At 35.8% G+C, this 144179-nt stretch overlaps 1 protein-coding gene across 16 annotated transcripts; it reads right to left on the reverse strand.

The window, feature by feature from the left end:
- Positions 1-32904: 32904 nt before the first annotated feature.
- RBM26 (RNA binding motif protein 26) lies at positions 32905-118252 on the reverse strand. 16 transcript variants are annotated; one of them, XM_053216965.1, is made up of 22 exons: positions 109820-117680; positions 88226-88344; positions 87463-87599; positions 85093-85181; positions 84203-84420; positions 82217-82477; positions 81203-81442; positions 80605-80775; positions 80086-80241; positions 75311-75422; positions 74057-74216; positions 71234-71398; positions 70427-70558; positions 69152-69223; positions 61417-61542; positions 60971-61045; positions 59156-59323; positions 57522-57626; positions 54191-54391; positions 51798-51884; positions 43508-43621; positions 32905-36150 (listed from the first exon to the last, which is right to left on the reverse strand). In XM_053216965.1, the coding sequence occupies exons 1-22, from the start codon at positions 109903-109905 to the stop codon at positions 36130-36132; spliced, it is 3015 nt and encodes a 1004-aa protein (XP_053072940.1). In that variant the 5' UTR covers positions 109906-117680; the 3' UTR covers positions 32905-36129. The 16 variants fall into 16 exon arrangements, with proteins under 16 accessions (XP_053072940.1, XP_053072937.1, XP_026920878.1 ...); XM_053216962.1 differs by having other exon boundaries at positions 32905-36153; XM_027065077.2 differs by lacking the exons at positions 32905-36150; positions 109820-117680 and adding exons at positions 40408-41765; positions 117697-118252 and having other exon boundaries at positions 70427-70549; positions 80605-80745.
- Between the last annotated feature and the right edge of the window lie 25927 nt (positions 118253-144179).

The following is a 144179-nucleotide window of genomic DNA, read 5'->3' on the forward strand; positions in this document are numbered from 1 at the left end:
GAAGAGAGGCCTTTGTTCTCTTCATAGGGGGCAGGAAGAGGAGAGTTCACCAATATCATGAAATAAAATAAAGAATAAACCAGTAGGTCCATCTCCTGGAATATCATTTCCTTAAATTTGAAAATATAAAATGCTTTCAGTGTCTTACAATTAATCAAAATAACCCACATTCAGATGCTAGAAAATACTTGCCAAATCTTCCCACAAAGAAAAAACATCCGTCTTTACCCTTCATCCTCCCAAGATCTTATGGGGTTTTTGTTTTGTTTTGTTTTTTGTTTTGGATGGCTAAATAGCATTGAAAATTGATAATAAATCAAGCCAGCCTAATATACAGTCTCCAAGTTAACTGACATTACATTAAACAGATGATCAACCATCAAAATTACTACAGCAGTGTTTATTTTCTAGATCATATTTTGTAGTCTTTGAAATGTCAAATATGCATTCCCACTGAGAGGCAAATGTGGATATACATATGCAAGGATGTCATCAACATGGAGAAGATTGAAAGCAAACTTACAAGGATTCATTATAGAATTAATCCTTCCTAAAATTCTGATTAAACAAGGGACTGACAGGTTGCTTGATTCTGTGGGATTCCAGTTATTGATTACTGACAGGAAATAGGGCTCCTTATTGTCTAACTGAATGGAATTTCAGATTGGAAAGTCTGAGGCCTCTAAAGAACATTCACTTAGGCTGTGCTTTATGGAAATTAACATTATACAGTCTCTTACAATCTATTAACAGACTGAGAACTGTCACCTGAAGAGCTGTATTCCTTTTTATCACATTAAAGAGCAAAAGGCCACAAACATGCTTATTAGTGAGCCTAAAAGGTTTTCAAAAATATATAGGCCTTTCAGAATAATGATGAGAAATGTTATACCAGACTTCTATGTCGATCAACTTTTCTCAAGCATTTAAATTTGCCTTTGCTTTCTGGCTTAGCCAACCTCACCCTACCCCAAGTACACACACTTTAAAAAGTATCCATAAATATCTATAAATGTGTTTAGCCATGACACTTGAGTACTGACTCTGGCAACCACCATCTTGTCTTGATCCCAGTCACAAAACTCCAAGGCACTAATTGGGAGTAATGGCTCTTCTCCAGACTACTTGTGCCTTTGTCCCTACACTCTGTCTGGGGACAATAGCATAGGTTTGCCTCTTTGAAGGGGCCACAGTTTATGTGCAGAAACAATAGCCAAACAGACCATTGCAGATAATGGTTGAGTGATAGACGAAAGCATGAGGGAGGAGCAGGGAGAAGGAAGGTGCTCACTGGCTCCATTTGAGGCAGCATTTAAGCTTGGCCTTGAAGGTTAGGGGAGGGATGGCATCACCAGAAGCTGAGAGTAACATTCCAGTCCAAGGAACAGTTTCTGAAAACAAAGGCATTGCCTGAAAACACGGTGTTTTCAGGAACTATAAATGGATTCCATGTAAATGAGACCAGAATGCACTGGTAGAGAATATAAGAGATGAGGTCGAAAAGATAAGTTTTAGAAATAAATTACAAGGTGTCTAGTACGCTGAGCTAAGACGCCTGAATTTTTCTCTTGTAGGCAATAAGGAATCATTTAGAATGTTTAAGTAAGAGAATACAGTCCTATACATTTCAGCGTTAATCTGCTTCTTCATGTTGTAACACAAATTCACCTAAGAAGACCCTGAAAATGCTCTTATCTGCATTTTGGAGTTGAAAAGAGAATTCATTCACCAGTACAGATTCCCATAGTGCCTTAGATCAAGTGCCTATTAAAGGAGAGAATACAACTCCTCTGTGTTTTATACCCCTTCTAATTCTGCTTAGCCCTAAGCAAGGGGGCCTTAAGTGCATGCTAAATCTATTCCTAGAATTTCCCAAAGTAATCTCCAGCTTCAAGTCTTCTACAAATGATACTCACCAAAGAAAACTTTCAGAAACATCTCATTTTCATTCTACATATTGCTTCATTTTTTAGAATCAATGTCTCCCTATAAAAAATGTCAATATATTTGGATTTTTTTTGCTCTTTCCCTAAAACTAGTGTGTGGTTATGTGTCCTGACAGTACCTCCATTCCTTTGCATTCCACCTCAGAAGCCAAACATCTGACTCTGGGTCACCTCTTCAACTTAAGTGAACACCATTTTCTTGCATTCCTATGAAAAGAGGTCCTTCTGAAAGGCAAAGTAAGTGCTCAATAAATGCTGACTTCTGGACTTGTAAGCACCACCTGCTAATTTCTAAACAGATTAGAGCAGAGGCAGATCTCCAGACAAGGCCACATTCCCAGGACTGACCTAACCAGAGAACACAAAAACAATCAGCACTAGAATTAGCCGTAGCTGAACTGCCAGTTAGGGATAGTTCTTTGAAGAAACTAGCTGCACAGTGCCAGATGGACAGATATAGTTTATTCAGAAATCTCTCAAGAGATTCCCAGGCTAAAAGTTGCTACTGGGGCTCAGGAGAGGCCAGTCCAAGCCTGGACGCCACGGCCTCAGGCCAGTGCATGTCACAGTGACAGCCTGGGCTTCTTACGTCACAGAGGAAGCAGTGGGAGCAATGGGCCTACCTCCTGCCCCACACTGGAATCCCCCATGCATCCCCTCTGAATCAATCAATACCTGTTAACAATGACCCCAGGCATCATGTTGATGGAGGTGCTCTTTGGGTACCTTTAACACCTACAGACATGGCCACCCAATCACTCAATCACAATATTGGATTTTTTTAATTTTCCTTTATAATTTTTAATATTTAAGGTTATTTTTCAGCTTAATTAAATATAGAGAATTAAACTACTTTCTAAAGCACTGTTAAATGTTTATCCCATACATACAGCATACCTAGCCCTTATAGTAAACATTGTGTCCATTCTAGAGATGAGGAAAATGAGTCTCTGGGAGGGTAAGTGACTTGCGCATCACACAGCTTTTAAGCAGTAGAACCAGAGCCACCTCCCGGAGTTTTCTGTTCCCTAAGTCAAGGCTTTTTCCCCTGTGCCACACTAACTCTTGGGGCTTGCTGAGACAAGTGTAATCAGTGAGAAAATTAGAGAAGATTAGAGATTTTCTCCTGGAGATTCAGGTGTGTGATCAAATCTTGATAGACAGGAGGGATGGAGAGGGAGACAGAGAAGAAAAGGAGGGAGGGAGAGAAAGAGAAGAGGAATAGAGGGAAGGGGGGCAGGCTTAACTTGCTGATTCCCATCCTTCCAAGTAGACCTTTTGATACATTGACACAAAACTTATGTTTCATAATTAGAAATATGTCTAGCTTCAGCCAAAGGAACTGAGTTTACAAACGTGTTGAAGATTCATCTCTTGATTTTAGAGAGATTTTTGTCAAACTAAGTGTTTGGGGTATTGATTCCCCCTTCTCTCTGCCACTGACCATTGCTGCCATATGTGATCTGATGGTCATCAATGACACAGAGGCAGGAAATTCCTGAGGCATTAGGAAACTCCATTCCAGGAGGCTGCTGAAGGCCTTGAGTGTTGTGCCCTGGTTAGGAGTGTTTAAGATGGCAAAGAGAACCATGGAAGTCACCTTCTCCTACCAACTTCCTTCACTACAGAATCTCATTTTGTTTTCCTAAATCCTTGGCTATGAAAAAGCCACTATTTTTCTCCCTTTCTTCAGAACCCATGTCTTCTTCTAATGTTGTACTCAGAAATTTTTTTTTAAGGGACCATCTGACTTGGGAAATATTTTCTTGAAATACAATAAGAAGACAATCCCTAACTGTCCCTTACATAATAGCACTTTTAGGGACCGATCTTGGAAACATCAAATTGTGAATTGTAGGCCCATTGATTACTGAAGTATAATAATTAAATTACATAGAAATTTCCTTAACAGTAGGGTTGAAACGAACAAAATAACTGGCAATTGGTCTCAACCAGAGTAAATAATGTCCTTCTTTTTATTTACATTTGGCTTTCCTATAAACTGCCTACTGGGTTGTGTGGAACTAAGAGGCCAGCAAAAAACTGAATCCCCATCCATCAGTATTAATCTCACACTTTACTGTGGCTCCATCCATTTATCTTTCCGACACAAATTAGAAATTCAAGAGTTTTAACAAATGAGCCTGCAAATGTAAACTTATTAGGCCATATATTTTTACTACACACTGTGCAGTGCCCTCCGCAAAGCTGTCCCTTCAGAGAGCATTTTCCTATTTTGTGTTATTGATGGCAGCTAACTAATCACATTTTTAATGTTGTCTTTGGGGAGGGCTGTTTGAGTGAATGTGCAAGCTAAACTACCCAGAATAAATCTACCTTATTAAATGCTTGAAATTATGTGTCTTTTACGATAAAGAAACTCCCGAGCATTGTTACATTTGCTAACCTTCTTTCTGCAGGAATCAAAAGACTGGGATTAATTAAAATAATACATCAAAACTGGGGTGTTGTACAGAATGTGTCTATGTGTGAGGAAAGGCCAAGAAAAATTGGTTAATTGGTCTCTTCATCCCTATTCACTCCCCTCCATCTAAATAGCTTTTAAGTGTTGCTTTCTGAACTGGAACTATAATCACATGAGCTGAGGCTCAGACAATGGCTGATCCCCATCCCTACCTCCACCAAAGGAAATTCCTTCTGGTTTACATAGAGCCTCTCTGATTAACAAAGAACTCCAAAAAATTGGTCCCTAGACCTAGATGCTCTAAAACATAATGTATAGATACATTGTGGTCCCAGCGTTGTAGCTCATCTAAACAAAGATGCACGATTTAAATGCCTCTGAACGATACCGTTTATCAGAAGTATCAAAAGAAAACATCTGCCAGTCAATGCTTCTCTTAAAGCACAGGTCCTCCTTTCCTGTAGCTGTAGTGGTCAATCTAATGATGGGGCTTGCTCTGTATGGTGTGCAACCATTTCATTATTCTGAGGTGGTTTCATTACTGGCAGGTCCCTTATTACTGAGCTCAAGTGCTGATCTGAGCCTTGAGTGCATCTGCTTCCCACCTCTTTGCTTTGGAAGTTTTGCACTCTCAGAAGCAAACGCATACAGGGCCACAATTCTGGCTTGTCACTTAAATCTCAAGGATAACAAATGATGCTGAAGCTAGAGTAGAGGGAATGGAGATCATCTGGGAACCAGAGCTCTCAACGGCACAAGTGGTAGAAACTTTGGTATCTGCATCAATGCATGCACTTCTGGACATAAAAAGACTGTAATGGAAATTTACCTAAAAGGAAAAAAAAATTCTTGCATAGTAGGAGCTGATAAAGCAAGAACTCAATTTTTTGCAAATTATTTTCCTATGACTTGATTATCCCACTTGAGATGTATGGCTTTTGTGAAACTGACATTTAAACACAATAAGCATATGCTCTTTGTAGAAATTAAAGTCACCAGCATTTCAAGACTGTGTAATAGATGGCCCTAGTGTTCCCTGCAATCAGAGTTCTTCTCTATTACTTAGCTTGGAGGGGAAACATAAACTTGATTAGTACTTAACTAGAGTGTAATGGCTGATAAATTGGGCTTAATGTTTCAAAACCAGACAACTATGCTAAGGTTGCCTAGAATTTATTTCTTGACTACACAGATACACTCATTTTTCTCACTCAGTCACAGGAATCAACAATTTAAGGATGCACTGGCTCTCTTGAAGTGTATTTCTTATTTGTCTTGGATTACTTAAAGATTTAGCTGTTCTCCCCAGCAAAGGTGAAATCCCAAGGGAGGTGAGGACTGATAAATTAAAAAGAAACTATGGTTGGCAAAGGTGACACCCGTTGGGAAAGCATTCTGCATTAGAACTTGGTTTGAAAAATGCAAGGTGTTTATTTAGTCCCTCAGCAAATACTTCCTGAGCACCTACTAAGAGCCAGGATCTGTGTCATGTGCTGGAAAGACCAAGTTAATGACTCTTGCCATCAAGGAGCTAGTGAAGAAGACAACCATGTAAGCAGGTAATAAAACATTGTAAGGGCTATTATAGAAACATAAACCAAGAGTTTCTGAGCTCAAATAATCACTAAAGACATGTCTCTGCCTATCAAATGTGTATGTGTTACAGTGCTTAGCACCTAAATTACACTTGCTTTCATTGCATTCACCTGGAGAAAAGAAAATTCATTTTGCTGTTAATGTTAATGGAAACAACATTCACATTTTAATGTTACACTGTTACCTTCCTTGTGCAACAGGCGGAACTCCCCACCCCAGAAGAGCTTCTAAAAAAGTTGGGTTTACACAGAAGTAAATAAATGTTCATTTCAATATTTCAAACAGTACATACTAAGGGATATTTATACTTAAAGAGCATCTTAAAATTAATCCTTTATTTAAGCAAAGAACCCTTTTGCAATTTGAACAATCCCCATGTGTATTTGCAATATAAGCCTGGATTTTCATATATTAGGTTTGAATCACAAAAATCTTAGTGATAGGTTCCCCAGGCCACATACTGTATTATCTTCTTAGGCCATGACACTGCCTTGTTTGCAATGAATAGAACAAAAGGCATTAAAAGCACTAATCCCTCTTGCCCTCAGGATAAGGTCCAAACTCTTTAACCTTTCATGGATCTGGGGAAAAGTGGGACCTCTGTCAGTCTAGCTTCCTGAGAGACTGCATGGAACAGAAACACCTCCACCCCACCACTGTCTCTTCCAGTCCTGTTAGATATATAATGTGAGCCATAAATAAACAAACTGTTTTCCTGAAGCTCTTGGATTTAAGAGTTGTTTGTTACAACAGTGTAGCCTAGCCTCAGCTGTCAGCCCTTGGGCAGCCAAGGTACAGTGTGGCCTGGAACACTGCTTTCCACACTTCAACCCTGGACTTCCATGTTCACAACTTTTTACATCCCTGAATACTATTTTTATTGAAATCAGTTTAATTTTTCCATCTAAAAATATGTATTTTAAAATAAAACTACATATAGTAAAACCTTGGTTTGCAAGCACAATTCTTTCCAGAAACATGCTTGTAATCCAAAGCACTTGTGTATCAAAGAGACTTTCAAGAACCATCGGCTCAGTTGTGATCATGTGACGTATGACATCACATACTACTGGTATTGCTAGACATCAGTCTTTAGCAAGTTAAAATTTATTAGAAATGTTTGCCAATCTTGCGGAACACTCACAGAACAAGTTACTCACCATCCAAGGTTTTGCTGTATTACTATTGTAAGCGGAAAATCAATATCACTTCCAGTAAGTAGAAATTATAAAAACATTAACTCTTAAAATAAGGTATTTATTTAGGTACTACATTAAAATAGGTAATGTACCACTGACATGGATCTAACACACTTTTAGAAATACTAGTAAAGTAAAGAAAGGCATTAGCCTTGACGTCTAATTAACTGGACATCATCTCCACTTCCCACACTGTATCCTCATGTAGCTTAACTGACCTCTCTGAAGCTCAGATATTTTATCGATTTTATAACATGGAAAGTGATTACATAAGATTAATTTGAAGATTAAGTGAGAAATGTCTGTGAAATTCCCAGCACATATTTTTTTTTAATTTTTTTTTAACCTTTATTTATTTTTGAGACAGAGAGAGACAGAGCATTAACGGGGGAGGGGCAGAGAGAGAGGGAGACACAGAATCGGAAGCAGGCTCCAGGCTCTGAGCCATCAGCCCAGAGCCCGACGCGGGGCTCGAACTCACGGACCACGAGATCGTGACGAAGCCGAAGTCGGACGCTTAACCGACTGAGCCACCCAGGCACCCCACCCCAGCACATATTTTTAAGTGCACAGTTTAATAGTTTTTAGTATACTGGCTCATTTTTAATTGTCAAAAATATTAGATTTATTGCTATTATTATCAGCATCTCATATCACTAGAGTGATATTAAGATATCTATCTATTAGATAGATATTAAGGTATCACGCTTATTCATCTCTGAATCCTCATACCTAGTGTTGTCCTTTTCTGAGGAGGACAATATACCTGGTATTTGTCCTTTGTTTTCCATCCCTGTACATATAGAATCAACCAATCGATTAAATTACTTCTCATGGTTCAACTGTAAATCGCTTTAACCAAGCTGTGCCTGATTCCTACCTATAGGCTAATCAAGGGCTCTCATCTTCACAAACTGCTTTCATTCTTCAAAATAACCTAGATCTTGTCTTTTAGCTCAATGGTTTACTAATTAGTAGCAAAAGGATCTCAAGTTTGAAAGTTTGATGTAATTATAATAAATTATAATAATTATAATTATACTATATAATTATATATAAATTATAATAAAAGAAAAAGCCAGATTTTACACTGGGAAACCACAGGATCCAGGACATTCAGACATTCAGAGTGTAAATTACAGCTCACCCTTCCTGCAGACATCCAGAGGCCATTTTGCAGTGGCTAAGCACACAGTGTCTAAAATCAGAGACTTAGGTTTGAACTTTGAACCCACCATGGACAAGTCACAAATCCTTCTGTCCTTAGTTTCCTCATCTGTAAGTGGCCCTATTAATAGGACTCTCCTCTTAGGATTGTCAAAAGGGCTGAAAAGAAATGCACAAAGCTTACAAGGGTTTAGAACAGCCCGTGGCACACAGCAAGAGCTCATTAAATGTTAGCTGTTATTACCATCCTTTGTATACATGATTATTGTGATTATAAAACTATACATCTGACAAGTATAAAGATTCATACTTTGAATCACAATAAAAATTTCAGGCAACTGAAGGGAGAGATCTTTTAGACACCCTACAACTGCTTTTTTAAATATTTTTTTTCAATTCAGTCATTTTATTAACAATGATAAACTAGATTATGCTGTGGTTTAAAAAGAAAAGTCCAACAAACGTTTCTCTCACTCTTCCAGATGACAGACAATAGGACACTCCAGTGTCGCTCATCTCCACATGCAGCCTTCGTTCTTACCTGCTTGAGCCGGAAGGCGTCTCTACCTCAACATGCATGTGCATGGCTGATGGGAGGGATGAGCAGGCTGGGTAGCTGAGCTGTAACTGACACACTCTACTCCCTCTCACAGGCCTAGGCCAAAGCGAACTGTAGAGCATACCTATCCTCAGGGAAGCAGGTGGAGAAAAGCCGCCCACCCAACTGTCGGGAAGCAAAGGAGAACCAGACACTGAAGAGGAGTCTAATGCCTGCTACAGTTGTGAGTCAGTATGACAATCGCTTGTGCGGTGACCAGGTCTTGGCAGTTATAATGTCTCGAAACTCTTAATAGAGAGCTGTCATTACATCATAAATCCAATAGAACACTTAACAAAATTCCAAAGCAGATGTTAAAGGTTGCAAAAAAAAAAAAAAAAAAAAAACCTGCTAAAACATATTTAATTCACATACAATTCTGTGATTTATAGTAGCTTATTTTCCTACCCTAAACTCTGATCTTAATTCATGCAAGAAAAAAGGGGGTTTCCTCTTTTTTTTATCCACAGAACAGCAAAAAGGGCTGTTCTAATTCTCAGGTCCAAGGAAATGTGGGTTTGGATTTTAGTCAATAGGGTCGTGTGATTTGCATTGGGCAGGCAAAAAACCAACAATTACCTTCACACAGTAAAGAGGTGCCCCTATTTTACTGGCTCCTTCCAGTTTCCCTCCACTTTCTTCAAAAATGATAACTTTCTTATAATTCTCCTGCTTGTTCAAGCTATCTCCCCAGTTTTCTTTTTCCTTTCACTGTCAAACTACTAAAGCAAGTTATATCTCCTGACTCTTGTTCATTATTCTCTATTTCCTCCTACCATGTAACTTTTGAATTTGATCCAAATCTGCACCTCCAATCTCAATCATCCAGCTACATGGATGTGACATCACTTGAATATCTTACTCCACAAATCTAGAATCGCACCCAGAATTTCCTCCAAAGCCAGGTCTCTCTGTTTCATTATTTTAGTTAATATTCTGCCCAAGTTGTAATTGTCAATGAACTCTGATTTCCTCATGTTTCTTGACTCTAAATTTTATCTGGTCCCAGGCCTACTTAATTCTTTTTATGAAATCTTTGTTTTGCATACTCCTCCCTCTCCGGTCTTTATCATCATTATACCTAGTAACTCATACCTGGACCACTGAAATCATCTTCTAACTAATCTCCCTTTCTCTAGGCTTTTCTATCTCCTGATTTCAGCATGCCACCTGCACAGTCATTCCAAAACATTACTTTTATTAAGTTAATCTCCAGGAAAGGGGAAGACTCTTCTATAACTACCACTGCACACAGTATAAACAACCATCTCCTTTCATCATTGGGAGTTTTGTCATGGGGCGTGATTCCCTCCCAAACAAAACCAAAGCACTCACTGATTTTAGGAAAGATCACCTAATTTCTCTTTCTCTGCCTTTCCCCATCCATTGTCCCTACCTAGCATATTATCTCCCACTTCAAATCCCACTCGTCATTTAAAACCTAGAACCAATTCATCCATAAACTCTTCCTGAACCATGGTTGGCTCTGTAAATAGAACTTAATTTGTATACAACTATGTAATCCCAAAGCAGCATCCCACAGCATGACACTCAGGTGTATTCTGTTTAGTCAACATGGTGTTGTTGTTGTTGTTGCTGTTGCTATTGTTTAAAATTTAATACTCTGAGGGACTACATATACTCTTCAGTTTCCTTACCACTTGAGTTTGAGAACACTGGTCCATGCTGTGTCATGCTGGTGGCATCATTTCAATAATTTTTGTCTGTGATTTTTAAACATATGCTTTGTTTATTTTTCCAACTTGTACATTTCCTAAGGTCAGAGAAATGTTTTTATACAATTAAAATTTTAAATAGGGCAAGATGAGAAAACATTTATAAACATAATTAGCCAAAGAGTTGTTGGCTGTTCTGTTTCTTTTACCCCAAGTTCTGCCAGCACCAACACCAGGAGACATCTTTAAGCCATTCAGGAACCAACATGGTTTTATTACGGGGGAAGACAAATCGTTCCATAAATCTCTTTTTTCTTCTTTTCTCCTTTCTCCACCCAACTGATAGCTTTTATTTTTGTATTAATTCATAGATTTCTTCAGCCCTTGATCCCAATTTAATATTCAAACAAAAACATCTATATGTAAAAGCATCCATTTGGGAGCTCTTCAAAGCCCGTATAAGACAAGTAGTTGTTAGAGAGAGTAGATCCAATATAAAGAAATGAGCAAAAATCATTTCAAAGAAAAAAAATATGGAAATTCAGCAGAGAGGGGAAAAGTAATCTCAGTGTTTATAATGGCTTGGAAATAAAAGAGGAAAATATTTACAGGAAATACTTTGAGAAAAGAGCAAAAATAAGAATATAGTAGTGATTGAAAGAGCAAATTAACTAATATTTTTGAGTATCTAATGCCCGCCAAGATTTCACACACCTTCTATCATAGTGACCATACAAGGTTGATGTGATTGTTCTTATCCTCAGTAAGGATCCTTTGTAGAATTTACCTGAGGCTACACAACTCGGTAAATAATAGCATCATGACCCAAACCTGGATCTGTCTGACTTGAAGCCTGCATTCTTGGAACTTGGCTACCCAGCCTCCTAATAAAATAAAATAGAAATAGTTGGCTTAGTAGATGACAATTGGCCCAACAATTTATATTAATTAATAAAAGCTTTCAACTTTATTCGAAAAGAAGTAGAAGCCCCAGAATAAAAATTGTAACACTGGCATAAGAAAAATCATGATTAAGAAGAACTATTCTAATGTGAAATGAATAAGAAGTGGGCATCAGGCATAGCAAAGCAGCAGTCTGGAGAGTCCTCGACCTGGGACAGGACTTGGAGATAACGAACACACAAAGGCAGGAAATTCTAGCGAGACCACACTAGTGAGGGCCGAAATTAAAGTTGACATTGTAAAGTGGTTCAGATTTTTTGGATGAGGATTTTGCAATATAGTTCGATATCCATTAAAATTTACATGCCTTATGTGAAACAGAAATCTCAACCTCTGGAAACTTAACTCAGAAAAATAATACAAAACGTAGGGTGCTGGGAAGACAGGAGCCTGCATGAAGAGAAATGCACATAGCTGTGCTTCTATGCAAACAAAAACAAAAACAAAAAACAAAAAAACAAACAACAAAAAACTGGTAATAATATGAATATCCAATTTTAGGGAAAATATTGGTAAACTATGGGATATTATATAAGCCATTGAAGTGCTAAATGTGATTGCTTAGAAACCTTAGAAAAGTACTTAAAATAGGCTGAAGGCAAAAAGAAAAGCATTAATCATTTTGCAACTATAATAATGGCTACTATTTTTGAGTACTTACTATGTGCCAAATTCTGATCTAAAAGCATCACATGCATTAACTCATTTAAACCTAGTAACTACTCTTTTCTATGAGGAAAGTGTTATCATCTCCATTATGTAGAAGGGAAATCTGAAGGTAAATAACAAGTTTGTGCCCCAGGTCACACAGCTACTGAAAGTTTGGGACAGGTTTCCAACCCATGCGGTTTGGTTCTAAAGCCCAAACAATTAACAACCACAGTGTTAATGCTGCCTCCATAATTACAAAATCTGCAATTTAATGAGTGCGGAAGTGAAATATATAGATAAATATTAAGAAATATTTCTGAAGAGGAATTAGTACAACTTGGAAGTAAGATGAAAGTAGGCGATGGAGTAGATTTATTAATTTATTTTGTTCCTAATCTGTGTAAGGGCCTGTACTGTCATAATAAGAGAGCTCTCTGGTAATGGTTTCATTCAATCCTTCCTGGAGTGTTAAATTAATCTTGTGGTCCTTTCCACATTTTTGTTTTAGAGACATTAAAATCTCATAGTTAATACTGATCATAGGTAACTAGCCACATCTAGTTGAAATTTATACATACAGGCTCACAGAAACTTTCATCCACAAAAGAAGACATTATAATGACATAAAAATAGTGAAGTATAAACAAACAACCAGTAATAGGAATAAAGTTATTCCCCCAGCTCCGTCAAAAAAAAAAAAAAAAAGTTAAACTCTTAAATTTATCACGTATGTCTTAAAGTAGTGAGCATTTCATACCATAATCTAATTTCTTTGAACTAAAATATGATTAAACATTGTAAAGAGATTAGTGAACATTCAAATTTTCAAGTTAGATTTAATCCCTCAGCATCTTGGGGGATTATGGTAAAGAGAACCACATTGTTTTCTTTAGGATAGGACTGTATAAAATGATATATAATCAAATATTTCTTCAATTAATCCATGTCTTATGACCTACTACAAATAAATCTCAAAGGACTACTGCAATAAGCGATGTTACATCTAACTTCTGCAAACCACAAACTGTCACTGTAATGTCACATTTCACTTCAACCCAATTTCAAGACTATAACCCTCCAATTCTCAAAGGTAATTTAAACTGTACTCAACTTTAAAAGGTTTCAACTTCAGTTAATGCCATCTTCATTGTTGCCTGGACATTACATACCTAAAATATTAGGGACAAATCAATGTAGTAAAGCAACCAGAGGTTCTGTTATCAACAAAAGAGACATTTTTCTCGTGTGACTCCCGGAAAACGAGTTTTTTTCACTTTATAGACACACCATATGTATTGTTTTCATAGGCATCAAGAAATTATCAACCTAACACCTATAAAAAGAGAATAGTTAAAGCCTCTGCATAATGAACACTGAAGCAAACCATATATATTACACACACAAATTTTCAAAACACTCCTATCACATACCATTTAAAAGGAGCTCATGTGATTGAGTGTTGTAAGCCAAGGAATTTTATCCATTGTTTCTAATACTGTTTCAAATGGAATCATTTGAAACCTTGATTAAAAATGTATACTGGCATGTCAGGTAAAGTATTAGGGAATAGAAATGTGCTTTTTAAGACCCATGACACAATTTTTTGTTATTGGAGGAACAGAAAGTAAGAAACAAAATACCAACGTAGGTTTCAAAATAGCAAAGCTTGCCACAGCACCCATCCTCAATTTTCTCCTACCAGAGGTTGTATAAAGAAATAAAATTATCAAATGGAAGAGCATACCGAGGCATACAGCAGCATTGTAAAAATCAATTTAAGAAGTACAGCTGCAGTTGTCTTTCCTGGGTTTTTAATTATGTGTTTGTTTGCCATGGTGGCCTAATTTAGTCAAGAAGATGAGCCAACATTAAAAGCTGGTAGGAGAGGTAAGTAATCCCCAGGGTGGGCTGCTTGTGCTCAAGAGTTTAAAAGCTACATATACAGAGGCAGAAGCCAAGGCACATTTGAGAAGGGGGTCCACATGACAAACAGTGAAAGGCGAGCAAATCAAATTTTTCACAATTAGTTGAACAACAACTGTGACAGGTTTAGCGCTTAGCATTTTCATTTGTGTGCTCAAATTTGGTTATCTGTCCTCTTTTATGCAAATGCGATGTGACAGGAGAAGCTGGGAGCAGTGGAGCAGGCCAATCACTCACAACAGGGGCGAGGGGCTGCTCAGCTGAGAGGCCGGGATTAAATGGACTGAATGCTGATGGATAAATGACAGGAGCGGAGCTGAAAGCCTCATGTACTGATTTAAAACTTCTAAGGGAGGATGCCAAGAATATAATTATGCTTTATGCCCCAGCCTAAACTGTCAAAAATAAAAAGATAAAAGAAGAATATAAATTGTACCAAATGAATATTATCAGCATTCATAATTTAACTAAACCCAACATGTTTATCCTACCCTGGAAAATAGATAAGATTGGAAATCTGTGCTTTTCTACCACAGGCCTTGGGACTGAAGCAAAGTTTAAAAAATTTAAAAGCAGAGCACGGTGGAAGGAAATCCATGTCGCAGCCCTCTCCTTAAAGGGCTTCCATCTCCAGCAGCGCAGAGGCCCTCTCTGCAAAGGGGGTACAGTCAGTTCACCTTCCACTGTCTCTCTGCAAAGAGATGGAGGTTCAAAGTGGCACCTCCTTCATGCCTGGAGCCTCAGAGCACAGTCACCAGCACCTAGGAGATCCTGAGTGACATTTTCATGAGGTTGTAGGCTGTCTGCATTCTGCCCAACCAGCACTAACAGTCCATGATTCTATCAAGCCAGAAGGGTTGGAAAACACTAGAGCTTATTGTCTCATTTGCTTCATGTAGGTCTTACAATTTTATTGTCTCTACAAGTTCCTAATAGAATGTTCTATAACACTAAATTTCTCAGAAGGTAGATTCTCCTATCTGAAAACAGGGGTATGAACTATCATCCTCGGTTTCTTTCAGCATCTGACTACAATTTCTCTATTATCACTTCACTGCACGCGCGCGCGCGCGCACACACACACACACACACACACACACACACACACATCCCTTTCTGGGAAGACATCAATGATATAAGACAAAAAGACAGAAAAACCCATGGTTGTGTACTCTGTGGATAAATACATACATGAAGGGAAAATATAATCTTAAATTCTCTTCATCAAACAGAAGAATACCAAGCAATACGATACAACAGGAAGAGACACAGAAAGTAAAGATGGTAACAAAGGCAATCGTGTTTAAATGAGCTACATAATACTCATACTGAAGAAAATAAATAATAAATTTAAAACATAATTTGTCCCAATCAATTGATGCTATTAGCTAATCGACATTATTTTTACTTTGTAAGAAACTTATTTCTTTGTAAGAAACATATTTTGTTACCTCGGTCTACCTCTTAAAGTTCATCACGGTTTACCACAAAATTAACTACTGTAGAGAATGTCACAAAATTCAGAAAATATTAATTGCTATACATAACGTATTTAACAAAAACAACAGAATAAAAATACCAATTCTTGTGCAAAATACTTGACCTTAATATGCTCCTGAGTAAGAAATAATTAAGCCTATCTTTGCAAGACTAGAATAATATAAATAAAACATTCACTACTAAACTAACCTCTTAATATTTTTTATGAATGTAAAAATATGTATGCAGAAAAGCATTCAAATCATATACATCGATGACATTTTACAGGGTAAATACACCTGTAGCCACCATCAAGATCAAGAAATAGAGCATTACCAGCACTGCAGAAACCCTTGATATGCTCCTTCTCAGCCACTAACCCTTCAAATGTAACCACTCTTTTGAATTCCGTCAGCACAAATCTCCTTTTCTGTTTTTGAAATTCATACAGATCAAACCATACAAAATCTACTCTTCTGGTCTGACCTCATTTTTAGGAAGGTGGGAATGTCCGACTTCTTTACGCAGTTTTATATCTGGGACATTTATCCATGTTGTTGTGGAAGGGCAGTTTATACTTCTTCATTGCATATTATTCCATTGGATGTACAGAATATTCTACTCTGACAAACACTTGGTTTGTTGCTGAACATTCCTGTACATTCACTTTGGGACATATATATTTTCATTTCCATGGAGTACATATTTAGGACTGGGATTGCTGGGTCATTGCCTCTGCATGTATATTTTAATATGAATACATGGCTTTAGTTGATCTGGCCTAATAACTTTCTAAAGGAGAACAAACACTTTTTATATAGTAGGGAAATCTCACCATGCCCTGTGAAATTTTCTTTTAGGTTACAAAAAAATTAGCAAGAAAAAAATTAACCAAAATTAAATACACATGCCACAGACACAATTCTCAGCCGGAAAATAATGCACCGAAATTGAAACCTGGATTGATTTCTCTTAGCTCTGCTGATAGTATTTATGCCTCACCAGGAGAAGAAAGGAGTGGTAGTCATGGCTGGCAACTTGGACGCAGTCTGCTTAGAGCTCATTGAATGAACTAGAAAATGATCAGTTCATTGAGTGGTTTCCCCAAAAGTGTGCCGTGTGACTAAACCTAGGTATATTCCCACAAGTCCCAACTGCGTGTGGCAGATACAGGACCCACACTATGTGATTCAGAACATGAGCCACATTTTTATTCATCTAACAGATCTGGGTTTATCCTTTTAGAACAACAAAAGGCCTGTTGTTTGATTTATAAATGTGTTTTTTCAGTGGGTAAACGGACAGAGCCCCCGCTGTTCAGTCTCATGGCCAGTCTCATACAGGTGAGGGCTTGGACGACACTGTAAGTCAATCACGATACTAATGAGGCTCCTCTGCTGCTGAAATGGAGCCACACAGCCTAAGAAGCAAATCCAACTCCTAACGCTATCTACCAGGCATGCCAAGACATGGTCACAACTGAAAACATCAGCAACCTCCAAACAACATTCAAGTTTATATCAGCAAATTTACAGTCTGGGTCACCCTCACTTCTTCCCAAGCTTTCCATAGCTCACAAGGAGGAGGAGCTGCGATCTGGATCTGTTCCCTCCAAGAAGGCCCTTCATCTGAGACTTTGCCCCACTTTCTCCCCAGAAGCAGTCGTGGTCTGTGGTGTTTTTTTCTATTGGAGTGGAGGGTAGTTCGCACACATTGGAAATGAAATCTTCACCCACTATACGCAATCAGCTTATCTTCCCCTGGGTTCCACATCACCTTTCTTCTGGCAGCTGACTCCTCTTGTTCACCTGACCAATTGATCTTGATTGTCATTCTCATAACTTCATATTTAACCTCACTGCCATTCCCCAGCACAAGATACTATTTATGTCTCTATTTTCCTAGAGAAGCTAGGTCCTTTCCTGGGATGTCCTTGATTTCAGGCCACCCCTTTCCAAATCCACACACAAATTCCTTCATGAACCCCTCCAATCCCCAACCCCCTTCCCAGTCAGCGTGCCCTCTTCCATTCTCTCTGAATGTCCAGTCTTGATTAGCATGGTTATGTCATCTCTGCCACCAGGTTGTTTCCTGGTGTTAGCATCAAGAGATATTTAAACTTCCATCTGAAATGCCTCATCCTTCCTCTCCCAGGCAGTTCAAATTATGTTTCCACCATTTGACTCAAGTTTCTTAAACAAACATCAGAATTCTCATTAACTATTATATTTCATTTTTTTACACTCTACCTCAACCAAAACAATATGAAAAATATAAATAATTTGTGGGGAGAAATTATTTTTCAAAAGTGCCAGCATACCTAAACTATCCTTCTCCACCAGACACATTTTTATTCGTCCGTTAACACTCAGCTCAGATGTCATCTCTGTAGAACCTGCAGCAACTCCTTGAGACAAAGTTAGTCATTTCATTTTTTGAGATTCATAAGACCATTGCAGCATTTAGCATGTTGTGTTGGAATTATACCTGCTAGGATATATGCCATCTCCACTGGGCCATGAACTCCACAAGAGCAAGGGCTGTGTCTGTTCATCTTTCTATCCTCCATTTCAGTTCAATTCAGCAAATATTCAGCACACAGCACTGTGTCAGTTTCAAAGTTGGTACTTAATAAATATTTCATGAGAGAATGGAAGAGTGAAGGGAGATAAATTTACATTCTTTTAAAACTCTTTCAAAAAAGTTCTGTCAGAACCTTCCTTTTTCATTCTCACATCCAAAAGGAAAAAGTGTGTTCTTACAAAATCCATATTTAGATCAGGGAAACTTGAGGTTTGTTTTTCCAAGTTTATTTTTTGTTTATAAACGTAAATTTACATGATGAATAACTTGAATTATATGGCATTGCACAAGTGGCCTTGGAGGTAATCTAGTCTAGGGAGACAGCTAATATATGACACTCTCAGTGCTGCTCTCAACCTCCTGCACCCATAGCAGACAGCACTAATCGATCATGGCACTCCTTCTCATTAAGCCCAGACTCAGCCTTAGAATTCTCCACTCAGCACTTAACAAACAGGCTGCTCTCTAGAGTTAGTGGTCACGATGAATCCTGCTTGTCACTCTTGGTCTATTCTCTCTTACTACAGATAGGCAAACAGAGTCCCAGAGAGGTTAAATGGCTTTGCCCAGGTCATAGAGCTAATTAGTAGTAGAGGCTGAACCAAACCCTTATCACCTAAGACCCTTTCCACTAGAACACACTTTTTATTTCTATACTTGATTGATAGGAATGAATACTTCATAGAAAATGTTAGTTTTGTTTATTATATGTACATATGTGTTATATACTAGATTATATGTTATAGATAATGGTTTAGAGCCTTCGCTTGCTATCTCTCAACCAATTGTGTCAGCGGACCAATGTATCATAAAGACCTCATTGGTATGTCATACCAATCCAATCTTCCCTTAAAGCCATGGAGGCATAGTTTTTAAAAAACTAACAATAGCTCAGTCCAGCTCTCTGGAACAAACACTAATTTTTTTTTTTTAATCAAAAGTGAAGTGCCTCTAAAAGTTTGCCATAAAAAGTTGTAAAACACAAAAGGATGCGATGAAAAAGAAGCACTGGTCAGTTTAACTGTTTGGTATCTTTCTTAGAGCTTCTTTTCAAAAAAGATTGATTGATTGATTGATTTTGAGAGCGAGCAAGTGAGCGAGCAGGGGAGGTGCAGAGAGAGAAGGAGAGAGAATCCCAAGCAGGCTTCATACTGTCAGCACAGAGCCCAATGCGGGTGCTGACAAACCCACAAACCATGAGATCATTACCTGAGCTGAAACCAAGAATCAGTGCTTAACTGACTGAGCCACCCAGGCACCCCTCCTTTTTATAGCTTCTTATCATGTCAAAGACATATTTGAAATTAGAATATAAGCAAGAGTTATCACCTATGTTAGTGTTTCAGTTGGTTGTTCAATTAGTAACTTTAAACTTTCTCTTCACATTTTCCTCTTCCATTCCAGTGTCACTGCCACCAGTACAAGTGGGGTCAGGTAGGAGTCCAAAACTTCTTATTAGTATTTTTGTAAGCTGCTCAAATGCTGTAGTTATCTGTCTTTATCATACATAAATGCTGATTATGTGTAAAAGAATGTATGTAAAAGAAAACCAAAAATATATTAAGAAGTAAGTGTAAGCCATTGTTTTCTTTTCCAGAGTATAAGCTTCAAATTCTCCAAAGGGGTAGACTGTTTCTTCCCAGTGGGCCAGCAGGGGTATAAGAAAGAAACTGAGAAAGATGAAATAAATTAAAATCTCAGATTCCTTAGCCTCTTTTTCTTTGAGTAGCAAAGTGAAAAGTACTCTCAAAGAATCAACGCCCAGGATACCTCATTACCAGAAGTAGAGAGGCAAATAAGAAAGAGAGTAAAGAAAAAGCAACCCCACAGCCCAAGAATAGATGAAAGAAGACAAGCTAAGTTCTTAGACATGGAATCACACAAAGGTTAGCCATTTGAGGAAAAATGAAATAAACCATTAGCAAATAACAATGATAGCTTTTTGCGGGGGGACGTATCTGACTTTTATGGACCAAGAAAAAGTGCTTATAACTGACCCCTGATTGATATTTGGGCAACATTATTTCAATGCATGACTTACAGGTGTAGCAGACTTATGACAGTGGCCCTGTAGAAATGCCTCTTCAAAGATCTGAGGTAGCAAAGGAAAGCATCAACAATCCTATTTTTGCAACAATACCTAGGAGAAATTGTGATGGCAATTGTTACAGTTATGTACCTACTGCTTCTCAGACCCAGTCGGACTCTTCTATATTTGGCTTTAACTGTGTGTCTCCAAACTACATTTGCCAGACTAACTGCCAATAGGAGGCACTGCTGGAAGACTTACAGGGAGAAGAAGGGGAGAAGAGACGCTCCCATTTCAGTCTTTTTTTTTTTTAATGTTTATTTATTTTGAGGGGGGGCGGGGAGACACAGAATTTGATGCAGGGCTTGAACTCACGAACCACGAGATCATGACCTGAGCCGAAATCAGCCACTTAACCGACTGAGCCACCCAGGCGCCCCCCCGCCCAACTTCAGTCTTATGTGCATCCTTCCAGCATCTTTTTCAGCTGCGTGTGATCCCCTTAGAAGTCCAAACACCAGCTGTGAGTCAGTCCTCTTCCATGACAGCTATCTGTTCCCTTCTATTCTTTGCTGTTGAAAGAACAATGACTGCCTCCATTACTTTTACGCTGTTGTAACTAACACTCCATTACCTATTTTTGTAAACTGTTACATGAAATTTATCACTGGGAGACAAGAAGGCAACATGCTATATATGCATGAACTGAATAAAAGATGCACAGTGACCAATCACAGACAGACTTAGGAAGAAGCAATGTGATTGTTTACTGATCATCATGCACATCTCTTATTTACGCAGTCATTTGTGGAGATAGTGATGAAGTTAGTACTTTAAACACTCACTGTTAATACACTATGGTAACTGATTGTGAATCGTAGTGTGTGGGTCTGGTGTTATTAGAACTGTGGTAAGTAAAATTCATGTACTTTGGGGTAGTCTAGAGCAAAGACTGCTTGTAGTTATTTGTATTAAGACTCAACTATTTAGGGGCTCCTGAATGGCTCAGTTGGTTAAGTGTCTGACGTCAGCTCACGTCATGATCTCATTGTTCTTGAGTTCCAGCCCTGCATAGGGCTCTATGCTTACAGCTCAGAGCCTGGAGCCTGCTCCAGATTCTGTGTTTCCCTCTCTCTCTGCCCCTCCCATGTTCGCACTCTCTCTCTCAAAAATAAACAAACATTAAAAAGTTTTTTTAAAAGACAAGTATTTGAGGGTTCATAACTTAATTTCTTTTGAATCATAATTTATCCATTTCAACAAATGTACCTCCAAACAGACCTGACTAACGTTTACTTTTGAAGCAAATTCATGGAAAATTTTCAAACGAGGGTTATCCATTTCCTCCTATTCTTTATTCCCTCATTCTATTGACACCTTTCCTAGAGTTCACACACTAGACATGACTCATGGTGGCTCATGCCCATTGGCCTATTTTCACTGTGGGATGCTCTACTCAGCAGACTTTTGTTAAGCACAGCCAACGATTACATGAGAGTGGGTACCTGATACACACATAGATTATAGTTGTCTGGGACAAAGTTTGAGTCACTGTTTACAATTCTCCATAATTTCCTGTTTTAGAATTTTACACCCATGCTCTTTCCCATGAGACATTGCTTTATTAGAGTAAGAAGAGTATATTTTTACCATATTGGTGGCTTTGACTGTGCCTTGCTTGAGCTGATGCAATATGGGTAGATGTGACAATGTACCAGACTGATGTCTCAAGAAGCATGACTTATTCGATTATCTACCATGAGAAGAGAATGCCCCAGAATGAACATATATGAAACATAACTGAAGCCAACCCGTAGCCTCAAGCAAAGCTTCTCAGTTGACTCCAGTTCTAGATCAGCTGAATCACTGTCAACCTATAGACAGGCAGAAGAATAAAGCCTTATTGTAAGCTACTGGTTTTTTTGGATGTTTTCCTACACATATGTAGTTTTTTTGTTTGTTGTCATTGTTGCTGTTGTTTTTGCAATAGTTGATTGATGTAGGACAACAGAGTGCATTTAGCCAATTAGAAAATCCCTCCAAAAATGTATATTGGAAAATACAGAAAAGAGTTTTTAGCTAGTGGAAGGATCAGAATGGAGTAGAGACACAGAAAAGGATGAGATATTATGGAAAAAGAGGCACAGAGTAATGTTACCAACCTTGACTAATTTTGGAATTCCAGGTCATATATACCTCTGAAGCCAGTTTTCTCCAAGACATTGAGCCCACAAGAGGTACCTGAAGCAGCCTGAGTTCTCTGCAACACAAAGAGTTCAACTCTCACTATTCCACAGCTTCCAAGCCTCCTAAGATCAGGGCTTCAGAGTATATTAGAAGCAGATGGAGGGGAGAAAGAGAAATGATGAGACTTTCCATAGCATTCTCTATATCTGAAGCAGACCAGGTCTGAGGGCAAATCCAATTCATCCTTCTGAATAAGGCACTGGGAGTAAATGGTAGAACTAGCCTGCATCCATTTTCCTTATAACTATGTGGGCCTTTCCTTTTCCCTAAGACATGGAGCCCATAGGAAGTATTTTCTATTCTCTGAGCCTTTCAGATAAGTAAAAATACATTAAGCCATTACCATATTCCAAGAAAATCCTTAATCCACATAATTTCGTCAGATTTTCTCAATAGTTCAGTGAGAAGGTGGTATTTTTTTTACTTCCATTTTACATATGAGGAGACTGAGATGGACACTGTAAATTAGTTGCTTGAGGTCACATAGTGACTAAACCCCAGGTGTTCCACCTCCATTCTCCAGTCATCTTATACCGGTTGTTTTTAGGAAGTAGTGGCAGGAACCAAAGTACCAACTCTTGCCCTGGAAAGATTTTCATTACCCTAATCATCAAGATACAGTCCTTGAAAGAAGCAAACAGTTCAGGGGGGTGGGAGGGAATCTTTTTCTTTTACTCACAGCAAGCATAAACAAACACATTTTTCCCTTACACTGGGTGTTTTTATTCTGGCACTAGGCCTTGTTATTCTGTCTTCCTTCCCTGGGATTCTCCCCCTCCTCAATAGTCCTTCCTACACCTTTTTTATTTTATAATTTCCCTTCTTCTGAGTGGCCTGAATGGCTCAGTTGGTTGAACACTGGACTCTTGATTTAGGCTGAGGTCATGATCCCAGCTTCATGGGATCGAGCCCCACTTCGGGTTCCATGCTGAGTGTGGAGCCTGCTCAAGATTTTCTTTTCCTCTGCCTTTGCCCCTCTCCCCTACTTGTGTTCTCTCTCTCTCTCTTTCTCTCTCTAAAAAAATTAAATAAAATATAATTTCCCTTCTCCCTTTCCCCAGAAAAATCCAGGGTAGCCTAATCCATTTATTTTACAAACATTTGGGTGCTTATTACTATCAGCAAGTTACTTACATTTTGTAATGGACAATTACAATATTCCAGCAATGTTAAGATTTCTAGGGATTGGGTGAAAACAGTAATCCACATATCCTAACACCTCACAGCTGCCTCAGTTCTGAGCAAAAGAACTTTCTATCCAAACTGACTTGAAACACAGAATTCCATTAGTTCCATGCATTTCTTTCTGCCGTATCACACTTGGGCAGTCCTCAAATGATGGGGCTGTGATGACCATGTTCTCATGTGCTCTGTCACTCTTCTCACAACTCATTCTGCCATCCTTTCCACCGTGCACGCTGAAACGTCTATCAGTGACAAATTCTCTTACATTCTTCCCTCCTTCCCATTGACTCTCTTCCTTCAGTCTGTAAAATACAGACCTTTCCTTTCCTTTACCCAGCAAAGTCTTCAAGCTACCATCCTAAATTTTGCCTTCCATTCTGAATTTCCTACATTCATTCTCTACCAAACATCAGTCTGACTCCTCCTTCCATGAAACTGCCCATGGCCTTTTGAATTGGCAAATCCACGGGTCCTTGCTGTCCTGATCTTACGTCTTATTTTATCAAGCCCCCATTTGTGATGTTCTCGTCTTCATTGGCTTTTGTGACATCCTTTCAATTAGGTCTTCTTTTTTTTCCTAGCAACTCATTTTCATCTACTCCTCTGGCCCTTGCACATATTGGGGTTTACCATCCCTAGTTTTCCTGCTTTGCATGCTACGTCTTAACTGGGAAATCTCATTCATATAGTGTCTCTGGTTCTTAGGCTTGTATCTCCATCCCAGACTTCTCTCCTATACTTTGGATAGCAGACATCTGCCTACAGGATATTTCTGTCTTGATATCCCATGAGGCCCTGAAGCTCAACATGTCAGACATGAATTCAACTCCTTTTCTTGTTCTACAAACTTTCTCCCAATCCCACAGGCCCAACTCAGGGTATGACACAGCCAAACTTTGTTGCTCAGCCTAGAATCCAGGAGTCTCCCTGCCCCTATTATGCCCAGTGTCTCCCTTGCTTCTAGCACATCCTCCTCATCACTGTAAAAAATGAACTGCAAATATAATCACTTCACATTCCTCTGCCCTCATCTCTGTCTTCCACTCCATCCCCTTCTTTCTTCTAAACTTTCAAACCTGTCCATGCCTCCCCGACACCTTAGTATGATGAAATTCAATGTTCGTACCATGCTCTGAACCATGTTTCTTTCCAGACTCTTTCTATTCTAGCTTCCATTTCTTTTAAAACCCTTTACATTCCAATTGCTTCATGCTCCTGGCCACTTCTCTCAGTACTTTTCTTTTTTGTAATTTTTAAATGTTTATTTTTTGAGACGGAGAGAGACAGAGCACAAGCGGGGGAGGGGCAGAGAGAGAGGGAGACACAAAATCTGAAGCAGGCTCTAGGCTCCAAGTTGTCAGCACAATGTATGAAAGTTTATTTTCATAAATTGATATTTATGGGAATTTTTCCCCCTACATATCAGGAAAGAGAGTAGATAGAGCAGAAAAGGATTATAAAAGAGATGGCAAGATATTTGTTGACTCACTGGCTTGAGAGGTTTAGGGCAATAAGTAAAAGGAGCTGTGTTCAAGAAAGAACAGATGCTACACATTGTGTCCCAGGAACAAAGACTGACGGAGCTGGAGAGGGGTCAGTGGCTTCTTCAGACTGCAGTGCAGCACTGCCACCCTGAAGGTGTGGTGTGGGTAGGGGAGAGGCACTGTGAAGTCTGGGTGCACCCAGTAAAGCAGTGTTTTAACAGAGACCACTGTGATTGGCCATAGAGGCTGTGGTGAAGGGTCCAGTTGAATCTGGTGGGGAAGAATGTGAGGGGACTAGTTAAGGCAGATATTCAGGGAATGCTCAGGTGTCACTGGGAAAGAAGGTAAAGCAGAGGGGGCATTATTCAGCAGTTGTACGGGGGGTGGGGAGACCGTGCAGCAAATGATATTCCCACCAGATGCAAAGAAAACTGAAGTCATCTAACGGAAACTCTGAGTTCTACTACCAAACTTTCCCAGAACACGAAATTTTCTTCCCCTCCTTGCTGCCAGTTAAAATGGAGGACTTGTGTCTACTACTATCTAAGGACACTCTTTCTAAATGTGCTTTGGATCTTTTCTTATCCTATGTTTTTAAACTACCATTATTGTTCATTCTATCTTATTAGAACTCCTTTCTGTAAAGATCTTAAAGTGTTTTTTGTCTTGTTTTTGTTTGTTTGTTTGTTTGTTTTTTGAGAGACAGAGAAAGCATGAGCAGGGGAGGGGCAGAGAGGAGGGAGAGAGAGAGAGAGAGAGAGAGAGAGAGAGAGAGGATCCCAAGCAGGCTCCACACTGGCTCGAACTCATGACTCATGAGATCATGACCTGAGCCAAAACCAAGAGTTGAATGCTTAACCTACTGAGTCACCCAGGGGCCCCTCTGTAAAGATTTGAACATGATTGTCTGGCCTTCTATTATCCTACCTGCCTTGCAAACTACTAATCTCTCTCTCTTCCACCTTTAAAACTCTTCTAAAAAAACCTGCCTGTACTGTTTCTATATCCTTATCTTCCTTTTACTCTTTAGCCTATTCATTTTGGCTCCCATATCCGTCATTAAAAAGCAAATAAGCAAGGGGCACCTGGGTGGCTCAGTCAGTTAAGTGTCTGACTTCGGCTCAGGTCATGATCTCCCAGCTCATGAATTCGAGCCCCATGTCAGGCTCTGTGCTGACAGCTCAGAGCCTGGAGCCTGCTTCGGATTCTGTGTCTCCCTCCCTCTCTCTGTCCCTCCCCCACTCACGCTCTCAAAAATAAACACTAAAAAAATAATCAAAACAGAAACATTCCAGAGTCATTAATGACTTCCTTATCCTAAAAATCCAATGGACATTTTTCATATTTCATCTTACTTTGCCTTGTAACATTTGACACTTTTATCACTCCCTCCTCCCTAAAACAAATTTTTGTTGTTGTTTTGGCCCCTATTTGTAATTACCATCCTGGTTTTCTTCCCACCTCTTTGGCTGTCCTAATTCTTTGCAGAATCTGCCTATATCACAGAAGTTCTTCATTCTATATGTGATCTCTAGGAATCTCAATCTTATAGATTAAGGTTTCTATGCTAAATAATTCTCAAATTGTGTATCTCTGCATTGCAGTCACACTGGGCTTCTTTCTGTTCTTCAAATATACCATACTTGGTCCCTGTATAGTATTTTTGTACAAAATTGTTCATTCTTCAAGAATATGCTCCCCCTCTATTAAGCTCCTACTCAGCTTTCAGATCTCAACTAAAAGGTCACTTTTTGTGGGAAGACTTCCCTGACATCAAAGGTCGGGTTCATTCACTTTATACTCCATAAAACTCTGCTTCTTTCCTTCAGAGAATTTAATTTATAATTTTGCTTTTGTTCTATGTTTCTTTTCTCTTTTGAATGATTTCAACGTGCTCCCTGCCTCCCCCCCCCAACCCCTGAATTATGGTAAAGGGCAGGAAAAGCAAGGTATCAGTTGTTTTCATCTTCACCCACCTTTGCATAGGCGAACTCTGCCCTTCCTCAGTATGAAGTCTCTTTTAGGCAGCAGTGCTGACTGGAAGAATAAAAGGTAACATGTATGTAGAACTACTTCATTTACTGGCACTGGTTGTAGTGTAACCAGTGGGAGAAGTAAATCTGCAGTACTTCCAGAAATTCTCAAGCATGCAAACTCAATTGACTCTTCTTACAAATATACCTCAAATACTTGCTCTCCGGACCTTATTCTTTATGAGGAACACACATCTTTCCAAGACATTTCCCCAGATTGTGCCCTAAAATGGAAGTAGATGTTACTCTGCCTTTATGTTTTTCTCAAATTAAGCTTTTTGAGATAATTTAAATCCACATGCAGTTGCAAGAAATAAAGATCTCATGTATCCTTTACCAAATTTCCTCTCATGGTAATATCTTGCAAAACTATAGTATAAGATCACAACCAGCTTACTGACATTGGTAGTCAAGAGACAGAACATTTCCATTACCTTAAGGATCCCTCAGGTTGTCACACCCACCACCTCTATAATCCCCTGGCAACTACTATGTTCCCATCTTTATAATTATGTCATTTCAAGAATGTTATATAAATGGAACCACACACTATGTAAACTTTGGGGATTGGCTTCTTTTCATTCAGCATAGTTGAATGAATTTGGAAATTCATCCAGGTGTGGCATGTATTAATATTTCTTTTTTTGCTGAGTAGTACTTCATGGAATGAATGTATCAGATTAATCACTCACTCACTGGAAGTCATATGGGTTGTTTCCTGGTTTTTATTACGAACAGTTATGTACAGGTATTTGTGTGAAAAAAAAAGTTAAATGCCCAGGCGTACAATTATTGGATATGATAGCTGCAGTGTTTAGCTATTTAAGAAAACACTGTTTTCCAGACTGGCTATACAATTTAACGTTCCCACAAGCAATCTACGAGTGATCCAGTTTCTCTGCATCCTTGCCAGCATTTGGTTTTGTCACTATTTTTTCTTTGGCCATTCTGATAATATGTAAGGATATCTCATTGTGGTTTTAATTTCCACTTCCCTAATGGCAGATGTCAAATATCTTTTCAGTGCTTGTCAGCTGAACATTACCTTCAGTAAAATGTTTGTCTTTTGCCCATGTTCTAGTTGGATTGTTTGCTTTTTATTGTTGAACTTTAAGAATTATATATTCTGGGGCACCTGTGTGGTGCAGTCGGTTGAGCATCTGACTCTTGGTTTCAGCTCAGGCCATGATCGTGAGTTCGAGCCCTGCATCAGGCTATGTGCGGACAACGTGGAGCATGCTTGGGATTCTCTCTCCCTCTTTGCTCCTCCCTTGCTTGCTCTCTCAAAGTAAACATGTATTAAAAAATAATTATATATTCTGTATCCAGTGCTGACACATACTAGATGTGGATTGTAAATAATTTCTCCCACTTTTGTAGCCTATGTTACTATCTATCCTCTTAACAGATTCTTTCACAGAGCAAGTTTTTAAATTTTGATTAAGTCCAATTTATCATGCTGTTATGGATCATACTTTTGGTATCAAGTCTAAACTTTTGCCTAGTCCTAGATCCCAAAGAGTTTCTCCTTTATCCTATTTCCTTCAAGTTCTGTAGTTTTACATTTAAGTCATTGATCCATTTAGAGTTAATTGTTGAATCCATTGAGTCTTAGGTCTGGGAACAGGGCATTTTGTTTTTTGCCAATGGTGATTGTTCCAGGATCAATTGAAAATTGTTCCAGGATCAATAAACCTTGAAAAGGTTTATTTTCTCCAATTGTTTTTACCTTGCCAAAAATCAGTTGGGCATATTCGCGTGCATCTTTATGAGATCTGTGTTCTGTCTCCTTGATCCATGTGTTTATCCTTCCCATCAAGATCCATCCATCATCAACAGTCTCAATTACTGTAGCTGTAAGTCTTGGAATTGGACTCCTTCCACATTGTCTTTTTCAAAATTATTGTATTCTAGTGCTTTTCCATATAAATTTTAGGAGAATCTTGTTACACACACACACACTTCTTGGGATTTTGATAAGCATTAAACCTGCATATGAATTCGGAGAATTGACACTTATTATGTTGGATTTCCCAATCCATGAAGCATCTCTCCGTTTACTGAGGTCTTCTTTATGGGCATTGTGTAGTTTTCAGCACACAAGCCCGGTCCACGGTTTGTTAGATTTACATTTAGGTAGATCTTTTTTTTTCCATGTATGGGTGTACCTACCATTGTGTATCTAATTTCACTCTCCCAAGTGCTCAATGTTAGTATATAAAAATACAATTTTTATGTTTATTTGTAGTAAGCCATAGCTAGAACTGCACATAGGAAGGCCTGAAGTGTTCACATTTTGGAAAATTCCCAGGCAAGAGCGGTCACAAGTAGGGCACAGAATATAGCCGTGGAAATCTTAGGAAATTGAAGTTGGTTGGACATTGTATCTGAATGGTTTGGCCTATGACTTCATGTGGGAATATAAATTGTGCTGAGGTGCTCTTGCAGCAGATTAAAAGGGTGTCTTTTTTGGTGGTGGTGGTGGTGGTGGGATAACTTGGAACTCACTCAGGTTGCTATCATCACACCTATATTGAGTGCTTCCCATAAGGAACGGAAGAGGAACCCTGAATTAATGTATTCTTGGATGCGCATTAATGTAATTTTTATACATTTGATACTCAATAAAGTTTATCAGTTGTGGGGGGGGACAAAAATAAAAATGTATTACTTGCTTATAGGATGCTTTCCTTCCATTAGAACTTTAGCAAATTCAAGATTAAATCTGGTCTTCCCATCTTCAGCACCTTAGAAGGCTCTGTTCTTTTGTGAGTACCGCCAATTTGAGGAGTCTCTCCTATTTTTCAATGGAAATCTTGATAAAACAAAATTTAAAAACCCACTCTAGGTTAATCAAAGAACGGTTGGTTATGATTCTATTTCATTTTTAATATATGTAGTTTTCATCCATTTAGTACTTACAAATATGACATATGTGAGGGCTGTCATGGCTAACAATCAGATCAGTACTCAAAGAATATTTTTGTTAAAAGTTACCTGTTTGGGTGCTTAAATTCTTACCTCATTCAGACATGACAATTGCTAAGTGCCAGAGATCTTCTTTTCTATCATTTAATTTGTTAACTCTGAATATTAACTTGATAAAAAAAAATGTGAAATTGACATATCACCTACTAGACTTAGAACACAAAAATACTACTACATTAAACTTACCAATATGACTGCTAACCATTTCTACTCCAAAATATCAGACCTCTACAATTTCTATTTCTTCCTAACACCAATTTCTAAAAAAAAAAAGGGGGGGGGCGGGGGATGGTCATGTCCCTAAAATATTTTATTTAAATAAGACCTTTGGAATAAGTAACATTTCAACATTAAAAATGTTCCAAAATGTGGAAGACTTTAAAGGCTTACTTTGCAATTTGCACTCTAGCCTCCTTGAAGTCAGAAGTCTTTTCATTAATTCCACATCCTAAATTCAAAATCTTCAAAATACATTGCATACTGTATTTTAAATAATCAGAATCATGATTCTCTTTAGCACTGAATACAAAGTGCATTCTTGTACACTTCATAACACATTTTAGGTTTTAAAAAAAAGTGGATCAAATACTGGCGAGAGAACTCTGCCACATTCCAAACCCTCAAATACGAGAATTTAATGTCATATGATACAGCATATTAAATATTAGATAAAACATCATTACATAAATAGCTCAGGAAAATGTTCATGGTTTGCAAGGACTTTTATTTTTCTCAAGAATCTGGATTATCTTTTCAAAAAGGTGTTTTTTTTTTTTTTTTGGCTTAGGACATAGAAATAAAATACATATGGAACCCATCCTCCCACTTCTTTATAATTTTCTTTCAGCCTATTTCATGCTTTATGTTTCAGAAACAAATGTTCATGAATTTCATGGGGAAAATTGTTTTTTCTGGAGAAAAGGAATTTAGAGAGATAAAAAATATGGGGAGTTTATTGTTGCTGTAAATTACATGGTCTTCGTGTATTCTAGTGGATGTGGTATTGAGAAATGGAAATTCCAGTCCTGATTCTGCCATTCTTAAAATCTTATTTAGTAAAGATTATCATTCTACCTTTCAAAAGACTAGTTACAAGACTGCAAAAGTTCTTAAAAATTTATAAAATGCCGTAACAAAATTATAAAAATCTGTATTTAAGGAAAAAAAATTTGCTATGGTATACAAAATCTTGGCAATGACATGTTGTAGAAAATACTAATAATAGTGTCAACTAATGCATCCGAGCTGAACTACTGTATCAGGCATAATTTGGTTCCTGCTAAAACATGAATATAAATTCAAGAAATTTTAACACGTGCAAAGAACTGAATTTACAGAGTTCTCCAAAGCTAGAATACTAAAGTATCTAGGCGTTTACACATTATGTCCTTTGTAAAAGATCATCTGACAAAGTCTCACGAGTTTTAAAAACAAGTATACTTTGGCCCAAAAGTTTTGAGAATCATCTTGAAGGAATAATCAAAGATGTTCAAGGATACAGTATCATTTATGTTAAAATAAAAAATGAAAAGAAAGGCCTTACATGCCTAAAATGAGGATTGACTCAATACATTAGGCTTTATCTACAAACTGGAAGGGCTTTAAAAATGGTATAAACCTAGTATCATAAATGAAAAAAGACTACAAAACAGTATACATTATATAACCCCATTTTTAAATGCTCTGTGATCACTTATAAATAACAGGCTTTCAATCATCCTTTTTAATTTCTAGCTTTTCTACATAACAGGTATGACATGTGATTTAAAAAAATTTTAAAGACCAAATTCATATTTCATGCAGAACTATTTTTTCAGGTTAAGTGAAGGCTGACAACACACTCAATCTGCAAATATTCCACAGGGGCTGTATATGTAAAGTATATATTACATAAAATATGTTTTAAGAACAATTTTACTAAGTACATCATTATTTATTAACCAAAGTCCTCTACTATTTCAAGCCAGAGTCCTCTACTATTGCATAACCAGATTTCTTTAACCAGATTTTTATCGAGACTTATGCACTTTGAGATTGATAATGTATTTTCTTGTAGAAGCAGTGTCACAAGTGGAAGACAGATGATTACCAAGCTTATTTAACCCACGTTATAGGTGATAGAAGGTATTATCTGCAATGAACACAAAAGAATATGGCAATATTTATCACTCAATGCAATTAAATATGAAATGAACATGCTGAATGCTGGAAAAGCAGGTCAAATCAGACCAGGAGAATAAATGTTGAGATGAAAACTGAACATTATGGAGGGATGTTCCAAAAAGTTTCAATGGCTTTAGAGGCTGACAGTATAAGCACTTTACATCTAGTTTCACTTCAGAATATATGGCAGTCTTTCTTTGACATCACAATAGTACTCTACCGTTATTACTCATGATAATGATAAGGAGAAGCACTGTGGCCTTCAAACAGAATAGAGATCAATTCTAGCAGAAAAGAGGCAGGAATTGGAAGAAGGGTATGGAGGATTTGTAGATGTGTGAGAAAAGGAGTCATCAGGCCAACAACACACAGGTACCAAAGGTGCCAGAACAATTTAAAGTGGGAATGGAGGGTAGAGAGGGGAAGAGGCAACCTGGAGCCATTTGTATAGATACATAAACATTTTCAGAATTCTCAATTGTACAATGCCTGAGGGCTGCAAATTTTTCTTTCTACTAGGTCATATAACTGATGCAAGATGCAGGACAATTTTAAAAAGTTAACAACTGTTTTTAGTAAGACTATTTTATTTAAAATTTTTCAAAATATAAAAATAATAAACATTATGGATATTTAACAAACAAAACAACATAATTCAACTATAAATAATAAAAATGTTGACAACCCCACATAAACATGTAACACTATAAACATTCTAAGCATACAAGAGTAGTTTTCTAGTTCAAGTTTTACCTTTTTCAGTTCAAGTTTTATTATCATTTTGAAAAATAAACAAAAAAAAAGCTGCTACAGCTTAACCAATTACTTTCGCTCCACTCAAAGAGCAGGGAATTTTTTCCCCATGCCAACACACATTCGTGAAATGGGATACTTATGGGCACAGGTATTAAAAACTGGAACAACCCAGTCTCCAGACAAGAAAAGACTCCTTTGGTGTTTTTAGGTTCAACAATCCACAGAACTTGAGTACAACTAAACCACTTATTAAAGGAAATCTTGTGCCAGATAACATGTTCTGAAGTAATAACACACCCAAAACAGGTTCAGGATTCTGAGAATCAAAAGTAAGTATCTATGAATGCTTTGCTGATACTTAAAAATTGTATCTTTAGAACATTCACTAAGGTGCTGGAATGAGTCTTATAGATGTAGAAAACAATCTACACAACCAATGCAAAACTTGTACAATGTAAATAATACATCTCTTTTCAACTCATCAAATGTTCTATAAATATTTAAGAATTACCCTGCCTCCTGTTGAGCAAAGATAGATGGGAATTTGAAGCAGAGCAGGATTACACCATATTTAGGATTAGAAAAATTTTCCATGTGAAATATGGGAAAACTGAGCCATGCTGAATGTATTGTTGTTTTTATTCTAGCCAGATTAAATTCCTCTTATCAAAAGAGCTAATGACAAACTGAAGAGACTATTTTCTTTTTTGGAAGCTGGGCACAAATAAGCATACTGTCATTCTGTATCGTATCTTTAAATTATGGGGTGTTTCTAATGGACTGGGCTCTTTTCCTGACTCACCACAGACCACTTTTATAATTATGCTGCTAGATTAGAGTAAGTCACAAGTGATCATACATTAAAGCCTAGCGAAGTCTAGATAACAGGTTCAAAAATGATATTGAAAGGTTTTGTAGCACCAATAACTTTTTCCTAAGACACTTGAGGGGCTGCATCACTTTAAAGTATTATTTATCTTGTAAACAAGATCAAAAAATATTCAGTTGATCTGTATTTTGAGCATAAATATTTATAAACTCTATTTAAAAAAAACAAATATAGCATGACTAGAGCCGCTAATAGTGTAAAATCTAAGAATATTGAAAAATATAAAGATATATAAAAGGCTTCCATAATGCAATCATGCAGAGGTAAACTGCTTCAATCAATTACACAAAAGTGATTCTGTACAGTTATCTACACATAGCTCCATGAGAATCCTATTTAGGAAAATGAAATAATGAAAATCCTCATCTTTAATTAATCAACATATAAGAATTTAAATATGTAATGACCTATTGGCTCTCACAGAAAGTTTCAAAAAGCACAATGATCTTAATGAAAATCAAATCATCTCCCTTTCTGATTCCCAATGGCATATTCAATTTTGTTTTGCTTTATTTTGTTTTTAATTTAAAAGCAAGGGAAAGAAAAAAGAAAGATGACAAAGTAAAGTTGAGGGGGCTGGTATGTGGTCCACATCTAAAAACCAACTGAAACTGTTAACAAGTATGGTCTCTTCAGACTATGTTCTTTGGGCTTCTAACCTAGCAAGTAAATCACTATCACAGGGGAAGAGAATTTTCTTTCCTTAAAAAGAAAAAATACTGAACTAATCTGGGAAAATATCTCTGAACTCCTTGTGGCTATATGCTAGTTTGCAAATGTGAACTAAAACAAAAGTCTAATTTTAAAAATGCCCTGCAGGCTACCAAGTCATAATTATATTAGAAGACTTTCTGAAACATGTACTTTTCCCTTAAATCAAGCCTAATATTCAGGAAGCTGTTGTCAACTAATGTGGATCAAAATAGATAATTTACATTATGATTGATGTGTTCATTCTTTTTATTTTTCACGAAGACAAATGCATTGAGTACTCAAAAAGAAGTGTTTGCAGAATAGTCAACTTGGCACAAAAAATATGAAAATATGAGCACGGCTGAATGAAACTAAAAAAAAACAAGGGCAAATAGAATCAAGTGTAATTTCCACTTTTCTAATAAAGAGCTGCTACTAAGAACAACTTCCAAACTTCTCAAATGCCTCATGAGAATCTATGAAGAAATACTCAGAAATTAATTTTCTGAAAACTTCTTTATATGGTGCCCATTACAAAAAAATGGTATTTTGGGTGAATACTTAGGATAAGATTTAATCATACTCTTTATAAATAATTTTAAGCCACACTGCTTATAAATAAATATGGACATACACCTTTTAAGACAGGAAAACTATAATCTTTAACAATGTTAGACACACAACACAATTTCCCCTTGCTTTTAAGATTGTCTTTGATGTCTTGATTGCAAGTGAGGAAAATATGGACAAACTGTGTAAACCAGACATTTAATAGAAATTTCTCAATATTTATAATCCACAGATCATCCTGTATTACTTGAAAAGAAAGAAAATTATTCTCCTTGTTGGTTTTGAAGAGCTAAGAAATTTTTTAAAAATATTATTTGGGTAAGTGGCCTTGGCAACAACCTCAGTAAGTGTATTTAGAAGAAATAGGCAAGTTATTATAGTGTATAAAAAAGTATTTTAGCATCTGTTCAAAATCATTTAAGTGACTACCTTAACCCCAGAAATGTATCCTAAAACCCAGAAAAATTAAAACCAAACCCATGCTTAACTTTTTAATCATTTTCTTCATTCTAAATTGTTCATGCTAATGAACACAATATCATGGCTTTATAGCTTTCTTAGACACAATTTTCAACGTGGCTGAGACTGAACTTATCTCATATTAGGAAACCAAAAGGTCTTTTTCCTTCTTAGTGTTTAAAAAATAAATGGATATAAAGTAAGGGGAGAAGACGTTTAAGAATAAGGTCAGACAAAGCACATACTCAGACATACTTCTGGACTCGGATGTACCAATTAGAGAACTGTGAAGAGACAAAATGCCAATTATAGTACATATAAACATCTATTCAAATTGATAAAGAGCAAACATAAAATGATAGGATGATATTTTAACAGTCGTCTCCAGACAGGAACAGGTCTTGCTGTTGTAGTCACAAAGCTAAATTCAGGCAATGATGATCTCTCTCTGCTGGAAAAAGAGAAGACTATTAAAAAAACTTTGAAAATAGTAAGTAAATCTAAAAACTGAATCACACCATAAATTGATCGCCAACTTCTCTAAACATTAAAAAAAAATCTATTTCAGAAAGGAATCAAAATCAAAGTTGAAGCAAATTCCACAAAGAATCAGCTTTGGGTTAATGATTTTAACAAAACCTCTCTGCATCATGCTTCCTTAAAACATTAAGCCACAAAGATCTCAGCACTACAGCATGGCTGTGGTCTATAATTTCTGCTTAGGAAATGCAGTAACTGACAAAATAGTAAACTGTTATAGAAGTATGGGTAGGCAAAGTAGTTTTAAGAAATTATGAACAAATTCCAAGACACTGTATATAAAAATTAAAGAACAATCTTCTTAAATTTCCCAAAGATTTCAAAGTAATTGTGAGTTGGATCTACTTTCCTTAAGCTCCATATGATAATGACTTCATTCTTTAATTAATATAGGACATAAAATTCTATACTAAACACAATGATTAACAACCAAAAATAAAAAGAACACATCAGAATGAGACAGTGCTTGGTATACAAAAGAAGACTAACTTTGGATGATGGGAAGATAAGTGGATGGATGAAATAAAATTAATAGGGAGGAGTAATTAGAAAGAAACAAGTAATCTTAAATTGATACAAAAAAACACAAAAAATGCTTTCAGTTACACTAAGTAATGAGTACATATTACTGATAAACTGCAAGAAAGTTATTTACCAAATTAAGAATTTTTCTACTAACCAAGTATGACGTTTTCAATTAGAAATTACTGAGAATGGCAGTCATTTCACCAAGATTTATTTCTTTCTTAGAACTTTTAGGTAGCTAATCTGGAAGATAATCTGTCATCTGATAGGTGTATAATGATCAGAGAGAGAGAAAAAAAAAAAAAAACCAAAAAAAAAAACTACTCTTCTCTAAAAGCCTGTATACATACCTTAGAATAACTAGCCAGTTCAGGAAGTTAACAAGAACAAGGCAGTTCCTGAGATCTGGGAAAAGGAAATTTTCCTCTCTGCCTTACATACATCATTCCCTGATGGTTTAATCCTAGATTGAATTTTCATTTTTATTTATAGGGCTTTAGAAGAGTAAGAGAAGCCCTGAGAGAAAAGACCAAAAAGTGAACTAATTTAATTAGCCAGAATTTCATGCAGAATTTCATGCAGCCTTTGTTTTAAAAGGCTAAAAGGGAAGGGAAGGGAAGGAAAAAAGCTTACAAATATTTATACAAATTCTAGAAGGACTAAAACTAATTTTCTACAACTGGTTCACATCATGTGTAAGGGGAAGGAAAAAAAAGAATATATAGATTGATAAAGTTTGTATAACACTCTAAAATAACCATTCATATTTCCACATGTCAAACAAGCAACTGTTTTTGCTTTCTTAAGTAACCCTTAGAGTCAATGATTAGTGTTCCAAGTAAGATTGGAAATACAGTTCCCATAAACAGTTCTAGTCACAGGAAATTTCCTACATTTAAGCTCAGCCATACTTTCTACAGGTCATCAGCTAAAACACTAAAGTCTCATCTTTATAGTAAACTACTGGTTGATACACTTGATCATATTACAGTAAAACAAGAGCTATGGAATACTCTCCCATTCCTGCAACATGATTTCATTAAATGGTTGGGCATCAGTTAAATACTAAAATTAATTTTTTAAATCTTACAATTATCCAGTAACATTTAAACAACACTGCTTAAGTAGACATAATATATTGAGTGAAATATGTAAAATGACAACTCAACCATCCCTTGAAGTAATCCTAATCAATCTTTTAACCAATAATATATAATTTCTCTCAATTTTTTCCTGTAAGCAGTGACTACTACATTGTTCTCAATCCTTTTTGACTTCAAATTCAGCCCAGATCTATACTAAAACAAAGAACTTGTTGGGAGAACTGTAGAATTTAAAATGTGTTTCAAGTTTTAGGTAGCATATTGTAATAGCAAAAGTGTTTTAGCCTTTGAGTTTAGAAGCAAAAGGAAAAGTTATAGGTAGGAAAAGTCTAGTGAATTTGGAAGTTTATCTATACTTTAAAGGTTAAATGAATTTTGCACCAACCAACGGTGAGCATTTGGGAAGACTTATATATAAAACTGTACCAAGACATGTTATACAGATTATCATAACCAAATCTAAGTTGCTTCCATTGATGACAGAAATAATGGCAACAGATAAGGAGAACTGGTACAGATATATTAAATTGTTTTAGATCAAATACTAATATACCACCAAGGAAACTGTAGATGTGCAAGGGACCTTACAGATCATCTAGTCCAAGCCTTTTCATTTTACAGACAAGGAAACACTCCTGGTTGACACTTGCTTAAGGCCAGAGAGTTAGTTGCAGAGCTGGGACCATAAGCTAAATCTCTTATCTGGTACTCTACGCGAGGTCATCTTTGGATATAAAGAAAATTAGTGGGATGGACTAGATTGGTGGCTCTTGGTATTTCTATTCTTATACACTGACAGAAACCAAAAGCTGTTTTACTCCTGAAACTGACAACATTTAATACTCCAAATTATTAATGTCTTACTTAATTGCTGTGGAAATTCCACTAAGACTACATGTACATTCCTCCAACAGTATTTGTAACCCCACTGTTGCAATACTTAACTGTATCACTTGTTTAGCAAAATAGTCTCAATAACGGAGAAGACCTTCAGGAGAGACTTTTGAAAAATTGATAAGAATTAACAAGGGTGGTAATTGTCACTCCATTATTGGAGATTTAAATATGCATTCATTCGTTAATTCATCCAACAAACATCTGAGTGCCCACTATGAGCCAGGCTTTGTGATAATCACTAGAGATAAAAAGATGAATAAGACATGGTCCCCTTCCTAGAGGAGCTTGTAATTTAGTGGGGAAGACAGACATATAAACCAGATAAATTATATTACAACATAAGTACTGTAACAGAGATATGAACAAAGTGCTGTATTAGAAGGGAGTGTAAAGGTATGAACTAACTAATGACCAGGAAGTCTACTAATTTTGTGCAAGAACTACCACATTTACTGCAAACACAATCTCATGCTCAATCAATAATTAGGAAGGAGTAACAATGTAGAAGTAAAAAAAAAAAAAAAAAAAAAAAAAAAATTGGCACTGAAATCAGAATGCCGGCATTTAAATCTAGTCCTTTCACTCACTAGCTGTGACTTAGGGCAAGTCACTCCAACTCTATTAGCCTAAGTTTCCTTATCTGTAAAATGGGAATCAGCAACTACTTCAAAGGGATATCTTAAGTTTTAAATCAGAAACATGATAGTACATACAGAGTACTAGTATTTATAAACATTAATTTTAAAAACCCAATCATTAAATACTAAGTAATATTTATAGCTAAGATCTTATTAATGAGAATAATTGTGACCCTAATGAATGTGTGTAATGTTTAATCCCCATACTTTGGGACCAAACTGAAACGCTTGTTTTCTGATTCATTCAAAGCAGTATGGCTTAAGAAAACATTTTAATTTTGGGTTACTAGAGAATTTAAGACTAGGGAAACTGATAAGCTATTTATGGATCTAAATAAGTAGGAAGTAATTATTCTACAATAATTTTTAAAATATCAGGCTAAAATGTATTAATCAAATTATAAAGCCAAAAATCAGCATGGAGATTTAACTGGCCTTTGAAAGATTTTCTTTCTTTATAATACCTGTTTGGTGTAAAGAGAAGAAACGTGAGCCTCTGCCAATTTGGCACCTTTCACGACTACTAAAAAGAAAAGAAAACAAACTTACCTAATGAATCAGAATAGCACATAGTCAACATACAAGAGACTACATAAAAATATATCACAGATCTAAGTAAGGAAGTTTTTGAGTAAAGTCACTATTTTGACAAAAGAAATTGATTTTGAAATTTTAAATATTAACACGTGTACCAACTGCAAGCCCAAACATTCCTATGAAATAGCATTATCATCAGGAACATATATACAACTTTAACCCTAAGTGTGGGAGGAAAAAAAAAAAAAGAGGAAAAGCATCCATTATTTACCCCACTGACAGAAGATTATGGTGTTTGGAATTACAGTTGTGACTGTGAGGATCCCAGTATGGGAAGAAAGTGATTTTTTTTTTTTTTAATGTGACATTTAATATAATCACTATAATCTCAGGAGGGGCAGGAACACTTGCAACTGAAACGATGAATTTTAAAAGATAAATAGGTAATCTCCCACCCCCTCAATCTACAAAGAATGCATTTATTTCCTGAAACTGCTGTTTTATCAACTTTCAATGATCACGTTCATTTGCCAGAGAAATCCACTTAAAAATCACAATATTGTGTCAAATGTCAAAGATTTTTATACAAAGTATAGGAAATGCACACTTAAAATATCAGACTGGAACACTTACCAAACAGTGTTTTCCTAAAGTAGTATCTATAGTACATTTCTTTATTCATACATCTTCAAATGGTCAAGTTTTCTTTCATACATCCAAAATGTAATGTGATGTTTTCTTATTCACCAAATGTTAGCTCTACTTGAAGTCTGGTTCCAAACTAATCAGCCTGCTTTTAAATTTTAAGACAGCTGTTGAAAATTTATAGGATCAAACCAAACTGAAGTGGTATAAATTTTTAACATTGGATTGTACATTATTTGTAAAGGTACCAATAATCATTATTAATAAGTTAGTGATTATAGCTCCTTTTGTGATAATTGGGGGGAAGGGTAGATCACCATCTGGAATGGTCTATTTATTTTAATTTTTTTTCTTTTCTTTCTTTTTTTTTTTTTTTTTTTTCTTTTTTAAAATCAAGGAACATTGTCTTGGTCTTTGTGGGGTTTTTTTTTTTTTTGTCATTTTCTTTTCTTCTCTTTTCTGTTCTTTTCAAGAGACCATTCCGCTTTATTTTTAACATCTGAATGTATAAGGACTCATATGCAAAGCAGTCATACACCGTTATCATTAAAACCCATATGGTAAAATACATACACAGGTCCAACAAAAGGCTAATACATAGTAAAGCCTAAGCATACTACTATGTAATATTATGAATACATAACTTGGAGACTTTAGTTAGAGTACTATGTTATCTATTCATTTTTGAAAACATTCATTAAGATTTTAAATGCAAATTCATTCCTTATTTGGAGTAAAACAAAATCCTCTAAGTTATAACAAGTATTGGTCATAAGTTTTTAGACCTATTCATTAAATTACAAAGAACCCAAAGAATTCTGTAATGTTCAGTAGAAGTATGTAATAAAAACATTGCATATGTTTCTAGTGTGATGTCTTTAGCAATTGTTTACTGAAATAAAATGCAAACATCAATCTTTCAAAATACAGGATCAGAAGGTAGTTTTCTTCTCTTTTGTCTATTTGTGAAATCCATCTTCATCACATTTTACCAAAAAATTGTTTTTACAAATATGTAAAAGTACATTAGATAATACTAATGAAACACAGGTAGAGTTCTAGCATATGCAGATCAATGATCAGTCAAATCATCTTCTCCAAGAACGAGATTCATTGTCCTCTTCTTCTTCATCATCATCTTGAAGTAATGAGTCATCCACCAAAGACTCTTCCTGAAACTTTAGGTTAAAATGCATTTAGGAATTTACCCAAAAAAAAAAAGAAAAGAAAAAAGGTGACACTTTTAAATACTGATTTCTCTCAACAGAGTCGAATACAAAAGGTATTTCTATAGCTACAATATTCAAGAAACAAAGAAAAGCAACCTTTATCCACTCAATGGTTTCTCTACAGTATCTATTCTATTGCTTCTATCAAACAGGCACTAAAAAAATATCTAAGTAAGCTTTTTGTACATGCCATTTCTCCTGCCTCACTCAATCAAATTATGCCATCTTCTACACCTACAAAACATTGCTCAATACCTTTTGTTGGAAAAAAAAAAAAAAAAAAGAAAAAAGAAAGAAAGAAAGAAAAACATCAATAAATCTTCTCTGACTTACCCTAACCCTGGACACTAAATCAACCAATTAACTTGTAGAAAAGTCTATCAAGATTTATACTTCTTTTCTGCTATATGTAACAAACATTTCTTTTATAGAATTCCTTGCTTTTCCCCATTCCCTTCATAAAAGCTTCTCAGACTGCTTTTCAAACTTTTCAAAATACCTAATACCAGGAGCTCTCCTGCTTTTCTCCCCATTCAATTCAAACTCATGGAAGGACAAAGGTATAATCTAAAATATAAAATGACAAATCATGTATATGAGTTTCAAAATACACATTTTATTCTTGCATTTGACTACGGATATGTATAACAGCCTCGAATGCTCTTCAAACAAAATGAAGTGCCATTACAAGAATCTAACAAAGGTAAAACATGGAATCAGTTCCCCACCTTACCTTTATTTATTAACTTCCTCAACTTTTTCCTACAGCTTATTTCATGATTAAAATAGAGTTGCTTATTTTTAAGTGTATGGTTTCAAAGTGCTCTCCCATTTCATTGTTCCTTGTGCTTACACCTCTAAGCCACCATACTGATTGCTGTACCCAAGAAAAAGGGACTCTTCCATACCTATTCCTCTTCCACACCTAAAATGCCTCTCTCAACTATATTCCCAGTCCCAGCTCTTGGTTATGGAAAGCTTTCTTATCCTTCAGGGTTCAGCTCCACTGTCACCACCTTCTTCAAGATTCTTCTGGGCAGAAATAATCACTCCTTCCCGTGGGTTCCCACAGCGTATTGTTCAAATCTTTATTGAGCATATCACTCTGCCTTTCATTAGAATTAATTTTTTATGTGTCTGTCACCACCCCCCTTTCCAGATTATAAGCTCCTTGAGGATAGGGACCGTGTCTTATTCATTTTTGTGCCTATCACAGTATCTACCATTTAGCAGGCATTCACTCTAATGAACTAAAACAATATGAATTAAAATAAAGGAAACCTGAAATGTTAATAAAGCAAATGAGTAGGATATATACTCTAAACTTAAAATATTACAAGAGTTCCTGTGGATAAAAATCTAATGAATAATTATTGTTTTCTAAGAGTAAATGAAAACTGAGTATGTGTGTGTATATGTATATATATATGTATATATATATATGTATATATATATACATATATATATATATATATATATATATATGATTTTCTTTTTTTCTTTCTTTGGATTAGCAATCCACAGTTCTCATTAATCCAGAAAATTTAAAGTTGTCTGCATTTATCTGACATCCCCTGCCTGGAATATGGCTCAGGAATAAAAGTTTTATGTTAAAATCACAGCCATAAAATCACATTTCATAAAAAATGTGAACATTTGAGGGCAAAGACAAATTAAAAAAAAAAACATACTTCCTCTTCATCAGGTTCAACTTCTTCTGTTTCAACAGCTGAAATATTAGTTATTGGTTTATTCCATGCCAGTTTTAGATCCTGCCCTTTGAAACGAGCTCCATGAACTGCAGCCTAAAACAATTAAGAACATTAGAATGTAGAACATTAATAATTTCTGAAGAAAACAATGAAATGTTACAGTACTTAATATTTAAATCAGTAAAACAAAAGTGAAGACAGCTATCCGTTTACTTTGTGGTTATTTCTCCATTTACTATTTATTATTATATTTATAATTTACTTTTTATGGTTATTTACTTCTAAAATCAGTCTTGTGATTGGAAATACCTTTAAACAGGAAACAAGAACACTTTCTCATACTTCAACGGAACTACTTTACTACTGGCCGGTATCTGACTAGAGAACTATGTCTACATGTTTATAATACAATGATAACTGCTATTCAAGCAACAATCTCAAACCATTTCAAGATCTTGGCTGTAGGTTCTGAACTGAAGTCTCAATGAGAATACAAGGCTAAATGTATCTTAATGCATTTTAATTCTTGTTAATTTACAAATGACATATGTAGTAACTACAAACTGGAAACCTTTAACAAATATAATAATTTTGCATGCGTAAAGTATCATATTATTTTAAAATTACATCAGTAGTTTAAAGTATCACATTATTTTTAAATTTACGATGTATGACATATCACTGTTACAAAACGTAAGTATCTCCATGAGAAAAGAAACCCTGAATGTTTCTATTGAAACTAAAGTACTTCCTACAAAGCTTTCAGAACTGCATAGGATATAAGTTAAACTTAGTATTTGTTACATTAAGTGGCTGGTGAAGAAATTGTCCATTCAAATTAAAGTAACATGAACTAATAATATAAATCAATGTTAGCAACATACTGAAATAACTCATAGTCACAAAAGATTTATAGTACAACCTCAAAGTATAGCATAATGTGAAATCTAGAAACAATTACATGTTCAATGACAACTGATCGTAAGTTGTATGACATTAAAGTCTCTAGGTATAAATTTTAAATCTGCACATAAAAATCTATGATAAATTTAAAAGATTCTGTGCCTATTAAAATGCAGCTCAGGAGGAGTTTTTAGTCCATGGCTTCATCACAGTGTCACGTAACTGAAAGAATTTTTAAGTACTTATATATGACATTCCACTTAACAACTTACAAGTTTTTAAACCTGTAACTATTACATAAAAATATACTACAGTAATATATGTACATTATATATACATATATTACCGTAAGGAATTCGAATAGACTCATGCAAAATGTCTACTCAGAAAGTCCATCTTTTCATCTAGTTAAAAAAGGCCAAAAATTTCACTGACATTTTCTATAGGTTCTTGACAAACATTTCTGATGACCTAGTATTATAAATCTCTATATTTAGCACATACATCTTCAAATTTATAAGGTGAGTCTACAACTCTCTAAAGTTTTAATTTTAACATTTTACAGGATGATTTTCAAAATTAGATGAACTAGTTAGAACATTTATCAATGTTCTCCAATAGAAACTTTTGACTATTTGGCTGTATAAATTTTTGAGATAACGGAGTCCTTGCTTTGTGAAGAGGCAAATTTATTTTAGATAATCTGTGACATAAAATCTTTAAAGTTAAAAAAAAAAGTTCTGCAACCCACCCATTTTATTATTTAAAAAATTCAAAAATTTCAGGTCACATAATATAAAAAATTGTAATTCATGATTAATCCTTCCCAAAGAGATAACCACCATTCCATGAAGAATTTGGGAAAAAGCTCTGCAATACACTAAAAAAAGTCCTGTACACATACTAAAAGGGTTTGTGTATATACATATGTATGATATGCACATGGGAACATACTTTACATCATATTTAAACTAATTTCTTGAATGGAATTTTGTCATATTTGGCAAAATACTCTTTTCTCAAATGGATCTGGATTTTTGTTTATAATGCATGTTTTTACTGCTGTTGTATTTGTCATAAAGAAGCTTAAATTTTCATGTTCTGTAATTTATCTATGTTGTGCCAGTCCTTTAAAAAGCCTTTTCCACACTAGGATTATTTTCAGAGATCCCCTAGCTTTTTACTAGTCACATGTATTAAAAAAAGAAAAAAAACTTTTATTCATCTTGATTTTGATACCAAAAATAAAGACATAATAATGTACTATTTTTTTCTTAACCGTCCATTGTCCTAACACTCTTTACAGATTATTCAGTAAATTTAAATTCCCTGACTTAAATAAAGCATTTCCTTGTAATCCTCTATAATTTTTATATATACTTATTATGCCTTTTCTAGATCAATTTTGTCCTAGTCTCTATCCATACCATTACTATATTCTTTATTTCATAATGAATTTGGTATGCTTTTCAGAATATTTTTGGTTATTCTGACATTATTTTGTCCTATGACCTGTGGAATCTTTTGGCCAAGTCCAGTATCATACTGTGTTACTGATGCTTAATAATATAGTATCAGCTAGATCAGTGCTTTTCATTTCTGTGGCATCTGCTTCAAGAGTTCTGCCACCATTTTATTAAAATGTACATTAAAAAATGAACTTCATAACTACTTATAAAATGTTAATAAAAAAACATGTTTAAATATATTCCAGGGGATGCTTATCTGAGCAAGGTGGCAGTGGTCATAAAGGTAGAAGTGGGGCTCAACATAAAAATATACAAAAGAAAGGAAAGTGGGAGCAAGTAACTTCAGAGAAAGATATGAGGAAGAGTCAGAGGAAGAAATTAAATTTGCTCATCTCAATGTAAACAGTTGATAATCCAAATGAAAAATTACCAAAGTACCAAAGTAAAGCCAGAAAAGGAAAATATATATATAAACAAATCTTTTCTAAAGAAAAAGGTTTTAAAAAGATACATGGTCTAGGGGGCGCTGGGTGGCTCAGTCAGTTAAGCGTCCGACTTCAGCTCAGGTGGTGGTCTCGCAGTCTGTGAGTTGGAGCCCTGTGCTAACAGCTCAGAGTTTGGAGCCTGCTTCAGATTCTGTGTCTCCCTCTCTCTGCCCCTCCCCCACTCACGCAGTCTTCCTCCGTCTCTTAAAAATGAATAAACGTTAAAAAAAAAAAAAAAGATTACACGGTCTAAAATCAGTAAACCCTGATAATTTCACTGATAAATTCTATTAAACTTTTGAGAAAATATATCTCCAATGCTACTTAAAATTAACTCAAAGCAAAAGATGGAAACTTTTCAAGTAGTTTCTATGAAGTCAGGTAAAACGGATAAATGATAAAAAAATAATATCCGCTCCCCCAACCTACAAACCAATTTTACTTTTGAAAACTGAATTAAAAGTAAAAATAAATACAAGAATAAAACCTTGTCATTTGCAAAATCATGGATGAATCTGGAGACTATTATGCTAAGTCAAGTCAGAGAAAGACAAATACCACATGACTTCACTTACATACATAATCTAAAAAAACAAAAACAAACACTCTTAAATTCAGAGAACAAACTGGTGGTTGCCAGAGTCCGGGAAAAGGGTAGGGGAATGGCGAAATACACACAGGAGATTAAAAGGTAAACTTCTGGTTAAAAATAAAAAGTCACAAAAATGAACAGTATAATACAGGAAATATTAAAACTGTAATAATGTACATGGTGATAGATGGTGACTACACTTGTGGTGAGTACTGAATAATGTAGAGAATTATCAAATCACTATGCTGTACACCTGGAACTAATATAACACTGTATGTCAACTATATCTCAATAATTTTTTTTAAAAAGTGAAACAAAAACAAAAACAAAAACAAAAAACAAAAAACCAAAGAACAGACTTCAGATTTCAGGGAATTATCAAAGAAATACAATACTGTGGGAATTTATACCAGAAGCAAATAGTTCAATTTTAGGAAACAATATAAATAGATGAAAGAAAACAAAAACCCTCAAATTTCTAACAAATACACAAAAGTTATGATATAAAATCTGTTTTTGATAAAAACCCAAAAATCTCTACAGCATTCAAAAATGGGAATCATTTGCATGCTACCTTCACCTAAAAAGTCAGCATCATATATATTACTAAAAGTATTAAAAATGTTTTCATTCATTTACCATTTTCATTCATTTCATGAACAACGAATGACACTTCATGAGTGAGTGAGTAAATACACAACTACTACTACTGTTATTTAACATTTTTCTTTTTTTATTTTTTTAAGGGTTTTTTTTTTTAATGTTTATTTATTTTTGAGAGAGAGAGAGAGAGAGAGCGCGAGCGAGCGCAGGAGAGGGACAGAGAGAGAGAAGACACAAAATCCGAAGCAGGCTCCAGGCTCTGAGCTGTCAGCACAGAGCCCAACGCAGGGCTCAAACTCACGAACTGTGAGATTATGACCTGAACTGACGTCAGACACTTAACCAACTGAGCCACCCAGGTGGCCCTATTGGATAACATTTTTCTGAAGGTACTAACAATTAAACAACACAAAGTAAGAAGTTATAAACATGAAAGACGAAGGTAAAACTACCATTACTTAGTGTTATGATTGAATGAATACTTGACAAACCCAAAAGAACAAAATATAAAACTATCAAAAGATAATTTGGTAAAACGACAGTTACATATTTAATAAAAACAAATAGCTTTTCTACATACAAACAATCAAGAGAAAATACAATGGAAAAAATACCTCGTTTAAAGTAACTTTAAATGACTGGGGAGAACTACTAATATATTTACCTATACAAAGAAATTATACATATTGTTTATATATATTTTATATTATATAATCTGCAACACATGTATATTACCTATATCTTACATATAAATAAGATACATACAAATATATATATATCTAATCTATATAAAGAAAATCTTTAAATGCTCTCAGAGGATAAAAAAGGATTGAAATACAATGATATGCTAGAGGAGTATTTAGTATCATAAAGATGTTAATTCTACTATAAAGTATTCTTCCTTTAGAACCAGGTAAGTAATTTCTAAAGTTTATATGAAAAATAAACATATAAACATCTACCACGAAGATTCTGAAAATGAATAATAATAGCTGGGCATAATAAGAGGGAATTCAAACAACAGCCTTGAAAAGCTATTAAAATATATTATAAAGTTTAGCTTAATTAAAGGTGAGGAAGAAGCACATGGAAAGAAAACTGATCAATGGAAGAGAACAGTACTAAGTAAGAGTACCCTTACATCCTACAGGTGAAATTATGGGAAAACTAGCTTCACTCAATGAAATCAAGTAGACACCTAGTTTATCCCTTACATCAAATAAAATTCTTATGAATTTTCATAAAAATGTTTAGAACTCATGAGCTAATTTTCTAGTATATAAAGAATTCCCATAATTCATTCAGAAAAAAAAATCAGTAGAATAGACAACTCAGCAAGATAATAGGCAAATGACACAAATAGTTGACAGAAACAGAAAGAGTATTTAAACACGAAAATGTTCGACTTCAATCATAAAAGCGTATTAAAAATGAGTTGCTATTTTTACCAAAATAAAATTGTCTGATATCTCACGATGGCTTATGTACCCATGTATTTTACATAAGCAAACCACCATGCAGAGTACACACATATGGCAAATGTATGGCAAAAAGGCACTGTCATACATCTTTGGTGGGCAAGCAAATGTGGTACAACCTATATGGGTGGTGGGTGGTGGGCAATTTCAGAACTTTTAAATGCATATATCCTTTCATCCAGCAATAACGTTATCAAGAATATATCTTATAGTCATATTCACATACATACATAGAGAAATATTCACCAAGAATATTCACTGCTACACTGTAAAAGAATAAAAACAACTTAAAGTCCATTAACATGGTTGATTATGTTTGGTATATCCATTTGGGGACAATCTCTCACTTTTCAGTCGTATTTGAATGTCTCATGTACCTTATTTTGTACTTTCACTTTGAAATATTGTGCATCTACTGATTATAGAAAATACAGAGACATTCATTCACTCATCTAGGACAATGGTTCAGTAAGAACAATGATATATTTGGAAATAAACACTGAAAAAGGTTGACAATTTTTTTTTTCCCCTTGGGAAGACTTATCACTTACCTTGAGTTTACATCCTCTTATATTTTTGGTGTTAAAATTTTATTCATTTTATAAAATGATGATGATGGTGCATGAAATTTGGTTTGTACTTTTAACGCATTTTCCTTGATAAAATTAAAAACTGATACCTCTATGTCAACACATTAATTTTTAAATTCCTAAACGTTAATGATCCCGGATATCCAGAAGTTTGAAAACCAATGCCTTAGCCTATATATCCTGCTTGTAGAAGATCAGCTTCAACTTAATTTTCTATTCTCTTCTACAATAGGAAGGTTACAAAATTTTAAGAATTTTTTGGTTTAAGCAAATGATTATGATTTAACAACTTGCCTAACTTAATTTCAAATGTGTATCATGGCAATGGTAGTTCTTCGTTTCAGCCTATTGAATAATTCCAACTAAAATGGTATTTACTCTGAAAAGGTAATTCTTTATTATATCTAACTTATTTTGTCACATATTCAAACTCCATATAATTCAGCGTTAAAGTCTTGTTTATGCATTAATCCCTAGTCTTTTGAATTGATTGCTATTCATTTGGAAAACATGAATTGTATTTTATACACACACACACACACACACACACACACACACACACACACACACGTGAGGTGGAAAAAGCAACACCCAAGAAAAAAGGTATATGTCAATAAATCTTCTAAGAGCAAAACTTCCAATACTTATTTCAGGGGTAAGAGGTTTTTATTCCTCAGTCACATAAGCAAGGAGAAGTTTTAACAACGACAGCTACCATTGTTTTATGACTACTGCCTAGAAAATAGAACATAAAGAGACATACTCAAGCTACCTAACATTACACTGAAAATTGTCACTAAAGCATCAATTAAAGGAAGCTTATTCTTAACTTATACTCAATAATACTTTTTGAAAAAACCTGATCAAAGATTTACTTTGGTTAAGTACCTGACTCCTTCCTCTCTCTCTCAAAAAAAAAAAAAAAAAAAATTTATAAAGTATTTTAAAAAGGGTTTAGTTTTTAATGTAACATATATACATACAAGTTTTAAGAAGTTTTAAACTCTCATCAATAATACTCTCACAAACGATCTTTAAGTGAAAAGATTACCTAAACTAGATTTAAAAAAATATAACTCTAGGATCCATTCCTATTCTATAAAATGATCCACCTCCTACATCACTGATCTTAAAACTGGTTATTCCAGGGCCCCAGCTGAATGCTTAACTAAGATTTTTCAGACCCACACTCTTTTACTGGTTATAATGCCCCAAGAGCAACTCCTACCAGGTTAGGTCCCCAATAAGGTATCATTGTGTTGTCAGGGAGTATTCACTATAAAGAAGATAAATCAATTTAGAAAGTGTTTTTAAACTTTAATTTAGACCACAATCAAGTTAAAACTTCTGAAAGGCATACCACTCTTCCATTCACATTAGGTTAACTGTTTGGAACTCTTACAGCATTTTTCCAAGGACAAAATGGTACATGTATCTCTCTATAATCCTGAAGAAAGAACACACAAGGCTAAAAACATTTCCTATAAATCTCCCACACCTCATATCCATTTTCCTTTTTTTTAATCCTTTAAACCCAGATGAAAGACAAGGTTGCATATACTTGGCCATTCTTTGTAAAGACAATTCAAGACACATAGTTTAAGATTACTATAAAGACCCTAAAAGCTAGAGCTATATATCATACATTGCAAAAAGTTGTAGAGGCCTAGTTGGGGGGTATGCTAAGCTAGGGACACTTCTTTAGAGTTCAGCTTACTGGGACTAGTAAGTGGCGGATGAGAGATGGCTTAGAAGGACTGCCATCAGGATTGTATCTTAGCTTCTACCTTATCTCTCATCACTCATTCTCCCAAAGCAGACTTTGTTCTGGGCCAGCTGAGAAAAAGGGTAATGGAAAGTGGGATGGCCCTATCCCAGGTGAAAGAGAAAAGAAGGAGAAATGCTGGTGTCTCAAGACAATACAACTTAACATTCAACTTGGTAACTATTCTATCATGTTATAAACAGAATTGCCTAACTGCTTTAGGACATTCTTTGTGGCCATGAATTCCAATTCATATGACCTATCTACTGTCAAAGTGCAGTTATCTAGTAAGTTAAAATGTTTTCCTTTATATTAAAACTTAAAAGAAATATTTATAAAACATTTAAATCTGAATTTTCAATAAATTAGATTTCTAATACTTACTGCTTCAGCTTCTGCTCTTGTCTTGAATGTAATTACTGCATGAAGTGAAGAGTCATCAATCTGACAATCTTCAATTTCACCATATTGCTTTAAATTAAAAAGAAGTATTTTCTCCAAATAAATATTTTGAAACATCCAAAATCCTAATGGTTTTTAAAACACCAATAAATGTAACCCAGAATATATAACAATTCATGGTGATTAACAGAAAAAAAGATGAATAATTCATTTAGTACTTGATGTTACAAGATAAAGAGTGGTCCTGTTTACAATTCTACACTTTTTAGAATTAGGGAAACTTATACTTGATTGAACTGTGCTTTAAATCAACGAAAGAGTGTCAAACACTGGGTTTCCTTATTGCCTTTCCTTGTACACTCGTTATTCCAATCCCGTAACGTGCTACCTTCTTTCTAAACCAGAATATTTAATCCTCAGAATTCATATTTTTGTGTGTGCCGTTCTCAATTTAAAGATGGTGCAAATAAAAAGAGTCAGAATTTAAATAATTTTCCCAAAGTAATTTAGTTAAATACCAGGAGAGTCCAGGTCTTTTGATTTAAGTTTAACATTCAAACTGACCCTGCTTTCACTCTTAACACATACTCCTGTACACCACACTCTCATAAAGAGTTAAACAGGTTAAACAATGCTTGCTTCTGGTTTGCTGGATTTTATTTTTTCCATATGTAGAAAGATTTTTCTACAAACAACCTTTATCATATACATTTCTAGTCCTTTATATATCGTCACTAATACCTTTCTTCTTTTTTACCCCAAAATAAAATTATAATTATAATCTCATTAAATACACATGCACACACTCTGTATCGAAAATTTCTATAAAGATAATGGACTCTAGAATCTGTTCTGTCAGGTACTAGCTGTGTGAACTTAAACAAGTTACATAATCTCTTCATGCTTCATCTTCATCTCTAAAGTGGGCATAATAAAGGCACCTACCTCAGAGAGTTGTTGAAATAATTCATAATATATTGAATTATATAAGGCACTCAGAATAATATCTGACACGAAATAAATGCTCTATGATTTTTATTACTTCTACTACCACTACTACTACCACCACCACCACCACCGGGCCCAGTGGGTAAACTAAAGAAAGCATTTCGTTAATCACAATTTGTAACAGTCAACAGTCCTATGAAAATGTAGGTTCTTTTCTGTTACTTGCCACAGGTTCAAATTCCAGGTTGAGACAGAGAACTACGCTTTAAACCTGCATTCTTAAAGACTGATCATTTTTAAATGTGCATTACCACTACTAAATTTGGACTTTCCAGACTCCTCTTCCTTAAATATTAATTTTAGTAATTTCATAAACATATACCACTTTTTTCAGTAACTCTCTATGTCCCAACAAAGTACAGTTTCACCTTTGTAACTTCTGTTAACAGCTTAGAATGTGACTGTCAAACATATAAGTCTGAATTTCCAAAAAGATTTAATCTTTTCTGTAAGCTTATTGATCCTTCAAGATCTAAGTTCCAGTTTTACTGCCTTATGAAATTTTCTACTATCCTTTTTCGATCATATGCCTGTGTAAAAGATACTTCTCTAAGTTACTACTTACAGTTTTTAATAAATGTAACTTGATTATGCCATAAACTATGTTTATAATTTACTTTAACTCATCTGTGTTAAAATAATATATATAAAATTCTTGGAAGGTAAAGAACTGGTTATTTCCTACATATCTCCAGAGCAATTACTATAGGCCTGAGGGCATGACTGATGCTTAGTAACTAACCTTTGGGATACCACTAATCACAACGTTTAAGTTGAAACGGCCTTTAAACAAATATAATTTCCATTATGCACATGAGCCAAATGGATCCCAGGAAGTCCAAGTTAAATAATGGCTTAGCCAGGACTAGAATCTCATTCTCCTTTCTCATAAATCAGTCAGTCTGTATTAGACTGTATACCCTGGCACTAAGGCAACTTCAAGATCATATATCAAAATTTCATCTTGTTTCATTTCTAAGGTCAGCTAGATCAAGAATACAGTATTAACATAAAATTCCATCGTAATTTAAAAAAATCTGGATGGCTTACATATGTTAAATTTTCCCTTAAAAGTATCAAATGACACTAAACTACTGAACTTTTCCCTCTGCAATAGCAAAGTTTAAATCATTCATTTCACAGTATCTGAAGGCCTACTAGGTGTTAAGAATGGTAATGTTTCTTCCAGATAATAAACAAAAATATGTCTGCTTTTTAAATAATTAACAAAAGGTAATTATAGATTAATCAAACCCTTTGGTCAGATTAATGGGATTAAATTACTCATCATTTTCATAATTTCTCCTTTAATCATTATCCCCAACAATGACTATCAGTACTTGTTTTGTTGGACAGTAAGAAAGTACCGCAAAATGAGGAAGAAGATCTTCTCTATCACTCTCTGTAAATGCAGAAATTTCCAATGCCCTGGGACGATGATCCACCACAGCATGACCAGGCACACCTCGACCTCGACCTCGACCCCTGCCTCGGCCGTGAGCTGCACCTCGACCTCTTGAGTGAATTCCTCTACCCCGACCAGATGAAAGAATCCCTCGTTTTGCAGCCTTGAAGAGATTATAGACACACAAGTTAAATGCCACAATTTCTAACACAAGCCACACGTTATATATACTCTATCAAACTTTTATACAATCTGATATCATATTCAAATACTGGCTTAGAAAAGGGTATCATAATTTAAGTTAAGGCTTTAGTTTTTAAAGTGAGCGTAAACTTAGGTAGCTAATGCATTTAGAAAACAAAGTAATATTTAAGTCATGTTTAAAATTGTTAAATGTGCCTTTTTCTACTAAGTTCGTTATTTTCCAAGATCTCAGATTGTATCATTAGATGACCAGCAATTCTTGATTTCCAAATAATACACGGTATGAAAATGTTACTTCACCAGTTTAATACATAGATACATAATTAATATACAATAAATTAATTTTTCCACTTAGGACCTTTGAATACAGTGTGTCTATTTATTTGCCTGGTGGCTTCAGTAGGTATAATTATCTCAAATTATCACTTTGGTCACTTACACTAACATCATCATACAACCAATGTAGCATGTTTAACTTCTATTCCGCCACAGTGCTCCACATGAAAAGCACACCGTTCCTTCATTCCACAAATATTTAAAGAGCACTTCCTATGCTCGAGTCCTTACCTTCCTGAAACTCAAATCCTAGAGGGGTAAAGAGACATTTGGCAACCAAGTTATTTAATTATATTAATGAGAAGTAATTAAAAAAGTAAGGAAATGCTTTACTTAAAGACTTGAACAGAACATTCAAGATCTGCAATAAATATGCTACAATATCCATGAGGATATTTTTTCCTTGTTTTATTCTCCACCTGATTCCTAGCACTTACAATGGCAGCTGGCAGACTGTAGATATTTAGTATGTGTTGAATGACTCAAAGAAGAAACAAAGAACAAGCAAGGTAAGGGTGAGGGGTAGGGGCTACAACATGAACAAAGGAATCAAGGCTAAAATAAACACCGTACTCAAAAATACAGGAAATCCAGTGTAGCTGGACCACATGGGACGAAGAAATGAGGCTACAGAGATAAGCAGAACCAGATCATGAAAAATTTTAAGGATCACTAAATTATAGATTTTTATTTTTGTCCTAAGAGCCATGAAAACCAGTTAAAACATTTTAAGTAGAGAAGTAGAGTGATACAATAAATCAGTATTTAAAATGTTATTCTTGCTAGTTTTAAGAACACAGTAGAAGAAAGATGAGAATAAGCTGGGAAAGCAGTTGGTAGGCTACTAACGTAGCCCCAACAACTGAGCATGGAAGCTATGTCTACACTGGTGGCAATACAAGTAAGAGAGAAGAAAACATATTTATGACATACTGGAAGTAACACGTATAACACTTGGTAACTACTTAGATATGGATAATAAAGGAAAGGGAGGAAACAATGAAGATTCCCAGATTTCTGGTTTGTGTAACTGTGTAGATGGAATTTAGGGGCAAGATAAGCTCAATTCTGAACAAGTGGGAGTCTGAGGATGTGAGATATCCAAGTGGAAATGTCAAGCAGGCACCAATGACAGATCTTTTCAAGTATTAATATTTGTTTCTTCATCTCAAAACAATTCATCTTAATTAACATTAGCTAAAGTAATAACCTAAAATCCAAATAATAAACTTCACAGGTCAAGGATTAATGTTCATAATGGGAGTAGCATATACAAAAGTATGCTCTGAGGAATACTCTCTCAAAATGTTGCCTGAAAAAGGGGGTCCATGGACAAATAAATTTGAGCAATATGGAATACTGATTATGTATATTTAGGGATTAACAAATTAAAAACCTCTAAGAAATCCTATGGCAAAAAGAATGTTTAACCTTTTCCAAATTTATTTGGCCTTAGAAGCTTTTGCACTAAGATCTGTTAACAAAGAATGGAACTGGCATGTTAAATGACACACTCTGGGACATACTGCATTATAATATCTGCATATGCTAATAGTAACTACAAAGTATAAAGTTTAGCGATCATAAAAGAAAAGCAGAAAATGCCATTCAGTGTTTAGCTAGATCATGATAGAGAACCAAAGCATGGACTAATAAAGAATACTGGTAGAACTATTATTTACTAAAATTTTATGCGCCAAAACTTTTTATGTGGTAGCTTAAGTCCCATCAACACAAGCAAGTATCCTCCATAATAAAGAAAACACAATTTCTATATTAACATAAAAGAAACACATCTTTTTCAAAACCTGTTATCTTGTCTAATATGTACAGGCAGCCCTACCAACTTTCCAGAGAACGTAAGATGTACACAGGGTTAGAGGCCATCCTATGATTTCCTATGACAAACAAGACAGAGCCTTAATACAAGCAAAGTGGCTGCTAAATGTGAATGAAGTCTGTTAACGTTAATACCTGGATGCCAGTGCTAAATTCAGATTTGTCCTAGGTCAGAAAAAAAAAATCACCAGGGTGCTAACAAATTTGGGAAAAAAACGCATAATTCTCAGATGAAGCAAAATAACCCGAACCGTAAAAAAATGCTAACTGTGGCATCAAACGATGATAAATATAGGCAAGTACCAATTACATTGATGGCATTAATGTCTCTGTACTTCAAAATGTAAACATTTTTACATTTAATTTTAAACATCTTTTTGCTAAATGTTACAAAATGCTAATCTGTAATAATTTCATGTCACTAGATTTTTCTTACAAAAAATAATCATATAGCTAAACTAGAGAAGAAAGTAGTTTATTTTCCTTTATAAACATCCACAGCACCATCTATAGGCAAAACTTAAGTAAGCATGTTTTCAATACAGTTCTCCAGTAAAAGTCTGGGCCTTACAGCAATTTAATATAATATGCCTACATATGTACAGAAGATCTCTTGTAAGAATACCTGAAAAGGCTTTAATAGGTTGGTCTCAGGGAGGAGAGCTAGAAAGGAACCAAACTTACTAGAAGTAGAGGGACTTGGGTATAGAGGTAGAACTGCTGCCACCCCTCATTAAATGAACGATTTTATCTACCAGGTCTGAAACATTTGCTAACTTCTTCTCTCTTTCCTGTATTTGTCAGAGACTACCAACAATTACTGATTAGGATGAGGGGATACATTTTCAAATTGACCACCATGCCTACTACATCTGTTCATCTTTAGCATACTGGGTAGTTGTGGTGAAACATACTTCCAGCTGTAATTCTGTATACTTTCTCCTAAGTTCAGTGACTTCTTCTCCAGCTTGCATCTTCTTATACAAATCCAGTTCCGTATCAAGCAATTCTTTCTGCATCTAGAAAATGGTAATTAATAATTTAAATGACAATAATTCATATCCTACATTTATAAAATGTTTAATAAAAAATGTTTAATATATATTACTTATATATAATAGTTTCTGTATTTTTATATATATATATATATATATATATATTTTTTTTTTTTTTTTTTACGAAGAACTTTTATACATTCCCATTTAATCCATACATTCCTTCTCTATCTCCATCCAGTCCTACAGCCCTAGTCCAAGCCATCAATCATGTCTGGTCTACACTCCTACAATAGCTTCCTAATTTGTTCCTACTTCCGCTGATTTCCCTATAATTCATTTTCCGTACAGAAGCCAAAGTGAGGTTTCTATGGACTCATATGAACTAATTTTCAGGAAATAACTGGGAAAAGAAAAACAAAAAAACCCAAAGTGTTAATGAGCGCTATACAGTATGCTTTTATGTAGGAAAGAATACATACACGCCAAGAGGGAGGGAAGAATGGGAACAGAGTGGCAGGAATCAAAGGGAAACGGTCTTCTATATATACCTTTTTATATAGTTTAACTTTTCAATCATGTTTATGTTTTATTTATTCAAAATAATATTAAATCAGCAAGAATGAAGGGAAGGGGTTCAAAACAGACTATCAATAGAAATACACCTAACTTTACCAAATTGATAACATAACCGCAGAAACAAACAAAAAAAAAGTAATCCTAGGCCACAGTTCTGACTCTATATCCTTAGTCGAATATACAGTGAACTTTTAAAGAATACAAATAAATTTTGAATCTTTTACTTAGTCGTTGGAAGTGGGCTTCTTGTAGCAATTCTGGAACTATTTGGAATGTATTAAATGACTGTGCAAATGAGTACCGTACTGGTGTTAGTGGGAAGCAAGTTGTCATTATGGGAACGGAACACGAAGATAAAATATGGAATAAGGAGGAAAAGAACCCTGGGGTGTTGGATTAGAATCAGAAATATCAATATGAACTCATGATTCTACACATGTATGTACATACACACAACACCAAGTATAAATACTATATAACTCTGAAGTTTTTAAAAAATCGCTTATCAGGTGAAATTATCTTCCTTCCTTATTTATATCTAATGGATTGATCTATCTAAATTTCCCTCCTTTTAATCAATTCTATATAATGCTGTCAAAATGTTACTTTTGTTTATTAACCTTTTAGACTATGAACTTACAAAGTTCAAACTCTTCAGTCAAGTATTCATCAAGCATTCAAGTACCTGTATCACTTTGCCCTCAAGATATCTTTTTAATTATTATTATTATTATTATTATTATCCATAAATATTCTAATTATGGACTTTTCCAACTGAAATCTAAAAAGTTTAAAAGATGAATAGAGTTTTGTTTGTATATATTTACTATTAATTAATGGAGGGAAAAATGTTAGCATGTAATAGTCAGATTTTAAGCAAAGGTTATTACCTAAAAGGAAAACAATGTTAAACAATGCAGCACTGTAATGTTTTCAGTAAGTAGTAATATGAATAACAACATAAATTAAAATACCTGAGTCTTGGTTTTTATACTCTTTGGAAGACAACGTCCAGGAGAAGCAGCTTTGACCTCATCTTTCAACTTGGTAATATTTTTTGTCAAAACTTCTAAGGTTTTCATTATTTCTGCTTTATCTTCAGACTTCATTGCTTTGTTTTTCTCTAGTTTTGAAATTAACATCTGCCAAATTTTTAAAAAGAGAAAAACTAAGATACACAAAGTAAACATAGCAAAATAAATATAAAAATAAGTAACTACTAGTTTTAGTTTACATATTCATGGCAAGGCTTACAACCACTAAGACAGCAGAACAGATTTGGTGATGCTATCTCAACTCAAGCCTTAATCTTGGCACATTTTGTGAAGAATTACATTGCCACTGGTCTCTCAGAATGTAAGTTCAAAGAATACAACCTTAAGAAATTCAACTGAAAAGCTGTCAATTTGAAGCAATACTTCAAAAAGTAATACTTTTACTTTCTAATGTATTTGTGGGTATTATGGTCTCTAAGTATTCCCACTCCAAATGTAGTCTACAACCCAGAGAGACGCACAGAAGTTTTATGGTTCCCTTCACATAATGAGATCTTAAAACAATTAATTACTTTCTTTGTCACAGGGAATAGGAACTGGCTAACGTATAAATGGTATCGCCAATGTGGACAGGAAACAAAAGATAAACAAGGTAATATGGGGTGAAAGATACCACATATTATAGGTTTTATGAGTCAAGGTAGCTGCAGGTTTTGGTGTCAAGTACTGTGATTTCTTTATCAAGTACTGTATACCCAAATTTAAATTAGAAAAGATACATTTTAAGCCAATATGTAAAAAGTTTCTGTGTTTTTAATATTTCGAGATGCCATAACCTTTATTACGAGACATAATCAGGAACTGGCACTAATTAAATGTCATAACCTAGAGCAACAATGTACAAAAGAAATACTGTAAGCCACATAAGTAATTTTACATTTTCTAGCAGCCACATTAAAAAGATAAAAAAACATAAAACAAAAAACACCCAACCAGTAAAGTTAATTAATACTGTATTAAACTCAGTATATCTAAAATGTTACAAGCTTCAACAAAAATTATTGAGACATTTTACTTTTCTTCTTTGTATTATGTCTTTGAAATCTGGTATGTATTTTTTTAAAAAAAATTTTTTTAATGTTTATTTTTGAGACAGAGAGAGACAGAGAATGAACAGGGGAGGGGCAGAGAGAGAGGGAGACACAGAATTTGAAACAGGCTCCAGGCTCTGAGCTGTCAGCACAGAGCCCAACGCGGGGCTCAAACCCACGAACCGTGAGATCACGACCTGAGCCAAAGTCGGACACTCAACTGACTGGGCCACCCAGGCGCCCCTATATTTTATATACTTACAGCACATATCAGTTTGAACTTGGAACATTTCAAGTTCTCAAAAGTTGGTTGTAGCTATTACTACCCCACTGGACAACACAAAAGTAGAGGATCCCAAGAAAATTAAAGAAAGGTACATATCTCAACACTGAGAAAAAGTTTCCAATTCACTATCTGTTGACAAACTACTGTGCAGCAGCGTATCTGGATAAACATTCCTTATTTCTACTTCACTGGCCACCACAGTTCCTTTAAACCAATATAATCCCCAGTTCACCATTTAATGTATGCTCTTCATCCCCAATACACATTAATCAACTGACATACACATTATCATTTATATACATTTCAGTGTTACCCTTATCAATTTAAAGTTTCTTAAAAGTAACTATATAGTGTGAGATTAAATTTACTTAAAATTATAACATCTATATTTTGCCAAATCTAGCTTAAATATTTTACCTTCTGTGTTTCAATGTGCTTTTCTAAAATTTCTTGTTTCCTTTTCCTTACATCCTGCTGAAGTTTCAGTGCCTCCTAGAGAAAGATATCAAAATATCACTAGTATACTTACTGTTTATTGTTCTGATAAACAGATATTCCAGAGGAGACAAATGGTTGTGGATGCAGAAGCTTGGCAATAACAATTAAATGCAAAGTTTTGGTATGCAAAAGTTAACTATGTATGTAAGTTTCTAAGACCAATCAAGAGAACCTTTTGTCCCCCTTCCCAAATTAATATTTACTGCTATACAATTAAAAATAAAAGTTCAGTGGCAGCCAACATACACTTTTCTTTTAGCTCTATTTTGTGATAAGCCTTAAAAAAATACACACACACACACACACACACACACACAGAAAAGCTTTCCTACATGCAAATTTTGTACACTGCTAACTGTATTTACCTGTTTTTTTTTCTGTGCTTCATTATTATCAACTGCAGAGGTGGAAACAAGTAAGGTTTTCTGTGCAGCCTTCAAAGCAGCTGGATTATATACTGTTTTAGTTAGGCCAGTAGATGTAGACAACACCTACCAATACAAATTCAGTTTCTTAAAAAATGTACCAAGCATTCATGATTACCTATCTTGTTTTCTATAAAACTCAATTTTAAAACACTTTTGTCAAAATTCAGTACATTGAAATAAATGTATTATATACATATAATAACTAAAGCCATTTAGTGATTTGAAAGGAAGGGTATGAATGAGGCTTAAACTATAAAATAAAAAAATTAACAGAATATACCTGTAGAAAAAAAAGAACATACAAAAACTTCAAATCAAGAAAAAAACACTGACGTGATATAGTCACAAAGCCCTAATCATTTATTTCTTCTACCCAGATCCTTCCATGAAATTTTATTCCTACAGTTACTCAAATATTTAATAAAAATCATCTGATGGTATATTAATTTATGTGTCTCTCTCCCTGTCTACAAAACCATGTTTTTCTCCTCTTTGTGCTTTTTCTAGTACCTAAACCTTATTACCAATAATTATGAGACCCTGGTTAACTTTAGGCACTTTTTTGGGGCCTCAGCTTGCTCATCTCTAAAATGAGAATGTTTAAGTTGATGGCATCTAACGTCCTTACAAATTCAAAAATTCATTCCATGAGGGTAGGGATGTTTGGCTTGGTTTATCACTCTATCTTCAGTGCCTAAAACAGTGCCAGGGCACGTAGTCAATACTCAATGAACACTTTTGCACCAAATTAAACTGAAATGATGATAGATCAGGATGGACAATCTTTTCTACACAAGGGTCAACTCAAGAAAATAAACTGTACAGGCTACCTTTTTTATCCTTCAAAAGCAAAAAGTTGTAGGTTCAATGGAGTGGTTAGTTACTGGTTCTTAGGAGTTTAGAGATCCCTTAAGGGAAATCCATGAATGTTATAAAAACTAAACATGGAACCATATGTGTGAACAGTGTAACTTTCCAGAGGAAAAGAAGTTTCCAAAGAGTTAAGGGAGTTCATGACCTAAAAGAGGTTAAAGGAACTACACAAACAAGATTATCAATGAGAAAAAGAGCCCACCATTTTAGCTAGTAAAATGTAAACATCCAGGTCTATTAGAGAAGTAACAAGCAGACACTATTTTCTAATCATCTATCATACAGTTAGACTACGGAACATCACAAAGAATAGGCAATTCATCACTGTTCTAAGTATTCAAGAATGTTTTAGCCTCCATGTGAAACAGAAATCTAGAATACTGTTGGGGTGCCTGGGTGGCTCAGTGACCAACTCCTGATTTTGGCTCAGGTCATGATCTCACAGTTATGAGTTTGAGCCCTGCATCGGACTCTGCAGGCAGTGTGGAGCCTGCTTGGGGTTCTCTCTCTCCCCCTTTCTCTCTCTGCCCCCATACCTTGTTCTCTCCGCCCCACCCCCCAAAATAAATAAACTTAAAAAAAAAAAGCTTAGAATACTATTATACTGGTTGCATGCATGCAAGGCAGATGATGTTTAAAAATAAAAGTTCTTTATAATACTTGACATATATCAAATCTGGTAATTTTCTTATATAATGAAAAGTAATACCCTGACATCACTAACAAATAATGAAATTGTTGCATTCAGTAAAATATGGAGTAAATCTAGAGTTACTTTGCAGTCTGACTTCAGTCACTGTTCTCTGTAACACTAGAGGCAAATTTCTTCCATGCTACCTTACCATACTACACAATGTTAAACTGCAGGATTGTACAAGGATTAGACAGTAACTTCATAAAGAGAGAAACACAACATTATATGCTAAAGACAGAGTTTGAGTGTCTCCTAAACTTTTCTTCACGAGGGTTCCAAGACAAGTTGAAAAGTTGTGACCAAAAAGATTTCTATACTCAAATAAGTTGGAAGTAACAAATATCATAACCCTATCTTCTAGTTTCAAAATGTCTATTACCATAAAAGTTGTGAGAGAGCCTGAAGTAAAGAAACCCATGTAATGCAATCTGTTTAATTCAGCATTCCTTAATTTCAGTATACTCCTTTTTCAAAGTATACTTATTAACTAATATCAGGCTAAGTAAGAAGTGGTGATTCAAAGTAAATAAAAATATATGACAAGCCTCCTTTAAAAGTATCCCACTTCCTTGTTTTATCTAGAAACTTCTTTCTGTACAAACAGAACATCAGCTAACATATTTCATTGAGCTCAAGACATCACTATCAAACACATTATGATAATAAACCGCTATTAAAGACAAAAAGGGTGCCAATTATAACCATGAGCACCAATACCGTAAGATATTCAAGTGTTAAAAAGTGAAAGCAAAATGTCTTAGAAACAATGAACTATATGAATCCAAATACTGCTCAGTATTTGAATCTATTTGATTCCAGAGTTTAGAAAGTAAGAGTATGAATAGCAAGGGACATCTGTATTTTCAAAAGAACAGAGTTGTGATAAAAGAGAAGAAAATCTGTTAAAAATGAAACCAGTGGAATGAAGTAACAAATCCAACAGAAAAGAAGATGCTGCAATTCCGAAGAACAAAGTCAAAGCATGGGCTGTGGCCTTTCAAACAACCACACTGTCTCTATTTTCCAAATGAGTTTCTTCATGTGCTATATTTTTATATACTGAACTTGCTGCATTCACCTGTGAATTCCAAAGACTTGTAAATTCTTTTGGATTTTTCACATATACTATCATGTCATCTGTGAGTAAATATAATTTTGTTTCTTCTTTTGCCACCTTTATACTGTTTATTTCATTTTCTTGCCTTACTGAACTGGTTAGGCCCCACCTCTACTGAATAAAGTGGAGAATGGATATCCTTTCTCGTTCCTGATCTCAAGAGGAAAAGTATCCAATAATTCACCATTCAGTATGTTAGTAGATAAAATTAAGGAAGTTTCCTTCTATTCCTACTTTGCACATTGTTTATTATGACTAATAAATTTTATCATATGCTTTTTCTACTGAAATAATCATAAGAGGTTCTTCCCACCCTTCTCCCCCCTAGGTGAATTAAACCAATTTTCAAATGTTAATTCAAACTTGCATTTCTGGAATAAATCCTACCTGGCCAGGATGTATTATCTTTTTTCATATCACTAAACATTTGGTAATATTTAGCTTAGGATTTTTATGTCTACATTCATGAGCTATTGGCTTGTAATTTTCCTTCCTTGTAATGTATTTGTCAGGGTTGGTGTCAAAGGTCTGTTGAATTCAAAAGGTGAGCTGAAAAGTATATGCTTCGTTATTAAAATGTACATCACTCATACCTCTTACTTCAAGACAAAAAACAATTCCCTAATAAGAAAGAAGTTGAAATCCATTAATACCTCTTTATCCTATTTCCAATGTAAAATATTACCAGCCATAACTACCATTAGTACTTGTAAAGAAAGAGAAAAACAGATTTTTCTCATGGATAAGAGTGGAAGGGAAAAAAAAGTGTTTTGTAAAAATTACTAAAAATAGAAGACTTTATATTAAAGTCATCAGTGTTATTTTTTTAATAACTAATGTCCAAGTTGGAATCAAATATAAAAGGAACAGTTACTATGGTTCACTGTGACAATCAAACTAAGCTAGCTCTAACAGGTTTCTACAGCAGAAATGCCTTGTAAATGTAATAAAAAGAGAATATGTGAGGAGTTATGTGTATATAGCTTATTAATACAATTATTGTATGGTCAACTTTTATTATAAGTAAATTATTTTAACAAATCTAAACATTAATATGATATTCTCATAAAGCAGCAAACTGATGTGTTTTTTTCTATAGCAAAAACCAACCTTAATTGGGAATTCTAACGAGAATAGCATTTTACTTTAAAGTTACATTTATAAGGGGCACCTGGATGGCTCAGTTGGTTGAGCGTCCGACTTCGGCTGAGGTCATGATCTCATGATTCGTGGGTTCAAGCCCCGGGTCAAGTCTGTACTGACAGCTCGGAGCCTGTGGCCTGCTTCAGATTCTGTGTCTCCCTCTCTCTTTGCCCCTCCCCTGAACACACTCTGTCTCCCTCTCTCAAAAATAAACATCAAAAAAATATTTAAAAAATAAAGTTACATTTATAAAATATTTTCAGGGATTAACAAGTTTTTTCCCCCAAGAATATAAGCAGCTTAAGAGACAAAGGGATTAAAGAGCTTACAAAAAACATTTTAATGTCAAAGAAAAAAATGTGTAGTCAGTAATCAATTGCTGCTGCAACAGCTTGATTTCCAATAAATCCAGCATAGCAAATAATTTTATAGAAATCCTATTTCTCCATAAGAAAAATAATCGTAATAATTCTAACTATATAATCTAGGTAATAATCCTGAGAGAGGTTAATGCATTAATAAAAAAAAAAATCAGGGGCACCTGGGTGGCTCAGTCGGGTGAGTGTCCGACTTCAGCTCAGGTCATGGTCCCACGGTTCATGGGTTCAAGCCCCTCGTCGGGCTCTGTGCTGACAGCTCAGAGCCTGGAGCCTACTTCTGATTCTGTGTCTCTCTCTGCCATTCCCCTGCTCACTCTCTGTCTCTCAAAGGTGAATAAATGTTAAAAATTTAAAAAAAAAAAATCAAAAGTAGGAAATGATCATACATTCCCTTAACCTTTATATTTACAACAGCAAAATTATACAACAAATGCAAATTAAAAAAATCAAAGGGTCACTTAGTGACTGCATTTTATAGCTCATGAAACAGAGGGTAAGACTTGTGCAGGATCATATAGACTGTCAGCTGCTAACTAAACAGCTGAAGTCTCCAAAAGACATGCAATGTTCCTTCAGAATACCACACAATTTCCCTTTCAAAGGTTCCATAGTACATATGTTAACATGTCATAACACAGAGACCAAGATATATTTTCAGATTGCAACAACAACAAAAAAAAGTACTGCTAAGGAACAACAACATCCTGTATCACAAAAGTCTGATACACCTAAAACTGGTCTGACATACAAACATTAAATATTCAAGTGATTAATCACTTGCTTCTTAGTCTTTAGAAGAGCTTTGGGAGATAATCTGGACAGTCTAAGAAGTCTTTTTTCTAGACTAACCAGGATGGGATACACACAAGTGCCACCTTATTCTTGATAAATTGCTCTATCTCTTGACAGGTACTAAAACATCATTTCACTGATCACTCTTTCCAAATAATACCTATTTAACAGCTACTGCAATACCTTAAGATTTAACAGTTATCAATTAGGTTTTAAGTTTCCTCTCTCAACCCTCTCACAAAAATGGAATTCTAGAATAAAGAATCACTCAAGGGTTTACTTAGTGTTGTTCATAGAAAGGGGAAAATCTGTGTATATGTGTACTTTTTGGTTTAATAACGACAAAAATACTGTATAAATACTAGCTTTGAGTACTACCCAGCCTTCAATTAAGAAGAATAAAAAAAGAATTTAAACAATATTTGATGACGGGAAACATTCTTCTAACCTTCCTAAGACTTCTCTGAAATACTAACCTCTAAGGATTCTTCAGAGAAAACCCCTATAGACTTGGGGAACAGGAACAACCAAGAATAAGCAAAAACAAAACGCTATTCTATAAACGGGTTCCCTGAAGATGACTGAAAGTTACACATTTGTACATTATGGCTTTCCTCAAAAGAGTCTTTACAGTATTTCCTAAGTAATTCTTTTTCACAAACAGCCCACTACTATTAGTGATTTTTCACAAATTTAGTTTTTGGTATCTATATTAGTAAATGTATACTATTGATTCCAAGTTTATATCCCTTTTATCCTAAAGCTATACAAAACACATTGAAAAAAACAAAAGCAGATGCAAACATACCAGAAAGATTCTGTAAAACCTATAATAAGTACACATCAACTTCAGAGTTGAAATCTTAACATAAACAGATGTTAAGCATAAGGTTTTTAGGCCTCTCCAGAATTGCTCAGTACTACACAAAGTATAACAGACTTTATTTTCTTTATTCCTTAGTTACTTATTATCAAGGAAAATAAACCTAATCAAAGTAAATATTTAGATACAGCTAAATTCAGTACAATAGATTAATACATGGACAAATACACAGAAATAAGGAGGCATGATATGGAAAAAAAATTGAAGACTTCATAGAATAAAGAGATTTTCAATCTTTAAAAGAATGATGTGAATCCACTTAAGAGGAAAATGCAGTCCAGGAAAATCACCACCAAAAAAAGGAAAAAAAGGCAGGCAAGACCGAGAAACAATGAGCAGAAAAGGGAGCATTAAGGTAGAAAGGAAGGACTAGAGCAGAGGTAACTGCGCCAGAATAACTGAGGTCTGATGAAGTATAAATCAAGCAGTTATTTAGCCGGGGAAATGAAAGTTTCTGCAAGAGTTAACACTGAAGTGAGTCTCCGAGCAGGATGGTGGTAGTAGAAAGTACAGGAGGAACATGCAGCTAGGACACCACAGCTAAAGGCTGGAAACTGAGGGTGGCAGAAAAAGAGAAGTGGGTGACAAACACAAGTGAATGACTCTTGGGCTTTTGAGACAGTACAACTTAGAAAATGCTGATGTAACTTCCACAGGTTGGGGTACCAGAAATTCATTTATGTGGGAAATGGTCATTTCAGGCACATCATGCCTGAAGTATTGCTGAGGTGCCCAAGATGAAAATCGGATATACAGAATTAGATTCAGATTCAAATTTCTACAATTGCCTTAGTTTAACATGGTAAATAAGGAAAAGAATACACTGAAGAACCAGTGGAGAAAGAAAGTCAGCCATGTCATGGGATGCTGGTCTATGGACACATGAAGTCAACTTCCTACATAATCTTAATAATGGAAAGAGCCACAGATGTGAAATAGGAGACCCACATTCCAGTCCTGCCTCAAAATTCCTAATGTATCTATCTGAGCCTTACCTTCCTTTTAAGGTGAGGACATAGAAATGAGAAAGACTACCTAATTCTATTCTGTAATTCCACATACCTCAAATAAGACTAAAGAACAAAAGCATTCACTCATACCTAAATAGAAAAAAAAAAAAAAACAATAACAACACATCTACACCGAACTGTTAGGTACATAAATAGTCTTAATTTAATCAGTGTTTATATCCTCATTTAAAAAAGAAATGACAAACTGTCAGGCTATGCACAATAGCTGTTAGTAATAAATAAAAAACTTGCATTTACATCATCCTGCCCAGTTAAATACTTTTAAATCAATCATTTTATTTAATCCTCACAAACCCCATGAGCAAGACAAATATTACAATCATCATTTTACCAATGAGGAAGAAGAATCAGAAAGGTTAGGAGCACTGCCCAATCTCATGCTGTTAGTATGTGAAGAGCCAGAAACTCAAACTCAGGTAAATTCCTACTTTGTGGCCTTTTCTATTAGGCTGCCAGAGTTTTCAAATCAAAATGCACAATATCTCTAAAGAAAATATAGTAAATAAAAAGAAAAAACAAAAAGAAGGAAGCACATGGACACATACTGAAAGGCAGATATTAAAATGCTAATGCAAAAAGTAAACAAAGGCGGGCAAATAGTTTTCTTTTTCAGCAAATGAAAAGCAAAAGGGTAGGAGTAAGAGGTACAGATACTATTAAGAAGCAAGAGTTTGGAACTATGAAAAAAATTAAAAACTTAAGATGCCACCTGAAAACATTTATGAAGCCAAGACAAACACATCATGCTATTCTTCTTACCTTTTCAGTTGCTGAAACAGATGGCTTTGATACAAAACCCAACCTGTCCTTCACAGATAATTTAGTTACATTCTAAAAAAATTAAAATGGACATATTCAGTGTTTCCCCAAACATATAGGTCTGTTGGGATTTTGAACATTCTGATTCTACTAATTTATACGGACTCTTTTAAGTATTTTGATGTTAATGACAAAAACTTGGGCCATTTTCAAAGTGACAGAAAGAAAATGTGTATGGAAAAACAAACAGTATGCAGTATTACTCAATCATAAAAAATGATGCAGTAAGGTACTTACTAAAAGCCCCCTCCATCAATACAGAATCATAAATTCTTAGAATCCTATGTTGACAAGTAGGAAGTTTGAACATTGTAAACATTAGATGTGAGTATGAGTAATTAAAATATATGACTGCTTCTCGAGCTTAAAAGTAAATGCCATTCTTTCCTAAAGTATGTTTGGTTTGTAGCCAAATATACTGGATCTGGTGATGATTTGAGATCACAGGACTGGGCTTTTTTTTTTTTTTAGTAACTAAGAATTTATCAATTTCCATTCTGCATGTTTTCATAGAATCTCAATACCTCATGCTTCAGGAATTATCTAGGAACACTATTTTAAGGAAGTGGCATCCTATCAACATCCTACCTCTAAACAGCAAATGCTTAAACATCTAGAGACAAAAGAAAGCTAAGTTTCAGACGCTTAGGGTGTAGAAACAAGAAACTGCCACTCAAGTGTGGAAGGGAGGGGAAGGGAATGACATGTGGAGAAGAAAATCTGAAAGTCAGGAATAAGTGATGCAAAGTTCGGAGACTGCTGCATATATAACTGGAAACAGGACAGTATCAAAGCGTGCTTAAACTTGATGGTTTATCCCTTCCCTTCCCAGAAGCTTTTGGTTGAGTTTGGTGTACAATTTTCTCTGGAATAAAATTCTAGTTAAGTAAAAGATGACAGGAAAAATAAGATTTACTACACTGAACTTCATTTTTCAGGCAGTTTTGCTTGAAAAGTACCTCCTCCACAAAGTGAAAGAAAAATAAGTATTAATGAGAGAGAGGAATTTAAAATTCGAATACTACAGGAAAAAGTAGAATATGAAAATGTTATGGTAATGGTAAAAAGAAAATTTACAGGTGGAGTTCAAATATGTACAGACTATGATATTTCTGTATGAAATATATACAATTAACTATAATTCAAATCACAAGGGAAACTAATTTACTGAGAACCTGCTATGTGACAGACACAATGTTAAGACTTTTCATTTACCTGAGGAAGGTCTGAACTGGCACTTTGGGCTTCTGCCGGTTCAATAGTACTTGAAGGTACTGGACCCAACCGCTCTTTGACTGACTGCTTCACAACAGGCAAAATGGGCTGCTGGACTAAGGGCTGCATTACCTCAGAACAAGAAAAAAACGTTAACCAAGAGGATTAGTTCATGAACTTGGAAAGTAACTTTTGCTCGTTTGTTATTAAATTGCCCACACAGATACAGTTTTAAAAGCACAGCTTACAATCAAAACCTGTCTTCCAAATTCCTTCACACATACCCATAAATGCTTTTCTTTGCATAAATTATTTGTAAAGTAGGGGAAAAAAATTAAAAATCTACCCTTCGCTGTATCTTTTGTATCTTTTAAATGAAAAGGAGAAAGTTAAATCGAGAAACAAATTGCTATAAAACTCTCCTACAAGCAATTGATCTAACTTTACAGACTGATTGGCTCAATGACTGAAAAACAGAAAGAGGGAAGGAAGGAGGGAGCGAGGAAGGGAAGGATTTCCAAGATGAACACACAGTCTGAGTTTCTGGAAAATGTATAGCTGCCATATACTGAGTGTCTACTGCCTACCAGGGACCTTTCTCTAACTTAGCATCCTATAATTGTCTAAACTAAGAATTCACTTCATAATAAAATGAGAGAACAGGTTGGAGACATTAAGTAACTTCCTTTAGTCTCTACAGCCAGCATCTGAACTCAAGTCTACCTGACTGCAGTAACTCTGTTCTTAAACACTATGCTAAGAGCTTTCTAAGGAAAGCACTGAATTTCACACAAATCTCTCTCCTACCTTTGGAGAAGTAGTTTGTAACTGCTGGGTACTTCCTTCTCTGTGCCAATAAACCTTAATAAAGCGATTGTTCAGTACTGCTTCTGTACTTGATATTGCTTTCTTTGCTTCTTCATATGTTGCAAATTGGATAAGGGCACCTTCAGGATCCCCATTATAAGCAACCTAAGATTTAAAATATGAAGAACATTGAATTACAAATGAATCCAGTGCTTCATCCAATAAAATTCCTCAAGAGATGAGATTCTGGTCCTTCCCGGTACTATTCTTTGTTTACCCTTTCTTTAAAGCTAGATTATTTACCATGGTTTACTTTCACTCCAGAAGAAAGGTAAACTGAGTACTGTTCAGAATAGAACCAGAGCCTCCTCTATGTAATACTTTGTAAAGAACGCTCATTGCACAAATGTTATATACAAGCAATCAAAACGTTTCATTTTTTACCCCCAATATTAATACTGAGAAATAATCCCTATATCAATGAGTGATGAGGCCAAGATCCAGAGTCAGGAGAAGCCAGTAAACTACTTTGAAAGAGGTGACTCTAACTAAAAATTACAGAAAAATCCATTTGTAAAAATTTCCATATTCGCAGCTGTCAAAAAATATTTCCAAGAGTGTGAGAAAATTTACATAACAATAGCGATTACACTTTACACATAAAGAAAATGAGATTCAGAGTATGTGAGTCTGCAGATCCATACAAATAACAGGTAACAGATCCAAGGCTTTTCACTTCAAATTTCTTGTTCTCTCAGTAATAGTAGTGTTTTCTAAAGTGTGGTACACAAGTCATTGGTAGTGAAGCAATACAAAATAGGGACTAAGAGCACAGACTCTAAATCAAATTCCATGACTCAAACCTTGACTGCTATGTTCATGGGAGACCATGAGCAAGTTATTTAACCTGTGACTGTTTCCTCTTCAAAAATGGGATAACAATACCTCACTCTGTAGTGTTAAGAATCAAATAATAATTTATATAGAACAGAGAATATATAGTAAGTATTCAATAAATATTTACTTTTACAAGGGTGATTTTAGGTAGCATGTTAATAATCATACATTTATTGGAATTTAAAACTTCAATTTTACCCATAGGTCTAATCAGAATAAAGTTAATTTTTAAATGATTTTTAAAAACATGTTTTGCATATAATAATACAGGTCGTATGCATACACAGCAAAAGGCCTAGTAAAGAGCTGAGATATTAACCTCACTAGTAACTGAGGAAATGCAAACTGAAACAACAGTGAGATACCATGTTTTGCTCCTCAGCTTTGAAAAATTTCTTAAATTTAATTTTACCAGGGCAGTTAAATTGCACAAGGAAAAGAATCTTCTGAAAACTTTTTGTGTCTGGATCTAAATGTGGGAGATACAATTGTATTGCTGTAAAAAGATATTCAGAGACATTCAAGATTAGATAATTACAGGGTAATACGTATACCACGGGCCTATATATTTTTTATTTATTAAAAAATTTTTTTCCGAACATTTATTCATTTTTGAGAGACAAAGCATGGCACAGAGAGAGGGAGACACAGAATCCGAAGCAGGCTCCATGCTGAGCTGGGGCTCAGACTCACAAAGTGTGAGATCATATATTTAATATATATATGTTTTTGATGTACTGATTGAATGATAAGTAGACACAGAAATACAAAAAAAAATCTAAAATAATACATGATAAATTGTTAATAATGTAATTATGGGGATATATGGTAAGGGGAACTGAGAAGGACACACAGTTGAAGGAGAAACACTTTCTTTATATTCTATATAAATCTCTATTGCCCCATACCAAGAAAGCATTCATTTTTTTCATGTTACTTTTATATTATTTTTTAAATGTTAAGAGGGGCGCCTGGGTGGCTCAGTTGATTAAGTGTCCAACTTCGACTCAAGTCATGATCTTGAAGTTCGTGGGTTCAAGCCCCGCATTGGGCTCTGTGCTGATAACTCAGAGCCTGGAGCCTGCTTCTGATTCTGTGTCTCCCTCACTCTGCCCCTCCTCCACTCACGCTCTCTCTCTCTCTCTCTCTCTGTCTCTCTCTCTCTCTCTCTCTCTCAAAAATGAATAAACACTAAAAAAAGAAAAATTTAAATGTCAAGAAAGCAAAATTTTCCAAATAACATCAGCTGTACTAAAATTTATCTTATTTTCATCAGATTAATGGAAAGAATTATTTTAGCTGACAAAAATGGGGGGAAAAAAGGCCCTACATTATTTAACACTTTCAGTATACCTAATAATGTAAACTTAATACTGAATAACCTTACAAGTTAACATACACTCCAGCCAAGGTCTGATTTTAGGTGAAGTCAAATACAAATTACATTGATATTTAATCTTGATGGACATTCAAAAGTGATAGGGGAAAAAGTAAATGTTTAAACTAATTATGGATTACATGGTATTTGGGCCCCAAAGGTATCTGTTACATGCTTCCCAACACATACAGGCAGCAAAAATAATCAGACTGAAACTTTCTACAGTAATAATGTGGAGAAACTAAGGAAATGAACACTACTATAAAGACTAGATTTTCCTAGTTTGACGATTTAAAGTTTTTATAATTCTATGATAACTTCTATCAGGTAAACAGTACATAAAATGTGATCAAACTCCTGATTTTGAAAGTAAAAAAACTTACTCAAAATCACACAATATTTCAAAAATATAGTTTCATTTCATTTCCAATTTTCCAAATTTAGAACATAAGCAAATTTTCCATAATCCTTTATAAAAGTATTCTTCTACTGTATTAAGTGTCCTCCTAAAATAAGCAAAAACCACAAAATTACTTCATAGCTCTTACCTGTAAGTTAACCAAGGTTCCAAATCGACTAAAATGTTCATTAAGTTTGCTGATATTATTTAATTCTGGAGGAACTTTTCTAAGTTCAAGTTTGGTATTTTCATTTCCAAACTGAACCTTTTTCTGGAAGCCTGGGCTGTTTGTTCTATTAAAATTTGGCCTGTAACAAAAATCAGGCTGATTAATACATTCATTTGTAAATCCTGACCCCTATCAAGTACAGATTAATGAGGTTTTACAACTCAAGCTTAATTTTTTTTTCAAAACTGAAATTACTGGTTGATAAAGAAAATTCAAATTTCTTCCAAAAACTGAAATTTCCATTAGTAGTATATATATCTTTCATAGAAGCCAAATGAGAAGGGTTCTTGTCATTTATCATGTTCCACTTTAAATCCATTCCTACTTAAAATTCTTAGCAGGAAAGATCCAGCACCCTCTTTCAATAAATTTGCATATATAATTTTTGTTGTACTTCTGCAAAAGCTAGCTTACTCAAATGTATCCTATTCTAAAACACTGATTAAAAACAAGAAATGACTGTTTCAACCACTTTCCAACTCAGAAAAAATGTCAAAACTATAGCCCATAAATTTGACTACTGAATAAAGGACAAAACTGTGGCCCAGGGAAGTTACACTGCTTGCCTTAAATCACAGAATTACAGGCAGAGCCAGAACTAGGTATTAGCCATTATTAAATGATATTAAAGTATGAAAGTGTGATCCTTTCCTTTAACTTGCAAATATTCATAAGAGAATCATCACACGCACCCCAAAATTCAGATTCCTTACCTCTTTCTCTGAAGCCCTTCCCTGACAATTTGTGTCTATCCAGCCTCCCCTGCTCCCCAAAAGATCACTTTCTAGCTCTTAACAGGACTGGCCTACATGCTAAAGCCTCCTCCCAAACCAGACCCAACCTCCTTCCTTAATGGGCTCATGACTATCCTTTATATAGGTAGTTTTCAGTGACATCTCTAAGTGAAGGGGTGTTTTTGGGGAGATGCAGGATGACAGAAAGAGGAAAAACTGTGTCCTCAACTACCACACCAATTCCGTTTGAAAATGCCTCCCAAGTGCCAATTAACTTAAAAACTTTTGGAAACCAATGTACACACTAGTGTGGCATCGCCTATAGAACAAAGTTACAGAGCGTTCATTTTAAAAGAGAATACTATACTGTCATAATAATATTCCGGTATTCTAAAAATCACTGCATAATAAAATTCCTCAATTTTCCCTGCCAGCTTACTTATCAAACCAGGTCTTCTTTGTAGGAGCTCCAGGCTCCCCGGAACCAATGGTTCTTTTCCTTGATTCAGAATCCACTACTATCCTCATACTGCTTTTATTAGGAGGCTTTTCTATTTGAAAAGAAAAGAGAGCACAGATTAATATTTTCTGTTTATCATAGCTATTTCCTTAAATGCAGAGTGAAAACAAAGTTCTGGCTTTTGTCCAAATATACATTCTTGGAAGAAATAGTTAAATGTATGTTCACATATAGTAATTTAAGGGATTTTAACTTATTTTGAGTTCATGTCATACGTAAGTAAAGAAGACTCAGTAATTCTTACATGTCAAGTTAAATATGACTTTGTAAGCTACTTTTTGGGGGTGTGGAGGGTAAAATCCATATCACTGTTTCCATTTGCCATCACCCTCGCCATAAATAAGTAAATGTACAAATAAACAACAAATAAACTATCTTGAGGCTTTGAGTTCATAGTTTTGAAATCAAATGCACAACCTAAAAGATTCAAAATTTAATATTAATCCAATGACCTTTCTTTAAGAACTGATAACTCAGAGTTGCGACTGAAGTGAGTTGCCTATTTAAGTATCAACATAGTAACACAAAGTATTCTTGACTTTAAAAAGTAAATATTCAAGACTGAAATACAGTGCAGAAGAGCTATATATATCTGCTACTTTCAACACTTTACATTTACTTTGTTGGAATTTGACAAGCACAGTACATTTAACCTGTTATTCCCAAATGAGCCTAAAGCTTAAAACATGCAAACCTTAATCCACACAGAAAAATATAATGGATACATTGATTGCATATATCCTATTCTTAGTATTTTTGAACAAATAGCTAACCAAAGGAACTGAGGATTTTTCAGCACAATCTCTCTCGTGGATGGCTACAACTATGATCTCCACACAGAAGATCGTATCAATCTTTCTACCACACACAAGCTCTGCTCTAAGAATAAGTCCTAAATTTTTAATTTGTTGGTTTTCTTTGGCCATCTTCTGGAAATCCTACAGGCTTCTCAAAATTCACTACAGTATATACAAAATACAAATTATCTTTATATCAAATGTATGTTTTAAAATCTTTGTTAAACATTACTATCAATGAAACTAACATTCTCCCAATCATATTGATTTCTGACTCTGCCCATATCCCTTCAATTCATCTTGCATATATTCCCTCCCATTTCTCACTGAGACAATCTTAGTACAAACTTGCATTACTTTTCACGTAATCTACTGTACTAACTGGATTTCTGCTTCTGGATTCTCCTTCCAGAAATTTATCCTACATAAAGAACTGGCAAAATCAGTGCCCCACCGCTCTGCTGCTTTCCTCCCTCTTCAGCCTCTTCCTCTAAACTGACACTTCCCTCCCATTAACATTGAAGCAAGCTCGGGGCGCCTGGGTGGCTCAGTCGGTTGAGTGGCCGACTTCGGCTCAGGTCATGATCGCACAGCTCGTGAGTTCGAGCCCCGCGTTGGGCTGTGTGCTGACAGCTCAGAGCCTGGAGCCTGCTTTGGATTCTGTGTCTCCCTCTCTCTCTGCCCCTAACCCACTTGCATTCTGTCTCTGTCTCTCTCATAAATAAATAAAAACATTAAAAAAAAAATTGAAGCAAGCTCAAATTACTCCATATTTATTTATTTATTTATTTATTTTAATCTTTATTTATTTTTGAGAGAGAGACAGAGTGAGAGCAGGGGAGGAGCAGAGAGAGAGGGAGACACAGAATCCAAAGCAGGCTCCAGGCCCTGAGCTTTTAGCACAGAGCCCAACATGGGGCTCAAACTTACGAACCGCGAGATCATGACCTGAGCCGAAGTTGGACGTTCAACCGACTGAGCCACCCAGGCCCCCCAAATTACTCCATTTTTAAAAGAAACTGCATAAAACTACTTCCTCTCCAGACACAGGTGTCTCCCTCTCTCTCTCTCCCTCCCTCCCAACCCCTCCCTCCCGCCCCCCCCCCCCCAGCTACTTCCTAAGAGGTGTCTGTCTACATTTGCTAACTTGCTTCCCTACCACCAATTTCCTCTGGAAATTGGCAGCTGCTTCCATTACTGAACTGAACTTGTTCATCCTAAATTCCCTGATGTCCTAACTTGTTGCTTAAGCTTATAAATAAATCCCAATCCTTCTCTTATTTGACCTCTCAAGAGTATTAAATGCTGTTGATCACCTTCTTCTCCTATCTTCTCTTGATTTGCAGGACTCTGCAACAGGATTTTTGACCTTACTCCTGTCTCCCAAGCCTGGCTCACTAGATTTTTTGAAGTCTTTGAGCTATCTAATATCCTTTTTTACTTTATTATGTTCTTTACTTGAAGGTTCACTAAGAGAGACAGTAGTAAGTTTTCCCCCCAGTCACTGTGATGTGTTTGTTCCAACTCATCTATGTTCTCTATCAGATTCTCTTTCATTGTTATTTATTTAAGACTGTTAAACAAAAGCAAATTCTTCTTGGTATATAATTAGCAAACGTGTCTATTAGTTATATGTACTGAGTTTTTCCCCCAATATCCTTTTAATGAATTGGTTTTTTTTTTTGCTGACAGCAAATGAAAAACCAGTCAGCCCTTATTTCTATATATATCCAGTGAAGGGAACATCCATCAAATTCTCTACCACCTTAGAAATCTGAAAAGAACAATTCTCAGAGCCCCTCGGTCCCTTTTATACTAGGAATTCTAAGGCATCAATGCGCCTATATTTTTTCATTTGTTTAATAATGAGAATTCCTCATAAGTTTAAAGTATGAAACATAATGGTATAATTATCACATAATAGTCTGTGACAAATTTAAATTAAGGCCATCTACAGACTATAAGAAATGTACATACGGTATTATATAATAAACAATATTAAAAACTTTTAATTATGCATCCAGGACAATAAATTTCAAACCAAATAGGCAAAACATGAAAACTTCTTAGGGGGAGAAAGAATGACAAGAGTTGAGAAAATAGAAGTGTAAGTACTACTCAATTTAAATGGGCTGCTAAATCAGTTCTGTGGTACCGAGAAACAATGTTATTACTGGAAAATATATTCCTAAACCAGGTCACAAAAATAGTACAGGGTGTATCTGAAGAACAGTACTAAAATAATCACTATGTACAATGACTCTATAGGAAAGGGCATTTAAATTTCTAACCATATATACTAGACATTTCTCTCTCAACAGGGCCACTTCCTGTAACTTGTAACTACAAGCATGTGGAGCTGAAACTACCCTCAGTGCAACTTCTACATTGTTGCAAGATTGTTTGTAGGGAGTGTGGTCCTTCTTCCTTTCCTTAATAACCAACAAAAAAGTTTGCCTGGCATTGGAATGGGTCTAGTAAAGACTGATCTGTAGTAGCATATATTTATGACATTCCAAAGCAGCAAGTTAAGAGAGGACTTCACGTGGGAGGTTCCAGTAAGAGCAAGAAGTGTTGATTGGCATGATGAAAAGAAAATACGTGCTAAGTAGTGACCAAAGAAAAAAAGGGTTTTCTCTGAACTAGTCAAGTAAGAGATTTGAGGGATAAAGAGCCACAATCTTAAGTGGCTTATAACTTTCATTTATGAGAAATCTTATGTCCCTTACATAAAACTGTTAAAAAATCTTTTCTTCTCTAGTTGTTGTTAATGATAGCTATTAGAATTCCTCAATGAGAATTTAAAAGGTATGAAGGGAAAGGTGGCATCCACATGAAATGCTTTCCTCTGATGTCAAAGATGATATAAATTAAACTGGATATAAATTATAATGTTCCTCATATCTCTATTACAAAAAGTGCTTTGAACACTGAAGTTAGATGCTCAGAATCCGATAGTTTCAACAAACAAATCAAAAAATGCAAAGTATAGTAATCACAAGCTTACTAAACCACATTAGGTATTGACTGTTAATTAACAAGTTGGGTTATTTTATTTGTGATTAATGAGGCATGACTTTTTTTTTGACTAGAAAAAAAAGACAGCAAGGCAAGACTAGAAAGAAAATGGGATTTAAAAATTAGTTGAATTAAGGAAAAAGATCTATAAGTATTGGCCTGCATAATATTTTCCATTATGTCTAACAATCCCTCATCCCCTGATGTCAAATACTATCTGTAGCAAACGCTCCCTCTTTCAAACAAATACCAGTGCTCTCCCTCCTCTGAACCTTCCTATCAGCTTGCACCCCCAGGACAGCAGTTTTGCTCCCAGCAGTCTATACATAGGTCCCCCCAGCTTCTGACTTTATCATCAAAACTCTTATCGTCTTCTCTCATTTAGAAATCTTATCATATAGTCTGTCTCCTCTAAGAGAATTTTAGAAGCTAATGAGTCACTTCCTAAAAAATAATTCCTTTTGCTTAACGTAACAAATTCAACACATGTAAAATGCGTATCAACCACAAGTTTGTAAAGCTGATTTCATTATCCAATCTATGAAAAAAATATCTATTTTCAGGAATTAAGCATTATTTTCAAGAGTTTAAATGAACCAATTAAGACTGCAAATGATAGAAAATACCCCAAAAAGCTACCTGAGAAAATATGTACTTTTGGGAAATTCCTTTCCCCTTAGGTGGCAGAATAAAGTGGCACCAGTAACAGAAATAGAGAATCACACACTACCTTTTCTCTTAAGAGAGACCAAAGCATCAGAGGAATAAACTTAATCACTATCCCTTTCTCAACCCCAATAAATGCAAGACCACAATCTTTACAAATGTCTTGCCATTCATGATATGAAAATGATAAGAAGAGAAGATTAACCGGGGTACCTCTGGGTGGCAAATCCATATCCCCTGATGTCAGTCCTATCAAGTTAGGCCTCTGTGCGTGCACTCTGTGTCTATACATAGGTCTGGAAGTGTTTGTTATGCTGGGGGCTTCAGGATTGTAGCCGTCTGTGTCATATGTATCTGGTAATACAAAAACTGTAATTAAAAAACAATTATAAAACGCCACATGGTAATATTTTTACATTGATCATAAAAAAAGTACATTACACAACATATTCCAATATACAGCTAACATGCTGTATGTATCAAAAAGAAAATTTAGTTTTATAAAAATGAAAATGTTATTAAACAAAATATAACTTAGTTTTTAAAACAAATCATAAATGAGGACTTGCATTTAACATCCATTCGCTATATCTACATCTTATTCTATAGGATTTTAGTGAGAAAAATAAACCTAATAGAGCTAGTCAGTCTCTAGACGTTTTTATATTCCTACGTAAAACTCTGCTCTAAAACTTCATTACATTATGAATACAAAGAGGGGCAAAACTGCACCTGCAGTAAAAAGAGAGGGTGGAGCAGGAGGAGGCTGGTGATGGATGCCAGTCGTTACTACGGTAGGAACAGAACTGGTTGCAGAGTTTGGGGGAGCATCCATGCCAGATGGCTGCAAAGGAGGAAGTGGAGGTGGTGGTCCTGTCAAAACCAAAGAATAAGAAATATCATCTGAAAGCAAACAAATAAAATAAGTTACTATATATCCAAACATGATATTCTCATTTATCAGCACAATTATAATATCTACAAACTCCCAAGTTCTTACAACTGTATTAGTTTTCTAAGGTAAGATATCCTGTTAATGTATACCAAAAACAGGTCTGTCTTATAAGCTATAAAGGACTACTGGCAGCTGGGATTCATCAGGGACATGCATTAAGTCAGGGCCACTCCAAACCACAGTAAACCACAGGTCTGGCAAAGCCTGCGAAGTCAGAGTATATTCTAAGTAAGAGTACCTTGCTCTTAGTTTTTAGCAGGCAACTATAGGATTACTTTAGATATTTTTTAACAAAAGCAAGCATCAAACCATTAACTTTGTAAAGACTATGAAGAGACAGATATTAGTCACCAGCAAGCAAATGTAGTTACTTACCTGTGACAGGTGGAAGGCTGGGTGGTAATGGGCCTGGTGGTGGCACTGGGGGTCTCAGATTCACAGGTGGGGGTGTAAGAATTGGTGGAGGTGGGGGAAGTCCAGGAGGAGGCGGTCCTTCAACAACTGGAGGCTGTGCTGGGAAAGGCAGCATGCCAGGAAGATTCACATCTTCTACAACTACAGGGTCACTTCCGTGGTCAAAAGGGCACATGTCTCCTCTCATACAGAAACCTTTTTCTGTAAGGAAGAACAATTAAAAATATGGTTAAGTGCTGGATATATAAATTTTCTATAAGTTATCAAAGGCAAGACCTTTAAAAATAAAAAAATTTTAATATTGGGCCAGTTTAACTATATAAGAGCTAATTTCCAGTAATATAATTTTGAAGTAGATAATATAGCTAACACACACATTAAAAAATACATCACCAAATTAAAATAAGTGTACTTAGCTAGCAAGACATAATATATAACTTTTATAACATAATATACATATTATATAGTATATATACTTTTTGTCACTAGAAATATTTCATTTAAATCTCACCAAAAACTTTAAGACTATTGCAACTACAGCCTTAATACAAATTATAAAACTTTTACAGTAAAACTTTAAGAGTCTTCATTAATAAAATTCTTATACAGGTGAGAGTCGCATGTCTAGGTTCTGCTTACATGCCAATAACTATTTACTTCTAAAGAAGTAAGTTTTGTCAAGAATGTTTCAGTAGCAGATTCTCAAATAACTCAGTAAATATTTTTGTTTGGTAAACTTCAAAAATATATTAAGATTTATGTGTAAATAAGCAATATCTTTAAATTGGTATACAACAGTCAGTGGTGACTAATGAAGGTTTAAATAATATGAGGAATTCAAGAAGTGCCTAAGACTAATTTACCACCATTTCCAATACATTAATTATCTTTGAGTAACTATAAAATCTAGACTCATGGAATGCTGTCAACTGGAAATACTGACTCAGAACATCATGAAACATTAGAAAGACTTACCATCATAGTCTCTACACCGTTTCTTTGGCATGGGTGGTCTTACATATGAGTTATGGTCCACTTGGTCTTCATGAAATTCAGACCAACTTTCGGTAGTGTTATTACCATGATGAGTAGGAGCAATTACTGTAATAGTGCTGCTCAAAGTAGGTACAGGGTAGTGACCAGATGATATATTGGGTACCGAAGAGACTGGAGTATAATTGTTTTCTAGTGGATCTGTTCTATCCAGGTCGTATTTAGGTTTTACTAGATCCCTTTCTGCAACAAAATACAAATGACTTATAAAATTATACTCTATTAAAAAGAAGTCCCAGATCTACAAAACAGTGGTAATTTTGCTGAACAGAAAAAAATGTTCATATTTTACACAGTCCTCCTTTTCTTTTGAAAACTACTAAATGAATATACAATGTTCCAAGATCAGCGGTTTCTTTTCAATATGACCTATACTATAAAATTACATATCATGTTGCTATACTTAATGAACATTTTTTCTGTTTACAGAAAAAAAGAGATTTATTTTCTTCACTACAATCTTAGCATGCATAACTTCAGCCCACAAAACATACAACTAAAATATGGTTATTTTTTCTGTGATGAACATTTGTCATCTACCTAAAGTTCCTAGCATGCCTTTTTAATAAATACCATACATTATTAATATTAATGGTGAAAGCTATTTATTGAAGATAGAAATGGATGAGCGAAGAGGAAGGAAAAAAAGTTCATATTAAACATGAACAAAAACATTAGCTAGGCTGTCTATGGTCCCAAGGAAAGAGAAAAGGATTAAGGAGACTAGTTACGTAAAGCGATATGTGGAAAGGCCTAGTACACCTAGATCACAGAGGAGGAAAACACTAAGAAAAAAGTAACAGAGAAGTATAAAGCTTATACGCAGACTTGGTGTAATAGAAATAAATATTGTTTCCCAATAACTAAAGGTGACTGTACAATATAGGCTGAAAGAGTAGCAAAAAATCTAAGCTTGAGTAAAGGTGTTTTATTTGAAGGTGTTTTAGTTGTTTTTATCTCCTATGGTTTCTTCCTTTCAATAACACACACTGGAAGAAAAATTATACATGTTGGAAATGACATGCTCTTGCAAATACACACATCTGAAATGAGAAATTTAATTGTTTTCTTAATTTTAAGGTATAAACTGAACACATTTATACAATTTAATGAATCGTATCTATGTATACACACGTGAAACCAAACACCGTAACCAAAATAATATACACACTAATACATAATCATCACCCCCCAAAAGTACCCTTTGCTCCTTAATAAGTCATCTGTCCTTTACTCCATGCCTGGTGACCACGGATTTGTTTCCTATCACCATAGATTAATTTGCATTTTCTAAAATTTTATATATAAATATATTCTTTCTCGTCTAGCTTCTTTCACTCAGCAGGATTATTTTGAGATCCATCCTTGTGTCACACACATTATCCAAAGTTCTGTTCTTTTCATCCACTGTACGGATGCATCAGTTTATCCATTCACATGACATCCGAGTTGTTTCTAGTGTTTGGCTGCTGCAAACGAACGTACCATGATCACTCACGTACCAGTCTCCGTAGAAATACACTTCTGTTTCTCTTACATAAATACTCAGGCGTTAGGATAGCTGGGTCATTCAGTATGTATAGATTTAATTTTTAAGATACTATAAAAGTATGTTCCAAAGAGTTCAGTTTATCTCCATCCTTACTAATACTAGATAGAGTCAGCCTGTTCACTTTCAGTCATTCTGAAAGGCATGCAGTGGTGATTCACTGTGGTTAAAATGTGCATGAAATAAAAATTTTAGAAGAAATTTTTAAAAAACCATTCACTTGGACCACAAAATACATCAAAATGGAAAAAATGAAGACAACACTAACAAAAATTAAAACTGTTTTTAAAACCCTCAAATACAGTTTTTTCACAATAGAAGAATGCTAATCAGAATATACATATATATGAATTATTTACCCCGGCTTCGTGTTCTGCTTCTGCTTCTAGTCCTACTTCTATCCCTATCCCTGTCACGAAGTCTCTCTTTACTCCAACTTCGACTACGACTCCTGCTGTAACTGCGACTTCGGCCTCGTCTTCTATTGTACCGATCTCTGTATGAATCTCTTCGAGGAGGGTTTCGATCATAATCTCTTTTGCGAGAACGATCATCTTTTTTCCTCTCATCACGACTTCTAAAGAAATAAATGATCGCTTTTAGGAAAATAATTTTTAAGTGGATACAGGAAAAGAATCACTAAATGCAAAAGTATTATTTAATTCTTATAATGTTATGATTCTTTAACCCACCGCAAATATAGGAAACTCAAACTGAAAAAACTGAACATGATCTGCTCAAGAACTCTAAAACCCTTTAAAGGAAAAAAAACCTCCCAAATAACTCAGTCCTTTGTCTTATACACAAAGACATTTTTACATTTAGCATCTGTACATCCTGTCGTATAGAACATACAATCTTGTACATATAACTCCTACTTACAGGCATGTATCACATATAATTGGCCTCTAAATGCTTTTGAAGCCTTAGTGGGGAAAAATAATTTATTCACACTAAAGGGAAAAATTCATGCAGAAAACGTTCTCACACTAAGATTTCACTGGAATTTGAAGATGGAAATAAAAACAATAGCAATAATTAATGCATGCCAAGCACTTTTCTAAACATCACTTCCAGAACCTACAAATCTGACACAAATACTCTTGGTAAGAAAGGACTGAGTTGCACTGTCCTAGACCAATAGAAGAGTACACACTACTTGCCCCTAAACAAAAGATAATCAGTCTAAGCATTCATATAAAAGATATCCAATGTCTGAACAGTGAACATGGTTCAATAAATCGATCACCTATTTTCTCTGTATCGGGAACTTGACTGGGGAGGACTATGATTTAGCCTTCTGGAAAACTTCTTCTCTCGCTCTTCCTCCTTTGTGATCTGATATACAAAGAAAAATTTGCTAAGTTTAGCAAGTTATTCCTTGCCATATTACTATTTCAGTGACTTCACTGATATTAAAACAGAAAAGTGTTTTCTTCTAAAAGCATTAAAAATATACATTTCGAAGTACAATCATTTCATTTAACAATAGAAAAAAGCCTTGTTGAAAGTTAAAGTAAATTCAAACAAGACTCAAAAATGTTTATCTTAGATAGTAACAGCTGCGAAAAAACATTTAGACAAGTGTTCTCATTTTAACATTATTAGTCTAAAGCCACTTTTATTCCTTCTTTCAAAATTCCAACATACATTCATGTTTTGGTTTCATGAATTTGGTCTGGCACCAAACACATTAATAAATATAGGAAAATGCATTAGAACTAACCAAGTCAAAGGGCAGCTAGGTGACTCATTTGGGTAAGCGTCCGACTTCTGCTCAGATCATGATCTCACAGTTCCTGAGTTTGAACCCTGCATTGGGCTCTGTGCTGACAGCTCAGAGCCTGGAGCCTACTTCGGATTCCGTGTCTCCTTATCTCTTTCTGTCCCTCCCCCACTTGTGTGTGCGTGTGTGCGCGCTCTCTCTCTCTCTCTCAAAAGTAAATAAACATTTAAAACAATTTAAATAATTTTTTTTCAAAAATAAACAAAAAACTAACCAAGTCAGAAAGAGAGACATATGAAAAAACAATAAACAAGGTGAAGCAGTTCTTCAAGTTTCTCATAGCAGTACAGCAGCTATACATTCCTCCTTTCTACAAGGGGCCTCCATTCATATTACATTATTAATAGAAAGCACCCCTGGAAAATATTCCCTTTACCAATGCTACTTTTCTGAGGCCAGAATTTTCCATGCTGTACTGTCTAGAACACAGGTTACATAGGACATTAACAGGTGTTACCAGGAAAAACAGGATTTAGAGGATAAACAAATAGAGGAAATATTGAACATGTGGCTTCTGTAAATATGACAGGGCTCAAGGTTTTCCATTTTTAACAAGAAGTCTAAGATATTCTGATACAGGCAGTGTACAGGATAATATAACTGTGTCCATTTATGCCAGTTGTTCCAATATCCCTCTGGGAGGAGACTCTCACTGTCAAAAGTGTTCTATGTTGGATGAAAAATGGAAATCCTATCACTAGGCCAAACTTCGAGAAACACTGCTTAAAAGCCTTTTTTAATGCAAGTCCATAGTGTAAGATACTATGCATAAAAGAGTTAAAAGTAAACCTGAGACTGTTAGCCTCAGAAAGGCCTGCTTCTTGTAAGGTAAGCTCTTGGCTTGCATCTGTGATCTTTGATTTCTGAAGGGTTCCCATCATTCCCTGACAGTAATAGCTCACTATATGCCTGAATTGTTTGTGTAAACAATATGGTTTTAGGCTGAACACATGCTCTCCTCTGGGAGTTTGAAATGTTGGTACATATTAGGCCGAAGGTTCATGTGTGACCAGCCCTAAATTGAAACCCTGGGCACTGAGTCGCTAAGAGCTTCCCTGGTTCACATGTGTTGAACTACTTGTTAAGATCTTCTGTGATTCCACTGGGAGAAGTCTATGGAAGCTCGTGCCTATTTTCCCCCAGACTTTACAACACCCACTTTTTCCTTTTCCCTATGCTGATTCTGCTGTAAGAAATCACAGTCGTGAGTATGACAACAGGCTAAATCCTATGACTGATCCAAGGGATGTTCTTGAGAAATCTCAATACAAACACAAAAAGTAAAATTCAGTTTAATTATTCCATGTATGTTTAAAAAAATTTTTTTAATGTTTATTTTTGAGAGAGAGAGAGACAGATAGACAGACCATGAGTGGGGGGAGGAGCAGAGAGAGAGAGAGACAGGGAGACAAAGAATCTAAAGTTGGCTCCAGGCTCTGAGCAGTCAGCACAGAACCCGATGAAAGGTTCAAACTTGTTCATGAACCGTAAGGTCATGACCTGAGTCGAAGTCGGACATTTAACCAACTAAGCCACCCAGGCACCCCTAATCCCTTATATGCTTTAAAAAAAATTTTTTTTTAACATTTATTTATTTTTGAGACAGAGAGAGACAGAGCATGAACAGGGGAGGGGCAGAGAGAGAGGGAGACACAGAATCGGAAGCAGGCTCCAGACTCTGAGCTATCAGCCCAGAGCCCGACACGGGGCTCGAACTCACGGACCGTGAGATCGTGACCTGAGCTGAAGTCGGACGCTTAACCGACTGAGCCACCCAGGCGCCCCTCCTTATATGCTTTTAAAGAACATCCAAGGTTTAACACAAATCCTTACCTCTTCTTTTTTTATATCTTTTTCTTGGTGCTGAAAAAATTCTACCTTTAAGCTTCCTGATGATGGCTGCTCTGGAGGAGGTAGATAACTCTTTGTATTCACAGCATCAAAAAGTTTTTCCACAAATATCTGTGTCTCTACAAATAAAACCAAAAAAAAAAAAAAAAAAAAACCACAGATTAAAGAGATTTGCTAAGACATCAATTCTTCCCCTCTACACATCAGAGTTCAATATGATGGAATATACACTGACTTTTATAAATCTAGAACACTGTAACACCAAGAGCTTTCCAACCAGTGTGCCATGGCACAAATCCTATGGTAATACTAATCCATTCAATTTCAGGGTAGAGGGACTAGGATGGCCAGGGCTTCTAGGCCAGTTGCTTCCAGCCATGACTTGTCTCCATGTACCCCGTGCCCTGTGTGCCAAACATAAATATCATCATTATCTAGATGGTGGCAACATGAAAAAAGTTAGAAGCACTATCTAAGACAACATTCAAAGCAGTTTCTTAAGCAGTACTATTTTTAAATAAACAAGCATGCATTTAATCTTTTAAGGAAAAGTATCAGCATGCTTTAAAAAAGAGAATAAAGATGTTAAGGGAAAAAAAGCTTCCATATATGGCTAACATCAGTAATAACACTGTTTATGACAATTAGAGCCTGTTCTCTGAGTTTCTTTCATATTGTGGAAAATCTTCCTTTAAATGATTTATTGAAATAAACTAGTATTTTTAAACCAAAGATTTTTTTTTACCTTTTTGAAGAAATACATCCAGTTGATCAATACATAATGCCTTTAACTCTTTTTCACTTTTATCTTTCTTTACCAAAGCGAGAACATATTTTGCTAGGGCTGATGGATCTGCATCACAGCTGAAGAAAAAAACAATGTTGAAGGAAATTTAGCCATAAGCAATTACACATTCTAAAAACTCCAGTTATAAAACTGACTCAGTCAGTATGGTAGTTAAGTGAGTTAATATATGTAAAAAGCACCTAGCCCATAAAGCAATGAAGAAATCGAAGTTCTCTCTTATAGTAATGTATTTTACATGATATATGTGGCCATTACTCAGTATCCTTCCACATATATACTAACATATGTATTAAAAACTCAGCAGGCTTTACTATTATTTAAAAGAGAAGTTTTAACAAAGTAAAAACAGTATCAAAACATCAAAAACGTAGTATTAGTGCGGCACCAATAAAAATCCAAAAAGGCTTCCCCTCCATCCCAATAACTAAATTAGCTAAGAAAATCCAGACAGAGAGGGCACTAAAATGAAACCTGAAAACCCACTACATAGTACATTAACAACAGAAACTTTAGCTTTTATAAAGGACATTAAAGTATCTGGAAAAAAATAAGACAGTTACTTTAGAACTCTGGAATAATGAAGACTTTTTGAGTTATGGCAAGTTATCACAAGAGTAATTTGATTGTACAAAAAAAAGGCAAAACTTCAAAAAAAGCTCAAATTGTTTTCTGCAAAAGGTGAATTCTCCTAATATGCAGAGTTTCTATCAATTAGTAAGACCAAAACCATAAAAGAAAAAAGACAAAGAATACAAATAGATGCTGAACAGAAAAAGAAAAGTCAGTCTGAATATGGGTAAAAATACACCCTCATCCATAAGATAAATTCAAACTTAAGCTATACCGAAGTACTATTTTTTGGTTATAAAATTGGCAAAAATCTAAAAAAGATGAAAATATATTCTGGAGATAAGGCTATGAGCATACAAGCAGTTTTTCTCAAACACCGTGGCTGCTGTGAGGAAAGCAGTAGCCCCTAAGGTATGGCAGCTTACAATCCCAAGTACAACGGACAGCAGTTCTACTTCTCTGAAGTTGCCTCACAGACATACTTACATACTCAAAATGACACATGTACAAGTCATTCACTGTCACACTGATTGAAAATAAAAATGCAAATGTCCATTTACAGAGGACTGGAAAAAGCGATTATAGTATAGTAAATCTACACAAGGAATGGGATACACCAAAAAAATGCAAAAAAGAATGAAGAAGTTTTCCTACTACAGAAATGTTCCCTATGAATTTGTTAAATTTAAGAGGCAAGTTTAAAAAGGCAGAGAAAAGCAGGTATGTTACCATTTGTGTGGGAAAAAGAGAAGAAATTATATATTTGGATTGGCTTATGTTTGAGTAACAAATATGTGAAAGTATAAACAAATAATTATGGTTATTGGTTGTTTTTTTCTTTTTCTTTTTTTTTCTTTTTTTTCTTTTTTTTGAGTGGGGGAAGCAGGTAGCGGGGACAAGTGAAGGAGGAACAGAGTGAGGGGAGAAAGTTTTTGATGCCTGAGCCATGCCCACCCTAACAAAAAGTCAGATAACTCTTTTTCAACTAAGCTAAGATTGTTACCTATTTAATTAATGACCATTTTACAAGTCAGGGTGAACAATAAAATACTAGCAATAGCCAAGCATTAATATCTACTAATCTAGTTTGTGCCATGAACTGTACATACTGTATTTAGCTCTATTCTGTAACAGTTCTACAAAAGTATAGCGATAACCTATGTCACTGAATCAAAAAGTACATCTTAAAAAAAGACAGTGAACAGCTTTGGTTGTACAATAGAAACACCTATGGAAAAACCTGAATGCAAGTCAATCAACAGGCCTAATACAACCATCTATGTTTTGCTTCAATGTTTCATAAAGGCTGCAGGTTAAGTCTAATACAGTGTCAGAATTGACAACTACTCTATTAAGAAAATAGTATACAGCATTTATCATATACTGTAAGACTTCCTAGTCTACATTGCTGTGATAAGTATTGTCTTCAAATTCTTCACTCTTTTCTTCAGAAGGTACAGCCTGATTCCCCACCCTTTGAGAGAGGGCTCAATTTAGGTGCTTAACTAAACAGAACAGCAGAAGAATGCTCTCTTTCTGGATTCACTTCTAGAGAAATCAGCTGCCATGTTCCAAGGACACTCAAGTAGCCTTATGGAAAGCACCATGTGGCAATGAAATGAGAGCTCTAGCCAACAGCCAGACGACTGAGTCTCTTGCCAATAACCACATGTGAGTGAGCTTGGAAGCCGATTCTACAGTCTCAGTAGAACCTTGAGAAGACTACAGAACTGATCGACAGCTTAACTGCAATCTCGTGATTCCGAGGCAGAAATACTCAGCTAACCTGCTTCTAAATTCCTGACACAGGAATGATAAAGGTCATGAGGTGATAAATGTCTGCTGTGCTACTAAATTAAGTTTCAGGGTAATTTGTTAGTAATCATAAGTCAACTTTCCTCATAGATCTATTTCCATTTATTTACAAAGACTTGAAATGGGCTATTACCTAAACAAGAATAAAAAAGAAATCTGTTCCAACAGAACATGAAAAAAATTTTTTAAGACTTTTCCTTTGAAATTTATTTCAATATACGTACTTAAACCCACACTTTAAAGAAAAGAGACAAAATGATTTATGGCAATTTTTTCATGTTTTATCATAATGGGCATAGAAATATTTACATCTGTGATAAAAATAAGCATGAAGAAATGGGACAAATATGATCTCATGATGTACCTATAGCTTTACTTAGATCCAGCAATCTGGTAATACTGCATGAGAGACCCTGAAACAATACCTATTCATGTTAGGTAACCTGAATAAACACAGTCGACTAAACACTTACTTCACCAGACATCAAGCTAAACAAACTTCAATTTGTTGGAAATCACTGTGATACATAATACTATCACTGTGTTATACTGTTTTATTGCACTGCTGTTAATAAACCAATTCAGACTCTCTACACTGAGTCCAAATGCTACAATTTAATTCAACACTGGTCTGACTGTTGTGGTGAATTTTCAACTTAGTAATGGCTTTTCTAATGACTTAACTGTGACTTTATATTTCTCTTAACTAAACACCAAATCTATCTCATTGTTGCTGCATTATTTTTCTAAACAGGACACTGTAAGTCAATTAAAATTTTACCAGCTAAAAATCTAGAAAAAAAAACCCTTGCGATTTCTGTAATATTATGGTTTACAGACTATAATTTTATAAAACAGCAGGACGGAATCATTTCTGAACAATGATTACTCAACATCTTCTACAGGAAGCAACTGAATCAAATCAAAAACCAATAAAAATAACAACCACCACAGCAAATCAACTACCATACACAAATATTCTAAATGCTTGAAATTGTCTGAAAGGGCAAATTACTTTTTAAAATCTGTTAGACTGTAAATTATATGGTAGAAGCAAGGTTTATAATTTCACATTTAACAGAAAAATGGGTAAATTTATACTTGAGAGGCAATTTTTCTTAAATCTTATAAGATTTCATATTTATTTTTTAAAATAAAAAAGGTATGTACTTGAAAATTACAGCTCAGTAAAAAAATCTGAACTACAGAAGTAATATGCCACAATGTCATAAATCAAGAAGAAAAGGCAAAATATGTGTTCTCTTTTCTATCTTAATTAAATGTGCCAATGCTACATTACCTGAACACCTTGCAATAACCTGCTATGCAAAATTAATGCAGTAAAAACGTTTAAATCACCTAACCAAAGAAAATCATATTAAAATAGTAAGGGGCTATTTAAAAAAGTCTCCATGGCAAGCAAGATTGTTCATGTGGTACTTTACTGCACCAGTTGCCACTGTTGATGAGGGGTTTGTAGACTGAATGAATATATCTTGTCAGAGCTAGACTTTACCCTATGCTATGTTACTAGCATTCTAGAAACAGTGAAAGAAAAATGAGACTGAAATCTCCTTTCACACCAGAGACAGCAAAAGAAAGAACAGATTTTGAAAATAGTTTCAGTACAAAGAACACTTAGTGACCAACTTCATCCCTATCTTAGAAAACAGGCCAAATTCCCTGAATCTAAGTTCCATTAAGTACTTCTCAACCAAGCAAGTACATAATCTGCCAATAAAACATCAAATTAACCACAGAGTGCCCCAACTCCAATTACCCTTGTGAGTGCATGCGTGTGCGTGCGTGTGCATGTGTGTGTGTGTGTGTTGGGGGTTGAAGAGGGCTAGGTGGGCAAAACACAAAGAAACCATGAACTACAAAATAAAGCAGGCGTAAGACATGATTTGCCAACAGCACTTGTGAAAGATGGAGTGGAAGAGGAACAACTAGGTATTTTAGTTATTAAGTCATATGAGATAAAGTGTGAAGTGGTTGGGGAAAAACTTAAATCATAAAGATGCAATAAAATAAAAAAACTAAGCACTAAAGAGGACAGTGCAGCTCTCCTATACAGTAAAGAGAGCCAAAGCTTTCATTTCTAGGTACCACCTTTTATAACTACATAAGCAAACTCAAACGGATTCCTGGGAAATGACCAGAATAGTAAATGAGTATCATTACCAGATAGCTTACTAGGGATTCTCAGCCTGGAAAATTGAAATGTCAGAGAAAACTTGGTGGGTTTTCAAATAATTGAAGGGCTATCACAAAAAAGATTACACGTATTCAATACGTCCTCCATGGGATATAATTAGAACCAGTAAGTGGAAGCAACAGATTTTGGCTTAAAATAGAGATGAACTTTTTTTTAATAACCAGAAGCCTCCCAAAGGCAGAATAAACTGCTTAGAAGAAAGGGAGTTTTCCATCATCAGAATGGTTTTGAGCATAAGCTGAACAGCCCCTGGCAGAGAAGCACTGGAATGGACAGTAAATCGCTCACAAAACTGTAAGAGATTAATCCCTTAGGTTTAATTTTGTTCATGCAGATATATGAAATATAAGATAATACAGTATTGTCTATAATTATGGACTTGTAAATATTAGTAATAAGAAAAATTAAGTTACCTGGCATTATAAACAAAATATACACTATTATATAAGAGAATTTTACCAAAAACATACAAAAATCCAAAAATAAAACTTCTTACTCACATATGTAGCCTCTGGGCCTAACACAGCATCTAAGACAAAATACTGAGGCAGAGAAAGAAAATATATTCAAATCTATCTCACTAGATCAACCGCTCACTTTTCTCAGGGATCCTTTCTTTTCATCTTCATAAAGTACCGAAAATAACATGATTTACTGATTATCTTCCAAATATCACATTCATCTTTTGAAAATATTTAAGCATGTACTACGTAAGGCGCTATTCTAGATCTTGAGGATAGAACTTTGAAAAAACTTAAGTTCCTGTTCTCACAGAATTTACATTAGGGGTATAGTGAGGAGACACAATACACACATAGATATACACAACATACTGTCATGTAGACAAGTGCTCTGAGGTAAAGTATGGGGATAAAACAGAGTAAAAGGAATGAAGCAAAGGGAGGAAGAAACAGGAAAGAGGAGAGGAATGAATGAATACATATTAGATAAGATCATCAGGGAAGGACCCTGATGAAGTAACATTAAACTGAATCTAAACGGGGATCAAAATGGAGTACAAACCAGCTTTGGGCTATCTGGAAAAAGGGCAGCCTAGACCAAGGGAACTCAAGAGAAAAGGCCTGGAGTGGATGCTTATTTGACACTTGAGGCACACAAGTCTAGTGGAATGGAGCAAAGACAGCATTCATGAACAGCTGGATTTCTAACCTCTCACTTCTGTAAAGATTTAAAATTAACTCTTTCAGTGAGCTTTGACAAATTAAAAGTCCAAATCACTATGAAGTCATTTAAACCAAAAATTGTAAAGACATAAAAGTAAAATTTTAACAATCTTTGAATTTATGTTAAGGATAGAGTAATAATAGTGAAAAGCATTAGCACGGGTGACCATCTAAGGTCATTCTCTTCCAACAGTATCTGGGGAGGGAAGTACATACACTAAGTAAGTTGGAGAAGCCAAAGCAATTCAGAAAGTCAAATGCTAAAATAAAATCTCCCAGGGGCGCCTGGGTGGCTCAGTTAGTTGAGCATCCCAACTCTTGGTTTTGGCTCAGGTCATGATCTCACGGTTTGTGGGATGGAGCCCCATGTCAGGCTCTGTGCTGGGCATGGAGCCTGCTTGAGATTCTCTCTCCCTCTTTGTGCCCCTCTCCTGTGGGCACAGGCTCACTCTCTCTCAAAATAAACATTAAAAAAAGTAATAAAATACCCCAGAGGAAGAGACTTTTATTAAGTAATACTTTAAACAGCATGAATCAAATTGCCCCTAGTTACAATGATTGTAAATTAATCCTCCTAACACACTTTTCATATTAGTTTTTACCTTTTAATTTAGGAGTTTCAAAATAGTAATGGCACATTAAAATTAAAAAAGGTACCCTTCTAGTACATTTTTTCAAAAAGAAGTTTGTTTTGTTTTACTCAAGTTTCTCAAGCAAGGCTTTAGAAACTCAGTGGAAGATAAATGAAGGAACTGAACCCAAGCTTCCATTTTCGGTAATCTTGAGAAGGTGTAGCTGGAGGTGGCAGTGGAAATTAAAAATTAAATTTAAATATGTTAACTCAGTAACTTTAGAACACGGATATACACCCACATCTGTTCCTACCAAATTTTCACTTTATATTCAAGAAAAATATCTAATTTGCATCAAAGTCATAGTTCTATTATTCTATGCTTAGGATTATCATTTAGAAATCCAAATCCATTGCAACAAACATAATGCATATATTGAAAAACTCAATTGCCATAGTTTATTATACAGTTTCATTCAATTCAAGTAAGGAGGCAAAAACAGATTATTTGTATGCAGTAATGAGCTACCGCAAAAACCTTCAGAGAAAAAAATCTTTAAAGAAAGGTTATTCTTTAGAATTATCACACCACTTCATTCTACAATATAAAATATAAGCATATCTAAACATGATCGATCCATGAGCATCATACGAATCACTTATCACTGCAAACACTTATCACAATATATATAATTACAACACTGAAAACTGTTCAGTCAGTTCTTTCATTCCCTATATTACCCCCAAGAAATAGCAGCAATACCTTAACAATGGTAGTTTTCAAACATTTTAGTCTCAGGATTCCTTTACATGTTACAAATTATAGAGAACTCCAAAGAGCTTTTATTTAAAAGGGGTACATCTATCTGGGGCTGCTGGGTGGTTCAGCTGGTTGAGCGTCTAACTCTTGATTTTGGATCTTATGTTTTGTGGGTTCAAGCCACACAAGCCTGCTTGGGCTCTCTCTCCCTCTCTCTGCCCCTCCTTCCCTGCTCGTGTGTACATGCACTTCCTTTCTGTCTCAAAATAAATAAATAAACTTAAAAAATAAAAGGGTTACATCTATCAGTATTTACCAAACTAGAAATTAAAACTGAAAATAATTTAAATTATTTAGTATAAAATAACAAATCATAAAATAGGTATAACAATTATTTATATAAATATAAGTCAAAAAATAACAAATCTACAATTTAACATAAATAGCCCTTTGGGCGGGGTAATCAAAAGGAGGAATTTAATAAATGGGAAGTGTAAAGCTAAAGCTAACTTTAGGCATAGCTGGATCCAGGAGTTGAAATGATGTCACCAGGACCCTCTTTTCCATTCTGTTTTGCCCAGAATTCATTTCATTTTAAGGCAGGCCCTCTCCAGGTGGCAACAGAGATGACCCTAAGCAGTTCCAGGCTTATGCATTCTGATAGCTAGTGAATCCAGAGAAAGGCAGCTGCCCCTGGTCCTTGAAAATAACTAATCTTCTCCAGTTTGGGTCCTATCCCTACACAAGGCAGGGATGGGCAGAGTTCCATGACTAATAGCCTCCTCTGAAACTAAATACCCTGTTTTTGTTTTTTTGGTATTTTTGTATGAAAAGATAATTATATTTCCACAACAAAATAAAAATGTAGTGAGAGGACTGATGATGTTTCACAATTTTTGGAAACACCATTAAATGTATGGCTTAAAAGAAAACAGACCAATTCTAATATCTACTTTTGTATTCAATCTGTTGGGATATGCTATTCTGGTTGAAATACATAGAGCAATCTGACCTCAAACAGATGAATAGTTGGAAAAGTGAGGACTTCACAGACCTTAGTCTCAGGAAAGCCCAGGAGCCCTCCCACCACACTTGAGAACCACTGTTTTAAAATTCATTTAGAGGGGCACTTGGGTGGCTCAGTCAGCTGAGCATCTGACTCTTGGTTTCAGTTCAGGTCATGGTCTCAGTCTTGAGATTGGGCCCACCTTGAGTAGGGCTCTGTGCTGGGCACGGAGCCTGCTGGGATTCTCTCCTTCCCCCTTTCTCTGCTCCTCCCCCTGCTCACGCTATTGCGCATGCACTCTCTCCCTCTCTCTCAAAATAAATAAACTTTAAAATTCATTTAGAAAGTATCTGTTAAGTATCTAATTCAAAGACAAAGTCAGTCGTCAGCTTCTCAAAGATAAGACCCACTAACTCAGATTGTAAAACTGTATTGTTCATGGAACCATTACTCAGCGATCAAAAAGAATGAAATCTTACCATTTGCAACAATGTGGATGGAACTAGAGTGGATTATGCTACGCGAAATAAGCGAAAGATAAATATCACAGAATTTCACTCATATGTGGAATTTAAGAAACAAAACAGATGAACATAGGTGAAGGGTAGCAAAAAGAAGTTAAAAACAGAGAGGGAGACAAACCATAAGAGACTCTTAAAATGCAGAGAACTGAGGGTTCCTGGTGGGGTATTGGGTGGGGGGATGGGCTAAACTGGCAATGGACATTATGGAGGGCACTTGTTGGGATGAGCACTAGGTATTATACACAAACACATGTAAGCGATGAATCCACTAAATTCTATTCCTGCAATCATTATTACACTATATGTTAACTAACTTGGATTTAAAAAAAGAAAAAATAAAAAATAAACAAACCTCTATATTGTTCAGTGCAAAGAGTAATAAATAACCCAAATGGCAAACTGAGCACAGACACGTGTGGTTATAGCATGTTGTCACAGAACTCTTTCTTAAAAGAAAAGTGGGGACCGGAAGTGAGGTGCTGATACGGCAGCCCACAATAAAACCCCACATTTCAGTACATGTTTTACATTCCAATTCACGGAAAAGTTGAGTTTTCTGGGAAAGGACTCTGGCCTCCAAAGGCATCCCCTTCAGTTACTCATTCACATTCTACCTACTTATAAACCAAATCTGAGGTTCTTCATTCCTTCAGTTACTAAGGAAGGAAGAAGCTAGGAAGTGTTTTCTCTCATGACCAAGAAGCAGCAGAATTATCCAATAGAAATAGCAGTCATAGAATCCCCCTTTCTGAACACTCATGAGCAAATTTTAACACCTTGGGAGAGATAAGTAATAACAAAATTCAACCAAGTAGAAACATTTTATAAATTGCCAGACCTTAAGATCTACACATATTTCTATCACTATTAAATTGTTACTCTTGGTATGCTTGTCTGTTTCCCCTACAGAGATTCTAGGTAACTATGTCTACCTTTACCCCAGACCCGACCACAATGTGTTGAGAAATATCTACTGATTATCACATTATGTAAGGGTATACTAAATCGAGAGCATTATCAACAAAAACTCACAAAAAACAACTCTCAGTTTAGGTCGAGACCAATTATGACACATATAAAGGTGTACTAACAAGTTTAAAGATCTGTCACAGATACAAAAAAAGTCAATAAAACATCTCCTAGCACACTGACAAGTCCTTCCTCATTGCCTTTTCCTCCTATACCCTCACCGCTGATATGGTCTTCATATACATTTAGTACAGAAACTCCCAAGAATATCACCATCTCTCTTTGTACCTCCTGCCAAAGTCCAAGTTCAGGCATTCACAACTCACTCTTAAAGCTACAAGAAAAAAACTGCTAACTAATATTATGTCTCCAAAATGCTACAATCTAATCAAATCTCTACACACCACAGTATCGTTCTTTAAAAAAAAGATCTAACTAAGTTACTCCCCAGCTTGATCTTCCCCAGTAGTCCAAAACCTAGTCCCCCAAATGTCCAAACATTTCAGCATGGCAATAAAACCTATTCTTTACTCTGAAACCAACAAATGCTAGCTAGATTCAAAAGACTCTTCCTAACCAAAATGAATACTTATAATTCCTCGCAGAATGGTTTTTCCAATTTTGGCTATTTAATGTAACCAGAAGATCAAAACTTTAACACAATCCAATTTGAGAAGGTGCATGAAAAACTTCACAGACTGGTCACTGAAAGTTTATGAACAGTTTTCAAAATGGGATCTGTGTCTTGCACTGTCTCCTATTATAAAGAATTAAACTTTATGAAAAGTAAAATAAGGGGGTGCCTGGGTGGCTCAGTCAGTTGAGCTTCCGACTTTGGCTCAGGTCATGATCTCATGGTCCGTGAGTCCGAGCCCTGCGTCTGGCTCTGTGCTGACAGCTTGGAGCCTGGAGCCTGCTTCGGATTCTGTGTCTCCCTCTCTCTGACCCTCCCCCATTCATGCTCTGTCTCTGTCTCAAAAATAAATAAACATTAAAAAAAAAAGAAAAAGTAAAATAAGAAACGGAGATATCATGGGGAACCTGGGTGGCTCAGTCGGTTAAACGTCCAACTTCGGCTCAGGTCATGATCTCACAGTCCATGAGTTTGAGCCCCGCGTCAGGCTCTGTACTGACAGCTCAGAGCCTGGAGCCTGCTTGAGATTCTGTGTCTCCCTCTCTCTCTGCACCTCCCCTGCTCATGCTCTGTCTCTCTCTGTCTCAAAAATAAATAAAAACATTAAAAAAATTTTTTTTAAAGAATTGGAGATATCATTTAAAAAATAGTACAAACACATAACACATTGACAATTTCTTATAAAATGCCCCAAAGAAGTCCTAAATTACGTATCTTAAAGTACTTATTACATTTTAAACTGTATTACAATCATCAGCATCACAGTGGCCTGAGTCATTCCCTTTTTCTCTCCTCTTTGCTTTACAACTAATTGGACATCCATAACCAAAGGAGAAAAAAAAGTACCTCCACACGGGATACCAGGACACCTGAGAGATCTATCCATCTGTGCACCTTAAAGTGAGTGGACTGAACCAGAGAGGCTGCAACAAGAGCAAAGAAGGTGGTGGCTGGTCCAGCAGCAAGCCAGCAAGCCTTTCTGGCACAGGAGGTGGAAGGTAAAGGCGGGAGACTAGGAGTCTGTCTACCTGACCATGCATGCAGTAGCGGCAAAACCCAGCTGCTCTCTCTGAAGAGAGACCACAGTGCCTGCGAACAGCAGAAGGAAAGGGAAGTAGGCAAAGGAAAGTGTCTCTTGCTATCTGCCAGGGGGAGGAGGGGGAAAGGGGGAGTAAGAGAATAACTCATGGACCTCTGGTACCCACCCCACCTTGAAGATTCCCCAGCAGGCCCCTGGCACACCCAAAGCCCCAAGTGCTAAATATACACCTCTCCTCAAGCTCTGCAGCCACCTTTGCTCCTTTTTCTTTTTCCTTTTAATGCATCTGCTTACAACCTTAAGATGAGTTAGTTCTGGTAAGAGAAACGAAAGACTTGTGCTATAGTGCCACCTTCTGGAAAACAAAATGAAGGCTCCTAATTCCAAATCTGTTGAATTCTAAGAATCAAAATAAACAAAACCTTGCCTAAATAAGAAAGGTGTTCACTACTTCAAATGGAGCAGAGGCACTTTCCATCTGTAATATGAAATCACAAAAAGAAAATGACAGTTTTCCAGCAACTGAACCCAAAGGACATAAAATATTGTAATCTAACTGATAAAGACTATAAAACAACTGTAAAACAGCTATTACAAAGAAATTCAATGAGCCACTCAAAAACTCAGAAAGGCAATAAATGATCCCAGGAACAAAATTAACAAATGAGTATTCTGCCAGACAGGTTAAAATTCTAAAAAAAAGAAAAAAAAATTCTGGGGTGAAGAAATGAATATATGAAGAATGAATTAGAATACCCTGGAAACAGATCATATGGAAGAGTAAGAATCAGCACACTCAAGGATAGTAATACAGAAATGATCCAGGTGGAAGGGGAGAAAAAACTAAGATTTTTTTAAAATGTTTATTTTAGAGAGAAAGAGGCGGGGTAGGGGCAGAGGGAAAGGGAGACAGAGGATCTGAGGCCGGCTCTGCACTGTCAGCATAGAGCCCAATGCAGGGCTTGACTCCTGAACCATGAGATCATGGACCTGTGCCAAAGTCTGACACTCAACCAAGCCACCCAGGAGCCCCAGATTTAAGATTTTTAAAAAGTAAAAAAAACCCTGGGGTGCCTGGCTGGCTCAGTCAGTAGACTCTTGATCTCAGGGTCTTGAGTTCAAGCCCCATAATAAGGGTATCTCAAAAAAAAAAAAAAAAAAAGAGGGAGAAGGGAGCACAGAGTGTACTTAAATGATAGTTGAGAACTTTCTAAACCCAGGGAAAGAACTGGATACAACTCCACAATGCTGACAAAACACATTATTATACCAACACACAAAAAAAAACTTCTTTAAGACACATTGTATGAAAACTGTCAAAGTCAACAATAAAGAATTATAAAGGCAGCCCAAGGAAAAAAGACAGTAACCTACAAAGGTATCCCACCCCATAAGGCTATCAGCAGGTTTCCCAGCAGAAACTCTATAGGCCAGGAGAGAATGGAATGACACATTCAGAACACTGAATGATAAAAACAATCAAGAATACTCCATTGGCAAAGTTATCTTTGAGCTATGAAAAATAAAGAGAAGTTTTCCTAGACAAACAAAAGTTGAGGGAGTTCGCCATCACTAGACATACTTGTAAGAAATGTTAAAAGGAGTGCCTCAAGCTGAAATGAAAAGACCAAAGTACAGAAAATTCTGATTAAGGTAATAAATACTCAGAATACTCAATATTAGAATACTGTAACTCTTTTTTAAGATAGTATATTAAACTCTTAACTACAGCATAAAGATTTTAGAAAGTATTAAGAAATAACTATAGTTACCTCCTGATAATGAAATCACAATATAAAAAGACATAACTTACAACATCAAAAAAATATAAAAGGGGAAGAGTAAAAGGATAGAACCATTATAGGCAAATGAAGATAAATTTTTCATTAGCAGAAAAAGGACTTCATTACCTCTGAAATGTTTTGTGTAACCTCATAGTAATCACAAAGCAAAAATCTACAGCATATACATGAAACATCAAAAAACGGGAGACTGAGCAAATCATTATGGAAAACCAGCTTACAGACAGAAACAAAAGGAAAAACAAGAGAGAAACAAAATAACCAGAAGGAAAAATATGAAATGGTTGTAGTAAATCCTTACATATCAATAATTACCCTAAGCATAAATGAATTAACTCACCAATCAAAACACAAAGTGGTGGCACCCAGGTGGCTCAAATCATCTGAGCATCTGACTCTTGATTAGGTCATGATCTCACGGTTTGTGGGATCAAGCCATGCACGGAGCCTGTTTGGGATTCCCTCTCTCTCCCTCTGTCCTTCCCCTGTACACATGGGTGTCTCTCTCAAAATAAACTTAACAAAGCAAAACAAAAGGGGCTGGATATATAAACAAAACAAGACCCAACTACATGCTGCCAATAGGAGACTCATTCCACCCTAATGACACGCGGGCTGAAAAGTGATAGGACAGAAGATGATATTCTAAGAAAACAAACAAACCAAAAAAAAAACCAAAAAAAACAGGTGAGCACAGCCATAATACATGAAAAAAAATAGACTTCAAGCCAAAAAGGGTAACAAGAGTCAAAGAAGGTCATTATATAATGATAAAGGGATTAATACATCAAGAAGATATAACAATGGTAAATATATACATTCCCAAATCCTAAGCACTGAGATATATGAATCAACTAAAACAAATCTTAAAGGAAAAACAGACAATACAGTAAGTAAATATGAGAGACTTCAATATCCCACTATGTGAAGGATAGATTATCAAGGCAGAACATAAATATGGAAGCACTGGAATGAACCACATTTCAGAACCAAGTGTTCTTAACAGACATATAGAACATTCCACCTAACAAAATAAACAAAATAAACATTCTTCTCAAGTGCACATGGAACATTCTCCAACACAGAGCATATGGTATGCCACAAAACAAATCATGACAAGCTTAGGAAGCCTAAATTCATACCAACTATCTTCTCTGACCACAATGGTATGAAACTAGAAAACAACAAGAGAAAAGTAAGATCTACAAATATATGGAAACTAAGCAACACACTTCCAAACCAATGGATCAAAGAAGAAACCAAATAGGAAATAAAAAAATTATATCAAAGCAAATGAAATAAGAACACAATATATCAAATATTGTGGATGCAGCAAAAGCAGTTCTGAGAGGAAAAATTATAGCAGTAAATGCATGTATTAAAAAATTAGAAATAGCTCACATAAACAACCTAAATTTACACCTCAAGGAACAAGAAGAGTAAGTTAGGCCCAAAGTTAGCAGAAAGAAGAAAATGGTAAGGATTAGAGTGGAAATAAATGAAATAGAGACCAGAAAAACATTAGAAACCATCAATGAAACGAAGACCTGGTTCTTTGAAAAGATAAACAAACCTTACAAACCTTTAGCTAGACTAAGAGGAAAAGAAGTGAAGCCTCAAAAAACAAAAATAAAATTAGAAATGAAAAACATTACAACTCATATTACAGAAATACATAAAATTTTAAAGTACTGCTATGAAGAATTATATGTCAACAAATTATATAACCTAGAAGAAATGTATACATTCCTAGAAACATACAACTGACCAAAACTGAATAAAAAGACATAGAAAATCTGAACAAATAACAAGTAAAGAGACTGAATCAGTAATCAAAAACTCCCAACACAGAAAACTCCAGGACCAAGCAGTTTCACCGGAGAATTCCAAGCAGCATTTAAAGAGTTAACACCAATCCTCCTCATACTCTTCCAAAATAGCAAGGAGGAGGGAACACTTCCAAACTCATGAGGCTAGCATTACGGACACCAAAACTTGGTAAGAATACCCCCCCACCCCCCACCAAAAAAAACAAAAAAACAAAAAAACGACAGACTACCATCCCTAATGAATACAAATGCAAATTTCTCAACAAAATATTAGCAAACCAAATTAAAGAACACATTAAAGGGATTATATATCATAACGAAATGGGATTTATCCCTGGGATGGAAGAATGGTTCAACATATGCAAATCAACAAATGTAATACATTACATTAATAAAATGAAAAACAAAAATCACATGATCATCTCAATAGATGTAAAAAAAGCATTTGGCAAAATACAATATCCCTTTATGATAAAAAATCTTAACAGGCTGAGTAGAGAAGGGCCAGAAGTCAACACAATAAATGCTATCATATAGGAAAACCTCACAGCTCATATTATACTCAATGGAGAAAAACTGAAAGCTTTTCTTGTAAGATCAGGAATAACACAAGGATGCCCACTCTTATTCAATATACTACTGGAAGTCCTTGCTAGAGCAATTAAGCTAGATAAAAAAGTAAAAGGCATCCAAATTGGAAAATAAAAAGTAAAACTGTCATTATTTTCTGATGACATTTTATCTATTTAAAAAAAAAAAAATCTGAAGACTCAACCAAAAAACTTTTGGAACTAATCACTGATTTCAGTAAAGTTGCAGAATACAAAATCAACATACAGAAATCAGCTGCATTCCTTTATACTAATGATGAATCATCTGAAAAATAAACAAAACTATCCCTTTCACAACAGCACCAAAAATAATAAAATATATAGGAATAAATTTAAACAAGGAAGTGAAAGATTTGTACAACAAAAAATACAAGAAATAAAAGAAACAAATGGAAAGACATCCCATGTTCATGGACAGGAGGAATTAATATCATGAAAATGTCCATCATTGCCCAAAACAATCTATAGCTCGTGCAATCCTTATAGAAATTACAATGTCATTTCCACTGAAATAGAAAAAATATATAATGTATATATTCTATTATAAAATATACATATAATATATGTTATATATACATTATATATACATGTATTACATATATATATATATATATATATATATATATATATATGTATAAAACCTACATATTCTATTCACTGAAATAGAAAAAATAAGCCTAAAATTAGTATGGAACCACAAAATACCCTGAATAGTCAAGGCAATCTTGTGAAAAAAACAAAAAGCTGGAGGCACCATACTCCCTGATTTCAAACCATATTACAAACTGTAGTAATTAAAACAGCATGGTATTGGCATAAAAACAGACACACAGATCAACAGAACAGAATAAAGCCCAGAAATAAACCCACACACAAATGGTCAATTAATTTATAATAAAGGAGCCAAGAATTCACAATGGGGAAAGGACAGTCTATAGTCTCTTCAATAAATGGTGTTGGGAGGGGCACCTGGGTGGCTTAGTTGATTAAGCATCCAACTCGATTTCAGCTCAGATCACAATCTCATGGTTCGTGGGATGGAGCGCCATGTGGGGACTCTGTGCTGACAGTGTGGAATCTGCTTGTGATTCTTTCTCCCCCTCTCTCTGCCCCTCTCCCATTCACGTTCTCTCTCAAAATAAAAATAATAATTTGAAAATGGTGTTGGAAAAACTGGGACAGCCATATGCAAAAAAATAAATAAATAAAACTGGACCAGTATCTTATACCATATACACAAATTAACTCAAAATAGACTAAAGGTCTAACCTTAAGACCAGAAACCATGAAACTCCTAGAGGAAAATATGCGTGATAAACTCCTTGACATAGGTCTTGGCAATGAGTTTTTGAAGCAGACACCAAAAGCAAAAGCAATAAAAGCAAAAACAAACAAGTGGGACTACATCAAACTAAAAAGCTTCTGCAGAGCAAACAAAACTGTCAACAAAATGAAGACAACCTGCAGTAAGGGAGAAGATTTTTGTAAAGCATAAATTGGAAGCAGTTAACATCCAAAAGATATAAGAACACGGTCACTCAAACACAAACAAAACCAAACATTCCAATTAAAAAATGAGAACTAAACAGCCATTTGCCCAAAGTGGACATCAAAATGGTCAACAGACACATGGAAAAGATGCTAAATAGCACTAATCATCAGGGAAATGCAGAAACAACAAGATACTGCCTCACACATATTGGAATAGCTACCACTGAGAAGACAAGAAATGACAGATGCTGGTAGGGATGTAGTGAAAAGAGAACCCTTCTACATTATTGGTGGGAACATAAACTGGCCCAACCACTACAAAAAGCAACACGGAGGTTCCTCAAAAAATTTTAAAAGATCTATCATTCAAGCCAATGATTCCACTTCTGGGTATATACCCAAAGAAAACGAAAACAGGATTTTGATGAGATATATGAATTCCCATTTTAATCATAACACTATTCACAATGGCCAAGATCTGAAAAGAACTCAAATGTCCGCGGACAGATAAAATAAAAAAGATATGGTACATACACACAATGGAATATTATTCAGCCACAAGAAAGGAAGATATCTTCCCTTTTTGACAACATGGATGGACCTTCAGCACATTACACTGAAATTTACACTGTTTCTAAAAAAGTTAACTCTAAAGACAGAGTAAAATGATACTTACCAGGGAATGGGTGGGGGTGGGGGGAGAAGGGAGATAAGAGTGATGGTGTTTAAGGGTACAACTTGTAATGAATAGTAAATAGGTCATGGAGACCTGATTCACAACATAATGGACACTGACAATAATATTGTATTATAATTATGTGATAAGTATCACTACACTGGCAATCATACATATGAAAATATATAAATGTATCAAAATAACATGCTTTATACCTTAAACTTACACAGTTACCCAGCAAATTTATTCAATTAAAAGTAACTATTACAAAGAGCAACAAATGACCTGCTGAACTGCATATTTTAATGCTTATATGCATAATTTGTAATCATTCAATTATTTATCATTTGCAGTAACTTTTTAAGATTTGTATGAATCTTAAATTTAAGGTTTGTATAGACGTTTTTTCATAACAACTTTTTAATTGCCAGCAATGGAAATTGCATAAGCAATGGAAAAGTAGTAACTGGGGAATGGGCATAGAAGCAGGGAGTGTAGGAATAGCAGGACACAGAAAGTTACAAAGCAAAAACAGACCAGAATTTATACAGACATATTATCTCTCCTTCTGTCACTTTTTAAATGGCTGAGGCAAGAAAACTAGAGAAATTACTTGCCACAACGCGGTACGCAACTTCATAAAACAAGTTCATCTGAACTACTGGATTTAAACCACCACCACCAAAAGTACACCTGGTTAAGCTTTCAAATACACATCTCTTAATGTTAAAAAGGCCTCCAACAGCAGCATTAGGTGACATCTGGAAAAGAATTCTTCTCTAATGAGACTGGGAGTGGGGGTGAGGAGGAGAAACAAAGAAAAAAGAGAAGGGAGGGAAGGGGAGAGAGATACAGAATGAAAGAGAGGGAGGGAAAGGAAGGAAAGAATAAGGGAGAGAAAGAAAAGAAACTACATACAGGAAGATGTTCACTGCAGTTATTTATAAAGTAAAAAAAACCTAGGACATGAACTAAATGACAAGAATATGGCTAAGTAAACTATGGAAGAATCACTCAATAAAACTGGAATCAGCTGTTTTAAAAGTATAAATACTACATATTAACAATGCTAGGGTAGGAAATATGAAGAGGACTTTAACTTTTCATTTCAAAGCCTTCTGGGAAGTTTTCCTTCTTGTAACTATGTGCAGGAATTTAATACTTTAAGAAAATAAGTTAATGTTTTTCTTCCTTTTTTTTTAAGTTTGTTTATTCATTTTGAGACAGAAAGTGCAAGTGGGGAAGGGGCAGAGAGAGAGGAGAGTGAGAATCCCAAGCAGGGGCTCCAACTCACAAACCGTGAGATCATGACCTGAGGTGAAGTCAGACGCTGAACCGACTGAGCCACCAGGGCACCCCACTAAGGTGTTTTTTTTCCTAAAAAGTAATGACCATGTCTTACATAAAGCACTATTAAAACAAACTATAGGGGTTCCTGGGTGGCTCAGGCAGTTAAGTGTCTGACTTCAGCTCCAGTCATGATCTTCCGGTTCATGAGTTTGAGCCCCACATTGGGCTCTGTGCTGAAAGCTCAGAACCTGGAGCCTGCTTGAGATTCTGTGTCTTCCTCTCTCTCTTCCCCTCCCCCTCTCATACTCTGTCTCTCTCAAAAGTAAACATTAAAAATTAAAAAAAAAAGCAAATTATAGTATATTCCCATAACATAATACTATGGAACCACTGGAAAAAAAAAAAAAAAACAGGAAACTACTTAAGAATATACTCGTATGAGAGGATATGTAGCACTTCTGTTACCTGTAATATCAGTTACAGTAAAAATGAATAAAATTATCCTATGTTAAAAAATTATAGTCAGCTCTTGAACTAACAAGGGTTAGAAGCACCAACCCCACACAGTCAAAAATCTGTGTATAACTTTTGACTCCTGCAAACATCTTTGTTTCTTCTTCTTTTTTTTTTTTTTTTTTTTTTAAAAGTAGGCTCCATGTACAGGAAAAGCCCAATGTGGGGCTTGAACTCATGACCCTGAGTTCAAGACCTGACCTGAATTGGACACTTAACTGAATGAGCCACCCACGGATGTGACAGTGAGATCATGACCTGAGCAGAAACAGTCATTTAGCACACATTTTGTATGTTATATATGATTACATACTGTATTCTTACAATAAAGCTAGATAAAAGAAAATGTTGAGTTATTATGAAAATACATCCAAAATGCTGTAAAATATCCATGTATAAATGGACCCATGCAATTTAAACCAGGGTTGTTCAAGGGTCAACTGTACACACCTAAATAAACATAATACATGTATATTTTTATATATATACAATTATGTGTTTATGTACAGGGATCAAGAAGGAGCTAGGAAGACTCACTTTTAGTTTATATTTCTATACTGTTCAAATTTTATTACAAATATGTATTATTTTTAATTAAAAACAAAAACTGTGTCCAATTAACTAGCCAAAACTAAAAATAGCATGGGCATTATTGTAACTACACAGCATGCATTGGACAATGGAATACTACACAGCAATAAAAAGGAGCTACAGATATATGCAACAATATGGATAAATCTCAAGAACATCTTGAGTAGTAAAAACAAGTCTTGTTCAAGAGTACCCATTTTAAAATTCCATTTATATGAAGTTCCATAATAGGCAAAACTATTATATAGTAAATTAAAAAAATCAGAATAGTGATTGTTTGTATGGATAGATGGGAGTATGGGGAAGAGAATGAGGAAACTTTCCAGAATGAGGGTAATGTTCTTTATTTTAATAGGGAATTGAGTTACAAAGATATATGCATTTGTCAAAGTTATCAAAGAGTACACTTTAAGATCTGTATATAAATTATATCAACTTTTTTAAAATTACAAATACTGAACTCTTATGATATGCATGATAAGTATTTAGGGGTAAATTCACTGACATTTGCAATTTACTTTGAAATAAATCAAAGGATAGTGGCACATACACTAAAATGTTAACAGCAGAACCTAAGTGATGGGTACATATGGGTGCGTCATGTGATAAATGTACACACTACAATAGTATTTGTTCAGTTCATCAATACAGATGGCTAAATTATGGCATATCCACTGAAATACTATGCAGCCTTAAAAAAAGACAACACTTTTATGTATTATACAGAATGACATCCAAGTATGATACTAATTATATAAGAAGCAGAAAGAATACATTAACTTATTTGCTTGTATGTTGGTAAAATAGCTCAAGAATCACTGAGTACCAGATTTCAAGTGAATTTCATTATTTCATACACATATACAATAGTAAATATGACCCCAAGTTAAAAATAAACTTTTACCAATTTGAGGTTATTATTTGTAGACTAACTGAGGATTTTTCCACTGAGAAGAGGTAATGGGAGTAAGTAAGTAAGTCTGGTAGGGGAGGGCTTATACCGTCCACTCATTTCTCTCATTTTCTAGTTTCTGGGGCTAAGGAAGCAGGAGGAAGACAAAAAATTCCTAGAAACCATTTAGCTCACGCCTGAATTAGTCATTCTAGATGTTAGACACCAAACACTGGAATATCTTATTTTTTGTTTTGCTAATAATACTATCCCTGTCTCTTGATTTATGCATATAGAATAATTTTATTTGAAAACATTATAAGCCCAAGATAAGAAAGTGCTAAAACATATAGAAAATGCTAAATCCATTTTAACTAGTCAGCGTTCACATGGAAAAGCCAAGTTGCTATGCAGCAGTGAAATGTGGTGATGAGTCAACTCAACAAATGTTAAAGGGATGAAGAAGGCAATTAAAAATATTTTAGCCAATAATTAATTATAGAAAAACTCTTCTACCAGCTGTAAAATTCATTAGACTAGAATTACCATATATTAATTCTTTTCCAGGCAGCTCCATGGAGGCCAGCAGCTTGCACATAACAGTATTTAAAAATGCTTTGAGTAAATGTCATTAATACTCTTCACTGTCCTTTCCCCCTAAAAAAAAAAATCACTTAAGCTTTACATAATCTGAAGATGCTATGAAGTAAAAATAAAGAGAAAGAGACCCAGGAATTAATAACTTTTCAAACTCCTCATATATCTGCTGCTCTGAAATAAAATTCTAAAGTACGGTAGATTCTTTTTTTTTAAGTTTCTTTATTTATTATTTTGAGACAGAGAGTGAGAGAATGAGAATAAGCAGGGGAGGGGCACAGAGAGAGGGAGGGAGATAATCCCAAGGAGGCTCTGCACTGTCAGCACAGAGCCTGATTCAGGGCTTGAATTGACAAACCGTGAGATCACGACCTCTAAGCGGGAACATTAATCAACTGAGAAAGCCGAGGTGCCCCTAACGTATGGCAGATTTTATAGTTTACACTCGTTTCTGCTTAGGTTATAGTTATATAAACTACAAATATCAGCCAGTGCATTTAAACATACCACACACAAGGTATTGTACTGGGTGCTATACACAACAGGAAGACATTTAAAATTTAAGACTTGGAGTCTACTTTCAAGAACCTGAGATTCTAATAATGAAGCTAAAATAAGTAAGGATTACTAAACAAGTGTGCAAGTGATGACTGTCACAATCGACACAAACTAGTTCTAGGCGGAGAATCATGTCATGTCTTCCAAATGGATGGATCTTATAAATAACTTTCTGGAAGAACTAGAATCACCCTTGACCTTTGATTTCAATTTATATAGAAGTGAAACAGAGAAAGGCAGTATATCATAATCTACAAGGCTCTGATATCAAAATGTCTTGTTTCAAATCTTGTCTCCATCATTTATTAGCTATGAATGAAGCATATTACTTAATCTTCCTAAGACTCAATCTCCTCATATTTAAAACTGAGATAACAGAATCTAGCTCACACTCAATGAATACACAATGATTAGCATAAGATAAACGCTCAATGTTACCTTCTAAAAGTTGGGAAAAGAAACAGTATGTGATGATACAGAATCACATATACATGATACACATGATACAAATGTATCACAAATGTATCACAAATGTACACATGATACAAATGTGATGATACAGAATCACAATGAAAGTTCAGCCTTGCTGAAATTAAGACACACACAAAAAATAGGAAGATACAAACTGGAAAGGTAAGCAGATTACTGTATATGTTTGAAAGCCAAGTCTAAATGTACGCAACTTATTTAGGAGTGCTAAAGATTTTGATCGGACAAGAAGATATAAACAAGGCTGGGCATCCAGGATGGAACTAGAGGGGAGAAAAAACCCAAAAGTTTAGGTAAGGAGTGCGAGGCCCCCTACTGAGCAATGTCATTATTAAGAATTATTAAAAGAAAGAGACGGGGCACCTTCAGCTCAGGTCATGATCTCACGGTTCGTGAGTTCGAGCCCTGCAGTGGGCTCTGTGCTGACAACTCAGAGCCTGGAGCCTGCTTTGGATTCTGCGTCTTCCTCTCTCTCTGCCCCTCTCCCATGTGCCCTCTGTCTCGCTCTGTTTCTAAAAAATGAAAAAACGTTGGAAAAAAAAAACAGGAAAGAAAGTGACAGACCTAATGATTAACTGATGCAGAAAAGGAATGAAGTAAGGAAAAGCCAAAAAATAAAATTCCAAGCCTGGAAAATCTGAGGAAATGAAATGAAAATCAGTGAATTCAGAGAACATTTATTCTCAGAAATGTAATTTGAAGTTCATGGGAGAACCAGGTGAGTATTTAGCTAGCAACTGGTATAAGAGGTTAAGGCTTTGAAGAGTGATCAAGTCTAAAGGTACATATGTGAAAAAGTAATGCAGAAACTAGAAGTTCTCTTGGAAAAGCTCTGAAATTCAATGCAAATGTGTATATAGCATATGCAATATCCTAAGGAAAGAAGTCTTTAATCAAACTTTCAAAGACTCTACAACACACACACACACACACACACACACACACACACACACACGGTTTTTAAGAACCACTGGCACAGATTATAATAGAAACCATCCATGGAAATGAATGTGCAAGAGAAGACAGGAGTAGAAACAGTTGAGGAAAAAAAGGCATGGAAACAGAACTTGAAAAAATACAATTAAAAGGCAAGAAAAAGAACTAAAAAGGGTAGGGCTGATTTGCGAAGAAAGAGAAGCAATGCATTAGGGATTCAAGATATGTGATGTTAAAAAGGCAGCATCAACGTTGTTAAATGTTATACATATAGGACAAAGAATATAAAATTTATATAAAAATCTCTACATTTAATTAGCATAAATTGGTAACACTGAAATATGCAATTTGGTTTGAATATAAACAGAAAGAAACTACATGACAAGGGATTAAGAAGTAAATAGTTGGGGCAAAGGAATGAAAAAATAAAGACTACTATTTCTAGATTTACTAGTAAAAGGAAAAGAAAGCTAAAGCTAGTATGAAAGTAACTAGAAGTATGATTTTATTTTTTTGTTTTCACTATTACTGTTGCTGAGTTTTTCTTCCTTAAAGACCAGGAAAATGAGTTTCTAAGCCCAAAAGGGTCTGTAAAAAGAGAAAGATCAAAGGAGGGAAACAGGAATAAAGTTCAGGAGTAAAAAGACCACCTTTCAGTTCTTCCTGTAAAACAGGAACAAAAATAATTGTAACGTGGTGAGAAAGGTATAGTTAACAAGTGTGAGTGAAGGGAGAAAGACTACAAAAGTTCCCGAAGAGGTTTCTTTCTTACACTGTAAAGCACTGATAACCATGACACTTTAGAACTTTATTCCTTTATAATTGCAGCTAGTATTATGAAAATGTAACAGTAAAAAGTGCATACAGTTACAAGAAAGAATACATGGTATTGTGTAGTAGTAAATTAAGAACATGGCTCTACAATCAAAAAAGTCTGAGTTTAAATTACTGTTTAGTCACATGCTATAGCTAGCTGTGTGACTCTGGACAAGTACCTTAACTTCCTGCTTCAGTGCCCCAGTGGCATCACTTGCAAAATGGAGGTAACAGTGCTTACCTCATAGAACTTGGAAGTAATACAAAACCTTTCAACAATGTATGCAAATACAGGTGGGTAGCCAGCAGCAGTGGTAGTGATAATAGTAACAGTAGCAAGTAATGTAACCTATTTGTGTTTAACCAAGCAGTATTTAAGGAAGGTCGAAGGAGTAAACTCTTAAAAATGTGTCTCAATTCTTTCAACTACAGAAGTATAATTCTACTATTATACCAGTAAGGAAAGAGGAGGTTCATTTGCTTAGATTACTCACTAAGTGGCAGAACTGAGATGTGAACACCAGTCCACGTGGATCAAAGCTTGGCTTCTTTCCACTACACATTACCTCCACAGCACTACACAGCAGCAGGAGGGCAAAACGCGGCATTGTGTTCTTTACTATTAAGGTCACAAAATAAGGGTACATCATTAAGTCTATCTGCCTCTCCATTTTTTGAAAAATTAAGGAGTTTTTTTTTTTATTTTTACTTGATTTTAAGGCTTCCCTCCAGCTAAAAAAAGTCCATGATTTTATTAAATTACCACACTTGGTGATGTGTAAACTCATAAAAACGTCTTAGAATACAGCAGAAAATCTTTTCTGTTTAGAAAACAAAAACAAAAACCGAACATCAAAAAAAAAAAAAAAAAGCTTAAAATTTTTTCCAGGACTTCAAATTAGCAAAAAGAAATGAATGTTAAAGACCAACATCTAATTTCATTTTATTAGCAAGCATGACTAAGCAAATGTTTGAGAATATAGCATCAATCTTAAGTATTTTAAGATGCCAATTTTAACACCTACATTTTCAATAATTTATGTGAAAAACCCACAAAACTCAAAACCCTGACATATCTACAGACCTTACAATCATTAAATGCAGATCTGCCAACTTTCATTTCATGCCAAAACAGTGCAACCAGGCTGTATTTCGTGTTTGTTTTTATGTCAATCTGAAAGCTCTCTGGCTTCTAAAACCCTTCACTGGCTTCCCACTATCCTTCAATTAACATCCAAAATCCTTAACATGACTCAACAAAGTCTTGAATGTTCCTGCTTCTCTCTCTGAGCTATCCGCTGCTATTCTTCCCTTTGCTTTTTTTTATTTTTTCCAACTTGTTTCAATTTCCCCAAGACACTTTTTTTCTTCCATTTTTGGGCTTTCATACAATCTGTTTTTCAAAATCTAGGATGCTTTCACAGTTCTCCATTCCCATCTTTTTGGCCTAGCAAACTGCTCTTCATCCTTGCAGGCTAAGATCAAATGTTACCATATCAGCAAAGCCTTTCCTGACCTCCCAGACATATATTTTGACAGCATTCTGGACTTAGTAACACTCACTGGCCTTGTAATTACTTGTTCAACACGTCTTCCCTGCTAAGTGGTAAACAATACGAAGATAGTCCTCTCTGCTCATTTCCCACTATCCCCAATATCTAACACACCGCTCAGTACAAAGTAGATTAAGTACTCAATGTTTGCTGAATTAACATACTCAAAATGCAGCAGAAGTCCAAAACCATGAGATGCTTTATTAGCATGAGTAGCTAGATAGTTCCATACAAGTTCTGAGTTACATCTTACCCTTGGTCCTTCAAATGTTCTCCTTCAAACAGGTGCTATTTGGCAATTATAGTTTTAAAGTAAAAAAAAAAATCCTTTCAGATAACAAATACACCTTAAAGTTTCACAAAACCAAGGTTAGAAACCACAAATCTTAAATAATTGGAATTAGCTTTCAAAGTTACCAAGAATTCATCTGAAATGCAATTAAAGGGACAAGAACTTGGATAAGGGCTCAATTTTACCACAGCAATGTACATTATGAAAGGACCAATTCCAATTCCTACCAGGGTTTAGGCTGTACTCTAGCTAGCAGTGCCTTATTTATTCTACCAGTAATGACTGCAGTGCTACAGTCATCTGAGTAAGCTATATGATACCTGAAACTGAATAAAAACACAAGCATACACATGAAGTAACTATAAATAACCTTCTTTTAGATTATGGCATAAAATATAAAGATACTGGATCACCATATTGTATACCTAAAGCTAATGTAACATTATGTGTAAACTATATTCAAAAAAGTTTTTTTAAAAAGGAATGCTATTTCAACTTAAAACATTTTAAGTTTTCTGTTCACCTAGTACTTATTGAACACTAATTACAAGCCAGGCAGTGTTCAAAGATTAATACATATTCATTATTTCCCCCATACAGATGAGGAAACAGGAGGCACTGAGTTAAGTAATTTACCCAATTTTAAGCAGCTGGCAAAGTGGCAGAGACGATATTCAAAGCCAGCCATTCTGGTTCCAGAGTTTGTCCTCTCAACTACTACACTACACTGTTGCGTATTTTCTCTCCATTTGCTGAAATAAGGGATCTAGAGCACCCCACTTCAATGAAGCTGTTTTGCTAAGGCTACCAATGACTTCTACCGTTCCAAACTTAAGGGCCACTTATCTGCCTTCATCCTTTTCGGCCATTATGTAACATCCCATCAAGTTGACAACTCACCCCCTTTATTTCTTTAGTAACATAAATCTCAACCTTCTACCTCAGACCTTGGCCCTCCTTTCTTCCCTATCAACACATTCTTAATTAGGAAATCTCCCACAACTCCATAGTTTCAAATACTATCTGCATGACTCCAAATTTCTCTAGTCTTCACCTGAGTTCTAGACTCATAACCCAACAACTTACTTGACATCTAACTCAGATGTATAACAAACACTTTATATTTACTGATCAAAACCAACTATCTTTCCTCCTCCCCTCAATGTGTTCTCCCAGCCTTCTCTATCATCACCCATCCAGTTGCTAACTTCTTGGTCATCATCCTTGATTTCCCTTTCCCTCATCTCCCACATCCAATCAATATCAGCAAGTTCTATCAGATCCACTTACAAAACATATTTTGTTGTTTCCACTACCACTCTAATACAAACTACTCACATTTCTGCCTACAATGCCCTCAGAACAGTCTCCTCACATTAATGCCTGCCCCCTTAATCTCCACAAAGCAGGCAGCATTAAAACAAGAACAGGCCTGGGTGCTCAGTCCGTTAAGCGTTCGATTTCGGCTCAGATCATGATCTCACAGTTTGTGAGTTCAAGCCCCACGTCGGGCTCTGTGCTGACAGCTCAGAGCCTGGAGCCTGCTTCGGATTCTGTATCTCCCTCTCTCTCAAGAATAAAATAAATTAAAATAAAATTAAAATTAAAAAAAAAAAAACAAGATCAAATGAGGGGCACATGGGTTGCTCAGTTGGTTAAGCATCTGACTTCAGCTCAGGTCATGATCTCGTGGCTCAGGTCAGGATCCCGTCAGACTTTGTGCTGACAGTTCTGAGCCTGGAGCCTGCTTCAGATTCTGTGTTTCCCTCTCTACCCTCCCTCCCTTGCTCATGCTCTGTCTCTCTCTCTCTCTCAAAAATAAATAAACATATTAAAAAAAAAAAAAAAGTTCAAACCAGTCCCTGCCTGCTTTAAAGTATCTAAGGTCTTCTCATTATAAATGAAATCCTAGCTCTTGACCATGGCCTAGAAAATCCTACATAATTTGCCCTAACAACTTCTCCAATTTCATGTCCTTCCATTCTCTCCCACCCCCATCACAAGGTTCCTTGCAGTCACATTGCCTTCTTTGTCTTCCTGGAACACACTGTGATCATATCTGCTAAAGGGCCTTTGCACCTGCTGTTCCTTCTGCAAGGAAAAGTCTTTCTCCAGACTCTGACACAGATGGTTTTCTCCTAAGTGTTGTTCAAACGCTAACTCCTGTGAGAAGTCTTCTAATCACCCTTTTATATGATCCTGTATTATTACAACCGCCACTCCTATTTTTATCTGAAGTTATCTTATTTAATACTCCTTTATTATTGTCTTGTCAACTTCGGAATTTAAAAGCTCTACCAAAGCCTCCCAGAGTACATAGCAGGCACTGGATAAACTCATTAAATGAGTGGATTTTCCATATTTTAAGTTGTTTACTGTAAATCAACCAATCTTGATAAAGCACCTGGATCAAGATATATTTTGTATGTATTACTGTAAAGACAAATCCTTAAAACACTCATTTTTTCAATCTAAAACATTCCGGCACCCTGAACACACAAACCTCCACACACACACACACACACACACACACACACACACACAATCCATCTACAGCAACCCACTTAAAACTGCTAAATATTCCATATGGATAGATAACATTTTCTTCCTCCTCTCCAACTTAACAAACGTGTAGGTGGGAAAAGGGAATCTTACTGGGTACCTTAGCACCTGTTACATCTTCAATCAGTTAGAAGAGGTGCGGATGAGCCAGACAGCACATGGGAAACGTGGCCTTTCTTTCAGGGACTGTATTTATGTAAAACGTGAGTGGCCGGCACTACAACTGCCCTAATCCCTAATAAGGGCCATTTCACTTCACTTAAAGAAACAAGGTATATTAGTCTGTGGGCAAGACGTTATGATTGGATTCATTAAACGAAAGGAAACCGATTTGGGGGCCCTCGTCTAATGTGTGTGCGGCTTGGGGTCGATCTACACATAACGGGAAAACAAGAGAAGATACCAGTTCAAGGACCAACTCGGTGATAAGATAAAGGTCAGCTCAGGCTCTCCTAAACCTGGGAGCGACGGTGGAAAAGAAGGAGAAAACAAAAAAACCCTGGGACCTCCGTTCACCGCTTCGGCCTCCATCACAGGCACTTGGGGGAAACTGCACAGATCTATGTGTCCGCCTATCTCCCACTTCCATCCCTGCAAGGAGATAGCCCCCGGATACTCACATGGGCTCGAGAGTCTTGCTGAGCCAGGACTTGAGTGCCTCGAAGTTTTCAATGATCATTTTAGAAACCATCCACAGCGGCCCCGAGGCCCGTCACACTCCTCCGCCCGCCCAGGTCTCGGCCGCTACAGCCGCCGCTGCCCCCGCCCCCTCCTCCGCGCGCCGCCCGCGTGGGCCGCGGTGGGAGGCGCCGGTGGCAGGTTCCCGCGAGCCCGGATCGGCGAACAGCTCTGCGGGTACCGTCGCAGGCCGCGAATCCACGGGGTGCCAGGAGCTCCCCGTCCCCGGACCCCGGCCCGGGCTGAGGCAGCAACGGTTTGCCCGAGCCCTCCCCTTCCCCTCCACCCAAGCAAATCTTCTTGGACCGGGAGGTCGACACGCGCCTAGATCCGAGCTTTCTCTCAGCCTCGGAACCAGGTGGTGTTCGCAACGCAGAACAGGCAAAAGTGAAGAAAGCGAAAACGAAGGGCAGCTCAATGGGAACGATTCGGGGGGTCTTCCCGGCTCCCAGCACCCCCAAGAAGATGGCTGCCGATAAATCTCGCGAGAATTGATGAAGTCTCGCGGTGATTCCCGGAGCCTGCTGGGAAGAGACGTAAGCTCGGCGGAGAGCGCGCTGGGCGAGTGCGGTACTTTGATATTTTGCGTATTTACCTCGTTTGAGGCCTTTGTGCCTTTTTACGCTTTGGTCCGCTTATGGAATAAAGACTTTATTTTTATGCACGGAGGGAAAGGCCTCTGACTTCAGAAACAGCGGGAGCCCCACTCGTCCTGTGTATAGACGGCTGTGGCGCATCAGCCGGAACGAACCTGCGGACTGGAGCGCTCCTTGAGAGCGTCTACACGTTGTGCGAGGACGCACGGCGGCCAGTGGGTTCCAGGTGTGCTGTACTGCCTCCTCCGTTTATCTCAGTGTCCTGCAATACCGTATAGTGTGTGCTGTGGTGTGGACAAGGTTGGGAAGCACAGGCTGGTATAATCTAACCCAGTGAAACTTCCAGAGGATTAGTGTTTTGTCCAGAATTACTCAACTTGATGGTAGAACAGTAATGATCTAGGGATGCCCCAAAAGAAAGGTGAGATAATCTTATTAGTTCTCTAATAGTTTTCAAGCATCTGAAACTTCAGACTTTTCCCTGGCTAAAGATAAGAACAGTGTGTTTTTAATTCTCTTTATGTAGAGCCGATTCAGTCACAGATAGGGAAAATAAATAGTATCAAAAGACAGAGCCTTCATATCAGCATCCTAAATTAACTTCCCTTCTGAGGAAGTTTGGATCCTGCCTGAGTTGGTCTATTTGCTATTATTTACTATCATTAAGGTGCTAGGTGGAGGTGGGGGCGGGGACGGGGTAGGAGGTGCCTGGGTGGCTCAGTCGTTGAGCCTCCGACTTTGGCTCAGGTCGTGATCTCCCGGTTCACGAGTTAAGGCCTCCGTTGGGTTTTGTGCTCACAGCTCAGAGCCTAGAACCTACTTCAGATTCTGTGTCTGTCTGTCTGTCTGTCTGTCTCCCTGCCCCTTCCCTGCTCCCGCATGCGCTCTCTCTCAAAGTAATAAAATAAAATTTAAAAAAAGGTACTAGGTGGGATTTTGCAAAAGGTCTAGTACCTGTAAAACTGTAATGAAATGAAAATAATTTGCAATATAAAGACGCTTAGAGTAAGTAGACAATGAAAAGCTCTGTAATGATAGTGGTAGAGTAAAATTGCCCTTAGGAGCCCTTTTTTTAATTTGCTAGATTGAAGTGTCCTTAAGCAATAAGTGGGAAAGATTATCAAGAAAGCTAGACATTTGTTTTAAAATATAGCATGTAGAGTAGAATGAAATTAGAATTCAACCACTGAATAATCAGAGTGTTGATTAAAGTGATTTAGCTGAGTGAAATAAGCCAGAAACGAAAGGACAAATATTGTATGATTCCACTTATGAGGTACCTAGAGTAGCCAAACTCCCAGAGATACAAAGTAGAATGGTAGTTGCCAGTGCTGGGCGGGTAGGGGAGTTATTCTGTAATGAGTAAAATGTTTCAGTTTGGGATGTGGAAAAAGTTCTGGAGAGGAACATTGTTGATGGTTGCACAACAATGTAAATGTACTGAATGTCATTAAATTGTACATTTAAAAATGATAAAAGTCATAAATTTTATGTATATTTTACCACAATAAAAGTGATTTTTTAAATTTAATGTTGCTATGGGAAAAGCAAAATCCTAATTGTTTAGCCTGTTTGATAGGTTTGTCACGGGCTGACTCCAACATTGTTTTCAACTTCATCACCAACTGTTCCCTACCTGGCCTTCTGCTCCAGCCTTCCAATCATTTTTCTTCTGTCAAATACTGTATACTCCAGGCAAACTGATCTGCTCACCCTCCCCTTCTCCAAACATTTATACCTATCATTTCTATGAGGAATGCCTCTACTTCTTTCTCTGGCTGCTCAAACCTTACCCATTCTTAGTACCACTGCTAGTATATGTTTGAAGTCTTTTTTTATTTTCCATAAATAATAGCAACAGCCTTTTAATCTCCCTGCCTCTTAGGCTGCCCCCATTATCAGTTCATCTTCAATTGCCTTTATCATCACTGCCTTTAATAGTAATCATTGTAAAACTTGAATCTAATCATGTCACTTCCCTGCTTACAATCTTCATCAACTCCCACGTTGTCTTCAGGATAGAATTCCAAATTCTTTAACATTCTATAAAAGGCCTTTCATAATCAAATCTCTACCTATTTGCCTTAGAAATTTCCTTCACAGGGGCGCCTGGGTGGCTCAATTGGTTGGGCATCCAACTTGGGCTCAGGTCATGATCTCACAGTTCACGAGTTTGAGCTAGCCCTGCAAGGGGCTCTGTGCTGACAGCTCAGAGCTTGGAGCCTGCTTTGGATTCTGTGTGTGTGTGTCTGCCCCTCCCCTCCTCTCAGAAATAAATATTAAAAAAAAAAAAAAAAAGAAACTTCCTTCACTGCCTTTCAGCCATTACTTTGAGCTATTATTCCATGTTCCTTGAGGGAGGTGTGTTCTCTCACTAAATGGAGCCACTCTCACTAAATGGAATGGTTTTCCTTCCCTTTCACTTGATGAAATCCTACTCATCCATCATAATTCAGTGCATACAGCATTACCTTTGGAAAGCCATCCCTGACCTCCCTGCTCTAAAGCAAGAGTCCCTCTGAGGTTTTCTCACATCAGCCTATGCTTGCCTCTGTCATAACACTCATTGCTTTATTTTTTTGCAAGTATCTGATTATCTGTCCTTCAGTAACTATAGTTTTGAGTTTTGAAGTTCCTGCTCCAAGCACAGCTCCTGATATATACAGTCAGTTCTCAATTCTTGAATGATTAAATGAAGCTTTGCCACTTCCATGAGATCTTCCCTGACCAATGAAGCTGACAGCAACCTCTTCCTCCTCTAAATCCATTATACAGTTGTTACTACTCCACACTTAGTCCTCAGTGCTTTGCAGCATGCTTCTCTTTCTTAACCATTAACATTTACCCCTTATCACTTTAGTACTTCTTTGGCTGTGCCTTCAAAGGTGATAATTAGCTAGTGTGATTATCAATGCTGCTAAGGGAAGACTAAAATAATCTCCATAAAGTACTTTCTGCATTCAATAACAAACATTTCAGAATGTCCATTATTAGGTTACCTACTTAACATTTTCCAATAAACTTTCAAAGTCCTGTTTCTTTGTTAGTGATGTTGCCTGGAATGACTTTCCTCATTGCTCAAATACCAGCTTTTCGGGGTGCCTGGGTGGCTCAGTCGGTTAAGCGTCCAACTTCAGCTCAGGTCATCATCTTGTGGCTTGTGAGTTCAAGCCCCACATCTGTGCTGACAGCTCAGAGCCTGGAGCCTGCTTCGGATTCTGTCTCCCTCTCTGCTCATCCCCTATTCTCACTCTGTGTGTCTCTCTCTCTCAAAAATAAAAAAATATTTTTTTAAAAATTAGAAAAAAAAAAAAAAAAACAGCTTCTCACTGATGTCCTAGGTGAAGGTAGATGCCTCTTGGTTTCTACCTGTAGGATAGGAGTTAAAACATTCAGTTTTCTGCTCTGTCTCCCTGACTAGATTGTGAACTTTTTAAGGACTAGAACTCAAGCATATTCGTCTTTGTACTTCCTATACTTAACAGTGTCTGGAGCTCAAAAACATTTATTGAGGGATATGTGCTTAATTTTAAATAGGAAGGAGGTAGAGGCAGGGGAAAATATTTTGGACAGGCAAGTCATAATGACACTTCCTAACAGACTTATATCTCCTTGTGGTTTCCTTAGCTGCCCTCATCCTAGGAATATTCTGTATAGTGTACATAACTCCTCCTTGGGTTCTTCCAGTTCTCTCTCCTAGCTGATGGATATAATCTTATCACTCTCAGTGTTGCCTTTGGGCTCTTGTTTGCATTTTGACTTCACAAAAATAGCCTGCATTTTCTATTTCCTTTATTGTCATTACTCTCCAGAGAATCACATTTAGATTGTTACTCTCTCTGGAATATATTCCTTTATTTGGTGTAAGGTGGGGATCTAGCTTATTTTTTTCTCCAGATGGCAAGCCAATTTTTCTCTGTAATTATACACAATAGTCTGTCCCTTCCTCATTTATTTTTGATGCCACTTTTATCATATATCATATTTCTATTTATATATGGCTCTGGTTCTGAACTTAGTTGGTCTCTTTGTCTATGACTACACCAGTGCCATGTTGTTTATATTTACCATCATCTTACAGACTATCTTAACAGAGCAAATCCCTCCTTTTTGCTCTTTTTTCCCCTGAAATTTTACTTAGCTAAACATAAACCTTTCTTTTTCCAAATACTTTCTACAAGACGATTGTTGAGTTTATTAAAAAAAAATCCTTTATTGAATTTATAGATTAATTTGGGTTGAATTGGCATCCCATAATGTATGGCAGTCACAGGTACACTTCAGCTCTGCCTCAAGAAAGGACTCACTGCCCAGCTGAAGGCATGTACTTAGCTGATAGCCTCCGGCTGTTAACTTTGGGTTTGCCTCAGATTTCAAGCTTAAGTTACACTATTCTCAGGGCAGCCCCTTCCCCCGTGCCCATCCTCAGCCAAAGACTGAGTCAAGCATATTATAAAGACCTACTCAACATTAGGAAGACAAGCTTTGTCAGACCTGCATGGCAGTCACATGGCTCCCCCTGCCCAGTCCTGCTTCCGCTCTCTCCCTTTCACGAGTGCCACTCTGCAATAAATGTTTTGTACTTCTAACTCATCTCAGCATCTCCCCAGAGAGCCCAACTTATGATACAACTTAAGTCATCTGACTATTTCTGTATTCATAGTTAATAACAAAATCTAACCATACTTTCTGGCTCAATTACTTCTTTGAAACCATCCCTACCTGACTCAATTTAATACACTTTCTCCCGGGGCTCCTGGGTGGCTCAGTTGGTTAAGCATCTGACTTCAGCTCAGGGCATGATTCACGGTTCATGAGTTCTAGCCCCACATTGGGCTCTGTGCTGACAGCTCAGAGCCTAGAGCCTGCTTTGGATTCTGTGTCTCCTTCTCTCTCTGCTCTTCCCCCACTTACGCTCTGTCTGTCTTTCTCTCGCTCGCTCAAGAATAAACATTAAAAAAAAATACACTGTCTCCCAAAACATACATTCTAACAAGACTTTGACTTGCTCTGTCCATCATTGATTTAGTACCTGTCATTTTATTTTTTTAGTGTACATATACTTTATCCTCCATCAAATGCTCTGAATGTAATCCCCAGTGGCCTCCTTGAGTACTTTGATCAGTTACTTCCTTATCTCCTGTGTTCAACCCTTGTACTCTACTGGGCCTTTCTAATGGCAATGTTCAACAAACGTTTCCTGAAGGTCTGCTCTACTTGCTGACAATACCATATCATCATGCCATTACTTGCTGAGAATATAGTGGTAGATAAAAAAGACATGATACATGCCCTAAGGAGCTTACAAGTTAATAAAGAAGGCAGACTTCTAACAAATAATCATATAAGAAAAAACTTATACTTACAAGTTATGTTAGGTATTATAAGGAGGGAAATATGAACCATTTGAGCAATTTAGACTGGAAATGCTCAAACATGGCTTCTCTGAGGGTATGTTATTTAAATGGTTTAGGAAAGTGAATTATGAATACAGGTTAGCCATGTAAAACAAAATAGAGATGAACATTCCAAGCCTACATGATAGCTTGTGGGATGTTCAAGGTAAGGAAGGGCCAGCATCTTAAAGGCCAGAGAGGTGAAAGCATGTTGAATGAGGAGGAAACATAGCTGTGGGTCAAATTAGGTAAACAAATTAGGTAAACATAGCTGTGGGTCAAATTAGGTAAATTAGGTTAAGATTTTTAAACAAGATTTCATTTAAAATATGACGAGAAGCCATTGAGAAGGTTTCAATGTGGCAGGATGAATTGAAAACCTGAACATCTCATAAGAGAAAGCTTAATTAAATTTTGGAGTTTTTTAATCTATTTTTTTAATTTAACTTATTTTTTTAATATTATTTATTGTGTGTGCTCTTGGTTTTGGGGGTAGATTCCCATGATTCATCGCTTACATACAACACAGTGCTCATCCCAACAAGTGCCCTCCTCAATGCCCATCATCCATTTTCCCCTTACCCCTGCACCTCTCCATCAACCCTCAGTTTGTTCTATGTATTTACGAGTCTCTTATGGTTTGTCTACCTCCCTCTCTGTAACTATTTTTCCCCCACCCTTCCCCCATCATCTTCTGTTTTCTCAAGTTCCACATATGAGTGAAAACATATGATATCTCTCTTTCTCTGACTTATTTCACTTAGGATAATACCCTCCAGTTCCATCCACATTGCTGCAAATGGCAGGATTTCATTCTTTCTCATTGCCAAGTAATATTCTATTGTATATATGAACCACATCTTCTTTATCCATTCATCAGTTCATGGACATTTAGGCTCTTTCCATAATTTGGCTATTGTTGAAAGCTCTGCTATAAACATTAGGGTACATGTACCCTATGAATCAACACTCCTGTATCCTTTGGATAAATTCCTAGTAGTGCTATTGTTGGGTCATAGGGTAGTTCTACTTTTAATTTTTTGAGGAACCTCCACAGTGTTTTCCAGCACTGAATGGTTTGCATCCCCAACAGTGCAAGAGGGGGTCCCCTTTCAAATTTCGGAGTTTTAAATAAAAACAAAAAGGAGGCAAATCACTTTTAATGTAATGCTAGGATTTTTATTTCCCTAGAAGTAGAATCAAGATCATGTTAATAAAGGGAATATGGTTTTCTCATCTGAGACTAGAAACCAATAACTTGGAAAGAGAAATAATGCTTTGTGCCGTGGTGAAGTATGTCCTTAGGTAATTCAAGAGGAAACCCTTCAGCAGTTGCTAATAGTGTAAACTAGGAGCAGAGGACATACTATCATTTCCCCCTTAATAAGATCAGAGTACTTCTGGTGACAATAAAAGAATTTGAAGGACAATCACCAATTCTTTAGTGGGCACTCCATTTATACCCATAATTGATTATAATGACTCCCTATAGCAGTACTTTAATGGAAGGGATCTAAAACCTAGCAGAGCAGTACAGAGTAAGAGGACTAGAAGTTGTGCTACTAGTACACTGAACTCTTTGTAAGAAGAGGAGGGGCCCCTGGTGGCTCAGTCGGTTAAGCATCCAACTACGGCTCAGGTCATGATGTCATGGTTTGTAGGTTAGAGCCCTGTGTTGAAATTCCTTGAGTTTTGACATATATTGTTTTCTCTCACCTTCTTACCATTGCTCAGGATCTTTTCTGTATAATTCTTTTTCTCTACCTCCTCTCTCCACTTAAAAAACAAACAAACAAACAAACAAACAAACAAACAAAAAACCAGGGGCGCCTGGGTGGCTTAGTTGGTTGAATGTCTGACTTCAGCTCATGAATTCATGGCTAGTGGGTTCAAGCTGTTCTGACAGCTCAGAGCCTGGAGCCTGCTTCAGATTCTGTGTCTCCCTCTCTCTCTGCTTGCACTCTGTCTCTGTTTCACAAAAATGAATAAACATAAAAAGATTTTTTTAAAAGAAGAGGAAAAGTTCTTCCATTTTAGAAAAGCACTATCCAATAAAAATATAATAGGAGCCACATGTGTAATTTTACATTTCCTGGTGGCCATATTTTTTTAAAAGTTAAAAGAATGGTGAAATTAATTTTAATATATATTATTTTACCTATAGTACCTAAAATAGTGTCATTTCAATGTGTGATTAATATAAAATTTATTGATATTTTACTTCTTTTGTTTACTAAGTCTTTGATATCTAGTGTATACTTTACAATTACAGCTCACCTCAACGCCACATCACAAGTGCTCAATAGCCACACATTGCTAGTGGCTCTCTATTGGACAGCACAGCTTTCAAACTTTAGAGAGTGTCTCATGTGGGTATTTAATTGTGGCTGATGTCTGTTGTTTCAGTGTCATTGGTCATTTTCCTCTGGTCAGGTACTGGCCTTCAATAAAAGTGGGCTTGAATTTCAAAAGCCCTAATTACCTTTGTAATAGACAATTTTGTCCTAGGGCTACTATGGAAACAAAGCATCTAGGTGAACTTTCTCCAAAAGACTGTTCCTCCCCTTATTTCAGGTGGAGAATGAGAAGGGAAGGGACAATAGAGTATATACAATTTTCTTCTGATTCTTGGCTTGAAGGACAAACACATCTCTACAGTAAATATTTGTTGGATAAAAAGCAATGAAATGAAATGATATGGCAGAGTCCCCACAGAAGCTCTCTGGAGATCTTATGCATATAAGCATGTAAATACCTACTTCTCATGGAATTCCAAAATGAACTTTGTCGATCTGCTTTGCTTTCTCTTTGGATGTTTTTGTTTGTTTGTTTGTTTGTTTGTTTTCAGGCATTCATCTTTACAATAGCTAATGGAATGCTATAAGCATGAAGATAAAGGGAACCCCAGGAGTCTTGGCTGTCAACCTAAGTTGTCAGACTCTCACTTAGGTTATAGGAATTGTTCTCCAGTGTTAATTCATTCAACAAATATATATTCATCATATATATATATATATATAAGATAAATATATATATATATAAATATATATATATATGTCCTGGAAATATAGATATAAACAAGACAGGTGAGGTCCCTACCTCAATAGATTTTTTTTAATGCTTTTTATTTTTATTTTGGAAAAAATTAAACATACACAGAAGCAGAAAAGAGTATAATCTTTCTTATTCAGTTTCAACAATAATCAACTCATGATCAATCTTATTTCATTGATACTCCATCCTCTCCTCTTACTCCATTTCAAATTATTTTGACAGCGTAAACATCATATCATATGATTTCCTTGACAGATGGTTTTAATATTACACATTTTCCCCATCTGGATACTGGAGATTTATACCTGTCATCATCTATAGCAGTTTGTACAAGAACTTTGTAAATGTGTGCTTATGTGTGTATGAATATGTAATGTATATACCTGCATGTATGCATATATCTCTTCACCCTCCATCCAATCAATCTTTAGTATTTATTGAGTCTTCCTCATAAGTACCCCTAGAATCTACTCATTGTCATTCAACCCAGGCTATACACCGAAGCCAAAGAAATCCATAAAAGTCCATGCTAATCATGTTACTACTTAAAATCCTTTATTGACTCCCCATTTACCAGGCTGAAGTACAAATTTATTCATAATAATACCTAATTGAAATTTAGCGTGTTTTATGGTATTAAACACCATGCTAAGTGCCATAGAGAGACAGAGTGTGTGAGAGACAGAATATCAGAGGGAGAAAGAGGGAGAGGGAGAGAGAATGTTAATCCTCACAATTGAGCATTCCCATTTTATAGCTGATGAAATTAAAGTCTTGAGTTGCCTAAATATATTCAGTGAGTGCTCAAGCATGGTAGAGCTTGAACTCAGATCACTAAACAACAAAGACCACATCTTTAACCACATTTTACTAAATTTTTCATTAATTGGTATCTGTCTAGCTCTCCAGCTTCATCTCACTTCTTCACCTTTCACACTCTACAGTACTGCCTTACCAAAGTATTTGTAGTTCCCCAAATAAACAATACTGCATTCTGCAATAAATGAACTGGTATATTCTGAAGAAAACATCAAAACAGGAACATGAATATATTTTTTAGAGAATTTGGAATTTCTTTTCTTTCTTTTAATGTTTATTTTGAAAGAGAGCGCAAGTGAGAAAACATGGGGGAGGGGCAGAGAGAGAAAGAGGGAGAGAGAATCCCAAGCAGGCTCCACAATGTCAGCATAGAGCCTGATGCAGGGCTTGAACCCACAAACGGTGAGATCATGACTCAAGCTGAAATCAAGAGTTAGACGCTCAACCGACTGAGCCACTCAGGCATCCAAGGGATTTCTTTTAAAGTATCAAACTGAACATGATAAGAAAAACCAGACAGAAGGAATTTTCTGCATGTATTTTATCATTAGCATTATTTTTATTTTGAATTTCAAATGGCAAAGCATTATAATATTCTTGATGCATTGGGCCTATAAAATCCTCAGTCTATTCCTAGCTGTCCTTTATTCTGTTCCAAAACACACTGCCCTTTATTCTGTCCTTTGCACAAGGAGCCCCTGCTGTTTAGAGCATTTACCATGCCCAACTCTATTCTGTATTTAGCTCCTAATCACACTTCAGTGTTTAACTTAAAAACCACTGCCTCTGGGATACCTTTTCTGACTGGGCTGAGTGTTCACAGTATTTATTCCTGTTATAATTATATCACCTTGTATGGTTAATAGTTGTCTGTCTACCACATTGAAGGATTATGTTCCTTGAAGGCAAAAGCTTTTTTACCATTCACTGTTTTATTCCAAATATCTAATGTATAATAGACAGTATTTTTCTTTTTTCTTTGCTTTCTTTCCTCTCCTTTCCTTTCCTTTATTTTTCTTATATTTAGGTTTACTAGTTGGCTGCTGCAAGGGAGAGTGTACACCATGGAGAGTTCAAATTTCAACAGGTGGCAGTTATGAAAGAATACCTATAGAGTTTGAAGAACCAGAATTAGTCAGGATGGCCTTGGCAGGAATTGGTCAAAATTTGTAAATTAGAAAGTTGCTAGAACCATCAGTGGTCTTATCTTTAGGACACATGACTTTGTTAGGTTAGTTTGTTTGCCTGTGGTCTTATTCAGAATACCATGGGTCTAATGAGTTGGTATTAAGGGTCCGAAGATAGTTTGTGGTGCATGTCATGGGTTTATACAGTTTTGCTATTTTGTGAGTGACAATACAGTTTTGCAAGTTGTGGTTTCTGTTTCAACTTTTAGTTCCCTTTTCACATCCTGGTTGCCAGCTTAACTAGTTTTTCCCTTTATCTAAAGAATAATGACAAAGCTCCTGTCCTCTAAAGAAGTTCCCAGTCTAGGCTATTATAACTTGATATAATAGAGATATGAATAAAGCATTATGGAGTTCAGAAGAAACAGCCAACTTTTTTTTTTAACTACCATTTGTTGAAATCCTGCCATATGTAAAGCTCTATATATGATAATGTACTAGGCAAGTTACATACATTATTTAATCCTCAAAAATCCTATGAAATTGATGTTATTTTTCTTATCCTCATTTTAAAGTCAAGAAATTGAGATGCAAAATGGTTAACTTGGCTAAGATGTTATAGATCTAGGACTTCATTAGACAAATATTTGCTGGAACTGTTCTAGGTGCTTATCTAATCTCCAAAACAGACCTTTGAAGTAGCTACCACTCTTTATCCTATTTCACTGTTGACGAAACTGATTCATGAGGAAATAAAGTAACTCATCTAAGATCACAGAGCTTGTGACTACATTGTAGAGGCAGGATTCAGGCCCAGGCCACTTTGCTGCTTCTCTTGAGCCCTGTTCTTGGGCTCTCACATCTTTTTACTTAACCACTGTGCTGATGTGCCTCATTGGTAGAGGAGAAGCTTTACAAAAGAGTTGACTGTGGGCTGGAGCAGGACAGTTTTAAGCAGGATACTTCCAGATGGATCAGAGAGAGAAGGCTATGCCATTTTATTCAGGAGGAATAGCTGGTGTGGAGCCCTGGGAGCAGGAAAGCTCCGCTTGTTCAGGAAATGGTGAGGTTTGAGAAATTCTGAGTGCCTTGAGTGAGGAGTTGTGGCAGCTGAATAGAGCTGGACACATGTATTGGGACCAGATTAGGACTTTACAGTTGCCCGTCCCCTGCCCCCATTTAACCAAAAGGATTCCCCTCTTAATACTGAACTTGGTTCTGATTGACCATTCTGGTCATAATGCATCCCCAAAGGAAAGAGATTTGTCACCAGTAAAGATATTCATGCTGGAGGCAACTTCAGAAGAAAAGTTCCAAGAATGTGTTAAGCAAAGAGACCTTTAGGGAAAAAATGCTGCTTAGAGATATTCTTAAAGCAATTGCTTTGTAGAGCATAAGGCCCATTTGAATGTCTTTGTCCTTGTAAATTAAAGAAAAAATATGTCATCATCTTCAATCAATCCAGGTTCCTGAATAGGAGCTTTTATTTATGGGGTTCTGGGAGCTGACACACATTTATTCTTCACATCAATCCCATAAGGTAGATACTATTCATTCCTCAACTGTAGAGATGAGGAAACCAAGGCAGAGAGGACTGCAGGGATTTGGGCCCATAGCACAGTGGGAGGTGGTAGAGCCAAATTTTCAACCCAATTTGCCTGATTTCAGAGCCTGTTCTACCACATGGCCTTAAGGAGTCTGAGATCTTTTAGCTTGTGGAAGTACAGAACATCCCAAACAGAGCAGGCAGTCAGATGTCTGGAGAGCTAGCAGTGTAGAGAGAGAGGGCAGTTCCAGGGCCAAGAGGAGGGGACTTGACAGAGCTTTATCCATCCCTGCCCCTTTCTGCATCAGACCTGCCCCTGTTTGCATGCATCACTGGGATTCATTGGTTTAAAATAGTGTCCTCAGCCAGTGTTACTCCTTGGACAGCAAGAGATAATCCAAAAAGCTAAGAACCGAAATGCTGATTGCACTTGGGCGGCGGAGCTTCAATCAGGTTTGTTGGAACATGGGTGCATCAACCAGTTAGCAGATATATTTGTATTGACCTTTTTGTTACAACCTAGTGATTTGCTTATTTAACTAATGACAGGTGCTCTCAATCAGGAGCTGTGACCACAGAAAGATCTTTGCAGACTCTGGACAAGTGATGATCTGTGTCAATTTTTGTTATGGCATTCAGGGTCTTCACAGCATCAGGGAAAAGTGGTGGCAACAGCTAATGAGCCCTCAACTGCACATTTTGAAAATGGAGGAAATTATCTTTTTTTTTTCTATAGAGTGTGCTTGTGGATTAGTTGTATCAACTGGTTAACTTAACCTAAGAATGACCTGGTCCCTTTGCCCTATATTTGTTCCTACTAGGGGCAGTGGTATATAGTGTGGCCAATGAGAGCCTGAATTGTAGTTAGGCCACCAGAGTCTGAATCATGATGCCTTGGCTTATTTTGGACAAGTTACTTAAGCTTTCTGCAACTTACATTCTTCATTTCTAAAATGGGAGTAATAAGATGATACATTTTAAAATTGTCATTTATTGCTTTTTGGTGGTCTTCTGCATGGTAATTATCATGGTATCATGCTCATAATGTGAGTTGCAACTCACAGAATGATGAGAAATAATAAATGCCTTTAAGCCACTAAGTGGTGGTTAGTTTGAGTTGGCTAGTTATATAAACATTAATTGTTACAAACGCCAATGTACACTGAGGCCTATACTCTCTATCAACATATACTCTTCTTTTGACACAGACTTAACTTTCATTCCATCATTCATTCAACCAATATTCATAGTTGATTTATGTATATCAAGGAGATTTTTTAAAACAAAATTAAGGTAACTCATGGCATCAAAAAATGTTTAACAACAAGCCTCCCAAGCAACAGAACCAGCACACCTCTAAGAATCGTACCAGCCAATTTGTTCCTTCTTGGACCTTTTCTATTGAATGCTCCTGCATTCCAATGACACAATAACAACCACCCACTCTGAGCTTCTCTGTTCAAGACACGAATAATAGGTATAAAGAAGCTAATTGACTTAGCTTGATTATATTCCTATCTTTTCACCCAATGAGCGATTTTACTTCCAACATAAGTTGTAGGACAAAGCATGTTATCACAGTTGGCATGTTAAAAGTTGCAACTTTAAAACAGTAACACTAACAAGATTAAAATTCTGAGTCTTTTCCTTCAATAAATGATCTTCTTTGCATATAATTTTCCAGAAGGTGGATATTAATTTAATTTGAGAGCTGATGTCCAAAAGGCAAATTCAAATCACAAATAAAACACTCAGGCTCACAAATACCCCCAAACAAAACCAATAGAAATTATCATCATATAAGACTTACTTGGAGCTGAAGAAGTAGTAATGATCAATGAGAGCTGCTTAGCTGATAGGTTTTGGCTCAGGGTCTCTCATGAAGTTGCAGTCAGGATGGCTACTGGGGCCTCAGTCTTTGAAACCTTGACTGGGGCTGAAGAATCTTCTTCCAAAATGGTTGTTGGTAGGAGTCTTAAGTTCTACACCACATGGGCCTCTTTGCATAGATGTTTAAGTGTCCTCTATCATATGGCAGTGGGTTTTCCCCAAGACAGGCAATGCAAGAGAGAGCAAGTCAGAAGTCACAGTGTCTTTTATGAATTAGCATGGGAAATCTAACACTGTCACTTTCACCACATTCCATTCTTTAGAGTCACCATACAGCCCACATTTGGTGGGGAGGAGAATTAGGCCTCATCTTTAGAAAGGAGGTGCATCAAAGAATGTGTGGACATATTTGAAAACCACAGCACTTCTAATGAGGCTGGGTGAGTAGGACATCAGTGATTCCTCCAGGAACCCTGGCAGAGAATTGACTGTTTGCCTGCGTATACTACCTTTGCAGATAGAGACTGGTGGTGTGCTGGTTAATATTTAGCCACTGGCTTTCTAGAAAATAGAATATATGGATACATATGTATGTATATAAGTTTTACTGCTGTAAAAGATACGTAGCACACAACAAATGATAAAATATATAATACTCTTTATTATGAATTCCATATAACAAATCAGTTCTGACCATGTTTTTGCTGATTTTTATCAAATGCTTGTATCTGTAACATTTTATGCATCATTTTTTTACATCTAGACAATCAACGAAACAAAAAATCAAGCCCAGCTCTGTAGCAATTGCCAATTTCCATGGTGTAAATGCTCCCAAAATAGCCAATTTCGGGTTATCAACATATCACTGAATGCAGAGTTAGAAAGAGATTCACAGGAACACATAATTATACAGTAGTATTTCTACCATGAAGATACAATAGCTGTAAATAACCTAAGGTGTACAAATAATAATAAAATAGAGTAAATAAGAAGTGATAAATTTTTAGTATTTATTGCCTTTTAAAATACAACTGATGTAATTTTAAGCTTAGTTTTTAATACAAGTTGTATAAACCTCTAGCTTGTAAAACTCTTGAAAATAAGCTCTTACAGGGTGCTAACAGCCAGCTCCAGCACACCATTGACTGGAAACACCTTTACCTTCCACTACATGAGGTATTCTCAATTTTTCAGCAACCAGAATTGAACACATGAAACAAGAAGCACAAGTAGTTTAAGAGAGTAATATCAGTCAGAACAAACAAGAGAAAAATGAAACTGATAAAAAAGAGGGGTGAAAACCTGAATTTTTTTTTGTTTTATTAAAAAAATTTTTTTAATGTTTATTTATCTTTGAGAGAGACAGAGAGAGTGGGTTAGGGGCAGAGAGAGGGAGACACAGTATCTGAAGCAGGCTCCAGGCTCCGAGCTATCAGCACAGTGCCCCACGCAGGGCTTGAACTCACAAGCTGTGAGATCATGACCTAAGCTGAAATTGGATGCTCAACCGACTGAGCCACCCGGGCTCCCCCTGAATTGTTTTTTCTAAAAGGCATCCTTAAAGAGATTTCAGTTCAACCCCTCTCAAAATTAAAGAATTTAGTAGATAAAGAGAAGGATAAGATGGTCACCACTGAGACATTAATCAATGATCTGGAAGATAAAAATAGAAATCATAAAAAGAGAAGAGGTAACTTGTAATTTTGCAAAGCACATCGTAGTTTAGTACATCATTGATTGCGCTGCCATGACAAAAAACTATAGATACTCAGAATTGTCATGTAAATTATTTTTTAGCTATGCAAATATTTTATATTCCTCTTAGCTTCAAAATATGCATATGATATTTTTAATCTATTAAACATTAATATACTAACACAACAGTAACATTTATGTTCACTGTAGTTTGAAAGCCATAATAAATTAAAAAGCTAAAATACTCCTTCGTGTATATATTGTGCATGTAGAGATTTTTGGTTGTACAATCCACTTATGTGGTACCATATTTAAAGATGTATTAAGAGGAACAGGGACATATTGAATAAAACTTTAATATTTATATTGAAATGCTCATCTTACTTGCTAATATTAGTGGTATATTAGCAGAACTTAACGTATATAAGATTATGGAAAACACACAGTTTAAAACTACTCTCTTTAATATTGGCAAATGAATTAATGGCATTAACCATGTGCTAGTCTGTTTCTAAATAAAACCAAAATACACTCTGATATGCTACTACAGAGCCGGCAGAGGGAGCTCAAACATTTTTGCTATGTTTTTTAACTTACTATTGAAAATATTTTCTCTTTTAAAAGGTGTTAGATTCTCAAAAATATGTAGTTATCATTTAAATAATAAAATGTGTTCATAAAAAGTCTTTCAGTTAAAAATATATTCACATAGAAGACATCAATATCACTTAGTTTATTTAGAAATGTCAGGCAATTGAAATTACATTCTTTCCATTTACTTTTTCCAATAGCCTGCACTTCCAAAAAATTTTTCTAACCAAGATTTCTGGTTCTGGTAAGGTTGACAAAACTAAAATGGAAACTTTCCAGCTATAAACATTAAACATGGTAGATAAAATATGACACATTTTAAGTTTAATTCTTGTATATGTAATAAAACAGGAACATATTCCCATTCACTCATTTCTCAGCTCCTCCACATACATAAACACCATTCGTTATTATTTTTGTAAGTATCCTTCCAGAATTTATTTATGACTACACAGACACATATGAATATAAAGTCTCGTTCTAATGCACTTTTTCCTATACAATAAGTAGCATTTCATACACCCTATTCTGTATCTTGGTTTTATCACTAATATATCTTGGAAACCTTTCCATAGTCTACAATTGAGAACTTAATCATTTTTTAAAACATTTGTATAGTGGATAGCAAGCGTTTTATGAATATATCACAATTTATTTATATGTTCCCATTTGGTGGGACATTTTGAGTTGGTTCTGATATTTTTCTATTACAAATAATTATTCAATAATAACCTTATATACATGTACCAAGTTGTATATGTAAAGAGTATACCTGAAGGATAAAATCCCAAAAATGAGATTGCTAGGTAAAAGGACATAGGAGTTTATAATATTGATGGATATTGCCAAGTTACCATATATGAAGATTTTTATCAATTTATATTCTCTCAGGACCAGTGTACCTATTTCATAACAATATTTGTCAACTGAATGTTATCAAACTTCTGAATTTTGCCAATCTGATAGATGACATGTATCTAGGTATAATGTACATTTCTCTTATTATGAGTGAATAGAACATCAGTGCCAGAGCCATTTGTATTTCTTTCTCATGACCTTACTGTTCGTAATCTTTTGCTCATTTTTCTGTTGGTTTGTTGGTCCTTATTACATTGCATTCTCTTCTTATTAGGGCAATTAGCCCTTTGTGATATGTGTTGCCACTTTGTTGTCTTTTGACTTATGGTATATATTTAGCATGCAGAAATTTCCATATTTACATAGTCAAATTTATCAATCTTGTTTACAGCCTTTTAGATTTTGAGTCACAATTAGAAAATCCATCCCCACTCCCAGGTTATAAAGAATTCTCCTGTGTTTTCTTCCAATAATTTTATGGGGTTTTTTTAAAATCGATTTTTGGATTTGAACTGTATTCTGAAGTACAATGTGAATTATGGAACCAACTTCATTTTTCCAGATGGGTAGCAAAATGTTCCAAGACTGCCAATAGAGTATAACATCCTAATGACTTCACCAAAAAATCATGGCAACTAATAAATGAATTCAGTAAATTTGCAGGATACAAAATCAACATACAAATATTAGTTGCATTTCTATACACAACAAAAAGAAACAAAACAGTCCCATTTGCAATAGTATCAAAAATAATAAAATACTTAGGAATAAATTTAACCAAGGTAGGTAAAGATCTATACACTGAAAACTATAAGAAAAAATTGAAGAAGACACAAACAAATGGAACAATGTTCCAGTTTTCTGAATTGGAAAAGTTAATATTGTTAAAATTATTGTTAAAATACTACCCTAAGCTATCTACAGATCCAGTGCAATACTTATAAAAATTCCAATGGCATTTTTCACATAAATAGAAAAGGTAAGCCTAAAATTAGTATGGAATCACAAATTCCATACTTGGCTACCCCAAGTAGCCAAAACAATATTGAGAAAAAACAAAGCTGGAGGCATTACACTTCCTGATTTCAAATTCTGTTACAAACTTATAGTAATCAAAACAGCATGGTACTGACATAAAATCAGACATACAGCCCAATGAAACAATTAAGAACCCAGAAATAAACCCATGCATATATGATCAAATAATATTTGACAAGGGGGCCAAGAATCAATGAGAAAATGATAGTCTCTTCAATAAATGGTATTGGGAAAGCATGCAAAACAATGAATGAAATTGGACCCCCATCTTAAACCACTCACAAAAACTAAACTGAAATAGATTAAGGACTTAAGGTCTATAAGACCTGAAACTGTAAAACCCCTACAAGAAAACTTAGGGGAAAAGATCTTGACATTGGTCTTGTGAAAGGTTTTTTGGATATGACACCAAAAGTGAAAGCAACAAAACCAAAAATCAACAAGTGAGATTACATCAAACTAAAAGCTTTTGCTAGCAAAAGAAATGATCAGTGAAATGAAAAGGCAACCTATTTGGCCTGTATGCAAATCATTATTTGATAAGGGGTTGATAGCCAAAATATATAAGAAACTCATACAGCTCAATAGCAAAAAATACCAAATAATCTCATTAAAAAACGAGCAGAGATTTGAATAGACATTTTTCAAAGAAGACATACAGATGGCCAACAGCACATGAAAATATGTTCATTGTCACAAATCTTAAGGAAATGCAAATCAAAATCACAGTGAGATACTACATCACACCTGTTAGAATGGCTATTATCAAAAAGACAAAAAGTAACAAGTGTTGGTAAGGATATGGATAAAAGGGAACCTTTGTGCACAGTTGATGGGAATGTAAATTGATGCAGCTTCTATGGAAAACATGTAGGTTTCTCAAAAGACTAAAATTAGCACTACCATATGATGCAACAATTCTTCTAAATATTCATTCAAAGAAAATGAAAACACTGATTTGAATAGATATGCATTCCCATGTTTATGGCAACATTATATGCAATAGCCAAGACATTGCAACAGCTTAAGTGCCCACTGACAGATGAATGGATTTAAAAAAGGTACACACACACACATACACACACACACAAACTGGAATATTATTCCACCGTAAAAAACAATGACTTCTTGCCATTTGCAACAACATGGATGGAACTTGAGGGCATTATGCTAAGTGAAATTGGTCAGACAGAGACAGACAAATACCATATAATTTCACTTAGATGTGGAATCTTAAAAAAACAAAAAAACAGACAAGCTCATAGATACAGAGAACATATGGGTGGTTGCCAAAGAACATATTGGTGGGTCAGGGGGTGGAGGCATGATGGGTTAACTGGGTCAAAAAGTACAAACTTCTGGGGGCACCTGAGTGGCTCAGTCAGTTGAGTGTCCAACTCTTGATTTCACATCTGGTCATGATCTCACAGTTTGTGAGATGGAGCCCCATTTGGGGTTCTGTGCTGACAGTGCGGAGCCTGCTTGGGATTCTGCCTCTTTCTCTGGCCCTCCCCCACTCACGATCTCTCCTCCTGTCTCTCTCTCTCTCCCTCTCTCTCTCTCTCTCTCAAAAATAAACATCAAAAAAGTATAAACTTACAGTTACAAAGTAAATAAGTCATGGGGATATAATGTACAGCATAGTGAATATAGTTAATAACATTGTATTGCACATTTGAGAGTTGCTAAGTAAGTGGATCTTTAAAGTTCTCATCAAAGAGGCACCTAAGTGGCTCAGTCAGTTAAGTGTCTGACTCTTGATCTCAGCTCAGGTCTTGATCTCAGGGTTGTGAGTTTAAGCCCTGTGTTAGGTTACATGCTGAGCATGGAGCCTACTTTAAAAAAGGAAAAACTTAATTAAAAAATCTTTTATATAAAGTTCTCATCAAAAGGAAAAAATTTTAACTATATGACAGATTTGGGTAGACTTATTGTGGTGATCATTTCACATTATATACAAATATTGAATCATTTTATTGTACACCTGAAACTAATATGTATATGTCAGTCATACTTCAATTTACAAAATATCTGTTGACTATATTTATGTAGGTCTATGTCTGGGCTTTCTGTTCTGTTCTATTGGTCCATTTGTCTCTTTTTGACCAGTACCACACTGTCTTGATTACTGTAGCTTTATAGTAAATCTTTCAGTTCTTCAACTTTGTTCTTTTCTTTCAATGTTTAGTTGGTTATTCTGGGACTTTTTCCCATATAAATTTTAGAATCCATAAAATAACTTGCTGGCATTTTGTTTGGGATTATACTATACCTGTAGATCAAATTGGGAAGAACTGACATCTTGATGCTACTGAGTCTTGCTGTCTATGAACATTGAATATCTCTCCATTTAGATCATCTTCATAAAATCTTTCTTCATTGTTTGGAATTTCCTCATACAGCTCTTGTACATATTTCATTAGATTTATACATAGGTTTTTCTGGGGGGGGGGTGTGCTGCTAATTTAATGTGGTAAATGTATTTTTAATTTCAAATTCCACTTGTTCATGGCTGGTATATAGGAAAGCAGTTGATTTTATATCAACCTGGTATCTTTCAACCTTTCTATAGTTGCTTATTAGTTCCAGGAGGGTTTTTTTGTCAATTTGCGGGGGGGGGGGGGTGGTTCTACATAGACAATCATGTCATCGATGAACAGAAACAGTTTTATTTCTTCCTTCCCAATCTGTACAACTTTCATTTCTTTTTCTTGGCTTATTGCATTAGCTAGGACTTATAGTATGATGTTGAAAAGCAATGATGCCAGAGACATCCTTGCCTTGTACCTGATCTTAGCAGGAAAACTTCAAGTTTTTCACTATTAAGTATGACATTCGCTCTCAGGTTTTTGTAGATGTGATTTATCAAATTGAAAAAGTTCTGCTTCTATTCCTAGTTGGCTAAGAGTTGTGTTTTGTTTTGTTGTTGTTTAAGGTAGTTAACATCACTGAACTCACAGGATCTTTCCTATGAAGGGCAACAGCTGCAATCTCTATTCAGATCTTTTGGCCTTATCTAGGTTACTTTATGTTTTTATTTTTTATTTTCTTTTTATTTTAGAAAGAGAGAGAAAGCATCAGCAGGGGAGAGGGACAGAGAGACAGAGAGAGAGAGAGAGAGAGAGAGAGAAAGAGAGAGAGAGAGAGAGCGAGCATCTCAGACAGGCTCCATGCTCAGCACAGAGCCCAATACAGGGTTTGATCCTAGGACTCTGAGATCATGACCTGAGCTGAAATCAAGAGTTGGCTGCTCAACCAACTGAGCCACCCAAGTGCCCCTGCGTTGCATTAAATATACCCTGAACAGCTAGAGCTTAGGCTTCAACTAAAATATGAGCAGAGTATTTGGAACTCTGGACCTCTCTTATATGAAATCTTCCTTTTTTCTTTCCAGCTATAGTTGTCATCCCAAACTCTACGCTTTGTTTATTTCTTGAAGCCAAAATGTGGGTTTCTCTCCAAAATTTAGCTCCTTCACTGGAGCCTGCCCTCAAGATAGAAATTATATATACATATCTAAACCTGTAGCCACTTACTTCAAGTGTTGCCCTCCCTCCAGTTTCTGCCTGATTTTGGTTACTCTCCAGTTCATTTAGGTAGTTGTTTTCTAAGGAATTTTTTAAATTATGATGTATTTGAATGATTAGTGTCAGTGCAGAGAATTGGGTCTAGTGAACAAAGGTTGGATCCAAGAAATTCCACATAATAAACTGATGATGGTCTGAAATGGAATAATGAGCATAAGAATAGAGAAGGTAAAAAATTAGGATCATCTACAAGCTCATATTAAGAGTATCATAACTCTGAACTGCCACATTTGACCAGTCTAAAATTTTCTCTATCGTGTAGAGAGAATTAAAAAAAGAATTGAGGTAGTAGCAATCAGAATTATTGTCACAAAAAATTCATAAATGAGGTAAAAGTAAAAGAAATTAGTGATAGGTTGAAGCAAAAATATTTGTTCCATTTCTCCTTAGTTTCCACTACAGGAAATAAATCCAAGCATTTCATGGAGTACCATTGATAGTTGACTGCAGAGATGTATCATATTACATAAGAATTTTGACAACTACTAGCAATAAACCTGACTACTATGACTTAAACACCTTAGTGTTTATTGTTTTACATAAAAGAAGTTCAACTGTGGGCTTTCCATACCAGATGGAGTTCCACAAAGACAACAGGAATCCAGGACTTTCTGTATGTCTACAGTGCTTTTCTTGATTCATGGCTCCTATCCTCAGTGTCACAAGATGGCAACAGGAATTGTAACCATCATATGTCCATGCATATGTCTCTATGCAAGCATACCCCATCTAGATGTTCAAATAAGCATTAGGAAGTCACTTTCTTTATCTGTCACCTGTGTTTTTATCTGGAATGGAAATAGGCTTTGACATATTCTTCCCTTCTGGTGGCAAGATAACTACTAGAAATAATGATCTTACATTCTCCCAGTTTAGTGATCTCAGTGGAAAGAGATCACCTGTTTCTTCATTTTAGAAAGAGTCATAAGAGGGACTCATGGTCCTTGGTATCATGTGCCTAATCCTATAATCATTGTAGATAAGAGTATGTGCTGTTCCGATTGGTCAGATCTGTGCTGTGGACCTCATCCTCCCAGGTCAGTCCCAGCTAAACCATATGAACTGAGTTGAAGGAGATATGTCTTTCCAAATTAACCTCAATGCTAGAGAAAAGATGAATGGATGCCAGGCAGACAAAAACAACAGGCCTGGTGCAGAGGGTAATAACTTTGAAGAAAAAGTTTAATTCAGGTATTTTCAGTCCAGAAATGAAAAGACAAAATAGGAGGCAAAATACTGGTGACCTATGAATCCCTTGCATGATTCCTACTCTCTCAAAATTATTCAGTAACAATGTCCACAAGGAGAAAGTATACTCTAGGCCAGTTCTGGTAATACTTTGAGAATTAAGAAAAGCTTTTGTAGTTCTAAAACAACTACCAATATACCAAGAAGAAGTTTTTCATAAGTATGCTATTTATAGGGATATTTATTTGTGGTAACTCTTTAAATACCTAAATCAAAGAGATTTAAAGTGATGCACAATCATAAGTTAATCCTTTCAACACTCTGTATTGTACAAGATTATAAGGAGAATGGGGCCCAAAGCAGTGATGTGGTTTTTTTCCAAGGTCACGAATTGAATTAGTAGCTAACCAAAGTTGCAGACTCCCAAAATATGACTCATTCTGCTCCACATTTCTATACCTTATTTTAGTTTATCATAATGATTGTTCCTTTTTAGCATTTTTTTTTTGTAGGTGAATGGCAGAAAATGAAAATGACCATATGTTTGAAGCTCAGCATCATCTGCCCTAGGGAAATAATAAACAAAACAGGAGAGCACAAATACTCAAACGAAAGAAGCAAATAGGGCACAGCCAAAAAATCTACGGAGAAAAATTGCCAGTACCTAAAAATAACCAATAGTGGTGTGTAAATTGAGGTATTAAAATTTTCAGTATTTGCCATGACAGTGAGTACATGTAGAGCTGGCTGTCTTTTATTTTGTTTTAACATAATGTCATACTTATAGAAAAATTTCAAAAGTAGTACAAAGAATTCCAGAAAACCCTAAACTCAGATTCCCCAAATGTTAACTTTTATTGTCTCATAATCTTCTCCTTCATTCTCTCTCTCTACACGTGAATGTGCACATGCACACATACACACACACACACACACACACGCACGCACGCACTTGCGCTTCTGAATCATTTAAGAGTAAGTTACAGATACAATACTTCTTTCCTGCTATATACTTCAGTGTGTATTTTCTAAAACCAAGAACGTTTTCTTATATGACCACAGCACATTTTCAAAATTGGGAAGTTAGTACTGATACAACACTATTACCTACTATACAGCCTTTATTCAGCTCTTACTAATAGATCAGTAGTAGCAATTACAGCAAAAGGAATTTAAGATCATGCATTACATTCAGTTGTCGTATCTCTTTACTTTCCTTGAATATGGAAGTCCTGAGACTTTCTTTGTATTTCATGAAGCTGACATCTTTAAAGAGTACAGGACAATTATTTTGTAGACTGTCCTTCAAATTAGGTTTTGTCTGATGTTTTCTTGTTATTAGATTCAAGTTATGCAGGAATATCACAGAAAGGATGCTCTGTTCTTCACAGTGCACATCTGAAGGCATATACTGTTCATTTGTCTCACTACTTGTGCTTAACCTTGATCGTTTGACTAAAGGGGTATCTGTCATGTGTCTCCACTCTGACATTATTATGCTACCTCTTATAATTAATAAATGACTTTTGGAAAGATACTTTGAGATTCTGTAACTATCCTGTCACTCCTCAGACATTTACACACTAGTTTTGGCATCCATTGATGACTACTACCTACTACTAACTAAAATAAGAATTTTTGGGGGCACCTGGGTGGCTCAGTTGGTTAAGCGTCCGACTTTGGCTCAGGTCATGATCTCACGGTCCGTGAGTTCGAGCCCCGCGTCGGGCTCTGTGCTGACAGCTCAGAGCCTGGAGCCTGTTTCAGATTCTGTGTCTCCCTCTCTCTCTGCCCCTCCCCTGTTCACGCTCTGTCTCTGTCTCAAAAATAAATAAACGTTAAAAAAAAATTTTTTTTAAAGAATTTTTTAAAATGTTTATTTATTTATTTTAAGAGAAAGTGCCAGCGGGGGAGGGGCAGAGGGAGAGGGAGACAGAGAATCTTAAGCAGTCTCCACACTCAGTGCAAAGCCCAACACAGGGCTTGATCCCATAACCGTGAGATCATGATCCCCTGGCCAAAATCAAGAGTTGGACACTCAACTGAGCCACCCAAGTGCCCCTAGAATGAGTATTTTTCAATTAAACTTGTTTCCAAAATGTATACCACTCATGCCATGCTAAGCATTAGCATAATCATGGGACTTTTATTATAGATGAATTACTATAAGCTAAAAAACATGATAATCAGGGGCTCTTGGGTGGCACAGTTGGTTAAATATTGGACCCTTGACTTTGGCTCAGGTCATGATCTCACAGTTTATGGGATAGAGCCCCACATTGGGCTCTGCACTAACCAAGCCCTCTCCGTCTCTCTCTACCCCTCTCCCTGCTTGCTCGCTCTCAAAATAAATAAATAAAAAATAAAAAGCATGATCGGGGCGCCTGGGTGGCTCAGTCGGTTAAGTGTCCGACTTCTGCTCAGATCATGATCTCGCGGTTCGTGAGTTCGAGCCCCGTGTCAGGCTCTGTGCTGACAGCTCAGAGCCTGGAGCCTGTTTCAGATTCTGTGTCTCCCTCTCTCTCTGACCCTCCCCCGTTCGTGCTGTGTCTCTCTCGGTCTCAAAAATAAATAAACGTTAAAAAAAAAAAATTAAAAATAAATAAATAAATAAATAAATAGCATGATAACCAATGATAAGGTTATGGGATACATTTTCAATATGCCCAAAAATGAACTAAGGACTGTTAATAGGCACCAGTGATTTTATTGGGGGGGGGGGGGATGTTAGTGTTCTAAAACTGACTCATGGTGGATGGTTGCACCACTCAATAATGTTACTGAGTCACTGAATTGTACAGCTGAAATGAGTGGATTTTATAATATGTAAAACATATTTCACTAAAGGCATGAAGGTATAAATATAGGAAAAATGTATGAGTTAAAGAAATAATAACTGATTTGAGTCAGAACCCAGAAACAAAGACCAGTGAAAGCAACTTTTAAATGTCATGATTTACATAAATAAGAAATAACTTCTAACTCAAGGGTTCTTAACCTTTTCTTATATCATAGGCCCTTTTGGCAGTCTGGTAAAGCCTGTGGATTCCTATTAAGAATAATTTTTTGAATACATAAAATATATAGAATTACCAAAAAA

This window comes from Acinonyx jubatus, chromosome A1, assembly GCF_027475565.1.
Source record: "Acinonyx jubatus isolate Ajub_Pintada_27869175 chromosome A1, VMU_Ajub_asm_v1.0, whole genome shotgun sequence".
In the NCBI taxonomy this organism is placed as follows: domain Eukaryota; kingdom Metazoa; phylum Chordata; class Mammalia; order Carnivora; family Felidae; genus Acinonyx; species Acinonyx jubatus.

What these genes read in the sequence shown, in the direction of transcription:
- RBM26 (XM_053216923.1), bottom strand. Translation starts at nt 109,905, where the DNA reads ATGACATTTACTCAAAGCATTTTTAAATACTGTTATGTGCAAGCTGCT. An exon ending in ATACAGAATTACAGCTGGAA is followed by an intron (nt 54,392 to 57,521) that starts GTATGTTTCACC and finishes AATCTCTTCAAG; the next exon opens with GCTGCAAAACGAGGGATTCT. An exon ending in ATCTTCTTCCTCATTTTGCG is followed by an intron (nt 51,885 to 54,190) that starts GTACTTTCTTAC and finishes TTTAATTTAAAG; the next exon opens with CAATATGGTGAAATTGAAGA.